Below are 143070 nucleotides of genomic sequence, written 5' to 3'. Positions count from 1 at the left end.
GAAAACTAAATACATTCATTTGTTGCACAGAACCTAGATTATCAAGCACACGCACGTACGTACGCACGCGCGTCACTGAAGGCCATGGAAACAGAACGTTGACCAAAGCTATAAAAGCTGCAGGCCTCGTTTATTTCTCATTCGCGCATTAAACTTTGACAAGTTGACCTACCGCGGATTTATTGTTGGAAAGTTGCAATCTGGGAAACCCGATCGACTGGAAAACTTCTACTTAACCAAACCATTTGGATTATACCTGTTCACCTGAAGACTTCATCACAGAGAAACCTTTTTTTGGATTATACCTGTTCAGCTGAAGTCTTCATCTCTGACGAACCTATTTTGGATTAAACCTGATCACCTGTAAGGCTTCATCTCAGACAAACCTTTTGGATTATAACTGATCACCTGTAAGATTCTTTAAAAACAAACCTTTTGGATTACTTTGCTCCAGGACAACTACTGCCAGAAGAAGACCATCTTTAACTTCTGGAGAAGTGGCCTCCGGTTGACCCCCTGGGCCGACGCACCTGCTGTCCCGAGTCTCTGCAGGTAGGACATCTTTTATTATCACACCAAATGTATTAATTCATCTTCTTAAACGTAGAGGTGGGTTTCGGTTGACAATGTGAATATACTCTTGGTAAATTGAATTTAATTTAAAGATTGGAAATTGATAGCATTTTAGCTAGGCTTTCACTAACGGTCAGTTTTGGGTGATACTGGATGATTTCTCTGTGTAAAATGATGTTTAAGTTTAAGAAGAGTTTAAGAATGTGCTGAAAGTCCCGCGACAGATGAGGAATGTGTTCACGGTTGTTTAGTGATTTTTAAATACTGTCATGTTTGTTTGAGGGATTAAATGTTTTGATAATTATGGTCGAACATTTAGGGGAAAAGATGGCGACCGGGCCTTTTTTGAAAAAACAACAATTTTGTCTCGTGCACCATGGAGACGATGGAACGTTAGGAGATGAGAACGTGCAGGTGTAAACGCACCAGGCCGTCTCTCTGTGTACAGCTGAGATAGCTGCTATAATTGTTGAAACTGAACTTAAAGTGGAACCGGATATGTTGTCGGAGAGAGTTCAAGTTCACGGTTTCATATATATATATATATATATATATATATATATATATATATATATATATATATATATATATATATACATATATAGGCCTTTTCACTGTTGTGTTCAGTCAGCACTCAGAACTTGTACTTGACGTGTTGGTATTGAAAAGTTTGGGCAGAGATGAGAGTGACGTCCTGCCTCAGTACCACCATCTCCTCCATGAGGCATGACTAGCGACTAGTAAACAACATATTGGCTTTATTATTAGGATATATATTTGGCGGATATGCAGTATATAAATAGGAGGACAATGGGAAAATGGTTGTGTTCTTGGAGGATAGGCCTGCTAACTTTACATGATAGATCGTTATAATAAATGAATCAACTGGTACTCAAATCTGTAACACTGCACCATATTTTATGAGCTAATGACAGGTGTTGGATGTTAAATCCTCATCAGTAATGTAACTTGTAAAGAGTATCTGAATGCAAATCATGAAATGTTTCTGTCCATTCAAGGATTGTTGGAGAGTTTTTACTTTGCCATTTTCTGGCTATTGCTTTTTTACTAGCTGCTAGTAGTATTTGTTGTAAATATCTGGCTGTTCTTTCAGCTCAGTTGGTACATTTCCCAAATAAATAACATCATCTCTGATCTGATCTGTCCAGTAAGCAGAGATATTAGGACACTCCCGAAAAATGTAATTGTGACCTGCAGACATGTTTCCACACATTTCTCCAGCAATGACCATATTTGGATTTGTTACTCCATCTTGATTTAATATACACTGTGGAAAACAGCGGTTTAACATGTTTTGTGTCTTCTAATTGTTGACAGGGAAGAAACCATAAGATGGTAGCAAAAATAAATATACTCAATGTCTGAAATGTTGTTGTGATCCTTCGCAGGGAATGAAAGTAACATCTCCCTATTCTTGTTTTCACCTGTTTTGTTTCAGTATTCTGAGAGACAATATGGGATCCAGTGTATCCAACGAGTCCATGTCATCTTCCGAGATGAACCCCGTCCAGCTCCCCAGCGGATACGAGTTCCAGGAAGTTCTGGGAGAGGGCTGCTTCGGAGAGGTGTTGAAATGTTGGAAAAAGGACATCAAGCAGACTGTGGCTGTGAAGATTCCTAAATTCTTTGACGAAGACACCGTCAATGAGGTAGGAGGTGTTGATTTTGACGTTCACGGTTGCAAAAGATATTGTATAGTCAGAGGTGCAGTAACTGACTCATGCAAACAAGCAATTCCTTTTGATTTAAGCTACTTAAACCATCTACAAACGTCACTATATAAAGATATACTGATTATCTGTACACTAAGTTTTAAGCACCACCTTATCAAGACTTCACACGCTAACACATTAACTGACTGTAAAAAAAAAATAATCATATCAAACTTGCCGTTTGTCTCCAGGTTTCCATGCTGAGACGGTTCAAGCGCCTCAAACTCGACCGACACAACATTGTCGAGTTCATCGATTGTTTTCAAACCAAACATGGAAAGGCAATCGTGTTGGAGATGCTGGATATCAGCCTGGGCGACTACCTTGAAATGACAAGTTTTGCGCCTATGCTTCTGAGCGACATCAGAAGCGTCATCCAGCAGGTACAAACGCCATCAGCACCATCAGATGGAAAGCAAAGCACTGAGCACTCTGTCACTTTTAGGCTTTGGTACATTCTTACTGACCTTGTACTTTTCAGATGGGGACAGCATTTGAGGCGCTGAAGGGGATTGGGGTGATCCACGGTGACGTGCACCTCTTCAACATCATGATGGAGAATCACCAAACGCGACCCCTCAGAGTCAAGCTCATTGACTTCGGTGGTGCCATTTCCACATCAGAAGCCACCCAGGGCAAGCTCCTGCAACCGCTGGCTTTTAGGTAGGCTTCATTATTTTTATTACTACACTGGACTGAGTTAGTAGTTTACAATTTATTGCTCCTTTCCCAAGTCTGACAGTGTAAACATCCTGTGTAATATTTGTTCTCCACATTCAGGTCTCCAGAAATCATACTGGGCTGTCCATTTTCTGAGGCCATTGACATGTGGTCCCTGGGCTGTCTGATGTTCATAATGATCTGCAGCAAACAACCGTTCAGCGGATGCTGTGGATATGAAATAGTAAGTCACGTTTGTCACCAGTTTGTCAGTTACTCATACTTGTGTGTCTTCACTCGTGCTTGTGGTTTTGCTCTAATTAGTGCTCCATGTACAATAATGAGTAATCTAAAGCTGGGAATCAAAAGGAAATTTAAAAAATAGGGAATGAGAAACCATCCTGGTGTTTTGTTAAAACAGATGAAAAAATGCTCTAAATTTACTTTGGGTGTGACAGAAAGAAGTAAAGTTATGTTTATTGGTTCAAAGAACTTTGTACCTTAGCTACGATGGCAGGTGTTAGCATTAGTATGTTGTCAAAGGATGACCTGCCCTACTTTGCCTCTGATTGGCCAATCTTACACCTCGTGCTTCAACCAACCCAACTAACGAGAACTGGCCTTTCTGATATGGCGATGCATTACTTTGCCCTCCTGAGAACAATACTTCCTCTTACATATTTTGATGTAATGCTGTGTTTAATCTCCAGCTGCGGAGCATCATTGATCTACTGGGTCAGCCAGCAGACCTTGTTCTCAGTACTGGTCTAAGGACAAAGAAGTACTTTAACTGGACCGAGTCAAACAGCTGGGAGCTCAAGGTACCACAGTTTACCCTCTCTGACCTTTAATCTTTTATCACATTTTTTTCTTGTTAACATTTCCCTACATTTAACAGTCTATCATTCCGATTGATTCTGAGGAACATTGATACAAACACTTTGAACCTTCTTTCAGACATCTTTTGAGTATTTCAGATGTCACCTCAGCAGTGTCAACAAGGACCACAATCTCCAGTCTCTGGACGATCTCAAAGAAGTAAGTGTGAAGTAACTTTCATTGTCACTATGATCGATTGTCTTTTCTCAATGGTGGATTTGACCGTTGTTTCCTCAACTAGATACGTCTAGAGGAAAACAATGAAGCTGAGGCCGCAGAGCGAGAGCAGTGCATCGAGCTCCTAAAGGCAATGCTGAAGATGAATGAGGATGAGAGGATCACTCCCCGTGAAGTCCTCATTCATCCATTTTTCACCAAAGACTACCCAAAGTAAGTGTGTATGTTACGGGAGTTCCGTAGGTAGTGCTTTTTTAGTTAGTGATGATTTATCATTTGATCAGTGTCCTGTCTTTTTTCCGGGATATGAGTGTACAGTGACTGTGTCTTTTTGTAGCAATGGGGCTTTGGCAGCTGCATCCCCTTTGGTCCGATGGAAGCCGATGGAAAATCTGGCGAGTGCACTCGGTGAGCCTGCTACCACTCCTCTGACGGATAACGAAAGCGCTGTCATCCAACCGGACGGCTGCATGCCATCTCCGAAAATTTCACCAGCAGGTGTGATCCAAGTTCGGCCAGCGACGGCTGAGAACACACTGCTGCTGGAGGGTCAGGGGAGAAAAGTCAGGTGAGATGTCTTCCTCTCGTCATGACACCTATTTCTCAGAAGGAAAAAACAGTTCAGATCGCCAGAAATAATAGCAGAGACGTGAGCTTTTGAAGATGTCATGACAATAACAGGAACATTGTGTGCATGTGTTTTCATGTTCAGATGATTAAAAATAGTATCAGAACCTATTGCCTTTGTTTTTCACCCACTTCCACATGAAATCAAGACTCACTACAAGAGGTTTTGGTCCACAGGAGCCTCGGAAACAACAAAAATGAAAAGTTCCTTGTTGCAGCCTCACAATGTGATGACAATAACAGGAATGACAGTAACATTTTGTGGTGTTTTCAGTTTTCAGTCTGGCCTGAACGAAACGTCATGTTCCTCAATGCCCAGAACTGAAAGTAGCATGGAGTCCTCCATATGTGAGGACCCGGGCTCATGTGGTAAGTAGCAGTCACCTCTATTTGCGTCTGAACTGTTGTGCAATTTGGAGTACAGCTGAGGTCTTTAATGTCCTTTGACTTTCAGAAAACATGGGGGCAAAGAAGCCTCAGAAGAAGAAGAATTGCTTCCGACGTGTCTTCTCCTGGATGAGGAAGACCTTCAGGTTATGTGTTACCTCTGTTGATGCTTTGGCCTATGACAGCTGAGAACCTGCTGCTGCTGGAAGGTCAGGGGGGCAGAGTCAGGTGACACCCATTTCTCAGATCAGTCGGCTCACCAGAAATAATAGCAGATACATGGTTCAAGACAGTGACAGAATAATTGTGTGTGTGTGTGTGTGTTTTCATGTTCAGTGGCAGGACTTACATTGTCAAGACCTCAGGAAGTTCAGTCTTCACTTCCTTGAACGGGGACTGTGACTGTTAGCCTGATCCTGGGTCTGCCTGCGGCAGCTGAGAGCATGCCACTGTTGGAAGGTCCAGGGACAGAGAGTAAGTGTGACAGTCAGTGTTACCAACTTGATCAGTGCTCACACACAACTTGTACATGTTTATGTCACCACATACATCACTGGAGAAGAGTAGAGAAGTGTTTGTTTTTGTGTAGGGCAAAAGCTCCTAAAGGTGAGGACTGTCATGTGAAATGCGATGAAAACTACAAGACGTTTGATTGTTAAATTACATACATTTTTCAAACAAGGAAATGTAGTTCAAGGTATTTAGTTAAAGTAGTAACATTTACATGAATACAAAGTTCAGGACCATTACAGACGACCAATGGTACATTTTATTAGATTTAACTTTAATGGCGCAAAACAACTTCCCCACTGTGAATAATAACACTAAGGTACAATAAGGTTCCTGGTACAAGATCTTTAAAAGGGCACTATTTTTAATCAGAAGAGAAAGATCTTCACTGACTGACTGTTTTTTTTTTATGCTTACAACCTAAAAAAAAAACCTCTTTGTTTTCATGACTGAATAGACAAAGTGACCTTAAAGGACAACACAATTTCATACTGTTTTATTTTCTAGATTTTTTAGATTTTAACAGTATTGTGGAGACTGAATTGTGCATCTTTGCAAAAGTTGTGACTCTCAAATGCATGTCATTTGATCCAATATTAGTATTCAGATGTACCGTATTGACCCGAATATAGAAGATAGAAGATTGATCTGTGTTTTTGTTTGTTGGTGTAGCAGCGTCAGTGGTGGCTTCCACCTCACAGGCAGCTGTGATGGAGGCCTCGACCTCACTGAGAGCTGTGGAGGAACCTCGTCCTCAGCAGACAGTTCCGGTCCTGTCACAGCACACATAAGCGGACAGCCGTGGTGCAGCTACCGCACACACAGACTCCAGTGACCGTGCATGTGAGTGACATGTATCACCTGCCACAGGAGTACATTGTAAGCCCCGCCCGCCTCCTGGCTGCATGTTCTTGAAACAGCAGTCACATCTCTGTCTCCTCTGCAGGACTCACACAGAGTCCAGCCAATCAGAGGATGTGGAGCATCACCTGGTGATGGAGCAGCTTTATCCTCCACCCTGTCCACCCAGTGCAGAGCATCAGCTGCCCTCCTCTCCTCACGGTGGACTTATGTGATGTCATGCAGATGGATCAATGGATGTGTAAATAGATGTACAGATAGATGTTAAGATAAATATATAGATCGATGTACAGATAGTTGTATAGTTAGATTTTAAGATATATGTATAGATAGATGGTTAGATATATGTTAAGAAATATGTCTAGATTGATGTCAAGAGAGATGTAGAGATATATGTATATATTGATGTATAGATATAGAATGGTGTTTAGATTGATGTATAAATAGATGTTCAGATATATGTATAGTATACACATATGTATAGATTGATGTATGGATATTTGTATAGATTGATGTATGGATATTTGTATAGATTGATGTATAGATATATGTATGATTTAATGTTTAGATATATGTAGAGATATATGTATGAATTGATGTTTAGATATATGTAGAGATAGATGTATAGATAAAAAGTAAAACTTTTTAAACTATATTATCCAGCTCAATATGATTCAGTTTGTGCAATTACATGATAAATACACCTAAACCTTTGAGCATCACACTGACTTATTTTAAAGTAAGTTTTATAGTAAGTAGAGTTCAATTAATTGGTAACTACAAGATACATAAAGCTGTGTTTAACATGATTGCAGTAATTAATAACTTGATACATGAGACAGACACAAGAGCCAAAGCTCAGTACACATTAAGTGTCAGAAACGTCAGCTGGCTTTTAAGCCAATAACTGCAGTGGTTTATCAGTGGGAAATGTTCCTTATACAAGGTAAACCAACAACGCAACAACACAAGCTAACAATACGTCAGGGTGCTACTTCTAGCAAATATACTCCACAAAAAGCAGTTTTTGAGGTGATAGTGCTTTGCCTACCCTCATTTCTATATCCGGGCAGCCAGACACGCTCAGGATGTGTTGTTGCCCCCTACTGTCCTCAATTAGAACGGAAGCATTAAAGAAGAACGTTTCATCATAGTCTTAACCACTAATACCTGTCTTGGCAGGTTCCGTTCCGTTCCATTTTCTTTTCCGCTTTTTCCGTGAGGGTTGTGGAGATGTTTTTATCTCCCCTTTTTTCAGGGGAGGTTACTGGGGCCAAATCCAGTGACTGTGGGCGAAGGCCTGGGCACACCCTGAATAAGTCGCCAGCTCATTGCAGGACCCTTACTGATGGCAGTGGCTGCCACACAGGTGCCAACTGCGCATCAGGAGCAATTTGGGGGTTCAGTATCTTGCTCAAGGATACTTCGGCATGTAGCTCAGGTCCACCCCAGGGGAGCCGGGATCCGAACCAGTGACCTTCCGATCACTAGTCCAGCAGCTCTACCCACTGAGCTACAGCCGCCCCGTCTTGGCAGGTAGTCCAGTAATTTACTTTGAATTGAATAATAAATACTGTGTATATGTAGTTGCTTTATATGTTATTATCAATCAATCAATCAAAGCTTTATTGTCATTTTGTTGTACCGACAAAGCAGCACAACAAAAATGAGATTACGTTTTTCCAGGATCAATAACAGAAGACCCAATAAATAACACACAATATATAAATATAATCATTTAAAACTAAAACTAGGACTAGGGGCTCGTGAAGTGCATCAGTGCACATGCTCCAGATTAGCAGTTCATCAATCAGCTTGTGAAAGGAAGCTGTTGATAAGTCTGTTAGTTTGACCTTTATGACTCCGGAACCGTTTTCCTGATGGCAGCAGTTCAAAGAATGTGTGGAGAGGGTGGGAGGCGTCCCTGATGATGTTCAGTGCTCTGCTCCTGCAGCGGCTTTGGAAGAGTTCTTGGACAGAGGGGAGGGAAACTCTTGACGACCCTCTCAGCTCCTCCAACTATTCTCTGTAGGGCTTTTTTGTGTGACATACTGCAGCTGGAGTACCATGTCGAAATACAATACGTCAGAACGCTCTCCACCACACCACTGTAGAAGGTCCTGAGGATGCTGATGGGGAGAGAGGCTTGTTTAAGCTTCCTCAGGAAACACAGTCTCTGCTGGGCCCGTTTCGTGATCCCTGAGGTGATTTTCCTCCAGCTTAGGTCCTGCGAGATCTGCACTCAGAGGAACTTGATGTTCTCCACTCTCTCCACTGTGCAGCCACTGATGCTGAGAGGAGCGTGCTTGGGCTTTGACCTCCGGAAGTCGATAACCATCTCCTTTGTTTTGTCTGCACTGAGCACCAACCCTCTAGGTGTTCAACTTCTTCTCTGTACATTGATTCATCATTTCTATGAGTGAGTCCCACCACTGTGGTGTCATCCGCAAACTTGATTATCTAGATCCCCTCGTGTCTGGATGCACATTAGTGTGTTAGCAGTGTAAACAACAGTGGACTGAGTACACAGCCTTGAGGAGTTCCAGTGCTCAGCATGATGGAGTTGGAAGTGTTATTTCCGACGGCGGTGGCGGAAGAGTTTCTCCATTAGTTTCTGGGGGGTGATGGTATTGAATGCTGAGCTGAAATCAATGTACAGGATTCTGACATAAGGTGTATTTCTGGTCCAGATTCACTTAAAGCTCGCCCCCGAGCTGTTGTGCTCTTACCACAGAAGGAACTGTGGAGAGAGCTGAGGTTCAAAACTTTTTTTTAGCAAGTTTTATCTGAAGATGTTGTATTGTAGAGGTGAAATCCAAATTTCATGAATGTCTAGTTATATTTTTAAACTGGGACAACAGCACATATGTTTGTGTTTTATGTCTTTATTAACACAACCAACTACTGTTATTTCTATCAATAAAAAATATTATATTTGGAGAGGTCACGTGACCTGCAGAGAGGACAGCGACGTAGCACTTTGACTCGCTCCTATTCCCCCTATTTAAAAAAAAACTACCTTTTTATTTAGCTTAGCCATTATTTTGAGCTTGTTGTGACATTTAAACATCCACCCTGTGAGATGCCGAAGCCAAGAAAGTCCAAGAGGCCTCTTGACCCCAACCACGAGTCGTCTGACGAAGATGAGCAGGGAAACAAGCTAACCGCCATGCTAGAGACGGCCTTGGAAAAACAGCGAGAGTTTATGGTGGCGCAGTTCGCAGGACTAAATGGAAGGCTCGACGAAATAAAAACTGAGATGTCTGGTTGCACTAAGGATGTTGCTAAGCTGCGTACAGACTACAGCGACCTTCGAAAAAGAGTCAACAAGACGGACAATACCATCAAGAGCAACAAAGTTAAGCTAGCGGACTTGGAGGATAGAAATGCGCATCATGTCGGCCCTCCGGCCACTGGTAACTGAGGTCCTCGGAAGCTAATATGCGAAATACTCCAAGCCTCGCGGAAAACGCCTGTCAAGCTTCAGCACAGAGAGATTCGCTTCTCTGCCGACTTCAGCAGCTACATGGTAACGCAGCGGCGGGCTTCTTCCCCGGCCATGGAGGAAGCGAAGAAGCAACGTCCCAAAGCCCTCCTACTCTACCCAGCCAGACTGAAGCTTCCACTGGGAAACTCCCGTTCATCACCAAATCAAACCGTTTGCATCACACTGTCAAAGAAAAGAGGGTTTCTCTTCAAGACCTCGACAAGCACATTGATGCTAAGCTTTCGGAGATGAAGCAGTAAGGGCAGAACGGTGTGACATCCTAATGTGTGTGTGTGTGTGTGTGTGTGTGTGTGTGTGTCTGTCTGAGTGTCTGTGGCTGTAACATATATATATATACACTTGGAAAAGCCTCATGAGAAGTTTAGAGAGTGATCACGGCCTCAGGCTTTTTGCCCCACTTTCTCTCTCTGGTTTTGTTTGTGAGTGCCTTCCAACGATCCGCTAATGTGCGGGTGGTTTGAGTGATGTGAGATCCTGCAGATAGCAGCAGGGTCTGTGCCGTGACGTGCTGTGAACATTTACCTTTCTTTATCCTTTACTGTGATTGCTTAATGATGATTGTGTGACGCATGTAGTTTTCATGTGAGCCTTGCTATGTTCCAGACTGATGTTCGAGCTCTTGTTTGAACATCATTTTTATAATTTATTTTATGTTTTGATTTAATCTCGTTATTTTTCATAAAAGTGAATACATGTATGACATTACAACAAAGATTCATTCTGCATGAAGTTCAAGATTTTGCACATTTTATGTTTTAAGAGGAAATTTATTTTTGAATAATTTTTATTCATGTTTTAATAAGAATGCAAGTGCACTGAATTTTTATTTGTTTTTTTATGTTGAGACAACATGCACTATATTGCCAAAAGTATTCGCTCACCTGCCTTGACTTGCATATGAAACTAAGTGACATCCCATTCTTAATCAATAGAGTTTAATATGACGTCGGTCCATCTTTTGCAGCTATAACAGCTTCAACTCTTCTGGGAAGGCTTTCCACAAGGTTTAGGAGTGTGTTTATGGGAGTTTTGACTATTCTTTAAGAGGCGCATTTGTGAGGTCACACATTGATGTTGGATGGGAAGGCCTGGCTCTCAGTCTCCGCTCTAATTCATCCTAAAGGTGTTCTGTCGGGTTGAGGTCAGGAATCTGTGCAGGCCAGTCAAGTTCATCCACACCAAACTCACTCCATATAGTTATGAACCGTGCAGAGACCTCACAAATGCGCTTCTGAAAGAATGGTCACAAATAACACACTCCTAAACCTTGTGGAAAGAAGAGTTGAAACTGTTATAGCTGCAAAGGGTGGACTGATGTCATATCAAACCCTATTAGGGCCAAAAATCATATTTGAAGTTCGTTTGTTTATTGATATTAATATTAGAATATATTCGAATATGTATTAATAATATTTTGACCATTAAATGCCTTCAGTAAGACCTATATTGGTATCAAACTTAAGTTGTATATGTTCTGTCCACCAGAGGGCAGTGTATCAGTCAATGTCAATAGGCAGGCAATGATGTTTTCAGAAGAAAAACACACAACTGTTTTTTTTTTTTTTTAATTAAAAGTCAGACCCCTCCTCCTCTTCCAGCTTGCCGGGATGTAGTGTTGACAGGTTGGCTCTCAATCTGCTGGTCGTCGCGTGGTATGTGAGTTTGGTCCTGAATATTTTACTTATCACTTTGTCCTTAGTCGTGATTTTTCCCTGTTCCTTTGGGAACCCAAAGTAGCGCCACACGTTGCTTTTCAGACGGTCTGGAGTGTAGATTTCAAACTCCTCAGGCGTAGTTGTTGTAGGCTTTGGCGCCGCCATTGTTCTGATATACAAAATAGGCGCTAACCAGGACGCTAACGTCACCTACAGGAGCCCAGATGACCAATAATAGCCTTGCTAATGAGCTCGCGATTCACAACTTCACTAGGCTGAAGAAGCCTCGGAATCTATATTGAAAACAACGTTTATCAGCAAACACATTTACAAAAAATAATGCCCATAACAGGTTCGAATCTTAATGGCTGCCTAATATTCGTTCGAATATCTTTATTTTTGTAAATATTCGAATTATATTCAAATCACGAAGTGCGGAGTCAAAGCCCTAAACCCTATTGATTAAGAATGGGATGTCACTTAAGTTCATATGCGAGTCAAGGCAGGTGAGCGAATACTTTTGGTCAGATGGTTCATCTGTTAATGATAACTGTGTAAGTATTGTGATTAAAACATGATAGAGTCTATCAAGATGTGTCTGTGGTTTGATTTAGAGGAACCTATTTTCGGTCTTGGAAATTCAATGAAAGGTTATGGAGAAGTCATTGAAAAGTCATGGAAAACTATTGCTAAAAAAGTGTACGAACCCTGCCTTAAGTAAGCAGTTCTGTCAAGAGTAAACTTTTTTTCACTTAATTCATTTGATATAAAAAGTGCATACAGACCACAGTCATCAGTCCACAGCAATGAAGCCCTACAATTCCGATCATGAATGCTTCCAGTACAGTTTTTGCTATGAATGGTCATTTAAAATTAACCAGGAAAACAGTATGACTTGTTTTGGCAGTTTGGTTTTACATATCACGTGCATTACACAGGCCTGCATATCTGTAAATTAGATAGAGTATGACGTTAATGTTAATGAAACTTATGTTTATCATTTAAAAATATCCCCAGGTACATCAACTAGAAACCCATATGAGTCCAAGACATCGTACACGACATTGGCTCCTTCGATGGGGGAGGATGTGAGGAAGGAGGACACACTTCCAAAAACAGAGGTGAGGAAGGCATGAAAAAAAGAAAAGAAGATTCAAAAGTGCCAGCCAAAAAGTTGGATGAAGACTCCATTGTGTCCCTGCTTGATTTGAAGAAGGTGTGTTATATTGAAAATGTTAGTAGTTATTGTCGTCATTTATATTGTCTAAAGATTTTCATTCAAAAAATATACTGGCCAAAACACCCACAGCCTCAAAAGAGAGACCTGCAGGAGGCCTGTCATGCACTGGGTGTCAGTGATGAGGGGTCCATCACTGACCTCGAGAATAGGTTGGAGGAGCTCATCAACTTCAAGGAACTGTATCCAAAGCTTTTTCTGAAGCTGCAGAAGACTGGAGGTTAGACTTCAAAATGAGATGTCTTTAAAATGATTATGTCTTGTGGGTCTTTTTTCTATGCTTATGCTTTTTATTATTATTATTTACAGGTGGTGTATTGCATTTCTCTTGCCCTCATGGAGTGGTTTACTATTTAAACTTTCTGTTTTGGACTGAGTCTGCCAGGGACCATGTTGATGGTTTGCTGAGTTTTAAAGCATTCCCGATTTGCTTTATCTCGGATGTGTCAGGCCAAGTTGCCAGACACATGAACAATCGAAGCCAGCAAATGACGGGGGATTGTGTGAACCAACCAAGGACAATTTGGCAAGAGCAGCAGAGAAATTCAAAATTGAAATGGCCTGGGTAAAAAACCTAAATACACATCCCCCCTTACAATTACCAGTAGAAAAATATAATCCATGGATATTGCCTCATCCAGTTACCAAAACAACTGAGTGGTACGCACTGTACGACCGTTTTCACCAGAAGAACCAAAAGAGACCAGAGGAGAGCCTAAGGAGTTTAAAAAAGTGCCCCACTTTACATTCCAAAATCAATTCATCTGTTGCAGAACAGCTGAACCGCGAGTTAGCAGCTACCAATTACTTACTTACTCAAATGAGCGAAGTACATTTCAAACAAACTATCAGGATTCTCTTGGCGATGCACAACTGCAGCATCAACAAGAAATTCCTTGATGACATCACAAAGCAGTCATCCGTGCCCCTGAAGTAGGGTCCGCTGGGCTCACTGGTCTTCAGGTCTTCAGGTTTATTTACATGTTTTCGACAGTGGCGTGTTTAGTGTATGTGAGTAGAAATATAGGAGTTGCATTACACAAAGTAGTGTGACACTATGTCACACAACTTAAAAGTATCTGTATTTTTGTGATCACGTCCCACAGGATGCACACTATTGCATTGCTCTTCCATTATTTAACAACCGAGGGCATGCAATAGACCCTTTACATATTTTACTTTCTGTACCTCCAAGAATTAAAGTGAACAGCAGGTAAGCAGTAGCCAAAGTAGTATTAAAATGACCACTCAAAGATGCACTCAGAATGAAGACTGCAAGAAACATATGATGCTATATTTCAATTATTATACAAGACATTTTTAACACTAATATTAATAAATAACACAAATAATAAGCGTAATTGTTTAATTTTTAATTTGATCAGTTACTAAAGGGTAGTGTTGCATCCCCCCGTGATCGCTGAGCTCATATTTGACATGTTAATATGTATTTATATGTTTTTGAAGGACAGTGATATTTCCTCAAGTCCAGCATAGAAATATAGTTCTCACACAATGGACATACTCCAATAAAAAAGTCATAGAACATGTGGTTTCATTTATAATGCTTTACTCTATATTTCATATGTTATTTTGTATAGCCTTAATGGTGTGATAAGACTGAGAGTGATGGACGATATATAAATGCATAACGATAAATCGGCTCAGAAAGTTATCATTGTGGCTATTGAAAGCATTACCTTTTCTCTGTTAGACAAAACTGAAGGTGTAAATGTAGATATATGTGCTTCTGGTATCTTTATGACTTAGGTACTAGACTTTTCAGACAAAGAATTCAGATTGTAGGATTCTTTGAGGATTCACACAACGATGATGGATGACGACATGGCTCTTCTGAGGTGAGAAGTTAAGACACATAATTCAGAGGGTGGTTCAGAAATTTAGGCAAGGGAATTACTGTCATAGAAATGTGACCCATTCTGTTTTGATATGAAAGTAATGTTTTCAGAAACCACAGAGGACTCAAGGGACTGAAGGTTGCGTTCCCAAAGCAGTGGAGGCAGAGAGACCATGATAACTGCGAGATCTTTGTGTGCTCAGTAAGTAAACTCTTTAAGCTTTGTTAGGAGATTTCATCATTTGTAAAACACACAAACTTGATGACAACAAAAAAATAACTGTCTTGTATGCATTTCGTGACTATGTTTTTATCCCAAAAAAGGGCAGCTGAGAATGAGGTCCAAAACAGAGATGTCAGCAATGACGATCTCTCCCTCAACCAGTGTCGAACTCTAAGGAGACACAATGCGGCTGAGATGATAAGAGGCCTGAGTGTTCAGGTCAGATATCAACTGTCATTGCTTGGCCTGGGAAAAACAAGCCTGTGTGTTTCAGCGGGTAACTGGCACAAAGAGGTATTGAAAAAAGAAATTGAACAGCAATATGCAGCATTTGTGTAATGATGCATGCCAGGTGTTTGTTACAAAAGTAGAGCATAATTCTCTCCAATTTTATGGTAAATAAAGTCAAATATGCTGATAAGACAGTTTCAATTTGTCCTGTGGAACACTACAAAGTCAAGTTAAAACCTATTATTGGCTGGAGTGTAAAGGCTGTGGAGGTTGGATCCACTTTGAATGTGCAGGTGTGCAAGGAGACGTGACCGCCACAGAGTTACGTTGTGGTTGTGATTGAGACATGAGAGCATATCTGTAAGTATATGACACATGCTCCTGTTCTGTTAAAGGTTGAATATGTAATATGCTTATTAAAAGCTATATTTTTAAAAAAATAATACATCCGCGGGACGTTTAGAGGGGCGCAGATTAAAAGTAATGCGTTTCCTTGAAAAATTATATTTAGTCTGAAATAAATAATTTAAGAAATTTTGGCGGGTTCGACAATGACTTCCTGTTTACATCGTACCAGCCAAATAGCGGCCGGCATTGCGGGTTGCCAATTTCGCAACCTCGGCAATGCTCGGCAAAGCTTGGCACAGCTAGGCTAACACTGGGTAAAATGGCGGAGTCTGCAAGCTCTTCAGAGCCCCAGCGAACGGTGCGTTATCTGTCCCAGCAGCTGAGTGACCGGAGAAGAGCAAAAACCAGAGTAAATATCGGTGAAGCATACGCTCGATGGACTCAGGTAAAGGATTTCAACGGCATCAAAACACACGCGGAAATGGCGAACTTATCCTGGATCGGTAAGCTAACTCGCTTGCTAACTTAGCTAACGTTACCTGTCGGTCAAACTCCTCTGCTATACTTATTTTCATTATATCACGTTGATCCTAGATATGAGAATACAGATCGTGACCCATCGACCTCCACACCCAGTAAATGGAGGAATCGGAGGCGGCTCAATCCTCCTGCCCTGTCCAAACCTGGCAACCCGACTGCTGGAATTACCATTTGTTGTCGCGACTACGATCTTGAGACACTAGATGGCGGCATTCAGCTCATATTCCATATTCCACCTTTAAGTAACCTAAAAAGAAAATAGAAATAAAACTAATGAAAATCACAGAGAACTTGCCATAATGTTATCGTTCTCTTTCATTACTGTATGAAACATGACAGCCCACAATTTGTCTAACAGTGATGTTTTTTAATTGTGATAGTAATACGGAATTTCAAAGAAATTGCTTTCCCCCAGCTCAAAAGTCAATTAGGAAAATTTTTTCAGATAAATGTCTTTGCTGTATTACAATTAAAAGCTGACCTCATAGTTCATGCTTTTAATTCTTGCAGGGATATTGTGGAATCCACCCAGACAGACAGCATTTTGACTGAGAGACAGAGAGATTCAGGTATTACTAAAAGAATTTCCTTTTTTTAAATGGGTTTAGTGTTTGGTTTGAAAGAATAATGACATAATTTTTCAAACCTGACATGTTGGTTTTTAAAGGTATTAGGACGGATTAAACTATTTTGTATTCTCAGTGTTTGGAGATAGATCCTCTGTCAGGTGTCATTCTGTCAAACAGAGTGTACCTGTTAAGAAACAAAGGATTTGACCCGACACTGAAAGCATACTATGCTGAACACCTGCCTGTTTTTGACGACATAAAGGGGAAGATTATGCATGCATTTAATGTTAATATGTTAATAAACACCTGAAAAGTAAAAATACAAGTTGAAGCTGAAAATAAAGGCAAATATTAATGTTGTCATTATCAATATTTCAGACAGGAGAACTCATTGCCAGATTAGAAGGGCTTGTCGCCAAACAAGTGGCTGTTGCTGATAGAGATGCCTACTTAAATGAAGTCATTTTGCCAGAGGTAAGCAGAACATATACTTCTGTGTCCAAATTAAAAAAGTGAATTATTTCTTGCCCGTGGATTAAATTGAATTGTGACATAATAAAACCAACCAACTAACAAATTAAAAAAAATTGTTCCAGGTAAACATCAGGTGGCTGACACAGCAGTTCAGCATCTGCCGGTATGAAGCAGAATGTATTCTGCTAAGCACCACCCTATGGTCAAACAAGATGGAATGGTAATGTATTAGCATAAAGAAACAGTATTTGTAACAAAGATTCTAGTGAGTGGTAAATCATAGGTGGGCAATATTTCAAATCTGTCTTCCATGTATGTAGCCTTACCCATCCAAACTTGTCAAATCAAGTGGATATTTGATGGTACGGTAGTCCATTTTTGTAGAAATACATTTACAGTGTAAAAGTGTCAATATCTGTAAAATAGTAGAACGTCTAAAAATGCCACAAAACTACACGTCTCAAAATAGAAAAACAATTTTGAATTTCTAACAGAAACCCCTAGAGCAATTTTGAGGAAAATAAAGTGTATGTCATTTTCTAATAGATTTAGCAATGACATTATTGCAGCATCATAAATGTCACAAATCAATATCGTGATCAACAATCATCTTGTGCCATAAGATCTCGCAATATAAAATTGTGACTAATTGAGGTTAAAAGCTGTCTTGCGATATCAGTACAGAACAAACGCAGAGCTGCAGCCAACATAGCGGAGTCTGACATTCAACTGGCAGCATTTAGGGTACTTGGTGGAAACACTAAGCGGTGACAGAGTGACAGAAAAGGCAGGAACAAGATGTAAGCACTATTAAAGCACTATTTTAAATGGTAAAAAATAGTCCCGTACACTGCGGCTAACACGACCACTATGCTAAGACACCCACAGAGCCACCATAGCTCTCGACCATAAAGAAAACATTGAAAGTCCAGACAACGCTGACAAATGACAGGGAAATGGTAAATGTTTTACTGCAGACGTAGTCCTATACAGGTGCAAACACAGTTATATATATATGTATATGGGTGCAAACATAGACAAAGTTTTACAAGCATCTGAGAGTGACTGCGAGCTTCCAAGGCCAAAACCATGGCGTTGCTACTGCGACCAACAATTCGCGTAATAGCCGAGAATGTCTTCGACTGGGCAGTGTGTTTGTAGCCAGCTGTCTGTATCATGCTTGAACAAAAATTTGGTCAGTCTATTTTGTATAAGTATTGAGAGACTACTGCTTTATTACGGTTTGCACTATAAAAAAAAAAAAAAAAGACTAAACAACTTTTGTATGTTCTTTGCTTTTTATTTTTTACTTTTTAATTTATGGAAAGTTCAATAACAATGTCACACACCACTTAAATTAGACTTTAGAAGCTCACACATAGTTTGTGCAAACTCATAAGGTTCTGAATAAAAATCATGAGAAATCATACAGGAAACAAGCTAGTCAGTTAAAATTGTGGCAAAAACTTTTAAAGTTCTTACGTATTGTATCGAGCAGCAGGAATAAGAAGTAGGCAGAGGTAATGTTGGCAAGCTCCAAGTTCAAGCTCTACCATTTATTAACATTTACAACAATTCACTATATAAATGGGGTGATTTATCACCTCACTCTCGGTGGGAGAACCACTCACCAAACCACGCCCACTTTGGAGTCAAACATCCATGGGCTTCCCTCAACACGTTACAATATTGCTTGTGTCTTTTACTGCATATGATAACTCAAACAAACAAATTAGAACTGAAATGACGTTCATTACAAGATAATAACTAGTTGAAACATTTCACAATGCATTGTTTGGCATTTTATGAAAACACTATTTTCCAGCCACATATTTCATCATAGAAGTTCTCTTTACAAAAAGTGTTTAAAAAATGTATCATTCCTGTGAACCCAATATCATGTATTGTCTCTCTCATGAGCTGAGTGTATCATCAGACTATTAGTGTACATGTCCATATTTCTCCACTAATCACTTAAGAGTTCAAGTATTGCAGTTACATATTCAAGCTTCCACATATAAACTTAATGCCTTTTCCATGACTTGGCAGGTCAGAAAGTGGAACTTCCCCAGACCAAAGATTTGTGCAGACAACCGAAGCGCCTCCAACAACACAGATTGAGGAGATACTTTATTATTTCAAAACTACAATTTTTACATGCATAGTAAATAAAAGTCATAAGAGATCGTCATTCACTCACATTGGGTGCAACCCAACACACCCACATACATGCTAAAAGGTACAGAGTACGTCATTGTTATAATTCAGAGAAATAATCAAGTAATGTTTTGGTGCAGTAATGTTTTTTTTTTTTTTTTCATTTGAATTTGTCTGCACAGCTCTCAGATGAACTTTTTGAGGAAGTATTTGTCGAAACCGTCCTCATGGAAGGAGACAAGGCAATTGAAAAGATTGCACTTGTATGCAAGAAGTTTAAAGACATTGTATCAACGGAAAGGTTCCGGAAGAGAGCACATTATCGATGGCTAAACAGTAAGTTACCATAACGTAAGCAAATGTATATTGCATAGCTTATAGCTGAGGCTTTTTTTAACTCCTTCAGAGTAGTCATATGTGTCTTGGTGGCCTCCCTCACCAATCTCCTTCTTGCACAGCCACTCACTTTGTGTAACTGAACTTCTGGGGATGCTCAATGAGTCACTGTATTTGTGTGTGTGTTTTAATTATGTATTAATGTGTTGTTTTTCTTTCCAAAAGGTGTTGTAAATCTTGAAAAGTTCTGCAGTGATTTTCAGGAGGAACTAAAACAGATGTACCTAATAGAATGTTGTAATGCCTGTGGGTCACTCTACAAATCCTTCCCTGGAGGTATAAAAGCCAGTTTTCTGATTCATAACAGTGCGCTCAGTTGCACTTTTATGGCCTTTGGTACATTAATTCTTGTTGAGATAAATTTCATATCAGCAAACATTTGTATTGTAATGTTAAACTAAAATATTCATATCTCTCTTCTTGTTCAAGGACATATTGGACAAGGTAGGAGAGGAGAGACACCTCACCCAGGTTACTGCAGCCAACTCTGCACTCCAACAGAGGAACCAGATGATTAAAACAGGTAGGAAGCATTTGTGCACAACTGGAAACAACCTGTTCGAACTCCTCCCCTCTGGTAAGCGCTATGTGCTCTGTACGAGAAACCCAGTGGTAGAAATACTGATAATCTGTATTAAAGTATGAGAACAGTCCCATTACTAAAATATTACTCAATTACAAGTAAAACTACAAGTATTAAAATCATACTTAAGCAGAAGTACTATGCATTCTTCTCAAATGCTACTCAGTATGAGTTACCTCTTTAGCTGTTAATGTTTCATGAATTATCAACAGCAGGGTTTGTGTTTCTCAAAATCTTAAGTCTAAATCACTTCTGCGCTGTTCAGCCCACTGGTCATGGTCACCTCTCCAAACCTGGGCTTGCAGCAGAATTTTTAGTTTGTCCGCATATCAGGGTTTTCATTGGCCCAAAATGTCTCACAGGCCATGACTGTGATGAATAGTTAGATCAGTCACAGTGTCAATAACCCTCAACAACCAAAACAACAATTTCTACACTATATTTATGCAGTTTGAAGGCACTGTTTTTAATATGCCTCACGTCTGTTATCATTATCCTTTCAGTGGTTCATTGTCAGGCTTAATGAATCTCTTAATCCTAGTGTAGTACTTATGGTTCATTTGTGTTATGCCAAGAAGAAAGCAAACTGCCCCTCTCACTCTCTCATTTCTCTCCTCTTCTTTTCACCAGGTCTCTCTGCTGGACCATTGCCCGTCCAGGAACATCTCTTTCCTGCCTGATGGTGCCTCGTTCTGATATTTTTTTTTTTTCTTCTTTTTTTTTAACTATGGTTATCTGTTTTGAGTCATGGAGAGAATATTTTGAAAATAAAAAATAACTTCACCCTATAATGTTTGTTATGCATTTCACCCCTGTCAAGTACTAGTTAGCCTAAAATACTTATAGAAAGACATTTCATATATGAGTTAAGGAATTGCTGCCTATGTCTATGTTACTATATCTTCGCTCTCAAGAAAGTATTGGAATTTATAGGAAAACTATGTGGTGTAATCAATAAATAATACATTTATTTTTATATAGCACTTTTTAGGTACACAAAGACAATTCACAAGCTAAAGACAGAAATATATAAACACACTGAAAATATAAAGTAAGACAAATTATACATTAAAAGCAATTTTTAAAAGGTGAGTGTTGGTGAGTGTTTTATGTGGATTGTCATTTCAGATGATCTGAACATGGATCATAAAAAATACTCCAATATATTAATATAACAGTTGTTTGACACAATAACTCAGACTGGAAATTTTATATGAAGTAAGGTATTATTGTGTTCTCCTAATAATGAAAACCTGTCCCTACATATTGTTTTGTTGGTTGGCTCAAAGTTTCTGCTATCGATTAGTCAGACTGGCTACGGTAGCTGGGCTAACATTAGCCATGTTAGCTAAGGCTAGCTCTTTCATTAGCTTTAAAGGAATAGCTCAACATTTTTGAAAATTGGCCCATTGCCATGATCCCTCTAGTCATAGCAGTAGGTTCGTTACCTTTAATTGTCGGTTCAAGCTGCTTTTAGATCGGTGGAGCCGAGTACTGAGCGGTCCAGCTACGCTACGGAGGCTAATGGAATTTCTTGGTTTCCCTCATCAAACTCAGCAAATACACAACCAAAAAACTCCAAAACGCTGTGGTGGACAAGTTGTGACCTGCACATTCACCACGCTACGAGATAATAACGGAACGTTACGAGACGTGAAGCAAATTCTCGGAACTACTTTCTTCAGTAAACCACTGGTCGGAGTGACACAGTGTACGCGACTCAGGCAGTGCCGTAGTTACCTGGGCTCGACTGGATTATCATCGCGGGATGTATTACAGAGAAAGCAGACGCGGTAAGTGACTACTGCGTTTTTCACTCACCAATCTCTCTGCTGTAGGCATAGGTTCGCATGCCCCACAACTACACCACCAGTTCATGCTCTTCTTCTGTGTGTTCTGGCTCAAATAAATACGGGTGTGGGTCTTGGTTGATTAAAAAGTCGTCCTCATTGTCCATCACAAAGTCTGCCATGATCACACTTCGCTTCTTCACAAGTGTTGTTGACGGAAGTATCTGCAGTAAACGCACGCTTTTGAAATCACTCCGCCCAGCAGCCGTGTCTGGAGTGTAAAGTCCGACTTTACCTCTAAAACAACTCCGTCTCGTAACGTTCCGTTATTATCTCATTGCGTGGTGAATGTGCAGGTCACAACTTGTCCACCACAGCGTTTTGGAGTTTTTTGGTTGCGTATTTGCTGAGTTTGATGAGGGAAACCAAGAAATTCCATTAGCCTCCGTAGCGTAGCTGCGCCGCTCGGTACTCGGCTCTGCCGATCTAAAAGCAGCTTGGACCGACAATTAAGGTAACGAACCTACTGCTATGACTAGAGGGATCATGGCAATGGGCCAATTTTCAAAAATGTTGAACTATCCCTTTAAGTAGTTTATAGGCAGACATTTAGACATATTGCTTTACTATCATATCGTAAGAGTCCCACGTGTAATCACTAGCCCTTTTTACACAGCGTCTCCGCATTATCTCCGGAGCGGTGGTTCGCCAATTCTACGCCGATGGTGATTCACACAGAGCAAAGCATCTCCGCTGTACCGCCGTGTAATTCACACAGAAAACCGGCGCTGCGGCTTTCTCCGCATTATCTCCGGAGCGGTGGTTCGCCAATTCTACGCCGATGGTGATTCACACAGAGCAAAGCATCTCCGCTGTACCGCCGTGTAATTCACACAGAAAACCGGCGCTGCGGCTTCTAAAGAGGCGTGACGGTACACGTCATGTTGATGATATTGGTGTTTCGGCAAACGGCAGTGTGAAAGAGGCTAGTGTGAATGGGGCTACTGTCTATATGCTTACATCCCAACAACATAACGGTAATGTGTCAAGTTAGCATTGTCAATAAAGACATAAAGATAGATCCTCTTATCTTTATTGTAACACAGCCATCATCATCTCTATTTGTGTCCATAGTACAGGCCTACAGGTTTGGATTCAATTGCTCAATATATTGCACATTGCTCAGCCCATTCTAGCCCTACAACTGAACCATGACAACTTTACAGTTAGCTAGTTGGAACACGAACGGATTGAACGGGCCAGGTAAACGTACGGCTTACTTGGATTTACTCAGTAACAACCACATTGATATCGCATTTATCCAGGAGTCCCATCTTAAAGCAACTGATGTACAGCGATTTGCTAATAGACAATATTATGTAGCAGCATCAGCGTCTGTTGATTCTAAAACCACTGGCGCTCTTATCGTTTTGAAGCGCTCTATGTCCATAACCATACTTGATGAATTTGGCAGTGAAGATGGCCGCATTTCTTACATAAAAACTATAATTGCTGGTCGTAAACTAGCATTTATGTCAGTGTATGCACCTAACCAATTTGACCCTACATTTTTCACCCCACTATCTGAAATTATGTCCGAGATGTATGACTTTGCTATAATCATGGGTGCAGATATGAATGCAGTTGTAAACCCGGCCTTAGACCGCTCGAGCCCCGCGGGACACTGTTCTCACTCTCAAAGCTCTATTTCAGCCTCTCTGTCTAAATTCAGCCTAATTGATGTATTTTGTGCTATTAACCCTACAGCTAAGCTATATAGTTTCTATTCTGATAGACACAAAAGTTACTCTCGCATTGACTTCATCTTAACCTCTAGCTCAATCTCCGATATCCATAATGCAGTGCTTTCTCTTACCCCATTATCTGACCATTGCATTATTTTAGTCAAACTTACCTTACCGAACACCTACCAGAGCAGCTCGCTGGCGTTTTAACACGACTCTGCTCAAGAGTGAAGAATATTGTGTCTACTTCCGGAGAGAGTTGAGCAGATTTGTGGCTGAGAATACTGGTTCCGTTAATGACCCTCTAATATTCTGGCATGCTCTGAAAGGATGTATCAGGAACACTTCGATAGCTTTTGCCTCACATCTTAGTAAGACTCGGCTGGCCAAAACATATAATCTTGAATCTAAACTTACTAGAGCATCATCAGCAACTCTCCTTCTCTGAAGCCAGGAAACAAATCATCGATGTGATAAAAATTTATCTCAATTCTCTGCTCAGGCAAAGGGCTGAATTTTTAATTCACAAGGCCAGAAGGACGTACTATTTTCATTAACACAGAGTTTCGCGACTTTTACTCTAACCTCTACACTTCTGAAGTTAATTTGGACAGTGACAGGTGTAGAAACGGTCACTTTGCCTTTATACGGAAGGCAAATCTTCCAACCTTAAACCAAGAGGAAACAGCTGACCTGCAGAAGCCTATTTCACTGATAGAACTAAAAGAGTCCATTCAGAGGATGAAAAATAGGAAATCGTTGGGGTGGGATGTAATACCCCCTGAATTTTATTTGGTTTTCTGGGAGGGGCTAGGTCAATTCATGCTGGATATGATCCACGCAGCTGTGGATAAGGGCTCATTTTACCGGGACACCAACTCTGCTATTCTCACCGTTCTCCCTAAACCGAATAAGGATCCTTGCCTCTGTGGCAATTACAGACCCCTGTCTCTTTTGAATTCAGAAATAAAAATATATGCTAAAGTTCTTGCTTCACGAATTGAGACACTCATGACTAAATTAGTACATCATGACTTGACTGGGTTTATAAAAACGCGCCACACAGCTGATGCGTAGACTTCTCCTCGCATGGAACTATCTCTGGCTGGTTTTGGAAGCTTTTGGTCTTGGTACTAACTATATCAAGATGATTAGTATCAAGAGGCTCCCGTCAAGGCTGCACTCTGTCTCCTCTTTTGTTCTCTCTCTCCCTCGAGCCTCTTGCGCAGACAATAAGATGGCACCCCTCTCTCTCGCCCATATCCTTTTGTAACACTTCACATCATATATCATTTTTCGCAGATGACATTCTGTTATACATAAATAATGCGCAAGTGTGTATTCCGATAGTATTGGAGGTGTTTGAGGAGTTCAGCACTCTCTTAGGCTATAAAAGTAACTGGACTAAGTCTTCGCTGATGCCCCTTAGCTCATCTCTCGACACTTCCACATTGCCAACACACATAGCAGTGGTTGGGAGCTTCAAATACTTGGGTGTGGATATCTTCCCCTCCTTGTTCTCCATCTCTAGCAAAAACTTCCAGGGTATTATCAAAAGGTGGAAAGGTGGACGCATCTCCCAAACTCCTTACAAACGCATGTGTCCATAATCAAAATGAACGTCATTCCTAGAGTGAATTTTTATTCTAATATGATTCCCCTTCCCCCGCCTAAAGGCTACTGGGACAAGATTCACAGTAAAATATTGAAGTTTCTCTGGGGCAGGGGACGTCCACGCGTCAAGCTAAATACTCTTCAGTGCAATAAACGTAATGGAGGTCTTGCTGTCCCTAACTTTAAATGTTACTCTTGGTCTTATGTGCTGCGTCCGCTTTCCAATTGGCTGGACCCCCGGATACAACTATCATGGAGACCTATAGAAGAACATTTGGCCTCTCCTCACCGTCTTCAAGATTTAATACACTAAGGCATTTCCATTAAATGCTTCAAACTAAAGCTGGGCCCCATAATGTCGTTCCTTTTGACTGTGTGGCACTCAGTGGAGAAGGTGACCAGCTCTATATTGAAGTGGCATACACAAAGTCCTACTTTTCATAACTACTCTCTACTCACTGACGGGGTACCTTTTTCTTTCAGGGAGTGGAGTGAGAGAGGGGCTATTCTTGTCTGATATCTGTGATGATTGGGGTCTGAGGTTGTTTACTGATCTGCGAGCTACTTATGATATACCAGGTACATCTTTTTTCCTCTATTTGCGCCTATGATCTGCGAGTAAGGTCGAGAGGCCTGGTTTCTGCTCTTTACTCTCTTTTACTAGCATCCTCTCGTGGACCTCTGGCTGTTCATCAAGTGTGGACCGATGACCTTGATCTACCCAGTGGGGAAATATGTTGGTCGACTGTCTGGAACAATTTAGACGAAACATCAAAGAACCTTGATCATAAACTTATATAGGGCCTATGATTTCCGCGATCACGGAATTGCGGACGGAATCGCGGAATTGGCCGATTAAAACGGAATCTACTTTTTAACACGGAATATCGCGGAATTTGACATAATTTCACTGAAATGTTGTTCTCGTGTGGAAGAGGAACTTTTGTCTGGGGAAAACTGCACGGGGGGAACCAAATCTGGGTGGCACAACAAGTCGCCGCCGCCCCCCTCCCCACAGACTGAGCTCTCCCGTCAAAACATTGCAAGCATGGCGAAGTGGCTGCCCACGGCTCCGTCTTCGTCGGCGAAAAAGCTGAGAAACTTGACATTTACCCCTCAGTACAGAGCTGAGCAGTTCCCGAACGACTTGTATGTGTCAGGTGAACTGTTGTTTTGCAAAGAAGCAGACCTGAGAAATCATAATTAAAGGTGTAATGCGTCAGAGTTAGCCACTGTCCGATTCATATTATTTGCATATAATACCAGAGTGACCGTTAACTGCTTCTAACAGTAGCTGCTGTTAGCTAGCTAGCCCCGTTAGCCACAGCCTTCTTAGTTGACTCTGCCTGGGCTGGGAGGCTTTTCTGGATCTGCCTGAGAGCTGACCATGTTTTTATTCAATGAAACCCATAAAAACACAAAATATACTACTGTAGGAAGACATGATGAAGTCAAAATATTTTTGATGCACTTTACTGTACTGTACGGTACAGTATTGAGGAAATATGTTTGTCCCCTCAATTAATTTAAGGTAATTTCTATTTAATTTGTGTACATTTGAGTTATTTACATTGAAAACACACTGTTTTTAGTAGTATAATAAGAGTAAATCAGGATTCCCAAAAATTAAAACGGAAAAAAACGGAATTCCCAAAAATTAAAACGGAAAAAACGGAATTTGGGAAAAAATAAAGCGGAATTTGGGAAAAAATAAAACGGATTTCATAGGGCCCTACTTATACACTTCAAACTGATACAAAGAATGTATCTAACGCCAAGGAAGAGATACTTATACATTTGCCTGTTTGTGATCTATGGTCTCTTGGTCATGTGGGGTCATTCTTACATGTGTACTGGAAATGTCCTGATGTGGCGCAGTTCTGGAAATTATCTTCCACTTCTGGCCTTGCGCTGGAAGCCTCCTCAAGCACTCACACGCACCCAGTGGCTACAATCATTTTTTAGCATACTTTACATGGAGTTGTCTGTAGCAAGAATGCATGAAGCTAGTCAGAAAACAATCTGAACCTGGACCTCTATGGTGACTGTCGTTAAAGATGTACTAAGTTGAGAAATACGACTTTATTTGTAATTTTTGTAATTTTTTGTTTATTTCTGTGCACTTACTTTGGCCTATAAGACACTGATATTACCGATGTATTATGTGCTGTATCACTATTTGTACTGTATGTAACGTAGACATGTTGGGACACTGAAGGAGGGAGGTTGTCGCTATTCTGGGAAGTATTCTGGAGGGGTGGGTAGAGGGAAGGGGTTACTACTTGTATCACTGTTTTTGAACTGTGTCATGCCCTTCTCTTTTGAAAATAAAAAAATAAATCACAAAAAAATATATTTATATTTGTGAGAGACTTTTCATTTCTGTAGCTCAGTGGGTAGAGCTGGTGGACCAGTGATTGAAAGGTCGCTGGTTCAAATCCCGGCTCCCTGGGGCGGAACTGAGCTACATGTCGAAGTATCCTTGAGGAAGATACTGATGTGCAGTTGGCACCCTGTGGGGCAGCCTCTGCCATCAGTATGGGTCCTGCGATGAGCTGGCGACTCATCCAGGGTGTCCCCTGGCCTACGCCCATCGAGTAACTGGATTTGGCCCCAGTAACCCTGCAACCCCCTTGAAGGGGCGATAAAGCGGTAACATCCCCGCGACCCTGACGGAAAAGCAGAAAGAGAACGGAACGGAACTTTTCATTTAGAAAATTATGGACATTTGTAAGAGAGTGTGCTCATTTATAGGCTAAATTTAACTCTCTATTTTATCATATTTTTCTTAAATCCAGCTCCATTATAGCAGGTAAAGCACATGCTGACAGCTTGGAATATTACTGTCAGATACTGTTCCCCCTCTGTTCAATATGAAAGGACGCTCACACATCTTTCAAATTCATACTCCTGACTTCTTTCCCCACAACAGGTAAGTCCTGTGATTTTTTTTTAGGCTTACCATTACATTTGTCCATTTACTATTTAACTATTTAACTGTCAGATATTGTTCCCCCTCTGTTCAATATTAAAAGGAGGCTCAGACAAGCATTAAAGACTTTAATAACATGAAAAAAAAGTGTATACTTACTTTTTAGAACATACAATTATCTAAATTCGATACAAAATTAAATGGCAAAATGTGAATCATTTAACTCAACAAAAAACAGCAAAATAATAAAAAAAAAAAAAATGAAACTCAAAATCAAGGAAAAATAAACTGTCAGTAGAAAATTTCTTATTGCTACATTAACTTCAATTGCTACTCAGACAAGGGGGCAAGATAGGGAGAAACAAAAAGCGAGCTTTATTTAAAGCTGAATACAAAAACCAAGGGAGCCAAGTACAAAAAAAAACGGTCAAAGGGGGACAAAAGGCAAAGTAGCAAAAAAACAACAAGGCAAAGTTGCAACAAAAAAAACAGCAGGACCAAGTACAAAGAAAAAGGCAAAGTGCAAATCAAACATGGAAAACTCAAAACCAAGAGTCAAAATGAAGCCGGGAGGGTGGAGGGGGGTCAGGAGGAGGGCCAAAGTCCAAACGAAGAGGGGAGGGTGGAGGGGGTTCGGGAGGGGGACCAAAGTCCAACCGATGATGGAAGGGTGGAGGCCCAGGCTGAAACCCTTAGAAGGGTGATGGCATGGGCGAAGTTTGAGCTACTTGGGAGGTCGACGTCGGGGGCGAAGGCTGAGACACTTGGGAGGTTGGTGGCGAAGATGAAGACGCTCTGGAGGCCGGCGACAAAGACGATGGTGCTCTGGAGGCCGGCGGAGGCAGCATGGCCTGGGACCCTCCGACTGAGGAGCAGGCACAGGACTCGGCCGGGCCGCCGGCCGAGGACCACTGGCAGGTGTCGGCCTGGGTGTCAGCCACACCATCAGCGGACCAAACCCAGCAAGCGCTGGCTGGGCAGCTGACAATGGAGCTGGGGCTCCAGAGCCAGACTTCAGGGAGCCAGAACGCAACCGAGAACCTCACTTTCTTGTGGGGGCACTTTGTAGGCCAGGTGGGTTCCACAAAAAGGGGAAACTGAGGGCTTGTCCAGGATTGCGACTGAGGCATGGGCTAGTAGCTGGACTGTAGCTGAGGCATGGGCTGAGGCTGGTAGCTTGGCTGGGGCTGAGGCATGGGCTGGTAGCTTGGCTGTGGCATGGGCTAAGGCATGGGCTGAGGTGTGGGTTTGTGCTGTGGCCTGGAAGAAAAGGTTGCTAGCAGCAATTTAACGAGCCCTGCTAGCTGGATTGGTCATAAAGTCCTGATACCATTTAATTATCTCCAGGCCAGTAACCGCTGGGTCCATTTTTCTTGGTCCGTTCATTCTGTCACGCCGGGGATAAAGGGAAAACTATGGAAATGGGAGGTGGACCCAAATGCAGTTACTCAGACAAGGGGGCAAGATAGGGAGAAACAAAAAGCGAGCTCTATTTAAAGCTGAATACAAAAAGGGAGCCAGGTACAAAGTCAAAGGGGACAAAAGGCAAAGTAGCAACAAAAAAACAGCAGGACAAAGTACAAAGAAAAAGGCAGGGTGCAAATCAAACATGGAAAACTCAAAACCAAAACATTTCATGATGGGACTTGAAACAGGCAGGAGCAGGAGCAGGAGCAGGCATGGACAGAGGCAACATAAGCAATGAACGGACAAGGAGTGCAGGGAAGACACAGACTAAATACACAGACACTATTGACGAGACGAGGAACAGGTGAGGAGAGAGAGGAGGAGGAGGCCAGGTGAGGTAACGAGGGGGAGGAGCACAGAGCAAAAAACATAGAGGGAACATTACTACAGACAGAGGGAGACAGAGGAAAGAACATAAGAGACACTTAAAGGACACAGTGGGGCATGGAAAATCAAAATATGAGACACAACAAGACATGACACAAAGACATGGAAATCAAATACAAGAAACCGAAAGACAAAGACAAAACCAGACACAAGAACATGACACAAGGAACAAGAATCAACAGTCATGACACTCTCAGCATGCTGCACATACAAATCTTCCCTCTATCTTTGGCGAGGACTTTGGTTGGTCACTGTGTCACATTTCCATCTGGACACATTAATCCCTTTTATCCTCATGAATGCTCTAAAAACCAAAAATATGTATAAATATAGAAACTTGATTTATTGACTTAAACATCATACAAGCATCATATTATATGTGTTATAAGATGTCAAGTGCTAATAGAGGAGCACAAGAAAATACTATTACCAATTCCTCAGTCATCAAAGTAAAAGAAAAACTAGAACTGCAAGCAGTTATGAATGGGGACCAAGCCCCCCCGCGTGACTCGGACCTCGCGCATCGCAGAGCCCACGGAAGTTGGCCCCAAAGGATGACGGGCTCGAGGCAAAAGTGAGGACACAGGCCAACGTCTGAGCTGTGGTATTCGCTGTAATGGGAAGTGCACCCGAAGTGCAAAAGGCTGAATGACCACCTTCAAGATATGGCCTCAGGATTTGCCCTACATCATACCGACCAAATTTCGTAAAAATCGGCGTGGCCGTTTAAGAGATATAAACTTCCCATCTTTTTAGCGCCCCCTAGTGGCCAAAATTCTCCACATTCGGCTCATCCTTTCCCAGTGTCATGGCAACCAAGGAACTGAAATTTGGTGTTAATAGCATTTAGTTTGACCGAGATATCAAACAGTTTACATTTTATAGCTAGCTACAGAAATTTGTTTGTTAATAATTTGCGCATTTTTTGACAAAGCAAAATTCTTTTGATAACTTTAGATCAGGTCTAGCTGAAGAGTGTACGTGGCAAGTTTCACGCAGATCGGACAAAATCCCAAGGAGGAGTTTGAAAAAGTAGGTTTTGCATATGTGGCGCTTTAGCGAAAGAAACGTGTAGCAGAAGTGGTCGTGTCCTATGTCAGCAAACCCAGCTCTATTCAGGGAACTATGGATATAAGGTTTGCAAATGTGTTATTTAAAATGTGGAAGTTACAGGCAAAAATGCGATTGCATCCATTATAGCGCCACCTAGTGGAGTACAAGTGCAATTTTTGGTATGGAAGAACTGTGTCCTATTCCATCAGTACCATATAAATTTCAAAGCTCTCAGCATAATTGTTTGGCTGAAATTAATGTTTGTTGTTTATCTTGTAATAAGCCACGCCCACATTGACCAGTCATGACCACCTTCAAGATATGGCCTCAAGAGCGCCCCCTAGTGGCCAAAATTCGCCAAATTCGGCTCATCCCTTCCCAGTCTCATGGCAACCAAGGATCTAACATTTTGTGTTAATAGCATTTAGTTTGACCGAGATATCAAACAGTTTAAATTTTTATAGCTAGCTACCAAAATTTGTTCGTTAATAATTTGCGCATTTTTTGACCAAGCAAAATTCTTTTGATAACTTAAGATCAGGTCCAGCTGAAGAGTGTACCTGCCAAGTTTCACGTAGATCGGACAAAATCCCGAGGAGGAGTTCGAAAAAGTAGGTTTTCCCGTTTTTGCCATTTTGCGAAAAAACTTTCTAGGCGGAAGTGGGCGTGGCACCACCCTCCCTTGCACGGTTTAGCCTGCAGCACCACTTTTAGCCGGAGAAAAATAAAAATAAAAATCTTTACAATTACAATAGGGTTCCTAGCACCGCTGGTCCTAGGAAACGCGTATGCTTGCATACGCTTTTCCTCGGCCCCTCGGGCTTGGCCCTTTAATAAGAACGTTGTTCCAGGTACAACTACTACTACTACTGTCCTTCCCCAACAACCGGATTTTTCAAAGAAAAAAATTCCGCTCATTTTGTGCCTATGCCCCTGTGTAATATTCATCTATAATGTTGCAAGCGAGGACAACTTGGCATTGTACATGTTTGACATATACATCTGCATTTAGTCCTTTAGTCATTTCATGTCTGCAATTGCTCTCCTGCCCACCAGCAGTACCGTACGTGTTCTATTCTTCTGGCTGATATTCACGAGATACTTCACATACATTCACATTATTCTCATAATCTATTATTCTCTGTAAATATCATTAAATGGTCCACATTATCCTGAACATTTCTGCAACTGTTTCTGGTTTTGTTTGTCTGCCTGAGCAAATGTCATCCCTTGAATTTCATTGTTTGTCTTAAGTGCTAACCAGTTGTTTGACATTATTGTAAGGTATTTCAATTGCAATTAAGCATTATGACAGGTATTACATGCTTTGTTAAAATATGTAATCAAATGTAATTCTGACATATGAAAAAGAAAATCACAGCTCCACCTTTTCAAATGAGATACAGATATTTTTTAAATGTTTTAATTTGTCTGACAGATGTTATGACACCAACAACATGATTTACTACAAATTTACATTATGATGTGTAGCTGCATCTATAGTAACATGTGACAAGTGGGTCATATTAAATCTGAAACCATAATTAAAGTGTACCTTGTTACATCCTGGCATCTTTTCAGCTTGTCAGCAGTTTCTCCAGTGAATCCAACAGGATTGTCCTTTTTTCAGATATTACCTGTATGCAACATAAAGACTATAAAGATTATTGTACATACAATACGTGTGTCCACTATATTGACATTTAAAAAAAATGCTGCTGGGCATGGTCTTCAAAAATACAAAAGAGCTCTACTGTATGTGGTCTTAAACAAGAACTACTTTGGTACCAAGGTGCAAGATAAAGAGTTTACAGAGCTGAACATAAGTCTAAAAAAATACATCACTTGATCTGTTACTGTATGGTATACTATGTAACATGTCAATATGTGCTCTTAATAGCTGAAAAATCAATACTTACAATCAGGAACCAGTGTTGGTGTTCATGTATGGAGGACCAAACCTGACATAAGTATAAATAAATAAATAAATAAATGCATAAATGCATAAATAAATACATAAATAAATAAAAAAATGCATAAATAAATGTATAAATAAATAAATGCATAAATAAATACATGCATAAATAAATGAATAAATAAATAAATGCTGAAATAAATGTATAAATAAATAAATAAAAGTATAAATAAAAGAATAAATGCTTTTTATTTATTTATACAGTTCTGTTCACCTACATTTAATTTCTGTATTTCTGTTCACCCACATTTATTTATTTCTGTATTTCTGTATTTCTGTTCACCTACATATATTTATTTCTGTATTTCTGTGTCCATATGTAAATGAGGAGGTAGGAGGTCCTAACCTCAGTCAAGAGCATGATTGGTCAAATCGGAGAGCCAGACAAAAGCAAACGATTCCTGATCTCAAGCCTCGCTCTCTGTAACGTTGTAGAACAGCTCCAGTTAGCTTAATGGCCTCGACCAGTGTGACAGGTTAACTGGCGTTCATTTTAACTTGCGAGGGTCCCAGATTTGCTGGTGGTGTGGTTTGAGAATCCTGTCTGGAAAGCCATGTCCGCTAACCAGGAAAAACATTCTGCTCATCGCTCCAAGTCATGTATACGTGTATTCGTTTTGACGTGGCTTGAACACTTCTATCCACACGGAGAAGCCGGGGCTACGACTTGCAAACCACTGCTAGACGAGCGCTACAGAGCACAAATCGTCCAAAAGTGCATGTTGTCGGTCTCATATCTTTGTCGTGAATCTCTGTACTCTTAAACAACTCATGTGTGGAACAGTATTAAGCATTTGTTCACGCCGAGCGGCTCGAGAGCGGCGTGGACACCGCTGTTAGCAGTTAGCTGCTAGTTAGCTTTTAGCTGCTCGCTGTAGCGCTAAGAGCGTAGCGTCCAGGTTAACTGTTGATACATGTTACCACCGAGAGTGAGATACATGTCTGGGCTTTCCTATGAACCATTGTCGCTACTGGTGTTTGTATCACAGGTTGATCTGGACGTCTCACGATTTGCCACAGCTGATTGACCTCACGCTGAGCTCGGGCTGGATGTCAACGTACTCTGCAGACTGTTTGACTAGCAGGCTGTATGACAGTGTACAGTTTTCACACACTGACTTAGCTTCAGCTTAATAACGATGTATGCGGCTCGGAACGATGGCTTTAAGCGACCATTTGAACAGTGCGGAATGAAAAATACCCGATGGTAACCGGTGTCACAAGGTAGCCTGGACGCTGCGCTACAGCGAGCAGCTAACAGCTAACATAAGAGCTGAAAGGGGTCTCCACTCCGCTCTCGAGCCGCTCGGCGTGAACAAATGCCTCAGCCTGTTCTACCCATGAGTTATTTGAGAGTACAGACATTCACGACAAAGATATGAGACCGACAACATGCACTTTTGGACGATTTGTGCTCTGTAGCGCTCGTCTAGAATACACATATACATGACTTGGAGCGATGAGCAGAATGTTTTTCCTGGTTAGCGGACATGGCTGAGGACCCCTCTCTCTCCAGACGGGATTCCTCAAACCACACCACCAGCACACCTGGGACCCTCGCAAGTTAAAATGAACGCCAGTCAAATTCATAACTATACCAGAGCTACATGAACAAATGTCAACAACTGCAGCTAACAGTTAGCTGAGCGGGCTTGCTGGTAGCCAGCAACATTCCTGTACAGTGTACAGGAATCAGCGCTGCTAGTAAGGCAGAAGTAGTAGACCCTCATCGAGCACACTCCTGTAACCAATCATGCTCTTGACTGAGGTTCGGACCTCCTACCTCCTCATTTACATATGGACACAGAAATACAGAAATAAATATATGTAGGTGAGCAGAAATACAGAAATACAGAAATAAATAAATGTAGGTGAACAGAAATACAGAAATAAATAAATGTAGGTGAACAGAAATGTATAAATAAATAAAAAGCATTTATTCTTTTATTCATACTTTTATTTATTTATTTATACATTTATTTCAGCATTTATTTATTTATTCATTTATTTATGCATGTATTTATTTATGCATTTATTTATTTATACATTTATTTCAGCATTTATTTATTTATTTATGTATTTATTTATGCATTTATGCATTTATTTATTTATTTACTTATTTATACTTATGCCAGGTTTGGTCCTCCATATTCATGCACAACACCAAACAGCACTTCATCATGGGATTCCACTGAAAAAGTTTAAATACAAAAGCTTTGACTTGCAAGCCATCAAGATCAAATTACTGTTACCAGAATATGTGACAAGACAGTCTGCAACTAACCCTAAATCGTGGAATATATCCGTTCCATAATGAGGTGATTCCAAATGTGTCGATATGAAGCGCTTTCCCCGTAGATGTGGCTTGTGTCGATGCGCCAGCATGGCCAAGTAAGCATTAATGACCTTGTAAAATTGATTTGCAATTGTTAACATTGCTTAAAATGAACAGTTAACAATTATTTTTTTCAGACATGATCCACATATTAATTAGTAGTTATAGGAATAACTCTTCATATGTATTTTAGTAATTATATTGCACAATATATATATATATATATATATATATATATATATATATATATATATATATATATATATATTACCTCACTTTCAAGCTCCTATCCAGGTGCTGTTTGGCCAATGTCCCAGTAAATCACCTTATATGAACCAATTTTTGATAGCAGGACAGTGGCCTTCACACCTAGGCAAGGCAAGGCAGCTTTATTCATATAGCTCATTTCATACCCAGCGGCAACTCAGTGTGCTTTACATAAAAACAAACATATAACAGCATAAAACATAAAAAACATGTACATTGATAAATAGAAACAAAACCCAATAATACACTGAACAAAAATATAAACGCAACACTTTTGTTTTTGCTCCCATTTTTCATGAGCTTAACTCAAAGATCTAAAACTTTTTCTATGTACACAAAAGATCAATTTCACTCAAATATTGTTGACATATCTCCTTTGTCGAGATAATCCATCCCACCTCTCAGGTGTGGCATATCAAGATGCTGATTAGACTGCATGAATATTGCGCAGGTGTGCCTTAGGCTGGCCACAATAAAAGGTCACTCTGAAATATGCAGTTTTGATTTATTGGGGGGGGTCAGAAAACCAGTCAGTATTTGGTGTGACCACCATTTGCCTCACATCTCCTTCACATAGAGTTGATCAGGTTGTTGATTGTGGCCTGTGGAATGTTGGTCCACTCCTCTTCAGTGGCTGTGCAAAGTTGCTGGATGTTGGCAGGAACTGGAACACGCTGTCATAAATGTTTCGTATACCTGTCGTATACGTGTCGTATCCAGACCATCCCAAACATGTTCAATGGGTGATAATGACGTGCACAGACTTTTTAAAGGGCAGGGGTGAAAAGAAGGGCACTTTAGCATGCGTTTTGGCTCCCAGGAGGGCACTTTAGCACACGATTTTCAACAATTGGGCCACAAGGGGGGGCGAATGCCCCTTGTGCACATCACTGATGGGTGACATGTCCGGTGAGTATGCTGGCCATGCAAGAACTGACCACAATAAAAGGCCACTCTGAAATGTGCAGTTTTACCACACAGCACAATGCCACAGATGTCGCAAGTTTTGAGGGAGCTTGCAATTGGCATGCTGACTGCAGGAATGTCCACCAGAGCTGTTGCCCGTGAACTGAATGTTCATTTCTTTACCATAAGCTGTCTCAAAAGGCGTGTCAGACAATTTGGCAGTACATCCAACCGGCCTCACAACCGCAGACCACGTGTAACCACACCAGCCCAGGACCTCCACATACAGCATGTTCACCTCCAAGATCGTCTGAGACCAGCCACCCGGACAGCTACTGCAACAATCGATTTGCATAACCAAAGAAATTCTGCACAAACTATCAGAAACCGTCTCAGGTAAGCTCATCTGCATGCTCGTCATCCTCATCAGGGTCTTGATGTGAACAATATTTGCGAGAAATTGATCTTTTGTGTTTATAAAAAAAGTTTTAGATCTTTGAGTTCAGCTCATGAAAAATGGGAGCAAAAACAAAAGTGTTGCGTTTATATTTCTGTTCAGTGTAGTAAAAACATGGAAAAATAATTTTTCCGACAACAACAACAACCATTTAACACTGTCTCTTCCGTATGTTCTTGTCATGTACTCTACCTAAATGAAATACGCACAGTGCAGGGATAACTACATAAAAATCTAGTATGTTATGAACTGTGTTCTTTACATTAAAACAGGATTAAATATTCTGAAACATACATTTTTCAATATTGCCTGGGGCTGAGGCTGGACTGCAGCAGAGCCTGACGCTGGAGCTGCTGCTTGGCCTGTTGGTGGCGCTGGTGCTGTCGGTGGTGAAAGGGCTGTTGGTGGTGCAATCATTAGACTGTATGTGGGAATGAGACAAATGGTGCAATATGTTGATTAACTGTAAGTAACAATCTCAAAGCATTCCTGATCACTGTAACTATAACAATAGTGACAAATTACAACCTTGAATAAAAATAACTAATAAGTATGACTTTGGTAATGAATATCTCATTAAAATTACATATTTCCAACAACGTCAACAAAATAGATTAGGTCCCCTTAAAGGATTTAAATGGACACTTGCCTTCTAGTAAAAACTATAGACTTTTCCTTGGTCACAAAATATTGATGTACTGTGCATAATATTTATTGTACAGCGTGGAATAAACATTGACACTGATTCTCAATTAACTATAGGTTTTCAATTTGTTATTCAAACTAAGAATTAACTGTAGATGTCCTACACTAAGACAACCTTGTAATCCTCCGGAACCTCACTCGGGAGGCGGGCCTCTGTCCCAAACAGGAGGAAGAATGGGGAGAACTTTGTTGTGATGTGTTTTTTGGTCCTCAGCCCAAACATCACAGCATCCAGATATGTATCCCATCTCTCTGGACGTTGGTTAACAAGTTTGAACAGTGCCCTGAAAAGTATTATCAATAAATAGGTAGGCCACCTTGTTTCAAATACATTTTCAGTTCACAATATCATAAATATATTCAACATTACATGTATCAACAAAGATATACACAGTAAAAGTAATATAATTACAGCACTGTTACCTCTGTATTGTCCCATTTAACTTTTCCACAAGCCCATTTGTTTGTGGATGATATGGGGCACAAAGGCTGCGCTCAATCCCCAGACATTTGCACACCTCATTGTTTAGCTGTTGGCAAATAATAATAAGCATTATCATTTGTTTGAATCAAATAACTTTTATCCTAATGATTCATTGCAAAAAATATGACTTCATATGCAAATAAATGTGAGATATGTGAGATCATCTCACATACAGTACATTTAAACACTGTCCAAAAATACATCAACATTTATGTAACAACGTACATAACATTCAACAAACCTCATTAATGAACTCTCATCCCTGGTCAGTGAGGATCCTTTTTGGGGTCCCAAAACGATAAGTAAGGGATAATGCCTGACGAGGTGTCCATGATCAGGAATTAATGGACGACGCGGAGGCCATAGAACCGTCTGACGCGCAGCATCGGCATTATCCCGCTTATACCATGGTCACTTGCCAAAGAAAAGAAATTAAGACCATTAATTTATATTTTCATGCGTTTTACAATCAAAATATAAAGTTTTTCACAAGCCATAACTAAGTTTCCCTGGTAACGCCTGAGGGTTTGACTAATACTTGGAACAATCATTACTCTCCCGTAAGATTCTTATGCAACGGAAACGTTGTTCACTCCTCCAGTAAAGAGGACGGACCTTAGATACGACTTGGCAATGGGAGATATTCTAGTCCGCTCAGCAATGAGCCAGAAAGCTAACGCTATGCTAGCATGATTCAAAGTCAATAACATTGCGTACGGTTGACAAACAGTAAATATAATTTGACAGTATGTTTAACAACAAGACTAGCTAGCTAACCAGTCATGTCATTGTCCCAAATAAATATCAAGATTTTCACGAACAAATGATCGGCCGTGTGTAACTTTACTGTGGCCGCAGCCTGAAGTAGAGAGCTGAACAGCAAACGGGATGTGAGATTATTCGCTTATGTGATACAAAGCATCAGCAAGTTTAGAGGGGAAGTGTACTTCCTGCAGCTTGTGTGTTACAGTCGCCATCCAGCTGATGCTAATGCCAGCAGAGGTTTGTAGGACTCGATATATTGCAACATTGTATTAAGAGGATTGTTTTCATTGGGCTAGCAACATTTAACCATAATTCTACCATTTTTCATGCTGATTGGATGTATTGGGCTTTTTCATGTTGTAGTCATGGCTGTCAAACAATGTCGTTTTAAATAATTAAAAGCCATAGGTAGCACGTCTTTATTTCAAGGAAACATGTCAACAATTAACAATTAATAAACTGGAAATCATATAGGCCTAAATAGAAAAGAAAAATGAATTAACGGTAATTTTGCACCAGACCCACAGCGAGAAAACTGGGCCTTACGTGTTAGCTACAGTAGCCTGGCTGTTTTATTTAAAATTAATTTCGACGTTTCCATTTATCGTGAAATTTGATAGCGATAAAGGCAAGTCCAGCATAGTGGCCTTTGAAGGAGGGTGTTTGACAGCAGGGGACTGGCCATGATGGGCACTGCTTGTCGGGACATTAGAAGACGACAAGACGTGGCTCCATTCTTGTCTCTCCCGCAGTGACGGAGCCCATTAAGCCCGCAGGCTGCTCTCGCATCGATGGCCTGTCACCAACATTATCTGACAGCTCTCAAGGCCGGCGTCTGAGAGTAGACCTACAGCAGTGCTTCGGAGGCTGTGGTTGGTGTGGATCTGCGAAAGACCCACCTGAAAGGTAGAATGATAAGGATATTTATTATGTTATGGGCATGGAGGGAGACTATTTAGTAGCTATCATACAAAATTATTAGACTGTCATTTCTTTATTAGCCATAAGTGTAGCCTAATCACCTCTTTGCTGATCTTTTTTAACATGTTCCCGAGGTAGTGGACACCCATTGGCTCCCGGCTGTACCACACGTTGGAGGTCAGGGTGCGCTTCGGGTAGAGGTAGAAAGATTTGGCATCTGATGGACATTTGGAAATATGAAAGTTGCCACTGGACACAGCGGATCCTCGGGCCTGGCAAACATAAACCCTCTTAGGTTTTCCTTTTCTGGAGTCATTCTTGTCTTTGTGATTCTTAGTTTGTGGATTGTGCGCCAGGCTGACATATTCAACCCCATCCTCGTCTCTCTGGAGGATGAAAGATGCCATGGATAGCTCCCGGTTGCCCTCCCTGCCACACCGAGCCAAACATAGTTGGATGTCGAACCAGACTTTTCTGACCAGGCCGATGGGCGTATCAGAAGACAGTGCAGTGGAATTTCTAATAAGTTCAAGGTCCGACTCAGAGATACGGGGATGGTGGAGGCTGGTATCTTTACCGCTTTTCCTGTACCGTTTAAGTACATCTTTAAACACCACATTGCTCGTCCTGAATCTGGTGTCAGTTATGACATTGACTCCAGTTAAATGTTGGTTAATAGCGGCCCTCAGACTCCTTAGGCTGGCTATGCTGTACTCCCCTCCTGCCTTGGTGGACTGGACAGCAGCATAAAACTCCCACAGAGTCTCATTAAGAGCATCAGTGGTGTAGTTTTCAAGGTTGGAGTCCATTCGTTTTAGTGCAAGAAAGTCTCTCAGTATATTAACCGCCCATTTTGTTGTTTTTTTGGTGTTGATCTCATCTTTTTCATCTTCTATTTGATTTCATTCTCCCGGTGTTAACTCCTTGTGCCGTTTCTCTCTTTTCTTTTCAATTTCTCTTTCTTCAGCTGCATCCCAGTCATCAAAGTTGTTATATTCTCCAAATAAGTTAAAAATAATTTTGAAGTCACTCATTGTTTGTTGCGGTGTTGCAATAAATTGTAAACAGAGACTATGACTGCATTCCCGTTGCTATTGTTACTCATTTTAGAGACAGGCTGATACGCCAGCTAGCAAATTAATTTAGAACGGTGAACAGACAATTTGACTGGAACTACTTAGTAGGTATCTATATATCAGTGATTAATGGACACCCTGCAGCCAATCAGAATCGAGTATTCCCCCAGACCATTGTATAAAAGAACTTAACAATACAGTCTGCCACATTTGCAGCTGTTTTGGATGGTAGGGAAAAGCCTCAGACCACTTGGTGAAGTAATCCACCATTACACAGATATACATATTGCCTGCCTCTGTCTCAGCCACTTTGCCAACAATGTCCATCCCCACAAGTTCAAACGGTTGGCTCACCTTAAAAATGGAGAGAACAATAACAAATACAATATTCATTTTGAATTACTATTAAGCATTCTCCATAACAAAATACAAGATTCAAAGAGTAAAGTAAAATATTGTCTATCACTTGTATGGGGATGAACTCTGTCTCCCGCTTTATTGTTGAAGCACTGGCCTGGCATTCCATACATTCTCCAAACTGGAAGACAATATGTTAACAGTGAACTTCGGTATTATTAGAAGGAAGGTATATGGATTCTGTTCATCACCATATAACCTGATAATATACACTATATTGATATTATATAACATAACATTACTATATCATATTTACATGTATATATTTATATCTTGCATAGTCAAGTTTTAATTACTCATAACATATATTTTGATATTAGATCTTGGTGCATGTATGTATATCTTGCATAGCCAAGTATATATTATACATACATTTCATGTTACATTATATTATTTTGTATTATATTGTTTTATATTATACTATAATTATTGTATAATATAATATAATATAATATAATATTATATTATATTATTTTATATTGTAGGAACACAAGCCTTTGTCTCTGCAGTCGTGTCGACTCCTTTTTCCAGCATTTGGGACTGAATGCCCCCATATCCTGGCCTGGCAAATTCCTCTCCTCTCCACAAAGTGAGAGAATGTTGTTTATCTTGCTATAAACAGATCACCAGAGATCTTCTTCTCAGTAATTTACAACAACTAAGCACATCTGGTCTGTTCGCCTTCCTCCAAAGAAGATGAACCACTTTTCCTTAGGTCAAACAAGGTCAAGCCCGATGGAGTTTTCTTTGGTCACACCAAAAGGAAGAAGGACTGGTTTCTAACATAGATGTGGTGATTTAAGATGTTTTACTAAGCTACATTTCTCTCCCTCTGGAACATTCTCCAGTGGGGGAAGGCTTAATGGGAAACCTTATCTGTGTATTCTTCTCCTCACATGTCCAACTGTTATTTATGACCGTTGGTGTTCCTGGGTCTGACATACCATTCCCCCTTTCAGTCTTCTGTTCTCACCCAAATTCAAATACGTCCTAAATAAGTGATAAACTACAATTCCAAAAATAGCGTAAGAAGGTCATTCAACAGATCTTTCTTATGTTATTGTGAAGCCCAGATGAAGTTTATTACTCAATAAGTTTGAGGTCAACAGAAACCCCCTCCCCTTTGTCGATGGAGGAGAGATTTGAAGATCATCATTCCTTGTGTAATACTTGTTTTTACTTTATTTACCAGTTAAATGTCTGATATGTTTTGTTAAAGGTAGAACTACAAGGAATATGTATAAGTCCTTGGTTCTACTGTGTATTGTATACTATATTGTTATATGTTGTATACTTTGGTGCTTCATGTCTTAATCAGGTTATAATTCTTTTGAATGACAAATGATCATTATCATGTTGCATCTTTTCACAAAGGCAAAAATTCGACTTTAAGATGGTGAAGTTTTGGGAAGGTTAACACATGATTTCAAAACATTAAATCCAATAGTATAGTTAGATTAACTTTTTGGGAGCCTCAACTCAGATCACAGGAGGTGTGACACTGTCAGCCGGCCCCTGCTGCAGGTCATAAAACAGACCCCTCTGCTCTGCTCACTCTGCTCTCCCTCTCTCTTCTTCTCCGGACACTCTCCCTGTCCTCTTCTCCCCCTGCTTCTTCTCCTTCTTCTTTTCTCTACACTTCTTTGTTTTTCTTTTTTTTTTTTTAAAGTAATCTTTACTTTTATTTTTGCAACAAGCTAAGACAAGCGAATTGAATCCCTACTTTAAGTATTTTACTTTTATTCAAGTTTTTATTAGAACAAATTCTTTTCTTTTTTGATTTTATACTGTTAAAGTATCAACGCCTGATTCAGAAGAAGTTGAATTAGTTTCAGAATCAGAACTTGAGTACCACTATTTGAAACCACCAAGAAAAGTCTTTTTCAAGACTGTGATCATCTGATGAAGAACGTTGCAAGCCTTGCAAGGAGTCTCCAACCAAAAAGAGACTTTGTGTGCTCCCAGCCGAGACCGACTCTGCCCCCAGCGCTCCCAAGGCGGAAACCCCGCTGGGCCTTCGGACCAAGAGTTCCTCAACAGAGTACTGGCCTTCCCTCTGGCTACTGGACCGACGTGCCGTGCCGTAGTCCAAACCAGAACTCTCAAGAACACCAAACTTCAGTGCCTCCTGACTCCCAGACATAACCGGCTGAACGTCTTCATGCAGCTGGATCCACACACGTGAGAATAAGTGGTGTCTAAAGTTCTGACTTCTGTCAAAGTTCTGACTTCTGTCTAAGTTCTAACTTCTATCTTATGAACTTAAGAGAATTAAGATTAGGGTATCGTAGTATTAAAAATTTACTCTTACTTTACTTTAATATTTAATATATATAACCCGACCCTTTAACTTTACCATCTACCGACGGTCACCCGACTTTATTACTTTCCCAATTACAGTCTTTACATTTTGTGTTATCTGTCGTTCGTCTAAAATTGTCATGTCTTTTATTTGTCCAAGCCAACTTGTACAGTTAGGTGTTTGGAATAATGTCCTCCGGATTATTCCGACAACTAAACACGGAGGTGGTGCCCCATTTTACGAGTGTAATATTAATTTCCAGTGATTAATTATCATATATATGAAAGTAGTGTGTGAGCAGTGTCTCCTACATTATATATTTATGGTGCTACCCATGTCAGGCCCACATACTTTCCTACAATATTATATATAACAACATTACATTACACATAAATACGTATTGGGCGGTATTACTACCGATATCACTATTACTCTTATATTATTATGCTGCACTATTATTATGATTATTACTATGCTCTCATACATTAATATTATGATTATTATTATCTTATAATACTACTGGGGCGGCTGTAGCTCAGTGGGTAGAGCTGGTTGACTGGTGATCAGAAGATCACTGGTTCGAATCCCGGCTCCCCAGGGCGGGACTGAGCTACATGTCGAAGTATCCTTGAGCAAGATACTGAACCCCAAAGTTGCTCCTGAGCAGTTGGCACCTTGTGTGAAGGCTGCCATCAGTAAGGGTCCTGCGATGAGCTAGCGACTCATCCAGGGTGAACCCTGGCCTACGCCCATAGAGTGAAACTGGATTTGGCCCCAGTAAGCCCCGCAACCCCTTAGGGGGGAAAAAGCGGCAACATCACGCGACCCTCACGGATAAGCGGAAAAGAAAACGGAACGGAATATAATACTACTATTAATAAATAATAATCATTTCATCAGTATCATCATAATTACCACTGATATTATTACCATAGATATTTTGAAAGTATAGGAGTCTTTTAAGAGTGACAAAGATTTCATTCTTGTTACATGGGATGTCCAAAGTCTGTACACCTGTATCCCTCATGATGTAGGAACTGAAGCACTGTTGCATTATTTTGAAACACGCCCTACTGAAGTATTACCACCTAATGAATTTTTGTTGTCCCTCACTGAAATAATTCTATTGAGAAACTTTTTCCAATATGCAGGAGCTTATTATCTGCAGAGGCCACGTGTAAGCATGGGGAGTTCCTTTGCTCAGTCATATGCATGCTTTTCTTTGGGTATAGTTGTGAATAACTATACCATTGAATTGTTTGCAGGATCATTTTTCTCTTTAGATTAATCAAAACCTACTTATTAATATCAGCTGTCATGCCAGGCCAGTAAAACCATTTACACACTGCGTCTCTCGTTTTAGTGATGGGCTCCAAAGGCGCTTGCTTGGCATTTTCTGAAGATTTATTTGGCCTCTTCTTTGTCATAGACAACCTTTCTCTTTTGAGTCTTCCCTCTCTTATACAATGTTCCTTCTGTGTAGAATATAGAAAAAAAGTAAGTCCATAAATATGTTTTAGATTTAGATTTTATTAAATTAAAGTGAGCTTTGAGTTATTTTTACATCATAACTGGCTTTGCCAATGTAACACCGCATCATGTAATAACTAAATTTTTAAATAAATTTTCACTTAATTATAACACATGCATTCTGTAATAATCTGACGCATTTTGCAATAGCCTACACATTATCCACTCAGTATTGATTGTTACAAAATGCTCCATCTCTTCCATCAAGTATGAATTCCGATGCCCTTATTCGAATGACATATTTCTCCGATTTTGTAGCACCCTCTGGTAGCTACTACATGATTTATAATTAAGAATACGCGGTAAATGTCCAGATTCATTTCCCTTGTAGGACAAGAGATAACATGGAGTTAATTGAGAATTTGGAAACTTAATGTAGGCTAGTAGTCTGTGTCATTATTTTTGAGTCCACACAGCACAATTGACATACCTTTTTTATAGCTTTCCCAAAGTTTTTTACCTCAAGCGATGTCTCATTCGGGGTTCTCCTGTGCAAATAGGCTACTGAAATTGAGCTTTAATTGGGATGTTCGGTTTATCCAATAAGCTCCTCTTAGAGATACACTGACATGACGTCACAAGGTCATGATCAACGCATGTGGTGTTCATTACTTATCTAGTTTACATACTCTTAGATATTGTAAATTGCATTCCTCATTTACATTTTCTTCGATGGCTGAAAGTCCTCCCAAGTAGCAAGTGCTGAAGCACTATCTTAAACACTATTCCCCCCAAGCTAATAAATAAATAAATTGGTGAAGGAATTAACATTGATGTTTACATTATAACACAAATGTTCAATGTTTTTGCACTACAGATATTCTGTGATGCCTTTGAATGGTGGTTCCACTATGCATGTGTTGGAAGGCCAAAGACAGAGGACAAATTTGTATGTGCAGCATGCTGAAGGAATGGAACTTAAAAGACCAAAATAAGAAATTGATAAATGTGGATATTTTCTTTACAAAACCTATATGAACATTTTCATATTTATCAGTTTTTGAAATTATTTTGATGTTTTTATTGATGTGTTAAATATTGAACATTTAATTTTGTATTTATTAAATCTGAATAATAATTGTATGTTCTAAAAAGTAAGTGTACACTTTTTTTTGTTTTTTTTGTTTGATGTTATTAAAGTCTTTAATGCTTGTGTGAGCCTCCTTTCCTATGGAACAGAGGTGGAACAGTATCTGACAGTAATATTCCAAACTGTCAGGATGCGTTCCCCTGCTTTGGTTACCACCTCAGCATACTCTTCAATGTCTGTCTGATCCCCCTGTTTGGCTGCTGGACTAAAAACCTCCCAGTCAGTGTGCATGAAACAGTCCTTTAGTAATGATTCTGCCCCCTCAGGCCAGGTCCGGATTTGTTAATTCACAGGCCTTTAAAAGTAGTCCTCCTCTACACACTGTTCACAAAGATCTTCGTGAGACAGTTCAAATGTAAATGATTTGAGACAAAATCCACAAACAAAACAGCAGTCTGATTTTTACAGATAAAATGCCTGTTTCCTAAAGTGAGTCTCTTTGAGTTTCCTTGCTGATCTGCAGCAGACAGACAGTAACACAAAGACAGACTGTTTCACTAAAAGGACTTTGAAAGATATCAGCTTGACTTGATTAACTCAGACTGCTGAAGCTGCATATCAACAGAACTTCAGACTTCACATACTTCACTTACACTGGAGATTCTTTAAAAAAAAAACGTTTAGACAGGTTAAATAAGCAGCCAATAACTGACAGTGTCATGTACACATGTGGCTATAGAAAAGCTACGGCAGTAAAATGCCCTAACGCATTGATGCATAACAACAAACTAATCTCATTATTATTTCCATACATTTTTACTGACTTCGAGATTAAGTAATTTAATTAACGTACATTAACTTTGGCACCACATTTACTGTATATGATTAATGAACTGTTCACAGAATAAATGTGTTGCTGCTGTGTACGCTGTAATAAAACAGCTCTGGGTCCCACTGGATTGATCACAGCAGAAACTTCTACACAAAGTGTGTTTGTCTCCAGCAGAGAGGAGCTTTATCTTCGTCCGGCCGAGCATCCGTCAGAGGACGTGACGGATTTCTGATGCTTTCGAGTGCTGGGTGATATGCTGGAATTATGAAAGTTTTGTTCATTGTGAGAAGAGGGGAGGATAGTTCAGCTGATTTTGAAATTTTCTCAAGATGTTTGATTATCTGCTGATAAGGAACAGAAGAACATACCACACTGATAGCCAGTCTGTGAGTTTGGCTGGATTGATTCTTTGTCTACTGATACCTTTTGACATCTTGGCTTCATCGAAGTCTTGTAAGGTTTGCAAGAAAGTTTTGGGTCCGTTTTGATCCCAAACAATAGGTAATTTACAACATTTTTAATAATTCGAGTCAGTTAGAACTGAAGAAGCCTCTTGGATGAGAGCTGAAACGTCTTGAAGAAACTGAAACAAGTCCAGTTGCCTTCGATACAACACCTAGATCTACCATGACCTGGATGACTGAGAACCTTCATCAACTAATTCGAGTTTTGTGGCAGCACGTGAACGCAGCACTTGAATAGAGCTCCTCCTACTTCCGGTATAAAACCGCTATCTGTCAGAAAAACATCCCGAGCAGAAATCCGCTACACGGACACACGTCACTAACACCACCGCTGCTAATAGTCGTTTATTTTCGGGGTTTGGAGCCTCATCGGACATTCAGAGAGAACATGGCCGCGCGTAGGTAACCGTCCCGGGGCTGCCGCTGCCTCCTCAGCCGGCTGAAGGACGGAGCAGGACGGACAGACACAGATGGAGAGGCCGAGCAGGCAGCTGCTGCTGTCCGAGCTCCGCGTCAGAAGCACCGCGTACGACGTGAGCCTGAGCCGGTCCCTGCTCACCTGGAAGAGACGGGTCTCCAGCCCGGTGTACCACCCGTTTAGACCCAGTAAGACCCGCACAGCATATCTGTGTCTGTCATGTGTGTTTATCTTCACCTGTCTGTCTCTCTGTCTCTCTGTCTGCGTGTCTGTCGGCCTTGAACACACAGCGACATCCTGTGTGATAAACAAAGGACAGCGAGGACATGCTGGACACGGTTCAGTGTTTGGACCTATACATATCACACAGCTTAATGTACAAGACATAATGTAGGACAGTACTTGAGACATGATGTATCCGGTTATATAACACACAACATCCAACAGCCTGACACACAATATGTGGAGGTCACAGTGAGGCTGCAGGCAGAGGAGGAGGAGGAGGAGGGAGCAGTGTAAACCAAACCTCACTTACTCTCTACAGTAGTCTGAACACAGGGGAATATAGAGCCTGTCTCCTCCCATGTGATAAACAAAAAACATCCTGCTAGTCATTATAATGAGAGACCCTCTAAAAATAATGGCATGGTGTCTCGAATTAATGGATTACTATTAGAAAGCAATCGTGACCTGCTTATCTCAAAACAATGATTAGTAACTCAAGATAATGAGAAATGTTCTCATAATGATGATTTAGTAGAAATGTTGGGTCAGTATTGCAAAAAATAAAAACTTTAGTATCTCAAAATAAGGACTCTTTTGATTATGTCATAAAGTCATCATGTCAAGATGCATAATAAAAAATATTATTTTGAGATACTACTTCATAATCTTTTCATCATGAGTCACCAATGTCATAGTTTTGTGAACTGAATTTTGAGACTCTAAGTCATTATTTTGAAAAGGTTTGACATTAATTTAGGTAAACTAAGTCATTACTTTGAGAAAGTTATTTTTTTCTTAATATAATTTTAGCAATATATCATTATTTTTTAGATAAGACCCTTTTTGACATATTAAGTCATTATTTTAAATGCTGATTCATTATTTTGAGATACTAATTAATAATCTTTACATACTAAGGCATTATTCCTAGAAGGTTTCTCATTACAATGACTAACGGGATCAATTTTTCCCATCCAACTGGCTTCCATAGAGAAATACTGAGAAAAGGAGGAGGAGATAAAATGTATCTTTGAAGAACTGCATGCTGAACACTTCCCTGGTGTTGGTGTAACATGCAGAGGAGTATTTTTTACATTGGACTATTGCCACATTTTCCTAAAGGATGTGACGACTTATTGAATCACTGGGAGCAACGTGTGTGTGCACCCTCTCTCTCTCTCTCTCTCTCTCTCTCTCTCTCTCTCTCTCTCTCTCTCTCTCTCTCTCTCTCTCTCTCTCTCTCTCTCTTCTCTCTCTCTCTTTCTCTCTCTCTCTCTCTCTCTCTCTCTCTTCTCTCTCTCTCTCTCTCTCTCTCTTATTAATGTTTGATTGCAACATAACCTTTGAGTTGAGTCAATGAGGGAAATATTCAGCTCTTTTGCAATGCATGCTTAACATTCCCTCATGTTTTTTTTTCTCTCTGGGCGCCCACTGTGATCGCTGTTACTGAATGCTGTGTGACCTTGAGGTTCAGCTTCCTCAGCAACAAGTGTGTGTAGGCTCACAGTGATGGAACAATCCATGAATGTGTAGGGCTAACGTTATAATAACTATATATTATTAATAATCTTTATTATTTGTAGTGCGTGTGATTCTGATCAACACCTACCTCGTCAGTAGACCCTCCCTGTTCACCTCATGTGTCCTGGTTATGAAAACAGAAAATTTGAATATTGAAAGTAACAGAAAGGTTTCAGATCAGACTGAGGCTGCCACAGGGTTCACTGTGACCTGTTCACTGACTGCAGGCTGCCTCAACTTAATTGATCCTGAACTGATCAAGAATCAGAAAGTGAATACTAAATGCTGAATGCAGATATTTTCATCTTTAATGAACCAGTAGATTTTTCACGTCACTGTGCAAACCCAAAATAACTCTGACAGCGTTTAATGTCGGCAGGTTGACGCTGCTTTCTGCCTCATTTCATTCAGGGTTTCAGTTTCTCATCCACATCCTGTTGTGTTTCTGTCCTCTTGGTGATGACAGAAATACCTGCCGGGTGTGTTAAACTGAAATAGACAGCAGCGTATGTATGGGTGTGATGTGACTGTGTTTCAGCCGTGAATCTTTAATGTCTGACCTGCTTTCTGTCTGCTGCTGTTGAAAGATGCTGCTGTTTTTTTTCATAGAAGTCTAAACTACATACATATGGGAAATATAGTAGTACAGTAGTATAATGTATAAGGTACAGTACAATAAGGTCAAGGGCAAAATGTATATTCTAAGCAAAGAGGCACATTCTCAGCGTCAAATCATGGCTGGACTAAAGGTTTCTTTTTTTTAAATTCTCTTTTAATTTAGTTACAATATGGTCTCAAACAACCAGTGTTATCATTTAAACATTACTTAATGTCTTGAACATAGATTCTGTAAAGATTCTGATTCTTTATAGAAACTGGATCAGTTGTATTCAAAGTGACCACACCATCAAAAGATCAATACCTCCAGCTCAGTTGCCCTACAGAATTTGCCAAGTATACAATGCAATATTCCAATCAGAAAAATACTGTTAAACGACGGCTGTCTTGTAGTGGTTTTCGAGGATGAGCTGCCGTTTCTAAAACACTTCTCAGGAGGTGAAATCAGGCCGAACACTTGGAGTGGGCTGATGTATACCAGAATTTCATTTACTGATGAATCCAAGTTTGAGACGGTGTGTGGTTCTCCTGCAGGGTTTTGTGTTCCTTCATTCCGTCATCGACCAGACTCAGGTAGGAGATTCCCCCCCCCCCCCCACGATGTAGTGGGCCACCTCCAACTGCTGTCTGCAGGTGTATTGATTGTGGTGCCGCTGTTAGAACATGTTTCTGTGTTTGATGGTTGAGCCGTGAGCTCTGTCTGTGCGTTCCCGAACTGAACCTGCAGTTATGTTCCAAAATGAAAAGTTGACACTCTCACTCATACATTCAAACTCATTCAGGAATCTCAAAAATGCATCTTAAACCCTTAAAGGCACTTGACCTACTTTCCAAATTTCACATTAGTCGTCAAACTAGTAGAGAATCGTTTGTCTTAATTTCATTTCAAAAAATCACATTTTGGAATGCAACTCATTTTCAGAGGAGTAGATAGCGTTAGTTTTAGTGCCGTTTCATATCAACATCAAATCCAGCAGAAACATGCTGTCCTCCTCCTCGCTGCTCTTGGTTCAGTGTTCCATGTGTAGTTTTGGCTGATTAGTGTCAGTGACTCTGCTGTAGTGTGTTTAGTTCGCAAATAGATGTGCTGCTGCTGCTTTCAGGAACATCTGGTTCAATCAGATGTTCATTAAAGGAATAATTCAACTCTAAAATGTGCTTCCTTTTTTTGAGCGTCACATGTTCAGATGGATACACATGAGTCTGCACATTAGCTGACGCTTCCAGGAACTTTTCTTAAGCTACCACCACGTGACGTTTCAGACATGAAACAAAAGCAGAGACGCACCTCACAAGTACTTGCACAAAAGGGATCACCTGACAGGTCATGTGGCTTAACAGTGTTAGTCCTCTAGTTTTCAGTCTTGTTATTTCTGTGGTTGTCTTGGCCATGTGTCATTCAGAGTTGGGGTGGGAAGAAGAAATAAGAGCCCTTTTATCGGGTAGTTGATAAATGTCATAATGGAAACAATGTCCAGAACTGAGGTTTTTTTACTTAGTATGGTCCTTTTGTTCTGACCACAGAGAGCGGATGAGTCTGCAGCTGATTAAATTGGGGTTTACAGTGATGAATAATGTACAACTACTGATCTCCTCTCAAGCCTCTTTCATACATCATCCATTTGTCTTGTTTAAATGTTTAATATTGCATCATCAAATCCAATAGCAATGATAATAGTTGTAGTTTGAATACAGAAGGAAGCAGAGGGTGCCAACTGCAGGGTTTGTGGTTTGACTCCTGGCTCCTCCGTCAAGTTAAAGTGTTTCATACTGCTCTCAACATTTATATCAGTACTTTGCGTCTGTGTACGTGTGAGCCAGTCACTGCCCTGCAGGTCTCGCAGATGTCAGTGTGATTTCGGATGAGGTTTTTCTTTATTTCTGGAAGCTGGAAGTTGCCTTTTCTGGTTTCACTTCAGTTCTCTGACACAGCCAAGAATAAAGCTCTTGAGTAATGACTCCTACTCAGTCCAGTCTGATTCTAGAGTGTTTTTTTTTTTTTTTTCAGGAGACTATTTGGGTTAATGTTCTATTATATAAACTTGCTGCGTCACCGTGACTACTATTTGAGTCGCAGTGACCTCATTCCCACGTTCATGTGCTGCTCCGAAAATATCTGATGTACAGCTAACAAAGTGTGCGTGCGTGTTTGTGCGTGGTCAGGTGTGTGCCACAGCGTGTCAGTGTCAGAGATCATCTCTGTCAGAGAGGAAGAGGAGGAGAACAGCAGCAGACGAAGAGACGATGGCAACTGGAAAAAGATCAAAGAGAGAGAAGGGAAGGACTGCAGGCAGGCCTTCACAGGTAAACACACATGGAAACAGTGAAATACACATCTGGCATCACATCTGTACACGCACCTGAAAATAGACATGAAAACACCTTGGAAAGTACCAGAAAAGATACTTAAGATCGTACCTGCAAACACAGTTAATACACCTGAAAAAATGCACAATAAATAAACCTTGAAATCTATTACACATCCTTCATGGGCCGTGTCTACATGATGTTTTTTTTATTGTTCGCAATGAGGAAAAAAGCAAATGCGGCAGCGGTCAGCTGCTTAGACAAAATGTACTGCACCCAGCGTCTTTTTTCAGACTTTCAGTGCTTTACAGCTGGAAAGGAAATTATGTTGACATAGGTCCTAAAACAGTAAACACATCGGGAAACGCGCTGAGAAAGTCAGTAAACATATTGCTTACATCGTACATATCTGAATGTGAAGTAAACACAACTGGAAACACTTGTGTTTGCACACCTGTACACTGAGCTGTGGACACAGCTGCATGTTCACTCTTTGGACTGACTCAGCAAGTAACTGAATAAAGCAGCATGAGAATAAATTCTGGAAATAACTCCAAATGTGTCTCTGTAGTTCCTTCACAATAAAAGCAGTTATTTGGCTTACGGGTGAAAGGTTTTTAATGTGAAGCAGCCAATCAAAACAATTTAGGATCAGTTGTTTATTCCCCCATAAATCATTGTATGATCAGTTATTAAAAGTTTTTGACATATATCTGTGTGTGTGTGTGTGTGTGTGTGTGTGTGTGTGTGTGTGTGTGTGTGTGTGTGTTTGTCATGTGTCAGTGTCGTACGTGGAGAGATGTCGGCGGCACCGCTGGCGGTGTGCTGAGGTCACCTTCATCTGTCCAGAGGAGGCATTGTGTCAGCATTGGGTCAGCAGCATCAGAGAGCAGCTCGCCGCCAACAGTATGACTTCACACCAACGCACACTGACCAACACACGCTGACTAATATATTGTAGGCATCTGTCAGTAACATTATTGTTGTTTACAGCCAGCAGACCCAAAAACCTGCTGGTCTACATCAATCCGTATGGTGGGAAGCGACAAGGCAAACACATCTACGAGCAAAAGGTTGCGCCGTTGTTCGCGCTGGCAGGCGTCTCCACACATGTCATCGGTACGTCCTGTATCACTCACTTCCTGTTGTTGTGCTGTCTGTGTCAGGGATTCTACAACTAAAGCACATTTTGTTTGTTGTCATAGTGACGGGGTATGCCAATCATGCAAGGGATCACCTGAAGACAGAGGCGGAGCTAAAGAAGTTTGATGGGTGAGCATCATTATTTTAATTAAATCAAAAGGCAAGAGAGCTCATACAGGGTAACCGCCAAAATAAAAGCACCACAGAGAACCAGTCAAACTGCTGTACTTGACTTTTTACATTTGGCAGTAACGACACAGAAATGTTATACGGTTAAAGCTCATGCTATGCTAACTTTTGGCTTTGACCCCGGCTCAGGGTGGTGTGTGTCGGAGGTGACGGTATGTTCAGTGAGGTGATGCATGGCCTGATCTGGAGGACACAGATCGACAGCAGCGTGGATCCAAACTGTCCAGATGAAGCTCTGCTCCAAAGCTCGCTTCGCATTGGAATAATTCCTGCAGGTCAGACACACTAATACCACTCCTGGAATCACAAATACTGATTTTATCTTTTGATTTTTGGTTGAGGTCCTTTCAGAGGTTCCCAAAGGTCATCTAGCAGTTTGTGGACGTCCTGAGGAGATAAATGATAAGATGCTCCTTTTGGTCTCTGAGAAGGTTCCTGAGGACTTTAATGAGGTTTTGTAGTCCTGGAAGACACTTAACTGTCCCTGAGGAGACTTTAGAGACTTTTGAAGAGGCTCATGACGTCTTTGAGGAAGTTCAAGGGATCCTTGAGTGTTGTTGCTATGGTGACCAGCCGTTTTCACATCATATATGATTTTGTTCTTTTTAATTTTGTCATTTAATCAATGCTAAAAACACAATATACAAGAAATCACGATCTGATCATAGAAATGTGGAAATCCTTAAAGAATCTTTTCCAAACGAGACTATAATACAGTCCACTGACCTGTTAAGTGAATCTATTTCATCCGAAGTCCATGGGTGCCTTTTAAATCAGCGAAAAACTGAATAATTCACAATTTTTCAGCGCTATGTATAGATAAAGTTAAGTATATTTGTTCACTGATAAATAGACGGACTGCAGAGTGTAAATATAGCTTTAGCTCAGATCTCTGACAGAAGTTGATGTGAACTTTGTTCAAAATTATTTTAAAAGGCAGCCAATCAGAGAGCAGGACTCTGTACAAATGAAGATACTGACTGTGGCCTAATTTCTCAGCCTTTCTTTGCCTTTTGTTTTCTGTTGTTCTGTCTAACTGCTCTATAAATACACCCACACGCACACAGTCGTCTGGGAGACATTAATTTCCTCTGCAGCAGTGGATGAGAAGCTGCTCTGCGGGTTAATTAATGGCTGCCGTGATTTGTGCAGGTGTGTGTTTGTGGAGCAACGTTGTTTTTAAAACTTTGTATTCAAACCAGCAACATTTATTAAAAAAAAACAAAAAAACAAGAAGAATGTTAGATGTTGTCAGTCCCGTCAGTGAGGGTAACTCTACATGGAAATGTTGACAGACAGTCCGTTTGTTTGTTTCAGGTTCGACAGACTGTATCTGCTTTGCTACTGTGGGCACCAACGACCCTGTGACCTCTGCACTGCACATCATTGTTGGTCAGTCACATCTCACTCACTACACAGCTACTATAACCTGAGTCATTTCAGCACCTGACAGGTTGTTTAACAGGTTATAAACAGAAAACATGTGAATAAAAATAATCAGAACTCAAAGGCTGTTTGTCCTGCAGTGAGACATTATTAACCTTTTTTCCTTTCTCAGGATTAAATTGGTTAGATGTCACTTTATTTTGGATCAATATCCAGTTTGTTCTCCTATGTAGTCATACCATATTTAATGAAAATCCAACGCTGCACGTTACTTTATTTTCCACGGTCTACTGCTGCCATCTAGTGAGCAAATAGGCTCTGAGCATGCCCTTAGTGGACAGTAGGAGGGCCTCTGAGCAGGCCAAATGAACCAGCAAACCACCGGTGTAAGCTTTATATAGTGAATCTCATAGCTTCCATATTACCCTTGGTATAAGTGGTTTTGAATAGTTGGGTAATGAGACTTCAGCGCACCTGCAGGTTTAGATTTAAAAAATTAAAATTTTGTGTGTGTGTGTGTGTGTGTGTGTGTGTGTACAGGAGACTCTCAGCCGATGGACGTGTGCTCGGTTCACCACAACAACACGTTCCTGCGATACTCCGTCTCCCTGCTGGGATACGGTTTCTATGGCGATGTCTTAACTGACAGTGAGAGGAAGAGATGGATGGGACCGGCCAGATACGACCTCTCAGGTAGAAATACAACATTCCTTAAGATGGTTTTAGGGGAATTGTCGTATTGTCAGCTGTTTTCAAATGTTTAAATAAATTCTTTGCTGAAATAATGTAGAGCAGGTTGGTCTTTTTCAGTCCCGAGTAGCAGCTTTGTACACATAAACATTTATTTTACTGAATACCCCAAAAAAATCTGCTGCAAGTGCTGTAATTCAAGTCTGCAGACCGCAGTCAACTAAAGGGTCCAGTCCAGAAAATTCAAACTATGAACTGACGATGAGGATGAGAGTAAACCCTGGTCCGTCCCCTTCATTACAGGTGTGAAGATGTTCCTGACTCATCATTACTATGAAGGAACAGTGTCCTACCTGCCGGCTAAAGGCATCGTAGGAACGCCAAGGGATGCAGCTAGGTGTCGATCAGGGTGAGTGAGATGTAATAATAATTGATAATGTGAATGTTTTTTTTTTAATTCAAATAACAAATGGCTGGTTCAAGTTAGTTAACACTTTAATTTAGTATCCAACTCTGTTCAGATTACCTACAACATTTTCATTCTGGTTGTGTTTGATATAGAAAAAAACCCAGTTTGTTTTAACTTTCCGAATGTGTATGTTTACTAGCTAAAACTGTTTGTCTCAAGTTAGCAAACATTTTAGTTTAAAAAATAGTTTGGTTCAGGTAAGCTTACAGGTTTGATGTACTGTAAATGTACTTCAGTTGACAGTCTGGTTGATTTTATGCTCACTGCTGGTTTTGTAAAGCAGCTGAAGCAGTTTGGTTCAAGAAAGCAAATGTTCTATTTAGTATCCAGCTCTGTTCTGTTTGTTTCGTTTCATTGTGGTTGAGTTAAGTTTGGTTTGGTCAAACATTGATAACATTAAAGTTTATTAGCTAAAACCATTCTGCTTGGTTCGGCTAATGATTTGGTTAAGTGATCTAACAGTTAGGGTCTGGTTACGTTTTATGTACGTATTTATGTTTTATGTACTTTTTTAATGACATTGGTGTCTGTACATTTTCAGCTGTTTGGTTTGTCAGCACAACGGGCAGCTACTTTCAGAGAAAGCCGAGATGTACGAGATGGATGACGCATCAGACAGCCGTGAGTCCAAAAACATCTTCATTCAGAACTTCGAAAACAAAGTTAATAAGAAAATAACTAAACTGTCTTTGAAGTAGATATCCTGTCACACTGCCAGCTTGGCTTCTTCAAAACTTATTTGACACTATCTGATTTAAATGTTGACTCTTGTTTTGGAAATAAAAGTGGTCCACGAATGGAGCCCTGGGCCACACCACAGAATAGTCCTGTACACAAGAAATTAAAAATCACCAGTGCTGACATGAAAAGACCTACGCTTCATATAATGCCTGGTTGCCTAAGGTTTTTTCATCCATTTAGTGGCTGTTTGCGAGCTTTCAGTCCTTTTCTGTGATCTTTGGCTGAGTCTGACCAGTTGGAATTGCAGAACAAACATATTTGTAATATTTACTTTATGTAGCCATAGATTCATTCTCAAGTTTAGAAACTGACAAAACAATCTCATCTAAAAGTCAATTTTGTAGCTGTTCTAGAGGCATCAGTCACATTTCCAAGAACAAGTGATTGGCAGTGGCACCAGCCAGAAATGTCAAAGCTTTTTTTGGGGGGGTTCTGGTTTCAGAGAGTGACGGCGAGTGGAGGACAATCCGAGGAAAGTTCCTGGCCATAAACGCTGCCAGTATGAGCTGTGCTTGTCCTCGCAGCCCTAAAGGCCTCTCACCTGCTGCTCACCTGGCGGATGGCACCACGGATCTAATCCTGGTCCAAAAATGTTCTCGCTTCGACTTCCTCAGACACCTCCTCCGACACACCAGCAAAGACGACCAGGTAATAAATCAGCCCAGTTTATGGTTTATCCACATAATCACAGTTAACAGAGGGAAACGCAAGAAAGTTTCAGTAATCAGTGGACAAATGAAAGATTGATCCAATCAAGATCCAAACTGAGAATTCAAAACTAATTTTCACCTCAAGTTACTCATGTGAGTTTGATCACAGGATCATTTGTGCTAAAACACGTTTCTTGCCAGCGTCTTGATTGAGCCCAAAGCCAGATTACTTTACTGTACATTGGCCATAAGATGGCGAACAATGGCTGAGACCGAGGTTGTTTGTGATCTTGTTTGTCTGCTGCAGAGAGTTTTAATAAACAGGAGTAAAGACCTTGCTCACAGTCTCCTTTTTCTTCCCTTGTTCCATTTTGTCCAGTTTGACCTGACGTTCGTTGAAGTTCACCGGGTACGGCGTTTCCGCTTCACACCACGTCACTGCCAGAGTGACTCAGACCTGGAGCTGGACCTGCGCGAGATCGGCAAACGGCAGATCTTCAGCCAGATCTGCCGAGACCACCCGGCCTGTGGCTGTGCCCCCGCCTACAGCAGCTGGAACTGTGACGGCGAGATCCTGACCCACACCGCCATCGACGTCAGGTACAGCGACCTCTGGAAGTTACCCTCTTTTGTATTTTAAAGATTTTAACCCAGATTGATAAAAACCTCTTGTTTTTGTTTTTTTCCCAGAGTGCACTGCCAGTTGATCAAACTGTTTGCACGAGGGATTGAAGAACCAACGGTGTTTGAAGATCTCACCAACCCCTGTGCAATATAGACCCACGCCCCCATTACTCCGTCAGACACTGGAGTCGTCACTCCGTCTGCAGCCTCTGTCCACGTTACTGCTGCCGTCACGTGACACTCATCACATCCTTCACCAGGAGACTCGACAGAAATTACGACTCATCAAGAGTTGTGCTTATACTCGACAAAGATCAGTACGGAGAGAAACAAAACTTTACTTTCTGGGTCTCAAACTCATGAATTGTTTAAGTAATAATCAGAAAATTACAACCCAGAGAGTAAAGTTTGCTCATCAGATTTGATCTGGTTTATTCTGTTGTTGTTTTGATGTGAGCAATTGAATGGTTGCAGGGTGTCTGGCACCTGATTTATTTTTAATATTGAGCTCCAGTCCTGAAAGTGAGACCTGCCCTGTTTGATGATATTTTTCAACATGGTCAATCTTGAACATGACCTGATGATCTCGTTACCTTGAGGTTACAAATGTTGCCTGTTACAGTAACAAAATATGAGCTGCTCTAGAGGGAAAACGTCAAAGCCTTTCTGTCTGCCTATAGAATGGACTTTTGCCGACTCAGACTTGCAGGTGCTTGCAGATGGATTCGTCTTGATTTCGTGGGTGTTTTGACTCTGACTTCTCTTGTCTCAGACTCGGTCATGAAGGTAGCTACATTTGGACTTGGTCATCTGGCCGTTCTGACTGTGACTGGTTACACCGTCTTGGGTGTTACGACGCAGCTTTGTCTCAGTGTCAGCCACCAGTCTTACCTGTTACTGATTTGGCTCAGCGAATGTAAACTATAAAGCCTGCTATTCAGTTGGGATTCTCCCTCCCTTTCACTACTTGTTTGTGAGTGTTTTCAAAATCCCTGTCTCTACTGGAAACTACCTCCAAACTAGAAACCTATACGAGAAATGCAAGTTATTCACCGATTTGCACGTGGGACCAAAACAAGCTACACAGTCAGGCAATGACACAGAAACGTACAAATTGAGGCAAACACCATTCATGAGCCGCTGCTCCGGGATTTCAAACCAGACCAACACGGCGGCTCGTGTGGAAAATTTCTTCTAATAGAAAAAATGCTCACCGAAATGTGTTTCTGAAGACTTTGAAGACAGATTCTGTAACTGCATGGCTTATCGCTCGCTTTTAGTGTTAGCTCGACAATGTTTAGTTTTTAAAGTGTTTCATGAGTTTCCAGAGGCTTCACCTCGTCTCATGTAGAACACATCGCACGGCTTTCTACAAAGACATGAATGGGAAGTGTGAAAACCACGGATCCTGTGGACACGTACCTTCTGACTCAGTGCTTTGAATCAGACTTGTCTCTGTCATATGGATTATTTTGACTTTGACTGTGACTTCTTTTGAACAGACTGAGCTTTTTTCATATTTATTCATCTTATAAGTAGATTAGGAATTGTTACATGAATGATAGCTCATTTGCACTTTTTAAATAGTTTTGATTATTTGAAATACTCTTTTAATACTTTGGATTTATCTGTTGCACGTTTTTAAGGATGCCAGACACCTGCAAGTCATTGCTGTGGTCATGTGATCAGTAGGGGTCAGGAGTTGACTCACATTCAAGATAAGTAGAAAGTAAATCCCCTGCACATGGTCAGAGATTCCACTAATGACTAGTAATGTGTCTATTCTTCAGCCGTGTGAAGGTTTCTGTTGCATTCTGCGTCTCCAGCAGGTCCACTAAGATATCTCCAGTCCTCCATGTTCTCGTCTTTCTCAAGAAAAACGCAATCTCAACCATGAAATTGTATTATTTCATGTTTCAGGTCCCAGCAATTTATGAAAAAAGACAAAAACTATGACAAATCACAGTCAAGGAAAACGTTGTGTCAGTCAGGCTGGTCGTGGCTGAGCAAGCTGAGCAGCGCACACATGAATGTTTTCAATCTTCCATATATTTCCATATGCAAATGAACTCAAAACAAAACACAAATCAAATCATCTGAGCACTAAGTAGAATAAGAAATTCTGCTTTTAACAGCAACGTTTCACACAAACTGTGCGGGTATTCTGTCTTCAAAATGAGCTGAAGTTGTAGCCATAACTTTTCTCTGTGTGACGTGATGTTCCGAACTCGTCTGTCGGTTTTGTTTCATAAAACCTGAAGTCAATCATCTGAACCTTCCACAGATCAATTAAGATTCACACACAGCAAAATACCATAAAGAACACGAAGAAGTGTTTTCAAATCTGGTGGTCAGGGCCCCCTGAGTGTTTGCCAAAAGAATCTGAGGAAAGGGAAGCAAACATAAACATATGTTTACTTTCTTTAACATCCTAGCGATGTCGTTCTTGAGACGACAGTGTCAACCACTTCGGTCTTAACTTCAGTGTTTCAACAAATACTGGGTTGATTGCCATAATTGGTGGCCCAGTCCCAGTCCCAGTTGTAAAAACGTGACGATCCTCTTGTCATCAGGTCAAAATCTTTAAATCAATTTGTCCATTAATTTGGCTTTCAGACCAAATGCCCTCAAAACTCATGACATTCCCATCAGCCTCAGCTGTAGCATAGTGACACTTAAACTAAGATGGTGCATTGTCATTGTTGGCATTTAGAGTTGATGTCGTAATGATTCAGATCAAACGCTGTAGACACATACAGCTTGAGAAGAGGCCTCACAAGATAAAAAGGGTGGAATAACTGCACAGGGTTTCGTAAGTGCAGTTTTTGATTTTTGTTTATTGACAAAAGCAGATTATTTATCTTATTCAGTAAGTTAGTGGAAGGTTCCTATTATTGATTTGAAGTGTTGTGAAGTTTTCAAGGAAGCTGCTTTGTGAAGTCCAGAGTTGATACTCAGCCATCTGCTCACAAAACACAGGTTCACATTGGTAGTTTTTTAAAGTTTTGAATCACTGTTGGGTTTTGTGTTTGAAAGGTTCACAGCGGACAGCTCTGAGCATGTCGTAGCCGAAATGTCTCTGTAGCCGCTGCTCACTTTGTTCCCACAAAATACAATCTACATGTAGCAGAATCATCTGTAATACTACTTTCAATTTTCTCTACTAATATTGTTTAAAGCGAAGATGCGTTTTCCTCACAAAGTCACAAGATGTGAGCAGTTGGATCGAAGGATCTCATTAAATCAGAAAATATCTGAATCTCAAGAAAATGAACACCTAAGGTGTTAATGACCTCATGACCTTTCACCTAGCACCATCCTCAGGATGAAGTGGTTGTTTTAAGCTCTACTACTAGTCTTTAAATCATCGGGCTATTGCTTGTAAACACTCCAGCTTTGTCATTCAGAATATAAATTAAATCGATTTTAAATTATGTGATTGTCTCCATTTTATTTTGGAGAATTTATCTTTGACTCTGAGATGAACCAGATGGGGCAGGAAGTTGAATCAGCACTGGACTGTAGATGCTGTTTGTTTGTTTGATTGTTTGTTGTCCAGCAGTTCTGTTTCCTCTCTGCTGACATTGAGCGGGACTCAAACTGACAGAGGAGGGAACCAGTAGCAGCTCTCGGTGCTCCAAAACACCAACCAGTCAGCATTCTTCTGATCCTAATCTGACCAAATACCAGCCTGGTTTTAATGATGTAGCTGTTTGTCTGTTTTTGACAGTTGTTGGTCATCCTAGAGATCTTCACAGGTCCAAAATCTCAGAGACCTCACAGACCTGATTAGACTAACAATAATGTGAACTCGGTCTGACTTCGGACTCAGGTCCAACTTCAGTTAGAAGGAACCCAGTGGACCTGTGAAGATCTCTAGCTCAGCTGTCTGTCTAATGCTGATTTGTCTCTTTAAAGTTATATTGATGTACAATCAGAGTCTTAATGTTTGCTGTAAAATCCCCAAATAACAACAAACCAAATGTGTTAAAATCATGCACACAGAGGTCGACTGATGACATGTGACTGAAGTGGCTTTTTAATTAGGAGAATGTTTGTGCTTCACCTTCTTTATATTTAGTGCCCAGTCAAACGAAAAACTCTCAAAATTGCAGGTTTATCGTGAAATAGCTGATGATGGAGGCTTGATGACGATCGAGTAAATACTTGGCGAGCTATTGTAGCTGGTGAGCTCACCGCTAACGTGCTATTTAGACGGGAACATACCAGCCCTAGTCTCACATGACAGCCTACCTGGCTAGCTCAGATGCCAGGCTGGCTCACCAGATTAGCTGATGTTGTCTTCACAAATCGTCCAATCTGAAAACGCCTAGTCACACCAGGAAGTGATCACCCGCGGGGCAACCCCCAATCGACAGAGTGAATGTTCACTAAGCACGTTTTTGCAATATTGCAACGTTGCAACTTCCTGTTTATTTAGGTTGAGCTTGGGCTCCTGTGAAGTTTTAGGCGCAAAAAACCCTGAGTGAGGCTTAGGAGAACGTCATGGTTTGGCATAACAGACCAGTGTCGGTCGCCAGACTCTGGAGAATTCACACCATTCATTCAAAAGACATTTTTTACCATCAAATCCTGTCCCATGATTGTCTGTCAACGGTGTCTCTGTTGTGGAGCGGTTTATTAAAAACTGGATGGTGAAACAATGCTAACAAGCTAAGCTAAGTCAGCATTGTCACAGCTTGCTATTGATTTATTTAGTTCAGCCTGTCCTTGTTCATTCAGAGTCAGGATCTGGAACTGTGATACAACATTAAGATGTCTTCTAACAGGTTAAAAAGAACTACACAAGTCTCCAAAAACTGATTTAAAAAACCAAGGTCTTCTCGTTCTCTCACAGACAAGCTGGAGTTAGAGGTTACTAAGCTAGCTATGTCGCTAAGTGGACACACATGGACTGCTGGGTGATTGTGGACAACTCTTGATGTCTTTGTGGAGCCATTTTTTCATCACATCACACAGGGTTATATAGAAATGAATGGTGACACGCAGCTTAAGATATGTTCCTCAACTTTGGACAGTCCAACTCTCCATTCCTTCAAAAGTCGCCTCTGAATGAGATCAGTAGCACAGATCTGTCAAAGTTGAGGTCAAAGCGAATACTCCTTACAAATTCCTTTGACCCAAAGACGACATCGTGATAAACTGATTTTGTCATCAAAAGTTTGCTGATCCGAATGCTGCGGCGAGCCGGAGATCAATGAAATATGTTAAAATCTAGATTATAACTGAATAGGCAGAATTCTATATCATGAGATCATCTGAAGCATCAGTAATCTGCTAACAACATGTAGACTATGTAGAATGAAGGATTACTATTTTTAAGATTGATTATTCTTTATTAGTCCGAAGTGATTCTATAAACTCTTCAGTTGCGCTGAACAAATGACAGTTTGATGTAGTGAATCAGTCGACCTCTTGCTGTACTCTGAGCTGTAACTGATCTTTACCTTCTGCTGTAGCTGTTTCATTATCAGGAATTAAACACTTATTCAACTCTTCTGTGTGCACATTGATTTTTATTCCGTCAGACCTCCCACTGTTTGTTTCTGCTGCATGTGTGGAGTTCTGCTGCAGCACTTCAGTGGCTCACAGCTCAAAGGTATTGTTATTTCATTTAAAGGAGCAGTTTTTCTCAAGCAGCTGACCATCACTGTTCGCTGTCCTCTGGGGCAGGGGATATATTTGTTTTTGAACCATGCTTTTTGTGTCGACAACCAGCTGCATTATGGTCATAGCTGTTCACATACAAGCTTTTATACTGCCTGTGTTACTTGAGGATACCACTAGACAGCACAACGTAGCTTCTCTTTGAAACTTCCGGCCATTGTTGTCTCTACTGCTGACATCCTTTCTGACTCTGATACTGTCACATCCTCGTACAGGCCCCACACTACTCCTAACATTCAAGTGTATATTGCATCTTGCAGAAGCATAGCTTTCATTTTTGAGGATGTGCAGAACCGACGCTCCAAACGGAAACAGGTTACACCAGGCCGCTATCATGCATATGGAAAATTTGTTGGAAAAATGTAATTTATCTCTGGTCCATGATGCTCCATAAACCATTACAATCTTTTATTTCAACCAGGAAGAAGGGGTAGGCTGGACTTATATCACATAAGTGTATGTTCTCCTACTATAGTACCTGGATTAGACATTACCACTTTATTACCAAAACACCTGAAAGCGGGGGAGGGAAGTCTCATCCCCCTAGATCTGAGCAGTGGCTTTCTATTCCCTGCCACCGCTCCTTGTTCGGTTCATGACATCTGTCTGTCGATCACACTTAAGTTTAATTTTCTCGCTACCTCTACGCTGCCAGCCTGTTGTCCTTCCAGTGTTTCGGCTGCTCGGATCAATTTCACCACTGATGAAGTCCCAGTTGGAGTGCAGGGCAATGAAACGTTATGGTTTAAACAATTGACAACTGAGCTTTGAGGTGCTAGAAGATGTTTTTTTTTTATGTATGTGTGGATGTACTGATAATGATGCTAGTTCATTAAGTAGCTTAATATTTCTTCAGGTCATCCTCTTACCTCTCAGTAGTAGAAGTTATTGGATCACATTATCCCATTTAAGATGTGACCGGCTGTGCTTTCCGTAATTCTTTCCCCAAAATCCCCCCCCCCCCCCCAAAAAAAAAGCAGGTAGAACACCTGAAGCATATATCTAGTGCCCGTGGATATCGGTACAGTGCCCATAATTTACACAAGGAATGATGGGATTAGGACATAAAAATGTTTGTCATTTAAGAAATATTGACTAAGGAAGAAGGAATGATAGAGGGAAACTTGTGACTTAAGTTCAGAAAGAAGCAAAACCCCTCTTATGATGCTCTGAGGTCTAATCCTAGTCTGAGCAAACAGAGGCACAAATTACAGTAATTAAGAGATATATGTGTGTTTGTGGATCAATACTCTGCATTGATGTGAGGATGATTTCATGTGAACAAACAGCAGGCAGCTCTCACAGGTGATTACGGCTCATTAAGGAAGTCAGATCCAATAATTTCATTAAGATTTCAGGAAGCGGAAGCTGGAAAATCTGATTCCTCACTCAACATGTTGACACGGTAAATAATCAAACCAATAAAATCTGAGTGAAGTCTGTCGGAGGGTCGATACCTGCGGGGGTACAAAAGGAGGCAGCCCGGACCCAACAGCCAGTCTGCAGGTCTGATCCGGTCTGATCTGGTCTCTGAGAAGGATCTGTACAGGTGAGTCTCTTCAGACACTGACTTTGTTCTTTCACTGTGGGAAAAGCTTATTTTGACCAACTTTTATTAGTTTGAGCTGTTATTTATTTCCAGAAGTTCTTACAAGCAATTCTACCAAATGTTGTCTCTGTTCTTTTCTGATTCATATGTAGACACGTTTGTGAATGTTGCACTTTAAAGGTTTCTCATTCTGACTGTAAGTTTTTTTTGAAAAATATATTGTGACTGTTTTTTATTTTTTTATGAATTCAATTATTGTCCAAAATGTGTACATTTCAACAATACAGTCATTTGTGAAAGATCCAAAATCTCAAAACCAGTGGCACTAAGTTGCTGCTGTACTACTCTAAGTAAAAACACTTTATGATAACCCTGATTAATAAATCGTACATGTATAAACTTCATAGCAGAGTCAGCTCCCGCACTTTTGTGATCTTCACTCTTTATCATTACTATTTCACTGTCGTTTGGCCTCTTTTTACTTCAGTATTATTTGTTGCATAAACTTTTATTCATTGTCAGAATGTCTTCTCCAGTAGATCTGTGCTATTACTTTTCTGTATTCTAACATGTTTCAGTGGTATCTACATTTTGGAGCTGTGGCCTGAAGCACACTACTGTTAAATACATTTAAACCAAAATGTATTAATGTTGTAAATGCAGCCACACTGCACCAGTGTGTAACATTTCTTACAGTTACAACCTTAGGGGTGCCAGAATTAAATAAACAAACAACAAAACTGGTTATCTTTACAATTCTGTTGCCTTTGATAAAATGTCCCTTGTTAAACAAGTCAATGAGCATGTGTATGATCTATTTAAGCATGGCATCAATTGCCCCACCTTGTGGCCACTAGCAAAACACCACCAACAAATACATATTAATTGGTGTATCTCTTTGATGTCATATACAGTATTTTATAGTAACAAAGTTAAGCAGGGTTGTCTAGATGGAGATGCTGCTCTCACATACATTTTCTTTAGGAAATGCACATTCTAGTTAGTAGTTATTTTACTGTTAACGAATATTTAAATAGTATTCATTCAAAAAAATTTTTTTTAAGTTTCAGCTGATGTTATAGTAAAAATAATATTTCAGTTAGAATAAGTTCATTAAGCGTCTTTTTCGTTTTTCAAAAAAATCATTTTGTCTTCTCAGGAAATCACTATCCTCACCTTCCTCATCCTCATGATGCCGTCCATCAGTGTGACTCAGGTGTTCTTGTTGTTGGCCCTCCTCCATCTCACCACATCACTTCCTGTCAGGTATGATCACCTGCACAAGTCTCACACACACAACTGAAAATAAATGATGTGTAATTATGTTCTTGTATTTCAAACCAGTCAAACATCTTATCATTTTGTCAGATTTCTTCTGCTGTGTTTTCGAATACATCTTTCAATATTTTATTTGTTTTTTGTATTTGTATAAATGTTGTGTGTCGTCCTGTCATGTGACCTCAGGGATGAAGATGAGATGGAGAGTTTCCTGACTCAGATCAGACGCCTGAAGGCACCGTGGTCTCTTTCGGTGATGAATTCTGAAGACGCTCTGCTCGAGGCCAGACTCAGGTGAGTTTACTCCGAAAGACGCAACAAACTCATAACATTTTTACACTTTTTGGTGAAGAAAATGAATCCTGGGGAGCTTGTAAGTCCTTTAGATTCAAATTCAGCAGAGTCAAGGTTTAAACTGCCCCTAAAATCATCTTTTGTTACTAAACTTTCGTAATAACAGTGTGTGAAATGACAGTGTGAAGGTGTCACTTGCTGAATCTGTAGCTCCATAGAATAGTAATTACTTCCTGTCTTAGTTCACTCTTACGTCTGTCACTGTAATTTTTGACAGAATAATCGATGTGTAGCTATTGTCATTACAAAACAACAAAACATAGAAGCATCTTAATTGTGAGGGTGAATCATAGACCAGATGTTAATATGTGTATGTGGATCCTTGTTAATGTCATTGTTTGATGTGACTGGGTTTCAGGCAGCTGCTGTCCGCGGGTCTGGACCGCAGGAGGCAGCTGGGAGACATCGAGTTCTCCAACAGATACGCTGAGTTCCTGAGATCTAAAGCCAAACACAGCTCCATCTGTGCCTTCCTGCGCCGCATGCAGGGCGTCAAGATGAGGTGCGAGACCTCTTGTCTCAGACACGTCACACACAACTGCGATACACATTTTAACAACATTATAAAACTGTGATAGGCCTGATAGCAACTGGGATAACACACACAAATATACTCAATACACTCAACTAAGGTTTCAGCTTCATTCGTTCAGTAAAATCTCTCTAAACAGTCTTCAGACTTCCAAGCTGCTAACTGCTAAACTACAGAAGAGACGATGTGAGTTGATAACAAAATATTGATGTGTTCATCCAGGTCTCTTTCAGTTATCACCCAATGCTTTCACTGGGCTCTCCCTCCGTCGGTGAACAGTGGGCTTGCTGGGGTAGCCAGTGTTCCTGGTGTTACATGTTGGTCGGGAACATTACAATGACAATACTTGTTCACAGCCCACACTGTCGTTTTGCTTTTTTACAAATCACCACTTATTACTCAGTTGGATGTTCTGTAGATGCATTTTTGGATCAATGTTAGTGGCACAAACTGAACACATTGCATTTCCTGTTTCCTAGCCTACTTCAAAATAAAAGTCAGCCTGTGTTACACCAGTTAAAGACTTTTGAACTTGAAGCTGCAGCAGTAGGAAATGTTGTTTTGCTTTAGCAGTAAATCAACATATTGCTTTACAGACATTGAGCTTCTTTTCTTGTAAAACGCCCAGTGTAGCTGGGATAACTGGTGTTACTGTAGGAAAATGTTGTCATCGTGGCAACCCTAGTGAACGGATTTGGACTGCAGCAGAATCCAGTGTGGGTCTGGGTGTTTACTCCTCCAGGAGGTACACCCGTCTCTGTCCTCTAGAAATACCTTGCTCAGCAGCTCTGTGACAAGAATTTGCATTGCATTGGTGCATTTGTGTCTTTGCATTTTATTTTTTGATTAATCAGGTTTCATTTTAGGTCTCAACTGAAAAACAGGGCAGCTGGATCACTTGATATATGTATCTTCTTTTAATTGAGTTAGTATTTACACCATTACATATGAAGGGAATAGCTCTATAAACTGTTCATTGAGGTTGTATGAACAAAATCATGTTGCCAGAATTAATACAAGGCTTAAATCTCATTATAACATTTCCAATATTTAATTTTAAGAAGGCTCTCTCTGTCAGGTTTGAACACACTGCCACTGTTTAACAGTTTGTAGGTTATCATAGGAAGAGAAATGATAAAATACTTTGTTATAACTGAGAAAAATGTGTTGTCAAAACGGGAATATTAGTAAAGACGACAGTCTGTCTGTCCTGTGCAGCAGTGTTTAACCATCACTGTGTTTGTGTCCACAGCACGGTGGGAGGAGACACGGAGAGGGTGAACCTGCTGCTCAGACAGTACATGTGTCCGTCCGTCTACAACAACTGGCCGACCGACATGTAGTGGACACTCGGCAGAGACGGAGAGAGATTAAAGCGGATGTTAGAGGGACAAACATGTTACTGATGACCTGAATAAATTATCATATTTAATGTGGAAACACCTTTGTTATTAAAATATGTTTTAAGAAGTACTTTCGTTGTTGAGTGTGTTTGATAACTGTGTGTGTTGATAACATTTACTCTCACTTACGCTACAATCAGGTGGCTGAGCAGATATAAACAAGAACTGTAGGAAAAAGAATATACTGAGTTACTGATCTCAGTGAAAGGAGTAAACCATTCTGATGCCTCGATATATTATGTCGAACTCCTGTATTTCTATTTTCTGCCACTATATTTCCATCCCCCTACATTTTGAATATTGTACTTTATTCCCCCACTACATTTATTTGATAACTGAAGTTACAAGTTACTTTGCAGATCGCATGCTGCATGAGAGCCAAAGTAACACACTCTTTAAAGTAAAACTCTCGCGAAAATGCAACCTAGGCTTTTTTTTGTCATTGTATATGAGTCAATCAGTCGTGTAAAAGCATAATCACGATGAAAGAGGCACTTTTAAGATTTACCGTATTTTCGTTTTCGGGTCAAACTAATTTTCAATGGGAGTGGTCGGGGCAAATTAGCGATAGCATCAAAATCGCTATTTTCAAAACATTGAGAAGGCTCAACACAACATGAAACTTTGCTCGTAGTATCACCAGGGTCTCTGCACATGAACACGAGCATTGAGAACATTGTTTGTGTGCACAGAGTTTACTAAAAAGAAGGTTTTTGAACAACTGATGTTAGCAGTTTGTTCCGCTCCCAGTCGTCATGGCAGCCGAGAAGTATCAATCTCAGAATGCGACTTAACATGGAGGGGAGCTAAGGTGGAACGCTCTTGAAGCTTAGTTCCATATAAATGCACAGATAATTCGTTGTTATGTTTGTCGATTCAAAATATAATTTTGTCAACATGGGAAAGTCTCAGTTTGTCATAAAATGAATGAAACATCAGACGGTGAAAATACGTAATCATGAAGATGACACAGCCAAGAGACATCGTCATCACCAAATCCAGTAACTGGAACATTGTAGAGCTGCTCGTGTATATCAGCAGCTCACATAACTGACGATCTGCCCTTTGACATAACTGCAGCTGTCAATATGACCAGATTTATTGTAGATTTTCACCTTTTTTAGTACCTTTTCTGTGCCGAGTTGGCGGCCATGTTGGTGTTTGTGACTTTATTGAGCGAGGCGATGTAGTTGAGATGATATTTTGCTTTAATCACAACAAACTGATACTTTTCTGGCTTGGAAAATCATCGTTCAAAATAGACAGACATCATATGTTCAGTTCATGGCACAATTCAAACAGGGTGGTATAATCACTTGTCTCTATTCATTCACTACCATACAAGGTTTCGGGGCAGGTAGTTGGGTTATAAAACCCACACAAATCTAATCTACCGCATTCAATATATTTATGGCGTCTGACTGTAGTTGTCCTCTCTGTAGTTGTGTGTCGTTATGTATGTTTGTTGTCAACCATAAACAGAAACCAGGAAACACGAGCTCTTGATAAGGCTGAGAGGACATACGAATATGAGGACATTAGTTGATGGAAAACTTAAATGATGATGATCACTAATTTATGAACTTCTGCAAATATGTGACCATGTATCTCAGGTAGAAACTGATAAAAAAAAGAGAAAATTAGTTCAAAAACGAAAAAGAGGATCTTATATGACTTCTCAGCAAACAGACGCGTGGTATGTTTTTATGGCGGGGAAAAGTCCACTGCAGCCATAAAGTGGAGCAGTAAGCAGAGAACAGGACAGACAGACGAGGATCGGTTCAGACGGAGACATGGAGGGGATTCATGCATGCTTCGCTGTGAGGACGTCCTTCAGCTTTTTACTTCTGATTCTGCTTCAAACCTCCACTGAGGCCCAGAGTGAGTACTGAGATCAGCTTCACAGTTCACCTGTGGCTTGTTTTTATTTTCTCCTGACTGATGGTGTCATCTCCCACAAATTGTGGGCTCATTAGCAGTGTGCTAACTGGTACAAAAAGACCATTTCTAACCAAACACAATGTGAGAATTAAGAAACATGTCGTACAAGTGGAATAAAACCAGAGGAAGAAGTCGTTTGAAGAGGTGGTGTGACATGTAGAAACAGCACAGTGCCAGAGAGGTGAAGGGTGGAGACATTTACAATCACTGCTGTCATTAAATTTAGCAATGCAAGCTAAGATTATCTGTCAGCTGATCTTTGGATCATTGTGTTTATTACAAAATTCTCAAAAAGTGGAAGACAGCAGCTTGTTTTTAGCAATTGGATCTACATTCTAAGGTACAACGGGATTAGCTAGCTAGCGAGAATAACCCAAGCTTTCCAAAATGTTGCATTCGCTGGATTTGACAATTAAAGAGAGTGACGTTGTTTTTGAACGTCTCATCCCTTTTTCCTCTTGCACATTGAACAGTTTGGGTTGCTGCAGTCGGCCCTCATGGAGGAGACGGACATTGGTGTTATTTCAGCTTTATTTATTTGAAATGTAAGAATTAAAGCAAAATCATGTAACTTTTTAACCTTAAAAATAAGTTTCAAAATCATCTTGTGTCTTGTAATAGGGTGAATCTAGGGTGTCTCCATCTCAGCCACTCCGCCCCCATCACTTGTTTCTGCATTATGTAACTTTAGTGAGAGGGTGGTGTCGCACTCAGAATTTGTGTGGGGGGACAAAATGCACAAAATGCCAATTTCTATGTGATTATTGCTCTAATATTTTGGATTTTTCTTTTCAGTAGTTGATCAAAATGAAATTAGTGATTTGAGTACATTTCATATGATGAATAAATTGAAATAATCTAAATCCTGTTCTCACATATCCCTAGACTGCTGAAGTCAGGCTCTTTCCGGTGGACCCTTATATCGGGAATACTTTGTGTGGTAGTGAACCGAGAGAGAAAAATAATCTTGCGATTCTTCATGCAGCACACATTTGATGTTGGTCAATTTAAAAGATAGTTTTCCAAGTCAACTGAACATAACTCTAACTAAATACTCAGTTTTATTAGTTATATTAAGTATTTCATATTGTTATTTTTCTGAGTTTGTCTCAGAACACACTGGGTCTGTAGTTCTAAACCAACAGATCCTTTGGACACACAGAGATTAAACTGGTACACATTTTCTCATCTGACTTTGGAGAAGAAATCAAACAAACAGACAGGTTGGTATTGTGTCTTATTTTGACACCTGCATTATTCCTCTCTCCGAACAGTCTGTAGTGCTCCGAACTTTGCTCGTTTTAATGAAAACAACACGGTTGGTGCTGTCGTCATGAATATCACCACTGAACCAGGGGTGACCCTCGCATTCAATCCTCCTCCAGCCAACCCTGACAACCCATTCAGCCTCAACGGTAATCAGCTGATAGCTGATGAGGTGTTGGACTTTGAGGTACTGCCTGTCATGTCTAATAGCACCAACTAGATCCAAACCCATGTCTCAGCTTAGATACTGGTCTGTGAATTCACCTAATTCAACTTAATTTTCCTTTTTTCTTGTTGGTTTTCAGACTCAATTTGATTATAGGCTCTATATCACCTGTACTTCACCATCGGCGGATGTTGGCACGGTAACTCTGTCTTCATACACTAAACCTCTCATTCTATACTAACTTTACATTTCTCACTTAATGGTGTGTTGAAACCTTTAAAATAATGAAGTGATTATTTGTTAAGGCAGCACACAGACAGATTAACTGGATCGATGAGTGTGATGATGTCATATTATAACACCCAAAATAAATGAGGGAAAAGAAAGAAGAAGACAAACTGAGGGGTCTGAGTTGCCTAAAGCCTCTTCAAGAGCTTGATGATGATTACCAGGTTCCTGAGGAGATCGTAAAGTTTCTTGAAGAGGTCATCAGGACTTCAGGGGGCTGTTCAGGTTGTCAAAGAGGTTAAAGTAATTTGAGGCTGTAAAGGTAGTTTCAAGAGATTTTAGGGACTTCAAGAGGCTGTTCAGGATCTTAAAGAGGTTATATGGACTTAAGGAGTCTGTTCAACCTCATAGCATGTGTTACCCTTTCACACAGTCGGGCTCTACATGCATCTCAGAGAATGATGTCGGAATTCTGTGTATTTATGTCTGATTTTTATTGTAATTTGATCACATATTATTTACAAGTTGTAGTAAAGATGCAATCAGATATATATATGCGCATATAAATAGCAATAGCAAAATAAGTATTAAGTATTTTAAACAATGATGGTTTCTTTGTTTCCAGACCACCCTCGACATTACTGTAATTGTGGAAGATGTGAACGATAATCCACCAGTCTTTGCGGAGAACCCTTACCGCATCACCGTCAATGAGGTAAAAGTCTAAAAAATATATTCAACTCAACAGGAGTTATTGTTTGTGTTTTTCATTTATTTGTCCCCATACAGAGGCATTTTTTCCCATTGGAAAATTGTTGTTTTAATAGATTCAAATTCTTGCAGAGCTAACATCCTTGTCTCCTTAACCATATCTGGATCTGGATATAGCTTCTGTAGATAATTACACTATACGGCCAATATCACTTGAATACAACCTACAACTGTTTTTTAATGTGGTCTGAAACTTAGTTTCACAGTTCTGTTTACATGAAAGAAAATGGCGTGCTTCCATCTTTGTGTCAACAGTTAATTTGTGTTTGGCCCTCTCCTGTTCTCCCCATCCAACACCTTTGGGGTGAACAAAAACATGTGCTACTTGTGTCACAGCTGATTGCAAAATGGTCCATGTATAATTCATTGAAATGTTGTAAACTGTACCATTTTGTCCCAGATGACGCCGAAGGGACTCAGCGTGGCCAGCATCCCTGCCACAGATGTAGATAGCACTGACCTCTACTACACACTGACGTCTACAACTGTAAGACCTCATCATTATTATTATAATATAATTTAGATAAATCCTCTTGTTGTTTGTCTGCTGGTCAGGTGACATTTCATTTAATCTCCAATACAGGTGCCGAATCCCTTTAAACTACGGTCACGTAACAGTCCAGATATCCTTGTTGAGACGCCTCTTGAGTACGACAAAGTCAAAAGTGTCGAACTGATGTTGACTGTTCAGGTGAGTGTTACTCGGTGCAAACGATGGTTTAGTTGTTCCAGCTCAGGGATAATATTTCAATAACGTTTCTGTACAAAAATGTTCCGCAGGTTATTTAAATAACTTGATGACGGTCTTTTCCCCAAACATTATTAAAACTTAAAAACTATCATTACTTATTTATTACCGGTACTTATAAAACTATCATAATGTAAGTTCTACTGACATAATCAGGTTCCATTTCTTCTTCTTCTCAGGACACAGATATTGGAGCACCCGATCCTTCATTCACTGCCTCCACCACCATCCTGGTCACCATCGTAGACGTGGACAACAGACCGCCGTGGTTCCAGCCCTGCACCGAGTTCGAGAGTGGGGGGGCTTTGATCTGCCAGAGCTCCGGGTACACCGGCGTGGTCAATTTAGATGAACAAGAGGTGCGACTCTTCAGCTGTGTAAACACTTAATCTGGAGAGTTGATACTGGCCCTAGTTGTTGTGTTGAGTCCTTCACTGCCTTTTGAATGTGTAGAACTGGTGGCGGAGCCTGACAGTGAGTGAAATCACTGATTGGCTGTTCAGGTAAGTGAATCAGTGCACAAGAAGAGAAAAGAAAAGGAAGGCCTCTTTATAGTATCCACGATTTTATCCACTTTTCCTCCTCATTTTTTCACATAATTATACCCTTTTTGAATAACGAATACAGACTGCTGTCAACAGATGATATGGAGAGTTCTTCCTCTCACGCTGTTGGCCGTCAGCTGTAGTCTTTGCAGTGTGTTCCATGGCAGCTGTCTCGGCCCTGTAACTAGCGCTAGTTGGTGTGTCTGGGTCAAAAGAGTTTCTATGTGTTGTAAATGTCCACATTGGAAGGAGGCGTGATTGGCCTGCCATCATAGCCTGCACCTGGCTGCGTCCCCCTGATCTCAGTGTCTTTTGCATTACTGTGATGAATCACTGGGATACCTGCACACACTGTCAGTCTCTCTTCAAAGGCATAAGTGTTGTTGCACTGGGTTGAATATAGAGAAGGTTTCAGACGCTGTTAGACAACCCCAACATCACTTTGTCTAAAACAGGCTGGACTTGGTGTTTTTCTCATTTGCAGACCGGAACACTACCGCTGAAACCAGGACCGCTTTACGCCATCGACGGAGACAATGGAATAAAGGAGGGGATAATGTACTCGTTCCTCGGTGGTAAGCAGCCCAGACTCTACTCAAGTTGTTGATTATTTGCAGGGGGAAGCAGCTCAGTTTGTCTGTGTTTTTAGGAGATGCTGGCGGGCTGTTTCAGATCAACTCTGACACGGGGAACATCACCATGCTGAAGCCGGCCGACGTGTTGGGGACGATCAGTCTGACAGTCCTGGTAAAGACAACACATTCAACTCCTTTTATCCATTTCATTTAAATCATGGCCCCTTGTGTCTCTGTAAATACTTGATCTGTGTGGGTAATTAATGCAGCAAGAAAATTGCCTTTTGGGTTTTCTAATCACTGAAATGAAATAATCCAAACAAACAGTAGCCCAGTTTGAAAGGTGGAGCATCTTTTCTACCACTGAGGGCTGTCAGGTCATGTCCTCATTCATTTTTCTTGAAATTTGGAGGGTTTTTAATGAGATTAAAGGCAATTAACATCATTTTAAGACTAAATCTCTACAGTCAAACTGAAATCAAGTTAGTTTTGTTCTGTTATTGTATGCTTTGTAAATCTTTTCCTGTGTTCTCCTTGTAGAAAAAAATTCTAAAACCAAAAGGGAGAAATTTTTCAAATGCTGACAGGCCCCTGCAGCCACTTAAGACAAAAGGAGCATTTCCAGTATTTTATCAAAGGCCCTTTTTTCTTACTTTTTATAATAAAGAAAAAAACAATACTATAGACTACAAAAAGCGATGACTAAATGTAATTTCAATTGGACTTGAAAATAGACAAGTGAGAGTATTTTTTCTGGTGATCCATTTTCTAAGTTCTAAAAAAATCCCCAAACCTCTCAAGGACTCTCTGTGGACGGACAGTCTGTGTCTGTGTCCGTTTCTGTGTTTAAATCTACCATCAGGTATGTTTTTCTCTCCCAGGCTGCTCAGAGGGTGAGCAGTTTTCAGTTTTCCACCACCACCGTCACAATCAGTGTTCTGGTGAAGAGTCTCCACCCTCCCCAGTTTCAGAGCTCAGAGTACAAAGCTGTTGTCACTGCAGTCGGCACCATGGCGGTGGACCTGAACAACAAAGAAGTGCCACTGCGGATCATCGCCACAGATGATGACTATGCTGCCACTGGGGTAAAACACTGATTCTAGACTACATATAGTGTAAAATGTGTTTAATTTAAATGTTGTCTCGTCCCTGGTTTAATTAATGGCAACCTGCTAGAAAATCAGCACCACAAACTGATTATCTCAAAGAACCAAAATAATATTCACATAATATTTTTTAAGGACTTCTGGGAAATTCAGTAAAAATGTTGCGCTAAATTTGGAGGAAAACTTCAGACATGCAGTTTTTCTTGAAAAGAAATTCTGGTTTTAACAACTTGGATCTAGTTTTTAGTGGTCATGTGCACAGCTATGATAAGTAAAGATCAAAGGTGAAGCAGGAAGTCAGTCTGTAAACTATAATGGATTTTATTCAATGGACAGTTTGCATAGAAATGACGTTTAATGTTTACAGATTCTTTTTATTGTCTTTCAATATTACAACATTGGTCCAACATCGCCCCAGATAGTCCCCAAAACTGCCTAGATGCCTGATGCAGCAGGCTGAGCTACAAGATGAGCAGTAAAGCAACAGAAAACATGGCTAAACTTGCAGCTTCAAAGTCAGATGCCAGGTCACAGACTGCTGGTATTGATGTAGTCTTCAGCCTGTAAAGTTTCTGGCCTTCGTTGATAACGCAGGCTATAATGTTAATACAATACACACATCCTCGTGCTTGTGAAGTCCCGGAGCCGGGCAAAAGTAACGCGCACACACAAAAATCAATGGTTTTCCAGTAGTTGCGAGGACATTTCTGTCATCCTTCCATTAAATAAAAAATCCACTGGGTCTTGACTTACTCAGATGGGAGCAGATGAAGATGTTTGGGACGTTTCTTCTTATAATAGCAGTAAAGTTGAGATGTGGGTGGTAATTCAGAGGTCTGGCATTTGAATACTTTGGAGTATACAATGTTTTTGGTAAGCCAGCTGAAATAGACAGATAGATGGCACATCTCTAATACCTCTCATTGTTAAAAATAAAAAATGAAATATTCCACATTCAAGCGCTGTCATCTTGGGCTGGTTATGTCATTTGAAACCAGAGCCTATGCAGCAGTGATTGGCAAACCAAGTGCTGGTTCTGGTCTGGTGCTCGTGGTACTTTGGACTTGGTTCTTCCTGGCTTTGCATGCCTACATTGGCATCCAAAAATGACAGGTCCTTAGACCACTGATTTGGCATCCAATCTTATGTTTCTTCTCCTGTGTATAAGTCAGAACATGCTACACAAGCAATTGTTTTAAAAAATGGCTGTAGCAGTTTTAGTTGGTCCTTGATCACGATTACCTTGAGGTGACGTAAGCAGTTCTTTATTCTCGACCAGCAAAGTGTTGGTGGTTCTCTGGAACCAGTTATCCTGACTGAGAGCCAGTTCTTTGGATAACTAAATGCAAAGAACTGGTTCCAGAGTAGGCGCTGGCTCCGAACAAGCCACTGAACCACCTTGATAGAAAAAGGGGTAATGATGTTACATTCATATAGCATCAAAAAACTAATCAAAACCAAACTTGTTATAAATATTATATTAAACATACATTCATGAACTGTCTGAAATACCAGAAACCATCTAGATGTGTACTTTGGGGTTTTAGTCTGGCCCATGCAGCCAGTCACCAGGAGATGTGTTGGCTTCAGTCCTAGGACGCTGCCGTGTCATCCATCGTTATACGATGCAGTGGTAACTTAAAGTGGTGGGCTACCGCTTTGCAGAATTCTCATCCTACCATTTTTGTGTGTTTGATGACTGACAAAGTCATTTTCTGTCTACTGGATGTTCTGCACTTACCTTTTAATTTCTGTTCAAACAGGGTTTAAATCCCCACATCACTTACCAAGTTACAGGTAGCAGTGATTTCTCGATTGTTGATGGCTATCTATTCATGACCAAGGATCTCCCAGAGGAAACATTATCTCTACAAGTGAGCTTACACATTTAGTAAAATTAAATAGACTATTTGAAAGATCCTTTTCTTATTGAAAATTAACTTTCTCTTTGGTACTTTCAGGTGGTGGCAACAGATGCAACTAATGACCAAACAACTACAGCTCAGCTGTCAGTGCAGGTGACAAAAGGTAGGAAGAAAACCTTAATTGATGGCTTGACTAAAGATTGAAAGGTCAACAACAGACCTTTTGGAAAAATTGAGCTAGTGACCCCTCCAGATCAACAGAGAATCTCCTTTTGGTTTTACTTAATTAAAGGTTCACAGCTGGACAGGATTCAGCACAAAACATCTCCAGGAACATTTTATGGATTCAAGAAGTTACCTACAGTTTAATCAGAGGAACAGGGTGTGAATTCATTAGCTGGTTGTTTCTCATTCAGACTGACAGACTGAGGCGCACTGCCCTGTCAACTGCATTAAGTTGTGTTTAAATTGTGTCACATATCGGCTACTGCGCGATCCTGTGGTTGGTCTCCTCTGATCTCACCGAAAGAAACAAGTTTTTTTGGACGTAAATACAGCATTTAATGTTCGATTGGCAGCTTTAACCAGACTGAGTTTGTTTAATCTGCACCAGTTCAAGCGTGAATATTATTTTAGATAATATGTGAGCGAACAAAATGTGTAAAGTAGTGAATGCTGGTTTGCTCCAGGAAGTGTGAGTAGAGGTGAACATCTCTCAACATGGCAAAGATATGCGCCTACCTGAAGCTGTTTGGTAACACTTCCTGAACGTGTGCAGACAAAGACAAGGAAGTAGAAAAACTAAAGGGAACTGATTTATCAGCCACCTGTTCCGTTTTTTTGCTGAAACTATGATTGCTGAGGTTTCCACATAAAGGAAGCCATTTATCAATTTCACTACTGAACATGTGTATGCAGAAATCCCTGGAGGTAGAAAAGGAGAATAACTACAACTTAGGATGGAAAAAGCTCTCTGGATACACGACGACTAGCTGATAAATACTGCCTTGTCCTGTGGCCCTTTTTTGAGGGCTGTGTCCATAGATTCTAAACAGAAGTAGATAGTGAACCCAAAGATGGGGCCCATTCAGTCCAATAGTTTGGAGACTACTACTAAATTTTACAATGTGATGACGTCACAGATTTTTAAATCACTTTTCTCGCGTCAAAGGAAGTTTAAGAATATTAAACTTCCATGGATCAAAAACTCATAAAAGAAAGAGTCATAATTGACTCATAATTGATTGCAGTTAAATGCGACCCGTGAACGGTTTTACAGACATTTCTTCTATAATGGTGGTTTATGAATAAAAATGATTCTGGGCTGTGGCGGCTTGGCAAAATAGGAAGCACGGCTGAGCGGTGCTTGAGTATCCGGGCCTATAATACATTCATGGCTGCACCACTACCTGTCTGAGTAGTGTATGGGCAAGTGTGTCCACCATCTCAGACTGCTACATACAAACCATGGATATAATAAGAGAATTTGGATACGGCATCAGGAACAGAGCCCTGTTCACTGTGAAAGCTGCTCAGTGACGCATGAAGCCAAAGTGCTTGACTTCCTCCATGTAAAATTACCTGGATCCTCCTTTCACGCACTAGAGACTTCCGGTTTAGCCTTCCACAAATTTAAATCGGAATAACATAATTGAACAGTGCAGCTCACATTAACAGAGTCATATGACATTAACAAAAGTATTTGAAAATGAAAATAGGGCCATAAAAGTGTGTTCTCCTCCCAGGTTTCACCACCACCAGTTTGCCTCAGACCACAGACAGTGTGGCCACGACGTCGGTAGATGAATCCACAACCAATGGCAAGACCACCAACCCAACTACCATCCCTAGCACGACCAGTGAAATCTCCAGTATGCCCACTGAAGGCAGTGTTTCAACCGCCGGTACCAGTGACAGCACAGCTCCCCCAGGTGGTTTCCTTTTGGTAGATTAAATTACACATAATATTTTCTCATTCATGGAAGTTAATCTAAGGTGAGAACGACTCTCACCTATATAACAAAGACATTCGAAGCGACCAACCACAGCGTCTATGCTTTGTCGTGCAGTGACAGCAGTCAGATCTAAAAAGGTGCTACCAGACTTAAACAGACCTACCTCAAAAAACAAAATCCATTACAAAACCAACATGAATCTTTTAGGTTTTTCTACAGGATGTTAATCTGAAAACAAAATAGAAATTCTGCCGACAAAATAGCGACTCACTGTGTAAGATCTCAACTTTGCATGCCCTGAAGAAGAGAAGATTATAATGATTACAATTTCTAATACTGTCAAACAATGCCATGGCATGGCTAACACATATTCCATTCCTCCCTGGAAAAGACTGTTCACTCACAAGTTTAACGAGGAAGTCATTCTACAAGATCTAATGGTTGTAGACTATACGCTTTGACGTTTGCCACTATTTTAACATCAGTTTTAGACTTTTAGCAGCTGAACTCTTTGCTTTGTTAGCTCAACTGTATTTTTATTTTTTAGACTACACTGTTAGCTTTGATTTAGGCTAGCTAATATTTAATCTTAATAGTCTAGCTATGAGATCAGCTTGGATTTTGTTGAGATTAACTTTTTGCTTCAGTTTTGATTAGCAACTAGAAGATTCTGATTTTCGTGCCAGCTTCTTATCCATGACCTTTGTTCTTTCAGTGATCGTACCATCAGGTGAATATGGGACGGTGGAAATGGCAGCAGTCGGTGCGACCCTGGGTGTCCTGCTGTTCATTTGTCTGGTGGTCATTGGGGTGCTTGCTTTCCGTATTCAGAGGGGGAAAGCAGATTGGAGAAAAATCTATGAAGCCAGCAAGTTCCAAAGCTCTGTAAGTTAAAAGTTCAAGAGGTTGTTAAGTGCTTGGAGTAATGGCTAGGACAGGAAATAGAGACTTTTTCTAACCACCCAGACTCATTCCTGTTCCTGATTATCGCCACAGTGGCACTTCCGCTGTAATTTCATCACAGCTCTTAAAATCTGTCTGTCCGTACAAAGCACCCAACGATGACCAGTCAGATTTCTATGTGAGTTGGCTCCCAGATGGCTTTATCATTCCCCTTTTTCAACTTGCACACAATCTAACTAATAGGGTCCGTTCTCTCCAGAGGATGAACCCTTAGATTGAAATCCCTTTACCTTTCACTGTGGCACTTCAGGAAATATCTTATTAGCTTCAGTGCTGGTCAGGCTGTAAGAAAAGCATTGTAAATGATCTGTATGTTGACCATTTATTCTGCACCCTTTAAAGAGCTCCACAACCCAAGAACATTTGTCATCAGTATGGGTTGGACTGTGGTTAGCTGAAGTTTAACCTTTCATTTTAATTATCTACCATGTTGTTAGCTTTGATTTGGGTTAGCATTAAAACTTTTCAAGGAGAAGAACTATGGGTTGGTTTGGCTAAACCCTAAACTTTGTCTCAAGGCTGGGAACTGTTGGTAGTCAGACTCCTAACTATAAGCTATTATTTGGGTTAGCTTCTAGACTGGTGACTTCAACTTTGATGAGCAACTAGACCTTTTAATAAGGTTGCAGGAAATCAGTTTGTTCTGGACAAAATTTTCTGCCAAATAAATGTTATGCCTACACCAATGGGGAACTTTTTCACCTCTGAATTTAGCCTTGAATGCAGTGACTCCTTCCAAGCAACAGACATAACTGTAACCTCTGGGAATGGAGCTGAATTATATTATAGCCCATAGTCCGGATTATCACTTGACACACACTGGCCCTAAAAGCATTTTCTCTTGCAGGATCAGTAGAAATACAAGCAGCTGTAAGATAGTGAATACATTTTGTAACTACCACAACCCTCCCCAGGAATGAGTCTTTATTATTAGAATTGATCCCTTTAACATTTTGAAAGTCTGAAGGACAAACAGGAAGCTACAATCCTGCATATTAAGCTCTGTTTTCTTCTCTCACTGAATGTGTTGTCGTTCTGCAGCTGGGTAAAGGTTCAGTCGCTCAGAAGGAAGGTATCCAGTACACCAATGATGCCTTCGAGAACGATGAAGATGGATACAGCGCTGGCTCGGGTACTCCTAAGAGGGGAAGCGTAATGCTTAGTGAAGTGCCACGAAAACCAACAGGGAACCTTCCTGTCAATGAGGCCATCGTGAAGTCTTCGTTGGCACTGCATAATCTCCTGGGTGACAACACCAGCGAGGCCGGGTCGGACAAAACCGACAGTGATAAGGAGGTGAAACCCATCCTGACCAAGGAAAGACGCATGGACGACGGATACAAGTCAGTCTGGTTTAAGGAGGACATTGATCCCAACGCAAAGGAGGAAGTAGTCATCATCCCAGACAGCAGAGAGCACGACAGCGAAGATGAAGACGATGAGCAGCCATCCAGCAGCAGAGAAGAAGAGGAAGACGACAACCCATCGATAAAAACACCAAGAGTCGTCTTTAATGAGACGGATCTGGACAGTGGACTCGGGGTGAAGATGGAGGATCCAGCAGAGAGCTCAGAGGATGACGACTTTTCAAATATTTAACTGTGAGTGGCGTGAAAAGGAAGGAAGACAACAACACGGGATAACACCCTAAAAATCTCATTCCTGCAACACTCAATGTGAGCAGTCTATTACAGATGACCATTGGCACAGATCCATAACTGATCACACCTAATGGAAAGATTTTAATGAGCCTATTATGAATTTATATGAATTTACAAGCCTCGCTCTGTGTGAAGGTTGAGTAAATGTAACCTTTTATGACTTTTATTCTTTAATACTTGATACCTGATTTAAGATATTATGTTAATGTATCATACATGATACATGACACATAGTCCATCAGTAAAATACCCAACGTTTGAAATCAAAAGCGTATGTCGTTTAAAAAAGTAGTGTTCATTTGTGAAGATTATCTTGATGAGCAAAACCTATTAGTATCATAAACTTTTGTTTGCCACAGAGTTTGTTTTCTGCAATAATAAAAAAAAAAAAAATCTTATAGGCTGTGTTGAGGGAACCAGGGCGTAGGCCACTGATGTAAGTTGCGGAATCTAAGTAGAGCTCCATAGAATGAATGTTCTGTGGACCCCTTGTAGTCCTCGCTAGTATCAGAGGGGGTCCATGAAGATTTTTAAAATAAATATGTATGAATGGATTTATGCTCACTAAAATTAGCCAAGCTTGACACGCAATTATACTAGATGTTTATACAGAAAAAAAAACAAAAAACGTTTCTTTATCTATAAATCACTGTTTGTGCTGCTTTTGTGAGGTAAAAATGCTCTTTAAATATGTTGAGTTAGGGTTATTTGAGCATTGTGGGCAGAGTCACGCTGGAAGGGAACTTTGGATCCTAGCACCATTTTGTATCATAAAAATACAATGTAATACAAGAAGTCTTTGTTTTTGCCCATGGGACACCAATACGTTTCTGTTTTGCCCATGCAGTAAAAATGTGGGCACCCTGTAAATATAATAAAGGTAACAGCAGGAGGAATCTGCTCTCACTCTCACTTAAATAATGACAGCTCTGTCACTAGCTTAGACGTTGTAGTAGTTACTGTGACCAGTAACAATGGTTCAAATTGTATCAGGGAATGTCCGATGGAAAAAAACACTCAGCCACCATACTTACTGGTATTTTGGATTGATTATTGATCTTAATTGCTGACTACAATATGTCTTTGAAAACTAGAAATGCACATAGAGAAAGATCAGATGATAAAATCGCTGTTCCTGTCTGTGATCATAAAACCCTCGCTGCTGATACTGAAGACTGTAAAACATTATGACTTAAACAAACTTTGAACTTACATTAAATATTCCACAGCAGTAATAAATGTTTGTCAACAGTTTCGTGTTGAACTGCAGAGAACTGATGTAAATAAGTCTGTTGAAGCTGTAAATTGTATATTATTAGTAATAAACCCTTGGACCTGAGAAATAAGGTGATTTGTCATCTTTCATTAAAACATTAAAGTAGGGTTGTTAATAATTAGTGTGACAAATGTTTGACATTAAAAGATATTACTGTTTGAATATGTGGTTCATACAGAAAGTCTGTCTCCTTATTTAATGATAAGAATATTTTGGTGTTTGCACAAAAGAGAACATAAGCCGTCCACCTTGGTGGTGACGCCAGCAGGCTGAAGCAGGTACTACACAGAAACAACCACAGCACAACAACATGAGTATTAGTGTTTAACATTTGATTTTAATTAAATAAAAAATGTACATCACATTGAACAACATAAATCCTTTCAGTTAAAAAATTACACCAGTTTTTACAATGACACGATTTTATAAAACCATTAAATCTGAAAAGACTTCATACATGGACAGATATATTCGCAGCGCTAAAGAAACAGGACAGAAACCACAAAGACAAACTGAGAAAAATTAGGAGTCAAGCATGAAACAAGAAGTCTGAATGAGGCAACGTGGCGTTAACAACTGGCATCAAAATTGCAAAAACTTTTTTTTACTTCCTAAGAAAAAAGATTTGGCAACGAAAGAGCTTTGCGAGGCCCGATCAGACTAATGAGATGAAATAATCAAGACTTTGTATATGAACAAACATTGATATAATGTGTTTTCAACTTAAGGGAAAAAATAAACTGCTTCCTTTATATTTTATGTTTTGAATGCAGGTAGGAAAAAAATATTATTTTACATTTACTCACTAAAAGGATAGGCTCCTCCACTTTGGACAGATTGTTTTAGGTCAAATTAACGAAATTTTAATTTAAATTAAGTTCATTTGATAAAGTGATAAATGCTGGTGTGACAGTCTTTAGACTGACAGTTACAGACCAGTGGTGATCACCACGAACAGAAACACTATTTCAAAATCTACAGAGCCGAGTCCAATGAAACGTGAATCAGACTGATAGAAATGTAAAAACACTAACCGTTAATTTGAGAGCAACAATTAGTTGTTAGTGTGAACAAATGAGTTGTTGAGTGCAAAAGAGAAGCTAAACTGAAAGAAGACAGAGCATTTATTTTTGTTGTTGATACGTGTTTAGCTTTAGCCTCTTAGCTAGGGTTAGAAAATAGTTTAACAGAAGGTAAACAAATAAATGCCAGCATTTCTGCTTTTTACCCTTGTTGTTTATAGGCTATGAAAGAAAGTTATACCTAAAACATAAAAGAGCTGTGATTTAAAAAAAACCTTCCATTTTAGGTCATTGTGTTGTTTTCTGTTTAGCTTTAGCCTATGAGATGTAAAGAGCTGAAGTAAACAAAAGGTAAACAAAATATGCCAGTTTTTCAGCTTTTTTATCCTTGTTATTTATAGTTTAAGAATGAAAGCTAACTTAAAAAAAGCTTAAGCTAAAGTTAGTCGTCTAACTTGAGCTGGCACCATTCAGCTAGAACAAAACAAAAGCTAAAACTAAATAAAAATGGGGAAATTTGATTTTAGTGCATAGCTTTTTTTTGGTTTTTCTAAAAGCGTTTTATGTTACTGATTATAAAAGAAAGCTTGCTAAAACATGAAGGATGAGAAAAGAAAAAAAAAAACTGAAGTAAATTTTGTGTTCTACATTAAATGTTGCACAGACATGAGTTTCTAACATTCATATAGGATACAAACAGTCTCCTACCACCACATAAAAAACAGCATACTGTCACGGACTGTAAGGCTTAGCTGCTACAATACAGAGTCATATAATGAAGGTTTTACAATTCCCTGAAGACACTAATGTGAATTCAAATAAGGTTTAAACAGGTTTATCGGCTAATAACACTGTAAAAACATCTGATTTCAATTTTAAAAAATCCTTTTTCTTCTTCAGATGGAGGTGGAATATGTTCAGAAAAGTGAGTAACAGATTGTGTATTAAACGTTACGGTATAATATATATCAGTGGTGAACGGACAAGACGCGGTAATGAAATTAAAGATTTGCAGTTTATCTCAGTCTTATATCATCCTAAACAGAATATGTTGGGGTTCTGAACTTTTTACCAGAGAAAACAAAATAACTGATAGTTTGACTGTTTTTGGAGACCAAATGATGAACTGAGAAAATAACAATGAAAATAGTCATGAGTTGCGGCCTCTCTAAAGATCAGTTTTACTGTGATTGTTAACTAAAGAGGCAAATGTACCTTTCTGATACTAACACCAACAGCCGCTAGAGGAAGACGTTCTTTTGTTGTTTGATAAAAGTGTCTTCTGTGTTCTTTCATGTTTTTTTTTCTTCATATTTTTGTCTCTTAATTAACTTATTTACTTCAGACAGACAGCCATCACAGTCAAAAGTCAGAAAACAGTAAAAAGAAATGTCCATCAAACTTTAAAAGAGTCCACAGTGACATCTTGTTTTGTCCTACTAACAGTCCAAAATTCAAGGCATTCAGTTTACAATGATGTATAAAACAGGGGTAAAAGCAAATCGTCGAGAATGATTGGAGTTACTGATAAACAGCCACTTAAATGATTAATCGATTGTCAACTTTGTTCATTTTCTGTTAATTGAGGAATAATTTCAAAAACTATCACATTGGGCCTTACACTTTACCACTCTAATATATAATCAGTGTAAGACTTTAACAGTTTCCCTACAAATGCTTCAAAGTATAACCCTTTCAAGTAAGGGAAGGATTGTGCCCTTGGAAGGCGTTTAATGTGAAAGATCTGTACAGGAAGTGTTGAGCTCAACAGTGTTCGTGTTAAAAAAGAAGCGTTAGAGAAGCAGCGGGGTGAGTATGACATGTATGTACATTCAACTGAATTTATCAAGTGAGACATTATAGAAGAGGTAACCTCACACTCCTTAATGTTTTCACCTGGACATTATTTGTTAAATGCGGGCGATTATTTGCGACTTCATTTAGAAGCCATTCTTAAAAGGGGTCATTTTGAAAGAAATGGCCAGAATTCTTAAGGTGGCTCAGACAATTATAGGGGGTGGAATGACTGCTAAATGCTGCTCACTAATATAGCAACTAGGCACCTCCCATTAGCAAGTAACTCAGTTAGCTGTGAAGCTAGAGGCCCTATTAGCTGACTGAAGTCTGCCTTGATCGTGACCTCTGAGTACGAGGTAATTTACAGCGGCCATGACCATGACTCTACGGCTGAAAAAAGACATGGCAAAGACAGGAGACGCATGAAGCAGAAGAGTATTGTGAGTTGGGAGTCAGCAATGGGCTTCTTGTTGTACCAGACAGGCCGGGATGAGCTGGTAGCCCACTGAAGTCTTTCACATAAAGTCAACATTGTTGAAAAAGAAAAATTCTGTCCATTTCTTACATAAATACCAGCCATTACCGTGAGAATTGATTGACACTCAGGAGTGGCATAATGTTGTTAGTTTTGTGAGAACTTTCAGTTAAAGTAAAACAGTGGTTGGTATTGGTTTGACTCAGAAGTGAAGTCAGTGATCTGTTGGTATCAGCTGGCATATTATAGATATAATGCCACAGAATCACTCAGTTTTGATGAGTGAAGAGGGAACCTTAATCATATGAAAGCAGCTCAAACTGAAGTCAACAGCTGTTTGATGATGTCACTGGTGAATAAAGTGAATCAGTTCCAGTGTTTGTGTGAAGGTGTCACTATGTCTCTGGGTTGGTGGCTGTCGCCATGGTGTTGATTTTCATGTACTGAGTGTTGATGGCTTCAAAGGCCTCGTCTCTGTGGATCATCGCACCAAACACCATCGGCTGCAACAGGACAGAGGAACAATGAAGTGCATTTACTCAAGTAATGTTCTTAAAGGAACAGTTCACCCATAACGAAAATTCAGACGGCTGTTTCAAAATAAGTTCCCATTTACAAGTTTTTTTGGACTATGAAACTTCAGCATGGGAATGAGTAGTTAATGACAGAATTTCTTTTTTTCTATGTTTGGGTGAACTTATCCTTTAACAAGCTCTTACCTTTTGAGTGGATGGCGTCGCTATGGAGATCCCCATCCCAGATCCAGGAAGCACAGACAAAACTTTGTACTGTGAGGGACAGAAAGGAAAATGCTTCTAAATTTACGTTTATACTTTATTTTCAAGAATCAGGACCAGTAATTGTTGCAATAGAAGGTTTATGACTCAACATTAGATAATATGTAAACAAAACAAGAGCAAAACTGGGCATTGGGAAAAAAAGAAAAAAAAAATCTAAACTTGGAATGAGTCAGGATGATGGCATTTCTTTTTAACAAGCTGTTAACCAGCACCATGTATGTGCATTAACAGAACTGCATGGAGAGAGGTCTCTGCTCACGGAATCTGATTTCACAAACTGCCTCATTTATCATTGGAGACATTCAAGCCCTCTCACTAGGGATTGACCGATTGGCCTGGCCGATATTTAGTATTTTTCATGTTATCTGTATCTGATTTGTGTCCGATTGCTGATAAAATAAATGAATTCAAAGAATTTGCTACTTTATGGACTCATCCAGTGTATTGCCCGCAGCACTATCTGATTGGTTACATGTCACAAGTCAAAGCCTATCAACGCTGAATAATCTGAATCTGCAAGTATCTGCATCTGAAGTAACTAGTAACCAAAGGTATTAAATAAAAGTAGGGGAGTGGAAGTATAAAGAATCAGAAAATGGAAACCTCTACTTAAGCAGAGTACTCAGGTAAAGTGAACTTAGTTACACTCCCTCTCTAGATATTCTGAATATTTAGACCAAGATTTTCATTCGTAGTGCGAATGTACACCAGTTCCATTACTAACAATTACTATCTGTATCTGCCCTGGGAAAAACATATATGGGTACCTCATGGCTCCCTACACTCACACATTTAATGACTCTGTGTGGGTTCAGTGCTCGGGGCTCAGGGACAACACTGGGACAGACCCAGAGACTCTTCATACCTTCTGGATGTCAGTAATTTCCGTGAGTTTGATGACTTTGTTCCTCTTGGAGGATCCAGACCTGGAGCTCGAGCTCTCGAAACACAGATGACTACGAAGACAGAGGAGAGTGAGTTAAAGTTGAAATTGTTGTGCAATTTTAGAAGAATTTTTTGTTATATCTGTAGAAAATCTCTCAACATCCCGATGATAAATGCTCTGGCTTATCCAATCAATTACTTCCGATCAAATGATTGAATGACTCATTAAACACTGGTTTAGATATACCAAGCTGATCTCTGTTGTGCAGTTTTGTCTGCAAAATAAACTGAGCTGACAGGAAGTGGAGGACTTACTTCTCAGTGACGTAGAGGTATCCGTTGCGGATGTAGTCTGTCGGTGTCTTCCGGTCTCTGTTGATGAGGCAGCAGCGCCAGCCGTTCTCACACACTGAGACAACAGAAACAGTAAACAACAGTTTACATCTCCTGCTGACCTCGGAAGCAGGGATTTAATACCTGCCTTTACTTAATACCTGGTGGTTAATGGACTAATTCCAGCATTTTTTAGACTCAGTATATTCATGTTAAAGGCCATAAACAAATAAAAAAAAAATCATTATTTCTCATCAAAGATCAATTCCTGACTCTGTGAAGTAGAAACAGCACAGACTGTCGTGTTTGTGAGTAAAACTTGACTTTTACTATATATTATAATATATAATACTGCAATGGAGCACTTAATTTGACTCTAGTATTCCTTAATCCGACGGCTGTGACAAGCTGCAGCATGAAGTCTAAAGATGTGGATCAGGAGACCTCAGTTTAAATCTGCTGTTGTCTCAACAAACAAAAAATGTAATTGCAGTTAGTGGAAAAAATTCTGCACCTACAGTCTGAAATGATTTGGGTCTGAATCTAAAGCCAAAATCATTTTTTAGAATTTTTTCTATCTGGACTCCACTTTGTGCAGTTCCTCCCCCACCTGTCAGAGGGGGCTCACTCTCCGGCAGGTTGAAGACTTCGTGGAAAGCTCCTCTCTTAGTGCTGTACGATCGTCTGTCATCGTCATCCCGGCTGACACCCAGAGGAGCAGCAGCACCGAAGCTGCCTCGACCCACCGCAGCAGGAACCTGAACAGGTTGACAGAAGGTGGGATGGCGGTGCAGATTCTGGATTAGCCAATCACAGTCAGACAGTGAAGCCGCAGCCAGAGTCGAGAGTCAACAAGAACAACTCACCTGTACAGGTGTGTCTGTCTGTTTGACAGATTAGGTCAGATCACCTTCATTTTCACTCACTTTCAGTGTTGTTAAGATGTGCCAAAAGTCTAGCTGCAGTACTTATTCTAATGTTTATGACAGCAAAGATAAAAACAAACAATATCATTCCGATTTAGCGATTCTTACCAGAGGGTGGCGCTGGAGGAAAGAACCGACACAAACATTAATGTTAAAAAATCCTAACTAAGTGAATAAAATATGAGTGAGAAATGCTCATTAAAAATGTTTTAAAACAAAACCAAAAATTGGGTAAGATCTAACCTCAGTTTGTACTATAGGTGGCACTAGAGGAAAGGGGTCATTACAATCTAAAGGGGACAAAATTCTGCTGATGCATCAACGTGTAAACTCTTATAAAAAATGAAGTTATTCTCATGTAATTGTGTAAAATTAGCATTTTTTTAACTGATAAAAATGGCCAGATTTGTTTTCTATCTATTCTTTTTTCTTCTTTCTATCTCTTCTTTCTAATCATACTTCATGGGGTGCACTGCCACTCTTAGCTTAGTAGCTACAGTGCAGCTTTCCACACTGTATAGAGCCATTTTATGTTTTCTTCTTCCGTTCTCAAGAAATGTTTTGTGGACTACGAAACCAGTAGATGAGGTCCAGTAGATAATAACTTAAAGTATAAAATGTTGCCTCTCTGCCTCAACTCTCCAGAAAATCAGCTGATCAGAGATTCTCCTCCTGCTTCTGTCTGTGTGGTGCGTTTCATGCCTGCAGTGTTGTCAAAGACACTACAACATCGATGTCTGTTGCACTTCAAAGCATTTGCTCTGTGAAAAGTAAAGAAAAATACTCCAAGACATATCCAACTTTAAAAATTGAGTGTAGAATTTTTTTGAATGCACAAAATTTAAGGTAACGCAAAAGTTCTGGAGCAGACGCAAAACTTGGGCCTTGGATAAGACTAAACACAATTCAGATTAAAGTGTAAAATAAGGACTTAAAATTCAGGCATGAGCTCCAAAATTTGGGTAAAACCCTGAAACACAAGTTTTTCTTGAGGGAGGCTCTAGAGAAGGAGAATGGGGTCAATAGCAAAAGGAACCTACTGGAATGAGACATTCACTGACAATCCAACCAGAAGCTTTTGGGACATCTCAGTTTTAAACAGACAAGCTAGCACGAATCGTCAGCAGAATAGCAGCAGCTGATTGATGTCTGGTCTGACGGATCTACATCTTTAACTACAGTACACACTACTGACCTCTACACGGTGACTGAAAATACACACACACACGTCAGGATCCTACCTGTTCAGACTCAGACAGCTGAGAGAGAAAAACAACAGAAAGCTGAAACCAGACAGACCCTAGAGGTCAGTACGTAGAGATCCACTTTGTGATCCTGAAACCAAGATGTCTCTGAAGCGACGTTTCTTCTGCAGATCTCAGATGTTTCAGTCAGAGAATGAGTCTGAACCTAACTTTGTCTTCAAATTACCTCTGGGTTCAAGTTTGCATGATTAGCTTAATTGAGGAGATCATCTTGGGACAACTGTAACTTGTAAGATCTCTTCATAATGTCAGACTCTTAATATGAAAGTAAAATAGCAGTATCTTTTTGTTGACATCTATGAGATTTCATCGATATTTTATATGTTAAACATTAGAAACAAATTCATTGTCTTATAAATACTTTCCAGAGCAACTCAGGATAATAATACAACTGCGCTGCCATCTAGTGGTTAATACATGATATGTTCACTCTGTGCAGCACTTTTTAAACCAATTAAAGCATTTGTTGGGCTTAATTGGAGATCTGCCAGTTCACCAATAAGAGATGAGAGAGACACAGATGACGACTGACAGAACAGTGCTGCAGTCTGTGAGCTGTATTTCTGGATGTTTCAGAGAGTTTGCACCTACCCGTCGGCTCAGTGTGGTGTTGCTGCGCTCCTTCAGCTGCAGGTCGGTGGGTAAATTGGTCCAGATGATGAAGGGTGTGTCATAGCGTTGCCTCAGCTTGGGACAACTCTTAAAGATGAAGTCAATGATGAAGAACTTTATACCTGCGTACACACCTAGGGAAGGGGAGACACCAATAACAGACGAGATGAGTCTCACTCCTATACTCAGCGAGATGTAAAACACACACGAGACATAGACTGTGTATCGTGATGTAGCCTAAAAATAACGTGACATTATGAGTGATATGATGGAAAAAAGTATAATGATGATGGTATGTGAGTGTATACACTTCATATGACATACCTATAATGAATCCCAGAAGTTTGTACGGCAGCAGGCAGGAGGAGATGAAGGCCACCCACAGTCCAACATACAGCTTCTGGGTCAACTCTGGCTGAACCCATATGAACAGACTGCACAGACGCATACACACACACACACACACACACAAGATTAAAGAGGAACGTGGAGCATCATTTCTCTCCAACAAGAAACAAACCGTGCATATAAACTCACTTCTTTATTTTCTCCAGGATGTTCGACATCTTCCCAAACAGATTCTGTGAGTACAAAACAAAAAGACAAACATATTTAGTGTGAAATCTGTGCAGATGTCGGTCGGCCGTGACCCTCAGACTGTCAGCCACCTCTCACCTGAGCTTTCTGAGCGACGTCCAGAACCAGCTGAAACTTCTCTGACACAGTCAGGTCTTCTTTAGGAGGCTCCTGGAAAACAGAGGAGACAAACAATGACACCTGTCAATCACCTGCACACCTGATATTACAGGAAAAATCAATTCACACATTTTCCTTCTGATTTAAATTGAAACTCTCACCAAAAAGCAACCGAGGCTCTATTTGTTATTGAATATGTGTCAAACCTTCGTGTAAAAGCATAATTACGACAAAAGAGGCACTTTTAAGATTTACCGTAGTTTTGTTTTCAGGCAAGCTAATTTTCAATGGAGTGCTACGGGCACTTTAGCGCTAGCATAAAAATCTCTAATTTTAAAACACTAAGAAGGCTCGACACAACATGAAACTTTGCTCCTAGTATCAACAGGGTCTCTACACATGAAAATAAGCACTGAGAACATTGTGTACACAGAGTTTACTAAAAAGAAGGTTTTTTAACTACTCACCGTAGGAGCTGGATGTCCGGCGCACCGCCATCATGGCAGACAAAAAGTGTCGATCCCTGATTGCGACCTAACAGGGAGGAGGTCCACGATTACTCTCTTGCCTGTTAGGTCGCACTCGGGGATCGACACTTGCCATGAAGGCGGTGCGCCGGAGGTGCCACTGCTAACGTGAGTTGCCCCGGTTGTTTTTTGGCGAGAGTTTCACTTTAACAAGCATTATTCCTCTATTTTACAGTACATGTATATCATCCGGTTCATCTGTCCAGGTGAGCTGTCAGGTCAATTCTATATGCATCTTCATCTTAAAAGGTTGATGTTCAAATAAAAAAACAAACACTGGATTCAGTAACGTGTCTGTAGGTGTGAGATTCCTCACCACGGGCTCCGAGACTTCAGGTACGATACTCCACTGGATCCTCCAGCCTCTGAGAGCAGTGCATCATGGGAATATACAGGTGCAAATGAGATAATTTTAAACTCAGTACATAATTTAGATCCCCACTGATCACAATCATCAGGTGGTTTTAAAACCTAGTTAAGGGCTTCCTGTGTGTGGATGTAAAAAAGGCATCAGTGTGTCAGGAATTAAATTAAACATGTGTAATAGATCATTTCCTACGGAAACCAGAAAAAAATTCGGTGGAAATCAGTGAGGCTCCGTTTAACCCATTAAACAACGAATTCCGACCTCCTACTTCCCCCAACAGCTGTTTTAAAGACAGATCTAGACTTTCAGGCAGTTTCAGCAGAGTCAGAGGTTCCTAACGCAACCCGAAATCTAGCTGTGTGATTGGCTGCTGACCTGGCGATGAGGTAATTCAAGGAGAGGCGGAGGATGGCGAGGAACAGGAACATCGGGATGACCCAGCCATGCCACGCTGCATACATGTAGACCTGTGGAGAACATACAGACATGCATGAACACACAAACATGAGTCAATGTTTTTCAATTTCTTTACATATGTAGATAATTAAAAGATGTGAATGGATACAAACAGATGAAGTTTTAAAGTCCAATCTCACTGATGTCCATATTTTTTAAGGCAAATAACAAAAATGTTGGGGAATCATTTAGTTGAAATACCAAAAATAACAAGGTCTGTAGCCGAGGATGTAGAAAAAAGTGTGGAAGTAAAAAGTGCACATATCCTACTTAATTCATGAAGCAGATTCATTAGAAATGCATATTTCTTAATAAAAATTAAATTAACAATGTATTGTTTCTGCCCGACCACTGATCTTCAGTAACCTTCTGATTGTGTGTGCTGACTCACAATGAAGGCAATGGCTGACGTGTAGACGGAGTACCAGCTGGATAAGGCAGAAAGGTTTCTCTTGAAATTGGTCACAGGTTTGAATCCTCGTTCTGTAAACACAACAGCAGACCAATCACAGACTGACAATCTAATACCCCTGGTTTTGTATATGTGATGCATTAAAGCTGTGAATGTGATTTGTTGTGTTATGTTAAACTCCCACAGCTTTGATGTTCAATCAAACAGAAATACTCACTGAGCCGTCTCATGTTTTCAGTCAACCTGTGAGTAAAAAAACAGATATTTATTCAGATTTAAGAAAAATGCGGGTTTAAACGCAATTAAAAAAAAACATGTTGTTACAGTTTTCTTTAAATCACCATGTTCCTAAACAGTAAGAAATGACTCCCGAAGAAAGTGGACGTTTCCTGAATGGATCGTCTGTGGATTTTTTCCTCCTCACCTCTTGGCACTCAGCGGCTCCTCCGTCTCCACCGTCTGATCCTCTGGTTGGAAGCGGAAGTCCTCGATATAAACACCAAAACGATCATAAAGCCATTTCAGGAAGCTGTCAGATAGGGTTTCTTTCTGTTTCTCTGAGGACAGAAGGAGAAAAGAGTCTAATGGAGGCAACCAACACTTTCTATATCAATAACAGAGGGGATAAAAAATATTTTAGGAACAGCTTTCAATATAATGCTGTCCAGTACACAACCAGCAGTTGCTACAAGCTAAGTTATAAACATGTACTTGGATTACCACCATTTTTTTCTCCTTTTTCAACAATTCCTCTTGAACATGGAGCACAGATATGAGCGAGATTCTGCAGCTCACCTGTACTGCTGACTGCAGGTGGAGGTGGTTGTGTGGGCGGGACTTTAGGCGACTGAGAAGGTGAGTCTTCAAGGCTGTGAAGTGACCAACAGAAACTGGTCAGTGAAGGCTTTAGAAGAACTAGCTGCCCTGTTTGTCAAAACCAGCTCATTCAATAACGATAAAGTTTTAATCAAAATAACCACCTGGATCTCAAGATGTCGTTGATCTTCTGCTCCAACTCGCTGTTTCTACTGCGCTCCCTCTCCAGCTCCTGTCTCAGTGAATCCACGTTGGACTCCTCTTTAAGTTTCCTCAGCTCCTCCTCTGAAACAGTTGTATGGTCACAAGATCATCAACTCAAGTAGATGGAGATTTTCATAGAATGGATCAATAAAGCTTGTAGTCCAAGTCCTCAGAAGCCCTGAGATCCCATACATTATGCATTATTAGTTGACAAATGTGCAGAGGTGGCAAAAGTCCAAACATTCTTTACTCCAATAGAAGTTCAGATAGTTGTGCAAAAAAAGACTCTGGTGTAAGTAAAGCACTGACTCAACTGCTTTTCTCAAGTAAAAGTAATAAAGTAGAGCCTCTGAAACATTGTTTAAGTATCAAAGTAAAGAGTATCCCTCTGAAGGACATTTCTACTGGCCATTTCTGTACAAAACTAACTCAAGTTCACGTCATATTAACATAATTCAAAGACTAAAGGTTGGATCAGTTGGATTTTGTCCCAGCTGTTCCTAAACCCAAAACAAAGGCAGGTGATTCATTGTTGAGTCTCATTCCCAGAATGTCAAATAGTTACATTTTGGGTTGGAAAAATTACCCGAGCAGCATTAAAGTAAGTAAATAAGAAAATCCAGGCAGAGGTCTGCAGGTTCTCTGCAGATATGAGACACTAACTGGCCTTTTTCGCCACATTCGAGTCTGCCTCTCTGTCTGTTTCCATCTTTTTCGTCATTTGGTCTAGCTACGTCTGCTGTAATGTTAGGAAGGAGGCGTGCAATGATGAAAAATAATATAATAATTCCCCCAAAATGTATTCAGACTAAAATAACTAGCCTGTTTTAAATATGAGGAGGAGAAAGTACAGATACTTCTGTTCAAATGTAGGGAGAAGGTCAAAAGTTAATAAAATAATAATAAAATACTCAAATAATGTACACTACACATACCTGAAAAATCTGCTGATGTACAGTACAAGAGCATTTGCTACCTCCCACATCTGCAAATGTGCAATATTAATCATGTTTTCAGCTGCACTTAATTTAGCGCTCTATTTAGCTGTGTGATGAGATTATAGTAGGAGGACAGCAGCAGTCTGGGTTGTACGTTACAGAACAAGTGAGGTAACCACAGGCAGGTAGTTACATATTGCTGCTGGCCACTCAAAATACAGAACATCACTGTCACTGGGCTGCAGACAGTCTAAAAGGACCTTCACACATCACTTCCATTGGAATTTTAATATTAGGGGATATTTAAATGGCCAGTACTGGGACAAATACCAATTACAGCAACCAAAACTTGCTTTAAGAGAGACTTAAAAATTGTGAACTTGTCCTTTATTAAGTTGCAATCACATGAATTTAAAATTCAGCTCCTGAAACCTCATCAGAGTTGAGAGATAAGTGACCTCCTCCTCTCACTGATACACTTTAGGCTCATCACTAATTAGATAACTCTACTTCCTATTTTATAACGTCTAACAGTGAACAAATAGAGCGCAACACAGAGACGCTATCAGGTCAGCATGGTTATTAATAGCTGTGTGTGTGTGTTACGTAAAGCAGACGGCAGATATTGATGGATTACCCAGCATGCTGTTGTGCTCTGGGGAAGTTTGATTCCAAACTGATGAGAGAAGCCACAATGACCCTACAGCCAATCAACACATGGTCTTCCTGCACTTCTTCAACTAATACTATGTTTCTGAACTTGAAAGAAGATAAACAGTAGTCTGATCAAGAGATCTTTACTCAAGGTGCGTTAACTCGCTTAACCTCGGCCGAAACATGTCAGTTCAGGAGGTCGTTTCCATCAGAGACATTATAGAGGAGACAAATCATTAAAAGCAGTTTGAATGTAAAAGTCTGTAATGCAAAAACCATGAGAACACACAGTAAAAGTACAACCTGTAGGAAAAAGGCCATTTAAACCCTTATTTTGGGGCAAAGTCATAAAACATTTTAAGCATTTCTTGTCAGATTTGACTGATGACTATAGCATTCGTTTAAATTAATATTCACTCAGATTCCCTTATTTGAATTTTGTCTGGGGCTCTTTCGACTACAGCACTACTATCCATATCAACATCTACCCCAATAGTCCAGTATTGTTCAGGCTCTGCTTCACCTTGATGCATCATTTTCTTCTACAATAGTAAGATGTATAGTTGGGCATTAGCACAACCTATCATGAATATGGATGAACCCATTTTTAATATTTGCATATCAGTAATGTTTAGAAATGGTCAAATATTTGAATTTATTTTGCTGATTTTCCAAAATAACAGGTAAAATTTGGACTACGTTTACATTTAAACCTGAGCAATGAGGAGAAAGACAAGCTGCCACTGGTGATTTATTGGTTGGCGTGAATCTTGAAACCAGGTGATGCTTAAAAACATTAATGTCAGAATACTCACGTAAGAAGTGTTTCTCTAACAAGGCAATTTCTAGGTGACCTTTGACCTCGTTGAGATCTGTCCTCGAGTCATCCTGGAGAGCTGCAGAAAATGAACCTGGACCAGCCTGAGAGACAAACACAGAGACAGAAATATGAAACAAACAGGCAGCAAAGGCCAAATGAAACAATGACGGTGAAATAAAACAAGTTACTAGAAAAAAAAAACTCAATCAAAAAGCACTTAAAAGCACTAAGACTAGGCAACAAAATCAAATATCACAATAATTTTGACCATATGATTATTGGTACTTTCACTAAATATTAACATAGTCTAATGTTACGATAACAATATAATGTTGATATATTGCCCAACCATAAAAACAAGAATGACAACTAAGCTCCATCTTTGATCTCCATCAGACCTGGTAAGATTTTATTCAACAGCTTCACAGGTCAGTTTAAAGGCTGTCTCTGAGAACATTTGCAGAGACTGTTCAAATCAGAGTCCTACAACATGAGCCTTCAGACGGCAGGGAAATTGGTAATGGACCTGCAGTTTAACCAAATTATCAACAATCTAATCTAATGGAATCGTACCAAACAGTGTTCTGGCTCGGTCAAACAAGTACTTACAACCAAATTGCGTTGATTTCAAGGATCAGGATCAGGTTTCTTTTTAAACTCCTGGTTGATTAACAGTATTTCTCAGATGAGACAGGTGTGTTTGTGTACCTGAGCATCACTCTGCTGCTCTCCCTCAGCCTCCCTCAGCTCCTCTGAATCTCTAATTGAGACTCGAGGTTTGATCAAGATCTCCTCTGTGCCTTCTGTGTCTGACGTGTTGGGGGACTCGGCCAGATCCTGAAACTCGTCCCGTCTCTGGCCCCGGAACCGGATCCTGTCCAGATGCTTCCGCATGGTGGGCGCTTCGGAGTCGATCTCTACCTGGACATGACGAACGCGAGGCAGAGACTGGAAGAGAAGATGAATACTGAGAAATAATTCAAAAACAAAAAAAACAATGATTAACTGTTAACTGACCTGTTTTCACATGTTGTGTCAGTGAGATTATTAACCAAGACAATGTTAGTCTGACCAAAATACCTCAACTGTTGGATGGATTCCCATGAGGTATTGTACAGATACTGATAGCTCCCAGATGATGTACCCTGACGTTTCACTCGGACAACAAATGTGAACCACATTATGGCACTCAAAGAAATGTCAGAGGAGCTCAAGTCAGTAGGATTAGGAACGTATGTACATCATTTTGGGACAATCCTTCCTAACAGTTCCAATGATGGGTTTATGAAAAAAACATCAGTTCTAACACTTGACTTAACTTACAGCTGCTGTTCATTGAAATCCTGTCACACAACTCAACACATTAACAATGAGGAAACAGTTCCACTGGACCCAGAACTAGAGCAGAAACAACGAACATGTCTGAAAATGGACACACGTCTTCTGACTGCCATGAATGTGAGGCTCCTTCAACACTTAAGAGATCATCAGCTTTATTTAGAAAGGAAGAGTCAGTACTCAACACTCCAGCCAACTCCCATAAAGACATATACAAACAGCCAATCAGACACACCACTGGGACATCATCATACTGTTTGTTCAGGGTGGAGGAAATGTTTCATCATCTGCTAAATGTTCCCCCTGTTCATTTTTCAACCTCTGCTCTCCAGTGTGAGACACAGATCCATTACAAGCCTGCGCATCTAAACCCTGGACTGTGGCTTTATCACTCACCACCATCTCTGTCAGATTCTGTACCTCATTAGTCAAAGAGGCTGAAGAGGGACAAGACAACTGCCTGTTTTTCAACACAAAAAATCCCTCATGAAATCCCCCAACTGAAGTGTAATCAAAGGAATACTTCCACATTTTGGAAATGTTTATTATAACCCCTCTGCAAAGAGATCAACTCCACTCTGATATCGGTCTGCTAAATAGCACTGCTTAACGAATTAATGAAGATAAATTCAAAATTAACTGTTTTGATTAATTAGTGAGCTTCAGAGGTGCTAGAAGGTCAGTACTTTTACATTTATAGCCTTGACAAACCAAACTGAAATCAAAGAACTAGCTGCGTCAAGGCCTCACATCTCCCGTGTCTCAGCCAAAAAGCTGCACTTGAACACACTACAAAGACTTCAGCTGGTGGCCAAGAAGCTTGTACATTCTGTGCCTGCAAGAGAGGAAACATTTCTCTTCCAATATACAAACTGTTGTTATGATTAGGATGCATTCTGGACACCACACAGCCACTTTTAATCTGGAATATGTCTGATAAAACATTTGCAAATGGCACTAGCGAAAAGGCAGGGGAGAAAAATAGTAGAAACCTTTCTAAATGAGTGAATCCATAGATAGCAACAGGCTTAAGGGGGCACTTTAACTTTCTTTGTACTTTTGATTATTCTGCAGTTTCATTTCTCAATTAATCGTTCAATTCATAAAATGTAAATTGTGACAAATTGTGAAAAATACTCATAACAATTTCCCAGACCCCAAAGTGATGTCTTCAAATTGCTTTTCTTGTCCAACCAACAGCCCCAAACCCAAAGACATTTCATGTATTGTCATGAGTACAAAATGCAGGAATTTTGATTAAAACATGACTGAAACCATTAGTTTAGTATCAAAATTGTTAGCAATAAGCTTTAGATCGACTAATCACTTAATCGAGATGCTTGTGTGGTGGGTACTTTTACCTTTACAAAAAGCCAGGATAGCTGTTTCCCCCTGTTTCCAGTATGGCTGCAACTAACAACTCCGGTGTTTCATGATCGATTATTTGGCCTATGAATTTCTTGATTAATCATTCGTTTGAAAAAACTTCAAGAAATTGTGAAAAATGCTGATCACGATTTCCCAGACCTCTCGTGTCCAACAACAGTCCAAAACACAGATACTCTTTATTTATGGCCATAAATGACGAAGAAAAGCAGCACATCTTTGACATATTCTGCATGAAAAATGACTGTAACGATTAGTAGATTATCAAAATCGTTTAGTGGTTAATTTTCATTAGATCAACTAATTGCTTCAAGGTACAATATGTAAGAATTGATTTAAGAACCATCAAAGCAAGGACAATCATATCATCATATCATATCAAATAGGTGAAAGCATATTACCAGAGTAAGCTGTAACGGCTGCTAACTGTAGCTGCCATTAGCTAGCTAGCTCAGTTAGCCATGCAGCTAGGGGTCCAGACAGTTAGCAGTCAGCAGTGGTATTACAAGACAGGACTGGTTGCAGCTAGCTGGTTAGCATGCTAACGGCAATACATAGATGACTTTGACATAACATTATCACATTCAGTTGATAGTTTTAGTTCATTTTTCAATATTTTAAACCAAAATTCTCACATAATGCACCCATAATTGAAAAATCCTTGGACGACTCATCTCACAACAAGATGATATATAAGACTACATTTCTGCCAAGATGGATCAGAGCGGTTACAGTCGATCATGGTTGCAATGTCAACATAAAATCAAACACCCAAAAGGTGCTTTCAGAAAAGGCCAAAGGTGGAATGACTGATGTTTTCATCATAGTGCCTGTGAACGGGGCCTCACTGTGTGAGAGTTAAGGTGTAGTTCAGTGTAAAGATCACTGAGCCGCCTGACTGGTCCAACTGCTTCTAATGACAAAAGGTCTAATTCTGTATCTACATATCTTCAACACCGTCTGAGCATGTACCGACTGCCTACTGACCGACAGATAAATGCCTTAAATGTCAAATCCAAATGTAGATAACATTGAGTTTAAACAGCATCACTACTGACTGACAGACAAAGAGAATGACTGGTCTAGAGCTGCTATGATTAACTGGTTAGTTGTCAACTTGTCAATTAATCAACACATATTTTGATAATCGATTAATCAGTTGAGTAAAAAAAACAAAAAAGGTAAAATTATATGATTCCGGCTTCTTAAATATGAATAGTGCCTGCTCTTTTTCCTCCTCTGTCACAGAGAACTGAATGTTTTGGGGTTGTGGAAAAGACAAGACATTTGAGGAAGTCTTCTTAAACAATTTTAAACACTTTCTTACATTTTACAGACCAACTAACTAATCGAGAAATCGTGGAAAGTATCTAGAGATGGGTGAATGGAAATAATAATTAGCTGCAGCCTTAGACTGGTCTGACTGCTTCTGATGGTTACCTGTTCATTCTCAATCTGCACACACTTCAGCACTGTACAGGTGAGGATGACTGACGTGTGGTGAGAGACTGAATTCACAATGACTGACAGTCAGAAACAGACAGTAAACTGACTGACTGGGTCTCTGACAACAGAACATGCTCTCTTTCTGCTTCTGTTTGCCACCTGAATCCGTAACAACAACCCAGCTGTCGTTTCTGCGGGCCCCAAGCAGGATTTACAAGAACCCGACCGGGGTCCAGCACACCTGGACACCCATGAGAAGCAAGAAGAAGAGGGTAGGAAGTGAGGGAGGAAGGAAAGAGGGGGACAGAAAATAAGCTTCTCACCGTGAACCGAAGCTGAAGAATCAAACTTTCCCCTTTTCTTTCTTTCCCGGCGGTTCAAACCCGCTCCAAACCGGGTCAAATCCGCCCCAAACCGGACCACGTCCTCTCAGACCCGCTTAAGACCTGTGGAAGGCTGTGTCCGGATGGTAAGTCCAGAAAATGGGGCTTCAGGGGTCAAAGCTGGACCGTGTTTCTCTACCTGACACAATAATCTGCGCTGTGGGCGTGGTGGCCAGCGGCAACCAAACCAGGAAGTGACGACATCACGCCGCGCTCTTAAATCGAGCGTCCGGGTTGAGGCAAGGCGGGCGGAACCCAAACACACAGTTCTGTGTTTCTGGAGGAACATCGAAGTAAGTAAGTAAGTAAGTAAGTAAGTTTGACAGCCAGTTTGACGTTATTTACTGTGTTGTGACGGCGAACAGGCCCCAGAGATTTATATGTTAAGGCCGTCTATAACCTACAGAGTTCCAGCTGAGAGGCGGACATGGTCTCCACCATCCAGAACACCGATGTGAAGCAGGTAAGACTCACCTGAGGCAATTTATCTAATGCTCTGTCGATCCGAAAGACAGTAAGACAAGAGAGATCATACGCCTGCAAAACCACTGCCACCCGGCCCTGACAAACATTACAAAAATCACTACTAAATTGTGTGCAATAACTCAAAGTTGTCCACCAAATTACATTTAAACAATCACGTATTTTATTGTCACCTTACTTACTTCCAATAGCAAGAACAATAACATCGGCTAAATCGTATAACTCAAGATTTCAGTCCCTTCTGTTAAATTCGGCAAATTTTTAATTACCATTCAGCCCACTATTGTACACAATGTTAAGTCTTTTGGCCCACAAGCCACAAAAGATTGGGAGAAAATTGAAAGTGGCACCTGTATTTTAAAAGTTAAATTGTAATTGAAAAACTGCTGTATCTGGTATGTTATATGTGCCGAATTAACTAGCGGGGCCTAGTAAGTTTGGGGTTAGGGTTAGCATTGGTCAGTTTTTATCCGTGACATATATTCGCTCGTCAATGACGCAATGCTAAAAATGCATATTTAGTAATGGGTATTTGGACTGCAAAATATGAGGCTAAAATTAGGGCGTTGTCTACGAAGATGCATTAAAAGTTTGCTTCACAGTATCAGAAAAAATATTCTAAAAGACTGTGAGACAGTGTTCATTGGAATGGTGTTTTCTCCAACAAAAAATCAATGTGAGACACTTGTGGGTGTTGGTTGAAGACCAGGTTTCACTTCAGATTCATGTATTTTAAACTATACTATAAACTATAAGTATTGTTCCATGCTGATTCTATATTAGGTCTTGTGGTATTTGCCTACAGGCTTTGTATTGTTTGCATGTTGGTTCGGTGCTGGTTCTGTGTGTGTTGTACTGTTTGGACTCTCCTGTCTGATTTTAAAGGGGACATAAATAAGTTCAGATGAAGTTACAGGTTCTGTGTCTCTTCTGCAGAAGGATGCTGATCTCGCAGTGGTTGTCGCAGTAACGACTCGTGCAGTGTTTGAATCTGCTGATGATGATGGAGGTGACGTGTACGGCGTGGGCGTGGCTTTCCCACTGCTGCAGGTCAGAATCATGCATCAACTGAAAACTTTTCACAACAGTTTTTTTTAAGTGTGTCACAAAAATATAGAATAACACCAGTATGAAAAGAAGATTTTAGATAATCTTAATTCATAGTTTTACTCTTCAGGCGCTGCACAAAGTGAACGAACGTCTGCTGGAAGAAAGTCCTGCTGAGTCGCTGTTGTTTGATGTCATCCTGATCACCACCGACGACGAACAGCAGCAGCAGTGCTCCCGCATAACCGGCAGCACCAGACATTATGGTAATTCAATTTTGATTACCAGCAGGAGCACCAAACATAATAGTTATCTAAGACAAACCTTCAGCAAACAGATTACAGTCAGCCACTGGTCACTGTTGAAGTTTGTAGTTGACTGCCTGTCGTGTCATTATCTCTCTCTCGTAGGTCTCGAAGTCAGCAGATTTTGTTTTTCCAGCCAGGAAGATTTCACGGAGAGTTTACTGAAAAATAACGTGCAGCTCTTCCTGACGACAGACAGAAATGAGGCGCTACGGGCATCACAAAATGGTCAGAATGTTTCTTCTTCTCTCATTTATTACAGCTGTGTGACGTGGTGGATATTAACCCCCAAATGTTTTTAGGTTCTGAGGAGGTTTTGCTGATGATAACATTATATGTCTGATCTTAGAACCTGAAGAATTCTGACTTATTCCTGAGGAAACTAGATGAATCATCATATCAGGGGATACAAATTCTACATCTCTGAACTTAACTAAAAAAAAAAAAACATTTTTTTTTTTTTTTTCAGCAAAAATGAATATGAAACCTGGCCGGGTTCACATGACACAAAACATATTGCAGTTGCACACAGATTAGCAGACATTTTGATGGCTTCCAGAATATGTGCCGGGCATTCAAAATAAAGCAAGCAATGACGTTACATGCTATCTGAGGCAAAGAACTTCATTGAGCTAACGTGTCATTATGAGCATGCTAACATCCTGATGTTAAGCAGGTAAACTGTTTACCATGTTCACCATATTGGTTAAGCTTAATAGCATGATAACATTTGCTTTGTGGTGTGAAAAATAAAGTACATGGTGGCAGATGTTTTGAGTCATAAATCGGATAAAAATCTTCATTAAAATTATTACAAGTCAGGCAGTGGGAACATAGATGTGTGATCTAAATCTAATCCAGAGTCATGATGTTGAAATATTGATCTTAAAAAACATTATTAGGGACATCTTTTGCTTTTCTCCTAAAAGCTTATCGTTATGATTGATTATGTATTAACTGAAATCCAGGTGAATATGTGAATAATCCTTTCGGTCATTGGTTCAGGTGTTCTCTCAGCGCTGCTGGATCAGCAGTTGGCTTCATGTCCATCAGAGCAGCTCAGGGTAATGATCAGTGGAGACGCCGTCCTCCGGCCTGACACTGACCCGGTGCCGGCGGGACAAAAGGGTGCTCAGGTACTCACAACGACATCCTGCTGATACAATATGTAGAAGATTTTTTTATAAACTGGCACAAAAAGATGTGAGAGATCTGAGATTATTCAAGAATAACTTGCGTTTTTCCTCTGCAGAGTTTCTCCACTCAGCTTGGCCAGATGCGGCAGAAGTTTGGCATCTTCAACAGCCCTCTCAGTATCGTCCTGGTGACATTGCATGGCGGCAGGGAGAGTTGTGGCGACGCCTTGCGGACCCTGCGTTCCCGTGGAGTGAGTGTAGATGAGGCGCACTGCCTGGCCGGGGCCCCACGGGGCCCCATCCTGTCTGTGCTCCGATCTCACTTCCTGCTCTGTGACGTGGTCAGCTGCCTGGAGGAGTGATGACAACATGATGGGGGGTGATTTCACATGACCTCATAAAAAAAGTTCACTGTGTCTTTGAAACAAGCTGTCAGATCCTCAGACTGAACTCGGACCTGTTCAGCTCATTGAGCTTTAATGAGCCAGTCAGTGTTCATAATTTAAAATGTGTGAAGCCCCGCCCACCACCAAAAATTAAACTACCGGATTGGACACTGTTACAAAGAAGTGTTGCCATATTTTGTGTTGACAATCATGTTTTATTTTGCTGAACAAATCTTAATTTTTTAAAATTGTATTGTACATCAATTCGAGGACTTAACATTTATGTACGTAGCTCAGTTACAGTCCAGCAGAGGGCAGTCTAACTCTGGTACTTCACAGAAATCTGATCATGTTTGCCTCCATGTCTGTTCCTTTTTTATTTACTTTCAACTGTATGTTTGCTTATTGTCTGTATTCAAACGCACTATAAGGAGTTTTTGCTTCCAAAACAAATGCCTGCACTAGCCAGATAAAGAGTCTTACCACACAAGGAGGTGGTGGTAATACCACTTTGCCTGTAAGGGGGGGCCGGATTAAAAAAAAATAATAATAATTTATTGTAGTAACTGTAAGTCTGTCTGGATATGTTCCTGTCTTGTGTACATCTTAATTCAAATGTAAATGGCGGTGTTTCAGGCTTAGAAATGTTTTAAAGTCCTTTCAAACACTATATGTTGGTAAGATGTTATGGATCCCCCAAAGTCCATATTTTTGCACACAAGATTTAAAAAAGAATCTCATTCCCAGTCCCAGTATCTTACCTTTCATCTTTATGTATACATTTTGAAGACCTTCATGTGTAAAATACTATAAAAAATAAAAGGTGAATATATTGATATCATTGTGTGGTATTCTTTTTTGTCATGGTGATGTCCAAAGATGACCAGCAGGTGGCAGCAGAGAATTTTGGTCAGTAAAAGCAGACATACAAAGAGGCAGTTAAGAAAGCCACCTATCCAGCTGTTCTCAGGGATGTTTTAAGAAAGTTGCAGCAATCCTCAGGAAGGTTCCAGGGTTCCTTGAGGAGGCTTCAGTTCCATGCGTGCGCATTACAGGGTTGTTTGAGAAGAATCTAGCTGTCCATAGGAGCATTCCAGTAGCTCTAAAGGAGGCAGAGGGAGTCTTGAAATGGCTCCAGTTATCCTTGAGGAGTTTCCAGGTTTTTTAAAGAGGCTAGAGCAGTAGAGCTTGGACTAATGAGGTCAAAGGGGTGTATGAGAAGGCTCTTTAAAAGACTTGAGTATTTCTTAGGGATGCTCTCCTCGTCCTTGGGATGGTTCTAGGGATCTTTGAGGAAGTTCAAGGGGTTGCTTGGGAGGTAGGGTGTCTGAAGTCCCACAATGCAACGGGTGGCAACCAGAGAAGCCAAATGCTGGTGAAACTGAAACACCAACTAATTAATTCAGTGATGACACGTAAAAATGTAACGACAGACAATGACTTCCTGTGCTTTAAACATATATTTTCATCAAACAGAAAGTCAGTTTTTGTCCATTATTTTACCTCTGTTTTAAGGTTGTGGGTATATATAACAGGAACCTTATGTTTATTTCTGGGATTAGATGCTGTTGTAATTAAGCAGATTTACACTCTATCTTGCTGAGATATTTGACTCATTAATGTTTTTTTTCTTTCATTAAAGTCTGTGTGTTTTGTTTTTAATCACTGGAATAATGGTCTTTCAGTAGGTTCCAGGTGTGCTAAGAGAGTCCTAAGAGGTTATAGGGAATCCTTTAAGAGGTCTAGTGCTCCTTTAGAAATTTCTAAGGTCGAAGAGGAGATTCAAGGGGCCATGAGATAATCTATTGGATTTTATAGATAATAAATACAATCAGAGCAACAGCCTGAGACAGAGTATATCCAGCAGGTTGATGTGATCAGAGGATGTGAAACAGATGGAGGCTGGGCTGATGTTGTCAGGAGCTAACGTCTCATCTCTGCTGCCACAAATTAAACCGTGTTTATTAAAATGAAACAGGTCGATGCGGCGGTCTGTTTCTGACAGCCTCATATCGTTCAAATGATCTGGAGCAGGAAACACTTTGTTTTCATCACGCTGAGTGAAGTGTCTGATGAACACTGCGTATCATCAGCTCCTGCTCTGCTCCACCTTCCGAACACAAACACATCTTCAATTTTAAAAATGTGGCCACACGCAGGAAGTCTATGTTCAAAACTTCATGAACTAATTCATTGAATTAATGAACGATTGTCCCTCAAGAAGTGTTTGTGTAACACGTCAGGATATCAGGGAAACATAAATGCTGGTTTTCACCGATTCTCTGCCTGGGAGTATATTTAGAGGTCCTTCATGAAGCCGCAGCAGCTCTGAAGGTGGTCGTAGTGTATCCATTAGTCCAAGGAGTGGCTCTGTGAGTCTTTCAACAGATGCTGTGGTCCTTAAGGATGTTCGGTGTCTCTGTGATGTGGTTCCTGTGGTTTATGAGATGATTCTAATTGTCTCAGAAGAAGACTCCGGTGGTCCTTGAGAAGGCTAACTTCATCTGTTAGTGGTTTCAATGCTCCCTCAGGAAGTCTCATTCTGGATGAGGATCCAGTGCTCTGACAAGAGATACCAGTGGTTCTTGTAGAGCTTCTTTGGGTCCTTGGTGAGGCTGCTGACTTCTTCTTCATACTTCCAAGTATCATTTGACTTTTTAACCTGAAGTTATAGCGACCGACGAACAATTAAAATGCTCCATTACCATGAATGAAAATAGGATTTCTCTGGGTTTGAACATTTGGGATAACGTTAGTACGCAACTCAATAGATCATAGTTGTCTTTTAAAATATTTTCATGCAGGAACACCTTTAAACATTTAGTGGCTGAATCGTGTATGGAGTTATATTTCTGCAGCAGCTCCATAGACTGACAGGAGGTGTAGCCAGTGTCACCCTGATGTCCCTGGAGGTTCGTATGACATCACGAGTCAGCTGATCCATCATCGCTGCAGACACCAAGGCCTCAAAATTAAAAACTCATGGCCCAGCTTGTGACCTTAAGACCAGAGTCAGATGAGGGGACTGTCATCAGTAATTGTTTCAAATTAAAGACATCTAACCAGATTATAATTGCAGCAGAGGAGCAAACTGAAAACTATGAGGGGATTTGAGCACCGAGCGGTTTGTGGCAGACTCAGCAAGGGACCTAGATTCAGAGTAAACCTGATGGAGAATCAATACCATCATCAGCTCCGGTTCTTCTACCACTGACTTCACTCGAAACAAAACACTGAAATAACATCCTGCTGTCACCTTCTTGATGACGTACATCTCAAATGTGTCAAATAAGATGGAAACACAAAAAGAAGCTGCTCCAGAGGTTCCCCGGAGTTCAGGATCTTGAAGGAAATAGAAAATAGTTGGTTTGTGAGTTACTGCAGTGGAGCTGAAAAAAAAAAAAAGAAGAAGCGTAAATTGAATAATGAGGCCCACATTGCAGCGGCTTAAATGTGGATTTTGGTAAACAGGAAGTATATCATAAGACTAATGATCCTCCCTCTTCTTTTCTTTTCTCTGCTCCTTCTGCTATCAGCCACAGGCAGGGAGGTCAGGGTGGAGGAATGTGATGGAGGAGGCGGAGGATGTTGAAGCATCTGTTGGATCCTGAAGCAAACTGGAGGGCGGCGGCAGCACGAAAATGACAGTCCAAACACACTGACTGAGACTGTGACAGAAACTGTAACCAGAATTTGTTTTTTACAAACACAAACTGTCGAGGGAAAAACGTGCCTCATTAACTTCTACCAGCACTGATGTGTGTCAGAAAAATGTGGCATTTGTGGTTAGTTCATCATGTTTTTACTGGAGGCTTCAACCATGTTGATTGTCGGGTCAGGACACGTAGATCTATTTTGAAGCATGCACGTGTGGCTCTGTGCCCTAAAACAAGAGACCAATTCTCATTATGGTTAGATAAAATAAAATAAATAAAGATGATCGATAGAGCAACTTATTCTCATGCCTTTATGTTCTTATGTAAAAGACGTCAATCTACTATGTCGCAAAGATGAGTTAGCATGCTAACCAGCTAGCCCCGGCCTGTTCTGTGTCTTAATACCACTTTGTACTGACAAAATAGCCCCTGGAGTATCTCCCAGCTGTCAGTGTAAAAAAAGTCAAGTAATGAATACTTCTGCTTCCATTTTCTTTACTGAAAAATACAACTGTACACCATCTGGATTCAAGTTTCTCTCTTCTACCAAGATAAGACAAGGTAAATTGTCTTGTTAACTTCTCATAAAATATATTCATTCAACCTCAACATTGAATGAAACCCAGTAAAACAGGGTTCTCTTTCAACAATCACCTCTGGTTTGGTTTGGTCTAAATGAATGCTAAACTCACAGAATAAGATGTATAACAGTCGTAGTCTTGGTCAGAGCCACTGTAAATCACCTCCATACTGTATCCCCTGTTGTCAAACTGGCCTATAAATTGGACTTGGAGGCTGAGTTTAATCCCAGTTCCATGTCCAGCCATGTTCACTCTCAGGCTTCCAAATCCAGTTGAGCTGTGACCTGAGGTCCCAGTCCATGAAAACTTTAGGGCCACTGGCTCCACAGCTAATTGAACCTGAGCTAATTAGCTAATGGTAACTAGCTAGAGCCAAGGATTGCAAGCAAAGAGGGAGCTGTGAGCACTTTGGTGATATGCTGCCATATATGTCTTGAAATGCCTTCAAATTCTGCACACACTCTACAAATTACACCTTTAATATCAATAACATTAATTTATCATTCAGATGGCACTCGAATTATGTGTGTGTATGATAATGTAGAGTTTCAAATGATGTCTGCATCCAGACAGTGATGAACAAATTTAATAAACATACTGGTCTGAAAACGGTGTCACCTGGAAGCAGGTGTGGTCACATGAGAGCTTCACGTCATTTGATCACGGCTCATGTTTCCTGAGAGGCAGCCTGATGTTCAGATGTTCAGTCTGACTGGCGGCGATGATTTCTGACCGCCTGAGTCAAAAACAGCAGCTGAGCTCTGACTTCCTTATAAACACTCTGGATCTGAATCATACAGGCTCGTTCAAACCCGTTCATACGACTGATTAACATAAAACACAGAGAGGGGAAGACCGGCAGCCTGTCTGCCGGATCGGTACAGTTTCCCTGAGGGACTGTGGCTATTTTTATCCTCCTGTTAGACAACTGGAGGACACTCTTTATTTGTTTTCTGAAGGAGCTGCCAAATATGAGAAGCTTCACATTGATTACTTCTAGTTAATATTGTATGTAGTGAACAGTATCCATCTCTTTCTGGAGAGTTTATTTTCCATCCTTTGATGCAAATGTGAGAAACACTGCATTGACCACCTGGTAACACCCAAGCAGTATGTTAACAGCCAATGGGCAACATCTGGCCATTTCTAGCCCAGTCAGTGGTTTCTCGACAGGGAAAAGACTGGCTCAAGACAATTTGGAGACCTTCATGCTGATGGATAAGTTCAAAAAGCAACACTGAAGCTGGATCCAAATGATGTGATTGACATTGTTACAGAAAAAAAATGCATTCCTGACGCACACTAACTTAGCTCATATGAATGTGTACTTGAACAACAATCTTTGGGGCTCAAAAATGAAGCCAATACTGAGGTGCCAGAACACGGCGGTTCCTTGAATGAGCAATTGAGGCTGGCTGCAAAAGAGTGTCAATACCACAAGCTTTTTTTTACATACTGTAACTTGCTTATTTAAATGAAGGCTTAAAGTTTTGCAGGCCACCCAAGAATGAAAGTGAATTCATCATGTTCATTCCCCCCTGCCGATGGAAAGCTGGGTGAAGTTTTGTAGTCCGCAAAAGATTTCTGGAGCTTCACGGCAAAAAAGACTTGCAGCATTGTTCTAAACAACTGAAGTAGCTGGGGACTTGATTTAAAAGAGAAAAAAATATCCCACAGCCACAAATAAAACAAAAAACTCAACATAAAATGGTTCAATAAAGCTTGTCCGGCTTAATCCCTTTACAGTGATGCTCACACATGAACTCAGGTCCTGATCTGCCTCCTCTGATGTGAGTCTGTCCCTTTTGATTCAAATAAGTCCAGATGTTGCAGCTAAACAGCAGCAGAGGATTCCTGCAGTTTACTGTCTGGGGAGGAGGGGGGGTGGGGGATTCCTCCTCTCTGCCTTCTGGCCCTGCAGCTCTCTCCTCAGTTCAGTCCTTCACTCCACACTGCAAGAAATGTCCCGCCAACATTTTTCAGCCTCTGACTCTCACCTGAACTTGACATCTTTAATCCCTCAATATGTAATTGAGTGCTACTTAAATTAATCAAAAAGTATCCAAAAGATAACAAACCTCCATCAAGTAAAGGTCATATGACTGTACATTTAATTTACACATAAAGTTATTGCTGCTAACAGAAACAGGAGATTCATTTTTATCTCAGTTGTCTACCTCTGCAGGGTTAGGGTTAGGGTCTTTTAACAGTGTTACATTCTTAAAGTACTTTTACTTACATATCTGAGACTACTAGTCTCTGACGTGTCTGTGACGTGAAAGATGGTGTAGATAAACCCTTCATGGTGCAAAAATCCATTAACATATACATTGATTTAAAAAGAAAAATCACGTTAAAATACCTGAATTAATGTGAAATAAATTAATCTTAAGATAAATAAAAAGAACATTCTGGTATCTCAAATTCATCTACTGTATTGCTTGTGGTGCTGCTCTGTGACATAATTACTGCTCTTTAATTTAGATTAACTGTTAAATAACGTTGTGGATATTTTTTGCAGCGGTCGCTCCACTCAACACACACACACACACGGACAGATGAACAGACAAACAGACAGACAGACAGATGAACAAACCGTGTCTCCTGCTGGAGCTCAAGGACTGAAGGACACCGTAAAGCGCAGCTGATAAGCGGCTTTAATCGGCTAATTTGGCCCCGCTGGCCTTCAGCAGGCTGCAGGTGAACACACACCGGAGCTACTGAAAACACCCGCAGTCCGACACACTCATCGCGGTTTGACCGCAGAGACGCTCCGGGTGGTCTTCACTCTCACCAGCCTGAAACGGATTTTCTCCTCAACTTTCTCGTGGTTGGAGGATTTTGACGCGCTTTTGAACAACGCCACCTCTTTTATTTCCATCTTCACGACACAAAATGTTCTTTCTCAGGAGGATATACGGAACTTTCTGAGTATTAATTATAATAATTATGAGTTAACGTGTTTTATTGTGTGTGAATAAGACCGCACTCCACCTGTTCCAGTTCGGTTTTACGCGGAGTTTCCTTTGCGTAAAGTGCGCACCGGAGCGCTCTGGAGCTCTGAGTCTCCGTGACACCACGATGACACCACGGTGCCGGGACCAGAGTCCAGCCAGGCCTTCATGAAAGCCCGCTGGCCGCGCTGCTGCGGCTGGGACCGGGACGGAGCGGAGGAGCCGCGGCGGAGATGGTAGCCAACCTGAGCGCGGCGGTGGAGAACCCGGAGGCGGCGGCGAGGGGACACAACCTGCCCGCCCTACTGATCGGGGTGCTGCTGATCGTGGTGATCATCTGCGGGAATCTGCTGGTGTGTCTGAGCGTGTTCACGGAGAAGGCGCTGAAGACCACCACCAACTACTTCATCGTCAGTTTGGCGGTGGCGGATCTGATGCTGGCGGTGCTCGTTCTGCCGCTATTCGTCTATTCCGAGGTGAGATTGATTGAAACACACAACAGAGATAGTGCACTTTACCTTCACTATAGGTGGGATACTTCATACTTTAAATGTTTACCTCACAGCTGCATCCACAGCCCCAGGAGCCCCCCCTCATACTTCAGGGCCCCCTGGGAGCCTGTTGAGGTTTATATTTGGAGTCTTCAAAGTCCGAATGCAGCCCTGTGGCGTCTCTGCACACCAGGACTTATGGCCTCTAACATTTTCCTGTCAAATCTGTTATGTAAAGCTGATTTATTTTTTGAAATTTTATTAAATCTCTAAAATACCAGAATAAACCTTAATTTAGTCCTGAAAATCTAAAATGAGGTCAGGACGCAGGACTAAGTAAGTAAAACGTTATTCATCTCAGACACGCAGGGCTGCAGTTGTCCATTATTTTCATTATTAATTCATTATTTAGTCTACAAACTGTCAAAACAGTTATCATTTTATCTAAAGTTTGGGATGAAAGGAATCAGTGTGAACTTGTTCAGTAAAGCTGAACTGAAGCGTTTCTGAACTCCTGTTCAGTAACGCTGAAAGATTTACAGAGTATACAAAAACAGGAAGACAGGAAGTATAAAACTACCTGTCCCATTGATATGTGGGTAAAATGTTTACTTTTTTTTTTATAAAGCCTGAAACTAGGTACACAGTACAGAGTACACTCACTCACAATGCACCAGTAACTATTCCCCTGAACAGTTGATGGTGATCTATGTGGAATCCTGAAAATAAATAAATTTTATTTTATGTCTTTGGGCTCTATATAAAGAAGAAGTAGCCGAACGCGAAGATGTCTTTGGGCTCTGTGAAGCTGTTATGAGCACATGTCACAAGTTATAATATTTTGTAGACTAAATGATTCATGGATAGTGTAAATAATCATGCCTACAGCGCCTTCTCCGTGAACACGCTCAGACACACCAGCAGATTCCCGCAGATGCTCACCACGATCAGCAGCACCCCGATCAGTAGGGCGGGCAGGTTGTGTCCCCTCGCCGCCGCCTCTGCTAAAATAAATACACTACTGCTGTAACAAAATAATTTCCCAGTCTGGGATCATTAAAGTAATTCTATTCTATTATATTCTGTCACTGTAATCCTTAAACATCAAAACAGTAGGCATGATTATTTACGCTATCCATGAATCATTTAGTCTACAAAATATTATAACTTGTGACATGTGCTCATAACAGCTTCACAGAGCCCAAAGACATCTTCGCGTTCGGCTACTTCTTCTTTTTCCAACCAGCAGTCCAAAACTCAGACATTAACCGTTGACGATTAATTTTCCTCCAAACAGCTCCTCGATTAATTGAATAGTTATTTCAGTTTTAACTAGCACCGTTTTAAACACGGGTTGCAAAGTGCTTTTCCTCGACTGCATACAAGAAAAAAGCATTCAAAAATATATACACACAGAAAATCCAACTTAAATGTGCACAATGTAGTTTTGGGGAAGACTTTTTAGTCAGAAGAAAAAGATCTGACTGATGACTGATTTTTTTTTTTTACACCTAAACAAATCAAATAAACAAACAGTCTTTGTTTTCAAGACTGCATAACCAAACTTACCTTAAAGGGCGACACCATTTCATATTGTTTGTCACTTTGTTTATATGTGGTGGACCCTGCCACCTTTCTAGTTTCCAACAGTGTTCTGGGCCGGGGACCTTATTTTGAGAACAGCTTATTTATTAAGTTGTGGAAACAGTATTGTGAATATTAACATTGTAAGTTTAAATTCCTTCTTCAAAACTTCATATTGCTCCTTTTGAAACAACAGAACAAACATTTATTTACCCCTGAAAACAAGTTGAGGTGATTAGTTAGGCTTTGCTTAGTCAAACATTATTCATTTTGGCTCAGCAGGACGATGATTTTTATTGTTGATGAACCTGCTTATTATTTTCAGTGTGTGTGAAATATGCTCATAACAACTGCACAGTGTCCAAAGACGTCCCCATATTCTTTTCTTTCATCAAAGGCGCTTCATTTATAGTTATAAATACAAAGAAAAGCAGCACATCTTCACATTTAAGAAGCCGGAACCACCAATTTTTTGCTTGAAAGGGTTGGTGGTACCAAAAGCCTGGGTGCCAGGACAGCAAATGAGCAGTTTTTAGTTTGGCATGAGGTCAACAGGTTTCAATTGGATGACCGATGTGACTGCTCACTGGTGTAAGGGCTTAGTAGCCCTGACATGTAGACAGCAGCTAAGCCATGTAGTGATTAAAAGAATCTCAAAATTGATCCTCGACTTCACTGGCAACCAGTGCAGCGAGGCTAAAACAGGAGCGATGTGAGCTCCACGGCCAATTTGAGTTTAAAGCTGAGTCACTGCTTTTTGGAGAAGCTGAAGTCGTGTGGGGGCAGGTTGGATGAGGCTGGTGAAAAGGGAAATTGCACAAGTTGAGACAGAAAAACGAAGGTGTGAATGGTAGAAAATGAGAAGTTGATAATAGTGGTATGAGTTTTGCAATGTGTCTGAGTTGACGAGAATAGCACCGATCCATTTTGTTGACTATCAAGGGTCAAATACAGCCCCAAGATTCCTCCAGTGGAGTTTGGCTTGACATGAGCATGCAAGTCTGCCAGTAAGTACACTGAAAAATGACATTGACAGCATTCGGGGTCTCGGCCAATGGGAAGCTCAATTTGTGAATTTTTTGTCGAAGAAAATCAACAGATATCCAGTCATGGTTTGAGGAGAGTGACTGGGTTTCTAAAATCATCTGGTTTAACGGGAAAAAAATGGTCGAGTGTCGTCTGCATAACAATGACAGATTATACAACTGATCATCTGTCCGGAGGGCAGAGTTTGACTTAAAAGCAGTAGTTTTTTCTTTAGCCAAATTGAAGACAACGTAAGAGTTATTATTATTGTGGAAGCAGAGATGGATGCGATTCCAGCATCGGCATCACGTTGTGAGACAGCAGACAGCAGAGGGCCAGTCCTGTTTAGGAGAGGACCGTTATACCTGAATAATGTGGGTCAGTCCAGAAACATTTTTTTACTTTTGACTTTTTTTTTAGCCAGATGTGTAGAATGAGTTTACAGCTGAAATTCATGTTGCCCCTCAGTGGAGTGAAGTGAGCAAAAGATTTCCTGTAACTTGGAAAAGCAGTAATTAAGCATCTTGAAAACACCATTTGATTGACTTTTCCCACACTTCTAATTTTTGAATTTTATGAATTTAAAATTATTAGACAAATTCCTTACGTAACAACTCTTCCAGAGGCAAAAGTCCCCAAAACCAACTTCATTTCCAGAGCCCTTCATGACCAAATGGAGCATATTTTGACACAACTTTCCCTAAATTTGCACATTAATTTCCTGCTGACTGGAACATAAGACTGGTGTTTTCTCTCTTCTCTATCTTCTGCACATCAAATTCATTACATCCATTAAGGGCGCTGGTGTTGCTTATAATCCAATAAGGATCAATTCATGGATTTCAATTAATTAAGGGTAGGTGGTTTGATTAATTACAGAATCTGTTTGATTTAAAAGGTGTCGAAGGGCTAAAACCCGCTTGAAATACAGCAAAAGGTCATCACAAATTAGCATGTTAATTGGAAATTCAAGGATATTTTAGGGGAATAAATTAATCAATGTCTGTCACATGTGTTTGAGGAGGTTTTTACACCTTAAGCCAAGCAAAGAAACCTTAATGACTGGAAAAAATACGCTTAAAAAATAAGAAAAACTGCTGAGGGAACAAGTGGAAATTGTCTGGAAGCAAACTCGATTTACCTAATTGAAATGCTGCTTTCAAGGTAACTCTGTCTTTTATAAAGCGTCACGGGACATTTTGATGAGAACTTAGACAAATACACTTGGTAAAATATTTTGATGTCAGTATCCTTTACTTTATTCATGAAGTATCCCCTGAAATTCCATTAGAAGCACGTTAATAACATAATTGTTTCTCTGTATGGGTAAATTAAGGGAATTTCAAGGTCAAAGATTAAAGAGATTTAGAGAGAAACAGCTGATGCATTTTAAATCAAGATACTTGATACTCGTGATCTTTTGTCCTCACAGTTCAGTTCAAATCGTTATTTTGTCACAAAAGGGAATATAAAGCTAGAAACATTGCCAATGAAATGTTATTCAAAGTGCCAATTAAAACAGCAAAAATAAGTGGAGGAACGAGAGAAAGTGCTGAGATGATTAGAGACCGTTTAGCGCTCTAATGGCACATCAGAAAACTATATATGTAAACAATAAATAACATTGTGTTTACATGAGACAGCACAGTGTACAAATACTTTCAGGCTAGTATATATTACTGTATTGTTTTTATTGATGTTATACTGTGTTCATAACTTTTAAGAGCTAATTGTATTACTTACCATAGGCTTACTGTAGTTTGTAGATTTGTGATATGTTACCTTAAAGGGGCAGTTCAATAAAAATTCTATATCTCCACTCTTAGCTGTCATGTTTGTATCAATGTAGATATTTTTGGCTTGATTTGCAGAGTTTTGGAGATAATAGAAGATATAATATAATGGTACCAAGTGCCATCTAATTCCATTATATAATAGAGAGAAGGCAGACATCTCGACGGCTGTTATCTCCAAAACTCTGACTCTGAAATATCTAGATTGACAAAAAGCACTAGAGGGAGTAGGAGGAAAAATAAGATTTTTCTAAATTTGGGATGAACTAAACTGTTTATACCCTGATGGATATATTACATTTTATTAGATTACAGACACAAAAATATGATCTTATGACTTCTTACATGCTGATTTAGAAGTTGGTCTTGAAATTTTAACATTTGACATATTGGTATCTTACGATGTATGATGTATTATTATAGGTTAATCGTGTTCGATTTGACTGTTTAAACTCCCGTCTGTCACCAACACGTCACTGAGATCTGGTCTTTACATTTCAGTGAACTGTCCCTTTAACGGTCAGCTCTCACCCCAAGCTAACCTCTGATGAAGCCCCGCCCCCTCCTGTGACATCAATGGTCAGACTCCAACAGTCTTGAACATCTATTATACCTGTTTGATTTTACCCTCACTAATTACTTTCACTTTTTAAAATCCTTTCTGTGAGCTGGTGGATATGAAACTGCTTTTTCCCAGCGATGACGATCTTAAAGACACAGGAAATTCTCTTTTCATGCATAAAATCTCATTAGATTAAGATAAGGACTCATCCTGGTACAGTCCGTCTTTGTCTATGAAAGCTCAGAGAACAAACGCAGTCTGTACATTCCTCCTGACATCTGCTATGTGCCAGGGTGAGCAGGTCAAACCAGGGGGCCCCACAGCAACAATGGATTTCCGGAAATCAATGAAAATAATAAGAACCATGAGTCCATGTCAGTCCGTGTTCACTCTTTTGTCCTCTCCCTCTCATGTTTGTTGTGTCTGTCTATCGGTTTGTTCTTGTTGTTCCATCTCACAGCTCCTCTTTGTGTGCTTAATAATCTAAACTGTTTTGTTTTTATCGTTTCAAAACCAAATTAATTAGAGAGCGGATTCATATTTCAGCCTCAGGCTCCTTCTGCAGGTCTGTGCACTGTGGTGGAAGAAGTACATTCAAGGCCCTTTACTTTAGAAAAAGTCATAATGCCACAATGTCAAAATACAAGTAAATTAATTTACAGATAAAGGACTGCTGGTTTGACTTGGATTAATTTTAGTGTGTTTTAAGGGATAAATTAATGGTATTTTAAGTGAACAGTAGGTAATAAATTTAGGAAAAAACTTTTAGAGCTATTCTTGATAGGGTTGTTTTTATTTGTTTATTTCTAGTGATGTTTTTATTTATCACTTCCACCAAGGAGTTTATGTTTAGCACGTTTGTGTGGTTGTTTTTTCAGCAGGATTTTTTCAGAAGAGATTTCCACAGAACTCGGATGAAGAATGTGTCTTGGCCCAAAATAGACCTCATAAACTTTGGGTGCTGATCCTGGATTTTTTTTCTCACTTTCTGTATCATTGCAAAGATTGGACATTTTCACACACTTTTCACACAGTAATGCATGGATCTTGAGGAAAAAAAATCAAGAATATTTCGGCAGCTGGGGTCTGTAAGTGAGTACTGTACAATTTGATGTGGATCCAAAATAAAATGTAGTCGATTTAAATGTTTTTTTTGTTTGTTTATTTTTTATACATGATTAGGTTTAATTAAATTAAAGAGGACGTCTGTGCCTTGGCAGAGGTATGCACTGTGCATTGTGTCATTATGTGCACTTTACACCTTTATTACATTTTTATATATATATATATGTATATATATCTTGTTTTAAAGAGTAAGTGTATCTGATTAATTTATTAATTTAGTACATATCTGTGCTCTATTACGATTTTTTTTTAATCAAAAAATATTTTGCAGGTAAAAGCACTCGTAAAACAAACCTCGGGTTTCCCTGTTGAAAAGAAATACGTACACAACAAAAATAATAAAACATATTTCTTTTCAATTTTAGAAGTAGGTTGTTAGTTCCATTCTGATTAATCCCCCTGCTTAAACAGTCGCCGTTAACAACTTTTTAATGAAATTTCTTCACTCTACGAAAAGAGTGTTTTTGTGCTAAGCAACAAACATAACCACTGAAATAATCCGAGGGCCAGAATGAGGGGGCGAGAGGGTTAAACAGACTTGATTTATTGGTTTTGTGTGTGGAGACAATTTTTAAATAGATTTCGTGACTCTCAGCACACTGGTCATTTGTGCCTGCCTCATGCGTCTTTGACTGAATGAAACACTACATTTAGAGGCAACGGTGGAATCACAGGGAGGTGGACATTGTTCAAGACTGCCATGCCAGCCTCCAAGGATCACATCCAGTCTGTGGTTGTGTTTAGGCTACAAAAACACTTTGTTTACTGTTCGTAAAAGATGTATTCAGTCTTTGAAACATTCATGAAATTGAATCTGTATTACTTCAGCTTTTCAGTTTCACATTAACAAAAAACACTGTGAAGTAATGATTCAAACTTAAAGGATTATACACATGGACAACAATTTTCCATTTAAAACTTGTGCTCAGTGTCAAAAAGGATCTATCTCGTGAACTGCTGTGATTCTGTGTCGGTAAGAGTGAACGCACTGAGCAAGTGTTTGTGTTTCAGTTCCAGGATGGTGTGTGGACCCTCAACACCACCATCTGTGACGGTCTGATGACCATGGATGTGATGCTGTGCACCGCCTCCATCTTCAACCTCTGTGCCATCAGCATCGACAGGTCAGTGCTCACCTGTACAGGCACACAGACAGACAGACTTCACTGCAGTGGATCTGAGGTCTGTCTGAATGTGAATGTGTGATTTTGATCAGTCGTCTGTCTGACCTTTGACCCTTGATGTGCCTCAAGAGTTAAAGGAGCAGGTACCCAAAAATGAAAATCCAGTCGTTATCTACTCACCCTCACACTGATGGGAATGCAGGTGATGTTTCGTAGTCCACAAAACATTTCTGGAGCTTTGCAGAAAAACAGTGTTGTAGCATTCTCCCAAACAACTGAAGCAGATGTGAACTTTGGTCTAAAACAACCAAAGAAATACAGACAGCGGCTCTATACAGCTCATCCAAGTAATCCAAGTCTCTGGAAGCCCTCAGAACCCAAGCTGATTTGAGAAGACGTCATCTCCCACTTTGCCGCTTGTGCACCCACCTCAGACAGGGAAGATTTCAGAATGAATTCTCTAAGCTATTTTTTTTTATCATGGTGAATTTTCTACAGCTGTGTTGAAGATGACACAAATCATTCAGCTGCAGGTCTACGGCCATATAAAACCCTGAAACTCCTGCAGGACTATGTGCAGTTGATTAAAAGAAGAAGGTCAAAGTTGAGCCATAACTCACAGACTCTGTGTCATAACCAGAGCTCTAATCGGCCTCGTGCCAGGGTCAGTCAGCACAAGCTGCTAATTAATCAGACCACAACCGTGAGCGGTCTGTCAGGACCACACGGGACACCATGGCAAGAGTTTCATCTTTCCATCTGAAGGTTGTCAGGGTCAGACAGTCACGCCATGGTTCACTCTGATGTGGAAATATGACAATAACCTTTTGTCTGTTTCCTGTAAAAGCTCCAAAAGATGAAACATTAGAGCAGACAGAACAATTTAAAGCCCCAAATGAAGGATGCATCTGCAGTGATGAAGTGCCAGTTTCATTCTGTGCTCGTTAGTTTGACCCAATGAGATTATCTGAACTCTCGCTTGATGTTGAAGGATGAAAATCTGAGCTGAAAACCGGGGCTGCTCCTAAAATCTGATGTCCCAACTCCAGAAATGTGATTACATCAGAGACTGATGGGGCCAACGAGGCTAACGTGGACTGATGGTGATGATCTGAAGCTTTTTGAAGCAGCCAGCAGCATTTAGACATTTAACTGGATGACAGTCTGAATAATTCAACAGACTGAGCAGGAAACTGATCCTGAAGGTCTACAGAGAGTCCTGCTGCTGCTGTCCACAGCCTCAAGGAGGAAGTCTTCTAGACTCTCTGCAGGTTTGATGGGTTTACCAGTTGACTGACTGATGACCTGCTGTCATTCATGGATGGATTAGTGAGCAGCACCAAGGGGCCTGAGGGCTGAGGGGCCCCTGAGCCGAAGAGCCTCTGAGTGAATTTGTGGTTTTCATATTTCTGGTTGGAAAGTCAAAGAGATCAAACTTTTATCCCAATCACATGTTTTAGCTACCGATCTAGTCCACTGAAGTCCTGAAGGAATATTTTAGGAAATATGTTCACTCCCTGTCTTGCAGAGATTTTTCATTTTATTTTGATCAATGCTGTGCATGTATCGTGTAAAATGTTGACTTATTATTTAAATACAAATCATGATCTTTTGCTGATTAAAGCTAATCAAACTGACTGAAAATATTGAGACAAGGAGACTTAATGCTGCATCCAATACGACAACAGGCAATTTGACAAGCGGGAATAAAGTCCCAAGTTGGTTTTCTTGCCGGGTTTAGCTCCTGGCAAACCAAGGCGTAATATTAGTAAGCTAGTAACACTGCTAACATTAGCTGCAGTAATAAACAAGCAAGCAGTAACTGCCTGACAGCATCTCAACTCTGTAAGCCACCTTGGCATTGGATTCCCTGTAGTCAAACTGGCCATAGTTGATCTTGGATTTTGTGTTCAGTCCTGCCACCGGCCATGTTCACATCAGATACTACTTTACCATCAAGTAAAGTCATCTTCAGGAAACACTGTAAATCAGTGAAGGTTTTAGCGGAGCAGCTGGAGGGCGTCGGAGGGAAAACCAAAGTATTGACTCCATAAAATATGATACCGTTTCACCCAAATCAGTGAATACAGTGATACATTTGTATTTTTGTAGAGTAATCAGTAAAAGACTCCACTCCAGGTGCGTCTTTCTGACATGACTTCTGAGGTGTGCCACTCGCTCACAACATCAAGTTGAACACTGATTGACGGTGGATGTCATGATATGACTTGTTGAAATTGGATAGTGCAAGCTGACATAATCACACACGACATTTTACAGGAAAAAGACGGGACTGGATTGATATAAAAAAAACAAAGAAATGTTTTTGTCAGTTACTTGTCATTGTCTTCCATAAGATCAGGATTGGAGAATATTATGGAGAAGAAGAAGAAGAATCGATGTGCTTTTATGAATATGTGCCTTACATGTAACTACATGCCTAACTTGTGTGTACACATCTTGAGCATAGCTGCCTGAGCATGCAAAATGAATTTGTATCATATCATATCGTGTTGTGTCGTATTGTATCGTATCGTATCGTATCGTATTGTATCGTGTCGTGTCGTGTCGTGTCGTATCGTGTCGTGTCGTATCGTATCGTATCGTATCGTGTCGTATCGTATCGTAATGTGGCAGTTCTCACTTTGTACTAGTAGTTCAGTCATAGAATTTCAGGTGCACAAGACTGTAACATTTTTTCTATCTTTTTTAGGTTCATTGCCGTATTAATCCCTTTGAACTACAACAGGAAGCACGTGGACATGCGGCAGATAGTGCTGCTGTCTGCCACGTGGATCCTGGCCCTGGCCGTGGCCTCGCCTGTCATGTTTGGCATCAACAACGTGCCGGGCCGAGACCCCACTGAGTGCAAACTAGAGAACGACGACTATGTCCTGTATTCGTCCGTGTGCTCCTTCTTCATCCCCTGTCCCATCATGCTGATGCTGTACTGTGGCATGTTCCGCGGCCTGAGGCGCTGGGAGGAGGCACGCAAAGCCAAGCTGAGGAACAGCATCCAGGCCTGCCGCAAGCTGCAGGAAGCCGCCGCATCCCTGCCGCCACTGGCCTCACTGCCACCGCCGCTGCCGCCCATCATAGAGAGGGAACCAACGGATACTCAGGATGAACCATCCACCATCCCGTCCCCAGACAGAGCCTTTCCCTCATCAGGATACAAAGATGGTCCCGTGAAGACAGTCAGCTTTGCAGAGATAAAGTTCACCCCCGATCCTCGCAGGAGGAAGACAGCCAAGATCAACAGCCGGGAGAGGAAGGCCATGAAGGTGCTTCCTGTCGTTGTGGGTGAGTTCACTTCCTGTTTGGTAGTATCAGCATGAATAGATCCCATGCTTGTCATCGCAAGACTTGATTTTCTCTGCTGCTGATTGGCTTCATTTGCCATTCTTAACTTAATCCTGACCAATCTCACTCCTAACGGCTAAACCTAACCACCGAAGGTAACCAATCAGAAGATGAATCGGGCAGGTCTTCCCAAGAAAAGCAGTGGGACCAGCATGTCTACCAACAAACTGAGCAAGTAATGAGCAGGTTGAAGGATCCAGAAGGTAGTACTGAAAGGAACTTTAGCGTGAGCCTTACGTATGCTATGAACTTAATCTCAGCTGTGAGTTCCGGGCCTCGGTCTGCTGACCAAACAGTTGTTCTTACTTTTAATCACAACTGATTAAATGAGTTATTACAAAGATTCTTTAGAGTAATAAATAATTTAATAAAATCTTATAGATCCATCAACTTGTCCACCTCCATCAAAAGTGATATAATGGGCACTGGCCTCACCTCCACCTCTGATGTCTGTTGAGAGGCACTCAGGCATCGTTAAGAAAAGGTCGGCCTATTAATAACAGCCAGTGTCAGTCCTAATGCGTAGAAGTGCTTCCCTTTAGCACACAGCAGTTAATCCTGTAGCTCCTTAATCTGAAATCCTATTATTACGTAAACTCGGTGTGCAGGTAGTTCTCATGAATCTCTGTTTCAAAAGAGCACAGACTGTAACAGGTCAAGGATATAAAGAACATAATTGCAAAATGTCTGACCAATAATGTATTTTGTATGAAATGAACTACAGGCCTGTATTGATGATCTTTACAGCATTCAACAATGAAGAGGTATAATCTGACCTAATTATCTTGCAGCTACCTGCTGCTACCTGTGTGAAACCGATGGGAGGTGATCACCTACATTAGGTCACCACTGTTAGTTGTTAAATAAGATGTTAGACTCCATCTATGTCAAATTGGAACGGCCATCTTTGAACAGAGGAGGTGGCCTACGTCACTACTTATCATCCACCTACATTACAGTACTAAGTTCCCTCCCCAAACAGCTTAACAACCATTCATACCTGGGCTTCCCTAGCCTTGGCAACCCACATTAAGGCCGGTCGGGTCAGTGACCCACAAGTGGCCCTAATGACTCTGAAACACAGCTCATATGTGTCCTTAATGGCTCTGTAAGGACACGCCCACACAGGGTTTAAAAGCCTGCAACTCCCCTTCAGTTAGGCAGAACTGAAGAAGCCTCTTGGATGAGAGGTGAAACGTCTTCAAGAAACTGAAACACGTCCAGTTGCTTACGATACAGCACTTAGAATTACCATGACCCCGATGACTGAGAACCTTCATTAACAATAAGTGGCCAAGGTGATAAATAGAGAGCTAGGGACATGTCTGTTCTCAGCCAATAATAGATCCAGAGAAAGGGACAGATCCAGGATTTTTTTTTCACTTTCTTTGACACCTGAGATAGTGTGACATTTTCATTGAAGCTGCTGTAAGCATTGTCATAGTTTTAGTTAACTTCCTCCCTCCTCTCTATGACATTTTGAGTTAGATTAGTGGAATAGATAAGCAGTCTATTGGAGTATTCAGAGCTGAACGGCCAGTTAATAGTACGTACTAATTAACCCTTAAGTGCAGGAATTATCTATTTATTTACTGGAGAACCCTATAAAAGACAAATCCAGCCTGTTGGCAGACAGATTAGCATAGTGTAGGTGAGTAATTTGCAAAACCTAGTCCACATACCAGTAAAGAAATAAAATTGGTGCGCTGTCAAAGTTTGAATCTGATCCAAATCTTACCCTATTATTATCATCCCTGTGATTATTTCAAAGATAAACCTAGTAAAGCCTTGTAATCCTGCTCCATTCAAGGACCCTTAATTCTCATGACTGGAGGTAAGATGTAGGATGTAGCAAGTACAGGCAGCTGACAAATAAAAGGAAAAAACAGTGTCTCGACAAGGTGTTGGACCACCGCATGACACTCGAACAGGTTTAATGCACCTCGGGATTGACTCAATATCGCCGCTGGAGGGATATATCAACATTGATGATGGTGATAAAAGCACTGACGTGCTGGTCCAAAGTCTCAGTTTGGTTGAGATGAATGAATGAAATTCTTCCCCTGCACTGTTGGCATTCTGTGGACAGCAAAGGAAGAATTTCAGTGTACAGAGAAAAGTGTTTCCTTACTGTGCATATAACAATAAACACTTTGAATCTTGAATCTTATATCCTGATGGGACTGATATCCTTCAATAAAACAATGCAAAGCACTCTCTGAAAGGTTGTAAATCATATGCTATGGCCTTCACAGTCACTATATAGAAATACTTCGTCCTTGGACAAAGGTGATAAACATCTTTGTAATGATTTGCAGTGGACAAACAACAATGCCAGCAGCATTTTTATGCCTCTGCGGCAGCTGTCGCTGGGGGCATTGTGTTTTCAGGTTGTCCATCCAACTGTACAGCCCATTTTTGTGAACACAATATCTCAGGAACATCTTGAGGAAATGTATTCAGAATGTGGAAAAGATGTCTACTTTGACGACTTTACCACATTTTGGTCAACGGTCACTGTGACTTCTTAAATCACAAGAATTAAGACAATAATTAAAACAGGAAGGAGGGTGTTGACTGCGTTCTCATGTCCTACATCTCAAAACTGTTCCCCGGGGTTCTGGTAAGTCCAATAGAGGTGTTATTGGTGTTTCTGTCTGAGAAAAACTTCTGATTCTGTGACGTTTCCTCGTGCAGGTGCCTTCCTGTTCTGCTGGACTCCGTTCTTTGTCCTCCACACGATGCGAGCTCGCTGTCAGGACTGCCACGTCCCCCCTTCCCTGATGAGCGTGGTGACGTGGCTCGGCTACGTCAACAGCGCTCTCAACCCCGTCATCTACACCGTATTCAACACGGAGTTCAGGAACTTTTTCAAAAAGTTCCTGCATCGCTGCTGCTTCAAGAGTGCCGGATGAGGACGTTGCTGCTGCATGGACGGTTTATAAATGCACAATAGCTGAAAGAAACGCTCCTGACTGCTGATTTAGTGTCTGTGTTTGTGCTGCCATTGCTTCCTTCCTCTGTGAGGTTTTATTTTTCTACATGTGCCGACAGCAAAGTTAGTTTGAGCTTCGTGTTTCCTGTGAAGAAGCTGCAGTCTGAGACACTTACTGTTCAGAGGATCAGCACCGCATCTACATCACACAGCCAACAAGAAGTGATTTTATAAGTTGAAATTCATCTTTTCAAAATAAAAGTTTTCAATAAAAGGCTGCTTTTTGTGGGGATTTGTGAGGGATACAGACAGAATAGCTGTGGTCTGTAGCTGAACTTAAAGAGGTCCGCTTGAGTTTCAGAAACATGTTTCTCCACATCTACACAAATTTTATAGTCCAGAAAAAAAAAAAAAATCTGGAGCTTCACAGCAAAACTGTGCTGCAGCATTCTCCTACACAACAGAAGCAGATATCAACTTGTTTTAAAATATAAAAAAAAAAACAACTGAAAGAAATCATAAAACTGCTTCATACAGTTCATCTCCAGAAGCCTCAATGATCTCAAATTGATGTGAACAGACGTTATTTACACCCTTGATGTGCGGTCAAGGTTGTGCACCCACTTCAGACAAGAGTGTGGGCCAACTCTGAGGTTGCTTCTGGCTGCTCCTGGAATAGGACGGGTCTATATTTGACTCTATGCAGGAGTATTCACAATATATACACCTATTACCCAAATTTCAGTGTCTGTCCTAGAAAGGCTGCAGCCAATCATGTCCCCATCTGTCCATATAATCCAGGGAGTTTGCTGAACATGGGACTTTTAGTTGGTTTGTCAGCATTATTACACAAAAACTACTGAACAGATTCTCCCCCTGTTAACCTTTGGTGCTGATCCAGAAAGGAGCGTGTCCAGGATTTTTTTTCTCACATTGCAAAACATTTTCTCAACTTTAATGTTAATTGATCAGGGAACAGTGCTTGGATCTTTGTTCGTTTTCTTTTCCGCTTTTTCCATCAGGGTTGCAGGATGTTGCCGCTTTTTTTCCCCCCTGGGGGGTTGCGGGGCTTACTGGGGCCAAATCCAGTTTGACTCATGGGCGAAGGCCAGGGTACACCCTGAACAAGTCGCCAGCTCATTGCAGGACCCTTACTGATGGCAGTGGCTTTTATATAAAAGCTGGCAAAGGATGAACAGAACACACAAATCTATCTGCTGGAGTCTAGCAGGAGGAATGATGCTGAGTTTTCACTCTGAGACCAGAGTTGGATAAAAATAAACCTGAAATTTGTATTTCACAGGGTTCCAACTGCACATCAGGAGCAATTCCAGGGTTCAGTATCTTGCTCAAGGATACTTCGGCATGTAGCTCAGTCCCACCCCAGGGGATTCGAACCAGTGACCTTCCGAGCCCTGGTCCACCAGCTCTACCCACTGAGTTACAGCCACCCCAGTGCTTGGATCTTGATGAAAAACATGTAGGTACACTGTTTTGTGTAGGTGGTTGGTATCTAATAAGATACAAGTCAGAAAGAACAGAAAAGGCAGTGATTGTCTTGCTTACTTGCAAAGACCGTCCATGGTTTGTAGGCAGTCTGAGAATCCAACGGGTTTCGACTGAAAGAGTCTTCATCAGAGCATGCCATACAAATTAGACTTTCTTTGCAAGTTCAGACAGTTACTGCGTTTTCATTTTACCCTTGAAGAACACCAGATTTTTTTTACATCAGCATGACTCCATTTAATCCTGACACAGTGAAGTGTCTTTTTTTTTAAGTGATATTGGATTAGGCTTGATTTGATTAAAAGGGACTTTTGGGCATTGACCAAGGTATGAGTGCCATTCTAGTATTCAAGCATCACAACTGTGTGTCTAAAGAACAAATTCAAACAACTAAAGCCTTTTCACTTTCTGTGCCAAACTTCGGGGCGAAATCAACGAGGAGCTAACTTTTCACACACACAACGACGAGCACGACACCGACACACCTGGGCTCGAACTGTGTAGCTTCCACCACATCAGATCTGCTCAGCATGTTCCAGAAAGAGTCCAGATCGTGCAGATTGTCCCTGCAGGGTCTGGACCTCCACAAAGCCTCAAAGTCATCTGAAAGATCATGAAAGTTTGACAATGTTACGTCAGAGACAACAAACAGACGTGAAGCTTTAAAAGCTTCTTAGCAGATTTTCGTCAGAGTCAAAAGGGCTGAGAGCTCCGAGCAGACTGACAGCAATACACACACACACACACACACACACACACAAAAATAATGCAGTCCCCCTCAAATGCATTAAAGCTAAACTCACAAGCCTGTCTTGAAATTGTAATAATCAGAGAGTGCATATATTAGTATTCAACTTCGGGAGGAAAACAAAAAAAAAGTTTCTTCAAAACTGAAGTAAAAAAAAATACTCAAGTAAAGAACAGATAACTACAGAATCTACATAACTACAGTAATAATGTATTTGTACTTTGTTACCTCCCAGCGTGTCGTGCAGGTGGGTGGGAGTTGTTCCTGATGCTAACCAACATGGACAGCATCCTCCTCTCTGTCACTGCCTCCAGAGAGTCCAGCTCAGCTCTTCCTCCCTTCCCTGAGCCTTCTCTAAGCAGCTTGTTAAGATTGTTATCTCTCAACCTCACGCTCCGTTCCCACCACACGGCAGCATCAACGGCAGCGCCGGTTACCGCAGACTGTTAGATCATCTGCAGATCCTAATGGAGACGAAGAGGGCCTCTGATCAGCTCTGGCTCCTCATTGTAAGAGGGCCCCAGGAGCACTCCATTCAAGATGGACGTCCTCCCGCTAGATAGATACAGGGGTCGGGTCCTTTGTCTTCCTAATGTTAAGCTGCAAGAAAGAGCTCCTTGATGTGCTTCAAATTGAAAAGATGGGGAGAATATCCAAAGCAATTACTCGACAAGTTTAGCTGAACTTCAGCATTTTGAGTTGCAGAAAGAGAGAATTTCCAACTAGAAAGACTTCCATTTGAAAGAGACTCACTTGATCATCCAACAGAATGTGTACACAGCATGTCAGCAGAGCAGCAGCTGCTTCAGTCCTCCATCAGTCAACACACAAATCAGGTGCCTGTCATAAGTGAATTAGTAGATGGAAAGAAAATTAATCACCTCTTATTTTGAAAATACATTAATTTCAGTTTGTTTTAAGCAAAAAAGGAATAACAACAATTCTTTGGGGTTTGGGACTGTTGGTTGGACAGAAGAAGCTGTTTGAAGCGACCCTCCAGGCTCTGAGAAATCGCACTGAGCATTTTTCACAGTTTTCTAGTTTTGTTCTAAACATTACTTACTTTCTCGAGGCACAGTCTAACTCGTGCACCCACTTCAGATGGGGTGCGCTTACACTTTTTGCTTTTAGACAAACAGCTACAGTGAAGATCTCATCTTAAAAAAGGCTGAAAATAATGTCTTTTCTAATCAATTCTGGTTTTCCTATAATCAAGTCCCCAACTACTTCAGTTGTTTAAGAGAATCCTGCAATGCTGTTTTGCTATGAAAGGGTTTTGTGGACTATGAAACTTTACCTCATTTCCACCAGCAGGGGGGTGAGAAGATAATGATCATGATTTTTACTTTTGGGTGAGCATGCAGAATGATCACAACAAGCAAAACCTGTCTCATCGTTCAATTGAGCACCTGACTCATATTTTAAGGTAGAATTTAAAAATTGCAAATCTGTTAAAAGAGACGTTAGAAGATGCTGCAGCTTCATCTGTTAAAAGTTTCTAACATTTACAGTTGGCTGTTAATGTAGGAAATGTCTGGTCCTGCGGAGGTCCACTTCACTGTCACTGAGCAGCGGCAGACACCTGAGCGCCGCTGGGACTGAGACACAGCAGAATCAAATGTCATCATGTCTGAGGTGATTCCTCAAGAGTCGCTCCGACAGATCACCTGACTGGTGACCGTCAGAAATATTTAACAGCCAAACTCTGTCTGCAGCTGCCAAACACGCAATAAGTGCATATAAAAGCTGGCAAAGGATGAACAGAACACACAAATCTGTCTGCTGGAGTCTAGCAGGAGGAATGATGCTGAGTTTTCACTCTGAGACCAGAGTTGGATAAAAATAAACCTGAAATTTGTATTTCATTAATAAATTATCTTATTAAATAAAACATCTGAGGAGATGAATGTGGACAGAGAGACACAAGCCTGAGAGAAAACACAATGGTTGTTTTAAGGTCCAGTTTGTAATAATTATAGTTCAGTGAGGAAGCTGATTTATGATCCTTAATATGTGGTGACATCTCATAGAAAAAAACGCCCACTTTGTTTTTACTCATCATATGATTGTGAGAATTTAAATTTAAATCAGATTTAATCATTTCGAGACAGCCAAACTTTACAACAGTACATGCCCCACAGAGGGTGCTGATATACAGTATTTCATCCTTTTCAGATGCAGTTTAAACAGAAAACAAACAAAATAAATGAAACATGCCACTTTAATTCATTTAAACAATACAAATTTTAATGACAACTTTAGTGGCAACTAACTAAAATAATTTAAACTGCGCAATAAAATGTGCAACCTGTCCTGAACTTGGTTAATTTCTAAATTAAGTAAAATACAAATGTCCTTCTCTCTTTCTTGATTCCCCTGAAATCTGTCAAGGTCGAACATTAAATCCAGTAAGTGAGACACGATCTGACCAATCACTGAACAGCATTCAACTGCTCTGGTTTCTGGCAGGGTTGACATGCATCATGCACCATGGAACATTACATTTGACTCATCTAATTGAATGATTTAATTTTGCCAGCTCTGCTTTTGAGTTTTTGGTTTCAGTCCATCTGAGCTTCTCAGTTTGAATCTCAAATAAAAACAGAAAACTACGGAGCTTTAAAGTCTGGAAAAATTATAACTTTTTCAAATCTTGTTCAAAAGATATTCTCGTACAAAGACATAAAAGATGTAGACTTTGTCTTATCGGAGAATAAAAACATTTTAGCTGGAAGAAAACCCTTCAAAATGTCAGTACTCTTGATTCAGACAACAAAACGCTATCAAAGCTATACATTCTTTAAGACTCATAATAATAATAATAATAATAATAATAATAATAATAATAGAAACATATCATAATACCATTTAAAACAGACAACAAATCATGTATAAGTCATCTGTAAGTACTGGACAGGATGGGGAGGATATAATTTAATAACATCTTTTATTTTATTGATGTGTTTGACCTTTATTTTTCCAGGCCGGTGTCTGGAGGTTTAAATCTGTTTATCAGGAGTTAAAATGGCAGCAAAATAATGTTTCATAAAACAACAGAGAGATAACAGTCCTTGAAAGACGGTACAAAATATAGATCATCATTATCATCAGTGACTGAACTAATTAGTAAATTAACTGACAGAATCGTAAACATAATGGTTAGTTGCAGCCCTCAACTTTTCAACATCATTATCTTGTAAACATCATGACACAGTAGTGGTGAATTACTGCTGATAATTACTGAAATACTGATTCAGTTCAGATCACCTTTATGTGCAGTTCAGTAGTTACCCAAACTTCTCTTTAAAAAATATGAAATCAGTTTTTATAAAACAAGTTCATCTCTCAGGAGTTCAGAGACTCCTTTCATGTCCGTTTGAGGGGAAACTTTCACAATAAAAGTCCCAGAAGGAAGCTCTTAAGTCTTTAGCACAGACATGTTTACTGTAGAATGAGGACCTCCTGTTTGAAGACCTTGCTGCTCCTGTCTTCATGCAGACTGTAGGTGGGGCCTGCTGCACCTTCATTTCACTTTGTCCATGTCCATGGCTGTGATTGGCTCTTCCTCCTGAATAGCCACACCTCCTGCTGACTGACAGCAGGTGTGCTGATGATCCTTCCAGTCCTGCAGTAAAAAAAAACCAAACTGATCTGAGATTCGGTTCACAGATTCTCTTTTACAGATTGTTTAAAGTCATACATTTCATTATACTGTCATCATTAAATAAGAACCTGCATATGTTGAGCATCTCACAGCAGGAAATCAGTCCTAACTGGCCCAAAACTCTCAGAGAGACACATTTCGGTCCTACTTTTATTTCAGCTCACATTCAGGACCACTCCAAACGTATCCGAACCTGTTTGCAGTCAACAAAATGAAGTGCCGGCGGAGATAGTCTATGAAACGAGAAAACTGGTGACCTTATTTTGAGAAAATAAATTCATTTATTGATCAGAAGTTGGTGGTACGGGTGTTACATGCTCCCCCCCTGCTGGAGGTGAGATGTAGGACCAGAGTTTCAAATGAACCTTTGTTTGTGCTTCCTTCCAGGTGGCCCTAATTTGATTCAGGGTCTGTCTGTCTGTCTGTCTGCTGCTTCCACCCTGAGCTGCAACTACAAGTATTTCCTACCTGGTCTAAAATGTGTCAGCTTTGTCTCTTTAGTTTATGGAGTGTTTGGTGAGCCCAGTAGCCCTTGTTTTTCGCGGCTTTGTTTTTTAGTTGTAGTTTGTGTGGCCCTGGGTTAGAGGGGAGAGCCCAGGTCCTACGACCCTTTGTGGGTTGGTCTGGGTGTCTCCCCTTCCTTTAATTTCTTTTTTGCCGGCTCACCTTTTTGGTTACTAAATGCGTTTTCCTTGTTCAATAAATTGTAATTATAAATAATTGATTTAGGACTGTAACGACACACGTAACAAAACCGAAATCGCGACACTCAGATGCACGAACCTGTCTCGCGGTGTGAGAAGGCAGAATCGCGACACAAGTTCCTGTCCAGATCCAGCCCTATGAGTAACAATAAGTAGCCCCTTTCACACAGAGACGCCGCATTAACACCACAGGTGGTTCACCAATTCTCCGCCGATGGTCGTTCACTCAGAGCAAAGCACCACCGGAGTGAAGAAGAACCAGGAGAAGACGCAATTCTCCGCCGATGGTGATTCACACAGAGCGAAAGATCTCTGCCGTGAATTCACACAGAAAGCCTAAAGAGAGGTGACGGTAACGTGTACCCCCCTGTCAATCTCGCGGGACGGAGGCTGTTTTCTGAAAGTTCACTGTAGTCTCGGTCCGGAAGGCTGACGGTCGCAGAGTTTTTTTTCTCATCACGAACACTCGGTGAGTTAAAAGTTTTTTGCCGGTGACAGACACTGTTTTTCGGGCAGAAATGTTGCGAGGAGTCGGTAGGACAGGCGGGAGGACGGACACTTCTCCTATATATTTGTAGTATCTTTTTCCTCATATAAGTTGCCAAAGACAGTTACAGTTACTACGTTACTTTTGTTTGGTTCTGTAACGTTGCTTTGTGGGACATTTCTGTTTATTAAGTTGAGTGAGGGACCTGTGCAGTCATCAGACTGTACGACACCCCCTCCATATGCGCAGCTGGCTCATCCATTCACACTGGTTCAGTTTCCCAGTACTGCGCCTCTGATACTATCAGACAAGTTTCATATACAGAAGTTATTAAAATGTTACATAAATAAAATGTTTAATTTTATTCTAAAAAATCGAGGTTTGTATCTAACCGTGGGTCAAAAATCGTGATACAAACCGAATCGTGAGTTTGGTGTATCGTTACAGCCCTAACTTGATTATGTTGGGCCTTCTGGGGACGAGCTGCGTTAGAAGTCACAAGGATATTTTTTTCTAAATATTGCTGTTTCTGTCAACCTTTTTTTGACGAGATTCTTCAAAATGCGCATAAATGACCATGGCATAATAGCTATTGACTCTGAGCAAGATGTAGAGAACACATGCTGCCTATGCATTCATAGCTTTTCATACATAATCTTGGTAACTACTTAAATTTAAAGTACAGTTTTCTATATAGTTTAATTAACATACCTTCAAACACGTCTCCTATTTGTTCCCATGAGAGTTCATAGTCAAATTGGAGATTTTAGAATCAAACTTGTGTTCATGTATTCTGTTTCAATTAAAAGATAAACATGAGTTTAGTCCAGAGGATCGTTCAGGTAAGTCTTACCTTCTTCTGACAGAAGGTGGAGCAGTAGTTGACCTTGTGACAGCCCGTGCACTCACTCATGGCCACACGGCCACAGTTCACACACATCTGCTGCAGAACAGGAGAATGCAATTTGAAGAATTTTCAAGACATTACACAATATTTTTAGGAGTGTGTGTGTGTGTGTGTGTGTGTGTGTGTTTCCCATACATTAATGATGATCTCTGTGATTTCGGAGTTCCTCTTGACCTCCGAGTCCTCTGCCTGCTGAAATGAAATCTGGTTCTGAAAAGACTGGTTGAGACCACACTGACACACACACACACAAAATTATTGTCTATTACTTTTTAAGTCTAATCATGTGCTACAATGTACTTGCTGGTTGATGCTTGGTGTCTAAATCTGACACTATGTATGTCAGTGTGTGTGTGCGAGTCTTGGTGTGGACTTACCTCCTTCCTGCCTCCCTGACCTTTGACCCCAGCCGTGTCCCCTGGGGAATTTTTGGCCTGTTCGATCAGAGCCTTCAGCTGCTGGACGTTGTTGAGCAGTGTGTTTGCCAGCTCCTCAAGGTATAGCCAGGTGTTCTTCTGCCCCTCACTGACCACTGGCCCTGCACCCCCTACAGGCGAGACCTCCAGCCCGCTCACCAACCCCGCAGACGGGGACGCTGCCGCTGACACGGTCATCTTGGCCTGAACCGGCTGAGGAACCACGGCCAGCGCTGGTAATGCTGTCAGGACTGAGAGAGATGAAGAAAGATGTAGAGGGGTTATTTTGTGCCTGGAAAGGTGCAATACGTTGGATATGGCCAGGAATTGAAGGTAGCTCCATTAGAAGACCTGGTCTACATGTTTCTGAGGCTTACGTCAGTCCTTCAGCTATTTAATGTAGAGGCGAAGTATGTAGAATCGAACCGGGCAGGTGGTCTGTACAGATCCAGGTCACTGTGTCTGTGCATCCCCCATACATTTACTCCTGACCTACATACACAATATATTCCACTGACAGCTCGGAGCTCCGCTGAGAACAGACGAGTCCAAAAATAACTGCACATCCATCTCAGACTGCCTTTTACCTGTTCTGGGGAAAAGATGTATGTGCCCTCACAGGTAAATGGAGACATGTTGATCTCATCTGTGTTCAGATAATATTCAATCCTACTGGACCCTTACTTTCCCACTAATCTGCTGGAGTATTTCTCAGTAATTATCTAAAAAAGACGCTGCTATGTGACTTCGGAAGAATCATGTCACTTTGTAGAATTATGATAACATTTATAAAGTTTGTATAAATGGCGTAATCTTCACTGTTTCAGGTTGATTTTCTCACTAAAATGTTGGTGCGCTTGTCTGAGTGGCCTTCAATAACCTTTATACTGTACGACTAGTCAATGCTAACAAGTGTTTTTTGTTAACAAGCATTTTGTCCTGGGTTTTTTGTCTCTCAGGCTACAGGCTGTCCTGTTTTACGGCTGAGGTTTTAATGACTTTTCAGCAAAAAGTATGTTTTCTGAGCATTTTCTGGTCAAATATTATCATAAACAGCTTTAAATGTATTTTTATTCACTTTCACATACAATATTCCTCCTTAAAAAGATGCTAGAATATAAAGCCTATCAAAGACAACTCAAACTGTGCATCGCCATTTTTTCCCAAATTGATTTGCTTATGAATCACAAGTTCTCGATTTAATTTCAGATTCAAAGCAATATCAATTCAGTTAGGGATAATTCAGTTAAAATACCAATTCTGCTTGAATATTATAGAGATTCTGAGAGAACTAAGGCTGTAAATTGCACAAATAACCCTCTAACCTCAAGTGTCAATAAAAATATAACTGCTTCAATTAAGATTTGGAGGAAATGGTTTGTGGTTAAATAAATGTTGCATAAATGAACGGGGGATTTTTAAGTTTTATACATCTAATTATTAAAAATGCTGTAGTCAAAGAATGAGAAAGTGATAAAAGATGTATGCTTACATCTTTCCAAAAGTGAAAATAAGAAAAATACAAAAACGTTCCTGTTTTGAACAACCTTCATGGCTATTCCACTAAAGACTTCGTCTGAATGCAACAAGTCCCCATGCTTTGTTCCTTCCCCGTACTTCTGTAAAGTGCAGGTATTCTTACAATAAAACAACAATTACACAGTAAGATTTTCTTGGCTTCTCTTTATATGGAGTCCCCAGGTCATTAGGTTCTTTCTCTTCGGGATGTTAATGCTGCTTATTCATTAACTCCACCAACCACAGCTGTGTGCTTCTGTCCTGAATCAAGTGTCTCATCTGTCCAAACAGTCTGTCTGCTGGGTTTCATAAAATATATTGTGATTGTTCTGGACTTCACTGCCCCCTACTGTTCCCCTGCTGATCCAACAGCTTCATATTCTGTTTATTTTAAAATCTGATAGACAGTATGATAACTGGGAAGGAGGATACCTGCTGTGCTGGCATACACCTCGCTCTGAGCTGAGCCTTCTGAGATTATGGCAGCCGCGGTGGCAGCGGCGTCGCCCGGTTGAGTCCTGTCAAAGGTTAAGGTGCCAGAGGTTGTAAACTGTCCTGATGGAGACACTGTGACTGTTGGTGGAAGACAGACATGTTAGACATGTTTAGATATGAAGTCAATGTTTAAACATTCACATTACAGATCTGAAGGAATCTCGAGGACTTTCAATAACTTTCAATGACTGATCATGTCTCATAGAGAGGGCACCAACTACTGAATGGACAATATGCTTAACACTTAATTGTTATTTAATCTAGAAGTACTTTAAAGGATGATGTCACTATAATTTTAGGGTCATTTGGTCAAGTGGTCAAAGGTCAAGTAAATAAAACTGTTTAATCTGTTACATGGAGTATAATTTTGCTTTTGAAATAAAATGATTTATCATACACAAACTAGCTTTTTCTTCGCTGCTCCTCCAACCATACATCAGACTGAGGTCACCTGACGTACATGTGGTCCCTGGAGCCAGTGTGATGTTTTTGGTGGCAGGAAGTTCCTTTTTGGGGAGAGTGACCGGGGGATCAGTGTCCTTCTTTCGTCTCTTGTATGGGACAAAGAGGCGGACCGGACCAGTCTGAACGGAGCAGAGAGGAGACAGAGGGATGAAATTCCTTCTTTATACCAGGTAATGAGTAAGAAAATAGCTCACAGGTTACAACAACAAAAAAAGTTAATACATTTACCATACTGATGTTTTCTGCAACAAGGGCCTCTGTGTCCTTTGGACACTGAAGACAGAGAAGAAGCGAAGAAGATAAACACAGAATGACTGGAGAACACAAACAGCATCAGATCATAACAATATACAGAATACCAGAAAATCCTCAGAGTAAATGTGATGTGTGATCAGGTGAACCAACACCATAACCCAATCAGAGCTTCAAACCCAACTAATCATGATCAAGAAGCTGAATTCTTCATTTTGGATTTCAGAATGAGGCCAAAAATGGTCTCAATGGCCTGTGGCTTCTTTCATCACCGCTGGGAAGGAAGAAATTTGTATGATTTGGCCCCTCAGATCTTTCCTGTAATGTTCTGTGGCCGTGTAAAAGAAGAAAAACTAAACATTTGGCTAAGATGCCCCTCCAGTCTTCATCAGGCAAAACACTAAATCCTAAATTACAGTAAGTATTTTGACTTGAAAACTTTCATCATGCATCATTAAAATGACAAAAAAAGTTTCACAAAAGTTTCAATAAATTGAGATTTTTTTCCCCTCATCAGTCATCATCTGTCACTAGATGTTCAGTCCACTGAACTCAGACCACAGACTGCCAGAAACTATGCAAAATAAATTTTAATCTCCCAGTTTAATAAAAGACAGCACTCAGGTTCTCTTAGACTGGTACCGTCCCTGCTGACTCACCCCTGTCAGGTCATCACAGCAGGCTGCACAGGTACAAGAGGCAGCGTGGGGGTTCAGGATACGCTCCTACATGTGTAGGAAACAAGGTTAAATGTCAGTTCATGCAAACTGACGGAGCTCTTTGTATACATAATACGTGTAGTACTATAACAGTTCAGTGTAGTAGCACAGAAGTATGATTGATGTAGTACCTGTATGAGGCAGAGCAGGGGTCTTCCAGCGTATCTGATGCTCCTCTTCCAGTCTTTGCTGCTCGCTCTTCCTGCCAGACCCTCAAACTCAGTAGGAGTGAACCACTGCTGGTTGTGTCTGATGCAGCGACCTTTACCTCCTGAACACAACACAACACAGGCAGTATGGCTAGTAACAAGAAAAATGACTCTATAGTACAATAGAGTAGTTAAGAGAGTTTTTTAAGGACATAGGATGTCTTTTGATTTAATCATCAGAACTAAAGATGAACTTTGCAGAAATATCTGGCTCCATGAAAAAAAAATCAAATATACATATAGTCAACTACAATTACCAAGCTAGATTTAAGTAAGAAACGTCAGAACATAGGGCTTAAAATTCTGCTAAGATTACCTTTTCAATTAAACAGGTTTACAATCTGCATCTTAAATTAGTTTATTTTTTGATTGTGGATCCGACTACAAAAGTAGTTCAGTAACAATGCTGACAGGTGTAAGTGTTCACCTGATCCTAGTCGGTTCTTGTAGAGGACTCCGCTAGTGTTCCTGCAGCGGACCGGCAGCTCGTTGTTGTAGACCGACGGGTCCCAGTTGTACTTGGAACAGGAGTCTTTGTCCTGAGGCGGAGTCAGGGGGGTGGGTGGGGTCTGTGGGCCTGATGAGGACGAAACAAATAGACAAATCAGTCTGAGGGACCTCACTGTCCTTTAAATCCAGGATTTTATTTGTGTTTTTTAATAGCCTGGTCCCTGTTCTTCAATCGTGGTTGAACTAATTCAGGCTAACATTAGCCAAATAATCCTGTTTTTACTCGATCCAGCAAATTCAGCTGTCTGACAGAAGTTACAGAATTGTTTTGGATCCTGGATTAAGTTATCTTGAATAACAGTGCGCCCTTATTTTACTCAGGTCAAATGAGTTGAGAATAAAAACCATGAGGAGCTGCTGTAACTGGCTGATTGCTGATTATGTGATTAAGCATGCATGGGGGCAATAAATTCACAGAAATAAACCTTACTTTATGTGCATTCCTGCAATGTTTTGGGACTTATTTTGTTCTACATTGTGCTTGGCAATGCTTTTACTGTGCAATGAATGTGCAAGAGACTTTTCAGTGATAATCATAATCATATCATCAATCAATCATAATTACAACTACTATTCAAGTGAACATATACAAACATATCCACATCAAAAGAACCGGGCCCCAGTTTAGTATGTACGCTTCAGACACAGCCAATCTCAGTACTGTAACACACACGTACCTGATGCGATGGCAGTAGCAGACTTGAGGCCTGCAGCCTCCACGATGCTGCCGTCAGTGTGAACCACGATCAAAGTGGCTTTCTGGGAATTGAGACCTTCACCCAGCTGAAGGGTTGTCCTCCCACTCTGTGACACACACACAATAAATACACTCAAAGAGATTGTGCAGCACGGGAGAAAGCTGAGCTGACTCTGTCTGCCAGCAGACGGCAGTGTGTGGGGATCTAATGTACCAGCATGTGTTCGGGTAGACTTCCTGATGTGGCAACAGTAGTAGTAAAAACGTTATCCTCTGCAGCCTGAACATCTCCCACCGACACAGCCGTCACCTCTGAACAAAAACAAGAGATTCAAATATGTTATCACTGCATACATCTTAACATCAGAGCATGTACTGAACCATAGCTACTACAGTTCTCCTGTAATGTAAAGATAAAATATCACAGCTAAGATCCCTGAAAACACAAATATGCTGCTAATGTATAGCTGATATTTAAATGACATCCTACATAAGTGTAGTAATCTTATTTGGTTTAAACATAGTTCAAATGGGTTTAGCTCTTTCCATTGTTCTCAGTGCTTTTGTTCAACTACTTATATTAAACTGCAAGTATCGCTGACGTCATGCTTTTTGCTATATTGCATTTATATTTCGTTTATGCTTTCTGCACACAAACAAGACTTTGTTGCCTTTGCATCCAGACATACAGACATGCACCTCATCCCTGCTGTCCTATATTTCATTCTGTAAAGAAATTGTGTATGTTCTCTTTCTTTCTTTCTTTTTATAATTATCATCATCATCGTCATCTTCATCTTCATCATCACTATTTCTTGTAAACATTGTGTTTACTTTGACCTTTCTGTATTTCGGTGTAGCCTACTTGTACAACAGAAGTGACAATAAACATGTTGAACCTTGAATGTGTCATTGCCAAGTGCTTTTTTAGTAAGAGGGGTACAAGCGCTGTATATATATGAGGTTTATGCTGCGAAGACGCTAAAAGTCTTTAACATGCACAACAATAAGCGGGGTTTGCCATCAGGGTTATTGTTGTGCACCACCAACGATGGTCGACAAACTTACTGAGGAGCTGAGCAGTTTCAAATGAAAATAGTTACTGATCTACGTTCATCGATCAGAAGTAATAGATTAAGCAGGCGCCTGTTTCGTCCCTGTTTAAACATGGAGTGAAGCTCCCTAACAGACATTATAATCACACTCCATGTTTGAGCGCCGCCCCGCTCAGCAGCGGCCTGCTGCTGCTAGCTGCAGCCCGCCTTGCCTGCGAATGCCGCCTCAGCCTCGTCTGGGTTCGGCAAGGACTCGGCTCCCATGTCGATGTTTCCCGGTTCGGCCATCACGGCCATCGTAGTGACTTCGGCCTCCGACTCGGTATCCGAGCCGTCAACCGTCTGCATGCCGATGGGCGGTTCATCCAGCCCGAGTGCCTTCGTGGCCGAGTCCGCCTCGTCCATTCTTCCGCCGAACGACAAGAGCCGAATGTGAACGAGCAGCCGCGGGGCAGAGCGGGGTCCGAGACCAGCCGAGTTCGACACGAACCGCAGGAAAACCGCGAACACGGAACCCGCTCACGGTACTTCCTCAAGTCAGCGATATTCTCAACGAAGCTAAAGCGCACGCGACGAACTGCACGCGAGCAAATCCGGAGAGAGGATGGCGGCTCGGCAGTTTGTTTTTCATGAAGTCTCAGGAAAGAGATGCGGCGGAGACAGCCGAGAGGACACGAGCCAGTCCGAAGCGACACACTGTGGCCGAAGCGCACGCATACAGTAAAGAACATGATAGTAAAACTTTCATTCCTGGGAGACATTGCTTTAACTGTTCAAACCCCAAGGTCGGCCAATTAGGGGAATTTAAAATATGCAGAACAACCACAGAGCCACTACTGCACTAATTATGAAAGATTATAGTCATATTTTATATCAAATTAAACAGCAGAAGCTGGGCTACAATGTGTAAAAAACATGTTTATGACCCAAACACAGCCCAAACACTACTCAAATAAACAACTAAACATCAAACTTCGAAGTATTCAAATAAACCTTGTGGTTGCAGAGATATACTCATTTTCTATGGATGTGCAATTTTCGAGCAGAGGCCTAGAAAATTGGCTTGGGGCTTATGTGTAGTCTTAATCTTTAATTTGCTGACTTCATTGTGAGGTGTG

At 40.5% G+C, this 143070-nt stretch overlaps 7 protein-coding genes and 1 long non-coding RNA gene across 25 annotated transcripts; 6 read left to right on the top strand and 2 right to left on the bottom strand.

The window, feature by feature from the left end:
- Positions 1-111: 111 nt before the first annotated feature.
- On the top strand, positions 112-7121 carry LOC115586101 (homeodomain-interacting protein kinase 1-like). Of its 3 annotated transcripts, none has more exons than XM_030424873.1 (15): positions 112-363; positions 455-552; positions 2033-2243; positions 2498-2689; positions 2788-2969; positions 3087-3210; positions 3677-3787; positions 3924-4004; positions 4087-4235; positions 4360-4590; positions 4924-5018; positions 5104-5245; positions 5373-5510; positions 6219-6389; positions 6493-7121. In XM_030424873.1, the coding sequence occupies exons 3-12, from the start codon at positions 2049-2051 to the stop codon at positions 5223-5225; spliced, it is 1482 nt and encodes a 493-aa protein (XP_030280733.1). In that variant the 5' UTR covers positions 112-363; positions 455-552; positions 2033-2048; the 3' UTR covers positions 5226-5245; positions 5373-5510; positions 6219-6389; positions 6493-7121. The 3 variants fall into 3 exon arrangements, with proteins under 3 accessions (XP_030280733.1, XP_030280731.1, XP_030280732.1); XM_030424871.1 differs by having other exon boundaries at positions 5104-5264; XM_030424872.1 differs by having other exon boundaries at positions 112-552; positions 5104-5264.
- A 4377-nt stretch (positions 7122-11498) lies between these two features.
- On the top strand, positions 11499-21278 carry LOC115586113 (uncharacterized). Of its 7 annotated transcripts, none has more exons than XR_003984812.1 (14): positions 11499-11567; positions 12588-12786; positions 12880-13027; positions 14578-14666; positions 14777-14867; positions 14990-15107; positions 16518-16576; positions 16955-17050; positions 17173-17270; positions 19100-19289; positions 19390-19543; positions 19769-19879; positions 20033-20126; positions 20817-21278. It is a non-coding gene; the product is annotated as an uncharacterized LOC115586113 (long non-coding RNA). The 7 variants fall into 7 exon arrangements; XR_003984809.1 differs by having other exon boundaries at positions 14765-14867; XR_003984810.1 differs by having other exon boundaries at positions 12880-14666.
- A 26607-nt stretch (positions 21279-47885) lies between these two features.
- LOC115586100 (ceramide kinase-like) lies at positions 47886-64139 on the top strand. The gene is made up of 13 exons (XM_030424870.1): positions 47886-48246; positions 52586-52726; positions 53513-53635; positions 53723-53848; positions 53935-54001; positions 54191-54336; positions 55379-55453; positions 55988-56140; positions 56441-56546; positions 57148-57227; positions 57790-57995; positions 58377-58597; positions 58688-64139. The coding sequence occupies exons 1-13, from the start codon at positions 48111-48113 to the stop codon at positions 58773-58775; spliced, it is 1668 nt and encodes a 555-aa protein (XP_030280730.1). The 5' UTR covers positions 47886-48110; the 3' UTR covers positions 58776-64139.
- Positions 64140-71022: 6883 nt separating this feature from the next.
- On the top strand, positions 71023-84561 carry cdhr5b (cadherin-related family member 5b). 2 transcript variants are annotated; one of them, XM_030424861.1, is made up of 15 exons: positions 71023-71306; positions 72641-72819; positions 72938-72997; positions 73652-73741; positions 74198-74284; positions 74381-74488; positions 74725-74904; positions 75575-75665; positions 75740-75837; positions 76547-76750; positions 78535-78645; positions 78733-78799; positions 80382-80567; positions 81307-81476; positions 82596-84561. In XM_030424861.1, the coding sequence occupies exons 1-15, from the start codon at positions 71219-71221 to the stop codon at positions 83151-83153; spliced, it is 2277 nt and encodes a 758-aa protein (XP_030280721.1). In that variant the 5' UTR covers positions 71023-71218; the 3' UTR covers positions 83154-84561. The 2 variants fall into 2 exon arrangements, with proteins under 2 accessions (XP_030280721.1, XP_030280722.1); XM_030424862.1 differs by lacking the exon at positions 80382-80567 and having other exon boundaries at positions 71025-71306.
- Positions 84562-84808: 247 nt separating this feature from the next.
- LOC115586097 (GRAM domain-containing protein 4-like) lies at positions 84809-103230 on the bottom strand. Its single transcript, XM_030424863.1, has 19 exons — positions 102990-103230; positions 99205-99444; positions 98492-98597; positions 96045-96165; positions 95860-95933; positions 95489-95621; positions 95282-95307; positions 95044-95135; positions 94572-94663; positions 94146-94194; positions 93282-93353; positions 93144-93187; positions 92931-93040; positions 92586-92740; positions 90414-90561; positions 89786-89879; positions 89451-89541; positions 88505-88573; positions 84809-88288 (listed from the first exon to the last, which is right to left on the bottom strand). Exons 2-19 carry the CDS (start codon positions 99388-99390, stop codon positions 88181-88183), a joined length of 1770 nt encoding a protein of 589 aa, XP_030280723.1. The 5' UTR covers positions 99391-99444; positions 102990-103230; the 3' UTR covers positions 84809-88180.
- Positions 103231-103237: 7 nt separating this feature from the next.
- LOC115586106 (cytosolic 5'-nucleotidase 1B) lies at positions 103238-107244 on the top strand. 4 transcript variants are annotated; one of them, XM_030424880.1, is made up of 7 exons: positions 103238-103346; positions 103456-103512; positions 104469-104582; positions 104710-104845; positions 104990-105112; positions 105890-106020; positions 106137-107244. In XM_030424880.1, the coding sequence occupies exons 2-7, from the start codon at positions 103477-103479 to the stop codon at positions 106380-106382; spliced, it is 786 nt and encodes a 261-aa protein (XP_030280740.1). In that variant the 5' UTR covers positions 103238-103346; positions 103456-103476; the 3' UTR covers positions 106383-107244. The 4 variants fall into 4 exon arrangements, with proteins under 4 accessions (XP_030280740.1, XP_030280742.1, XP_030280741.1 ...); XM_030424882.1 differs by having other exon boundaries at positions 103266-103342; XM_030424881.1 differs by having other exon boundaries at positions 103280-103350.
- A 5988-nt stretch (positions 107245-113232) lies between these two features.
- drd4a (dopamine receptor D4a) lies at positions 113233-127832 on the top strand. The gene is made up of 4 exons (XM_030424877.1): positions 113233-114073; positions 121190-121302; positions 124016-124605; positions 127363-127832. The coding sequence occupies exons 1-4, from the start codon at positions 113831-113833 to the stop codon at positions 127578-127580; spliced, it is 1164 nt and encodes a 387-aa protein (XP_030280737.1). The 5' UTR covers positions 113233-113830; the 3' UTR covers positions 127581-127832.
- A 4097-nt stretch (positions 127833-131929) lies between these two features.
- Positions 131930-142617, bottom strand: deaf1 (DEAF1 transcription factor). 6 transcript variants are annotated; one of them, XM_030424867.1, is made up of 13 exons: positions 142165-142617; positions 141112-141209; positions 140878-141004; positions 140118-140267; positions 139613-139752; positions 139422-139487; positions 138739-138783; positions 138443-138629; positions 137983-138123; positions 135994-136283; positions 135752-135808; positions 135563-135649; positions 131930-133479 (listed from the first exon to the last, which is right to left on the bottom strand). In XM_030424867.1, exons 1-13 carry the CDS (start codon positions 142355-142357, stop codon positions 133378-133380), a joined length of 1683 nt encoding a protein of 560 aa, XP_030280727.1. In that variant the 5' UTR covers positions 142358-142617; the 3' UTR covers positions 131930-133377. The 6 variants fall into 6 exon arrangements, with proteins under 6 accessions (XP_030280727.1, XP_030280726.1, XP_030280725.1 ...); XM_030424866.1 differs by having other exon boundaries at positions 135563-135652; positions 142165-142616; XM_030424865.1 differs by having other exon boundaries at positions 135752-135850; positions 142165-142614.
- Between the last annotated feature and the right edge of the window lie 453 nt (positions 142618-143070).

Source organism: Sparus aurata, chromosome 8 (genome assembly GCF_900880675.1).
Source record: "Sparus aurata chromosome 8, fSpaAur1.1, whole genome shotgun sequence".
NCBI classification, from domain to species: Eukaryota; Metazoa; Chordata; class Actinopteri; order Spariformes; family Sparidae; genus Sparus; species Sparus aurata.
The sequence above is the reverse complement of the archived record's forward strand: the minus strand, read 5'-3'. Positions and strand labels throughout refer to the sequence as shown.

Excerpts from the sequence above, each read along its gene's own strand:
- LOC115586097 (XM_030424863.1), bottom strand. The coding sequence starts at position 99,390 with ATGCGGAAGCATCTGGACAGGATCCGGTTCCGGGGCCAGAGACGGGAC. Across the intron at positions 95,136-95,281 it reads TGAAAACATGAGACGGCTCA|AACGAGGATTCAAACCTGTG; the intron begins GTGAGTATTTCT and ends TTGTGTTTACAG. Across the intron at positions 93,188-93,281 it reads ACGTCGCTCAGAAAGCTCAG|AATCTGTTTGGGAAGATGTC; the intron begins GTGAGAGGTGGC and ends TTGTACTCACAG.
- deaf1 (XM_030424864.1), bottom strand. The coding sequence starts at position 142,357 with ATGGACGAGGCGGACTCGGCCACGAAGGCACTCGGGCTGGATGAACCG. Across the intron at positions 139,488-139,612 it reads CCCTGCTCTGCCTCATACAG|GAGCGTATCCTGAACCCCCA; the intron begins GTACTACATCAA and ends CTACACATGTAG. Across the intron at positions 138,630-138,738 it reads TTGCAGAAAACATCAGTATG|ACTGGTCCGGTCCGCCTCTT; the intron begins GTAAATGTATTA and ends TGCTCCGTTCAG.
- LOC115586100 (XM_030424870.1), top strand. The coding sequence starts at position 48,111 with ATGGAGAGGCCGAGCAGGCAGCTGCTGCTGTCCGAGCTCCGCGTCAGA. Across the intron at positions 48,247-52,585 it reads GTACCACCCGTTTAGACCCA|GTGTGTGCCACAGCGTGTCA; the intron begins GTAAGACCCGCA and ends GTGCGTGGTCAG. Across the intron at positions 52,727-53,512 it reads CTGCAGGCAGGCCTTCACAG|TGTCGTACGTGGAGAGATGT; the intron begins GTAAACACACAT and ends GTCATGTGTCAG.
- LOC115586106 (XM_030424880.1), top strand. The coding sequence starts at position 103,477 with ATGGTCTCCACCATCCAGAACACCGATGTGAAGCAG. Across the intron at positions 103,513-104,468 it reads AGAACACCGATGTGAAGCAG|AAGGATGCTGATCTCGCAGT; the intron begins GTAAGACTCACC and ends TCTCTTCTGCAG. Across the intron at positions 104,846-104,989 it reads CGGCAGCACCAGACATTATG|GTCTCGAAGTCAGCAGATTT; the intron begins GTAATTCAATTT and ends TCTCTCTCGTAG.
- LOC115586101 (XM_030424873.1), top strand. The coding sequence starts at position 2,049 with ATGGGATCCAGTGTATCCAACGAGTCCATGTCATCTTCCGAGATGAAC. Across the intron at positions 3,211-3,676 it reads GATGCTGTGGATATGAAATA|CTGCGGAGCATCATTGATCT; the intron begins GTAAGTCACGTT and ends TTTAATCTCCAG. Across the intron at positions 4,005-4,086 it reads CTCTGGACGATCTCAAAGAA|ATACGTCTAGAGGAAAACAA; the intron begins GTAAGTGTGAAG and ends TTCCTCAACTAG.
- drd4a (XM_030424877.1), top strand. The coding sequence starts at position 113,831 with ATGGTAGCCAACCTGAGCGCGGCGGTGGAGAACCCGGAGGCGGCGGCG. Across the intron at positions 114,074-121,189 it reads CGCTATTCGTCTATTCCGAG|TTCCAGGATGGTGTGTGGAC; the intron begins GTGAGATTGATT and ends TTTGTGTTTCAG. Across the intron at positions 124,606-127,362 it reads GGTGCTTCCTGTCGTTGTGG|GTGCCTTCCTGTTCTGCTGG; the intron begins GTGAGTTCACTT and ends TTCCTCGTGCAG.
- cdhr5b (XM_030424861.1), top strand. The coding sequence starts at position 71,219 with ATGGAGGGGATTCATGCATGCTTCGCTGTGAGGACGTCCTTCAGCTTT. Across the intron at positions 72,820-72,937 it reads ATGAGGTGTTGGACTTTGAG|ACTCAATTTGATTATAGGCT; the intron begins GTACTGCCTGTC and ends GTTGGTTTTCAG. Across the intron at positions 81,477-82,595 it reads CCAGCAAGTTCCAAAGCTCT|CTGGGTAAAGGTTCAGTCGC; the intron begins GTAAGTTAAAAG and ends GTCGTTCTGCAG.